Below are 129,226 nucleotides of genomic sequence, written 5' to 3'. Positions count from 1 at the left end.
TACATCAGTGAAACTTGAAAGGTGGTATTTACAGAAGAAACCCATTTCCCAACCCTAATGATACTGCAGAAGATAGGTAACGCTGGGCGCATACGGCAGATGAGAAATGAACTAATGCGTTTACAACAATTTTATGTCCTCTGCTTGATCAAGGCTGAACATTTGCACGAAGACTCTTTCCACTTATTCTCAAAATATACAAGAAGGTATTTTTTTAACTAATGGTTTGTACGATCTGACTTCGGTTGTCTTGAGTTTGTTTGGAAAATCCGTGTGCAGTGCAATTTTTAGTTTTTATATTTCACTATGTCGAGATACTTGCTGCTTTGTACAGAAGGTTCTTGGGTTGTGTCTTACCATGTGAAGTTTTGGTATCAACATACTGTATAAGGCAATCAGCTCTCCCCACAGTGAGTATGTATTGATTTGGGATGTTTCTGCTGACCATGCCCTCTCCAGTGGAGGAACTCAAGGCGCAGCGTTGCACGTTCTCTGGGTGCATCACCGAAGAGCTGATGGACTATTGCAATTCCTAAAAGGGCTCTATCATCTACTTGTCCTAGCAGGCATCATCCAGAGAGCGTTTTATTGGTTTGTAGTAACTAAAATCCAGCTTCCTGCCTCTTTCCTTGCTGCACAAGCCACCAAACCAGGGGGAAGGTTGCTTAGCAACTAATTCCTACAAAACTGAAATAGTTTTCCAGCTCAGAGCATTACAGGGAGCACACAGACCTGTTTGAGGTTGATGAGACTGACAGGCTGATTCAAATTAAATTATTGGCAACAAGAACTTTTGGGAGTGTGTGTGTGGAGGGGGGCAGATCTGAAACTGGTTTAGGTCTGAAAAGTCTGGTTTACCTCTACCTCTACCTTGCGCAGCAACATTTCAGCATTTACAACTGTCTGTTGTTGAAGATGAATTTGATTCCTGTTTTCCATATGGTTAGTCGTATTTATTTTTTGAAATGCTGATGGTTTTTATTAATTTCCTCTAAAGACCAGAAACTGATACTGCTAAATGATGCCCTTTGTCCTGTTGTCATATTTTACATTTTCTTTTAAAAATAAAAAGTATTTAAAAACTGGGATTGACCAAAATTACCTTTTTAGAAGGATATTGGCAAGGTCAACAAACAAAAAAAAAAAACCCAAAAAATGCCCCTTTTTCCAAAGGGATCTTCCCTGAAGAGTCAACTCTGTTCCTTTAATCCATTTCTCTTTTTAGCACACTATTGCTGATGTGCTTCGAAGAAACTGGTGCAGAGAATACAGCTGCAGACCAGACCTGGCAGGGGCTTTCCTGTATGTCCTGTTTAAGCAGGCCTTGTGGTCTGTAGCTGCTGTGACACAGCATGTCAGCTCAGTCTTGCCCCATTTTGGACTTCACTTTTCTCCTCTAAAGTGTGGAGGCCATGATGTTTACCACTACACAGCATACTGCTACCTAAAGAAGCCTTGTGTTGTCCCTTGAGTGGTAACACCAAAAGAAAATAAAGCTTTTCCTTTGTTTGCCTGGCAGTAATCCACTTTTGAGGAAACAAAAAAGGTTAACGCAACCCATGGCATTAATTCTAGACTGGTGAGCTACTGCAGTAAAGGATGACTGGACTTTCATGTGCATGTTGCAGGACTGCTAACATATTTTCAGGGAAAATTCTCTTTAAATATCCTGTAAGCTGTGCTCAAGCATTTTGCAGTCGTTCTCTGGCATGATGCCACCTTGGCTTTCCTGGTCATACAGCCTGTTGTTGGTTCCCCTCTAGGTAGCATATTTTAAAGCATATTTTCAAACATAATTCACACAGCACTAAAAAGTTTCTTTTTCCAGCTTGAATGTTAATTGATTTTGAAGTCCTCCCACTTTCTCTCCTGGAAGCTAGATGCTTGTTTCCTCTTGGAAGGCTTTTCATTACACCTTGTGCATATTTTCTGATGACTGCAATGTTCTTGGCTGATGAAGCTGTGCAAGATGAGCAAGTTGTCATATTTCGTTCCAGCTGGAGAAGGTGTATGAAACTTCGTTGGACTATGCTGTTCTATGTTACCTTGAGCTCAGGGCCTTTTGGCCTGACTTGCTTTGCTGTACAGACAGTATCTCTCATGGTGGCAGAAACGTGGGAGCACTGAAGTGAATTTACATTGCCGTTCAGCATTTTGTTCCTGAGGAGACGTAGTGGTTGCAACAAGCCTGGGACACCGGCATAAATTGTGCTTACACTGGTGGAGTGGTGGAGCCAGCAAGCTGAGGATCTGCCCCTGGGTCAACGCCTAGTCCTTTTGAACATATGACTTTCAAACAAAGGTGAGGAACTGACTCCAAAGGAGACTAAATTTTGGAGCGAGGTGTGTTTGGACTGCTCTGCAGTAAACTCTTGGCCATTCCCCCATTGTCTTCCAAGGAGCTGTCATTTCAGCGTTGCTTATGGGTGGATGTTGGGTATACAAATCCATTTTGCAAAATTTCCCTTGCTGTTCTTTCTGACTAAACTACCTGCAGGGTTATCTGAATTTAAGCTGAACATTCCCTTGTCTTGCAGTCTCAGGACAAACTGGTCTTGGCTTAGAAAATTATATAAGCTGAAAGTGAAGGTAAGGGTGAAAGGGAAGTTTGTCCCTTTGCTATGACCCTAAGACCTATGATGTAGAGATATGAAGGGAAAATAGGTGTCTCTGATTCAAACAATAAGTCCTTTACCTCCCAAAGGAAACAAGAAACATTTGACGTTGGGAGAGTTAAAATGCCTGCCTTCCTGTTCTGCCGTGTTAGGGTAACAATCTCAGTTTCTTCTGTCTTCCAGAGCTGCACAAAAAAGGGATCCCTGTTGCCTGGTCCTTTTCTTTCCTTTTTAGTTGCTGAATAATAATAACTTTCAGCTATTTTTATGACTTGCATTATTGGAGGGGGGGAAGGTGCCTTTTGGTACAGATGTAAACCATGCAGCAGCTCCCACACACACCTCCACACACTCAAACGAAGCCAAGTCCCCTTTCCCCAGGGCTGCTGAAGTGCAGCAGCAGGCTTTGAGTGATAATCTCCTGCTGTGCCAAGGGGCGTACAAACAATGCTGGCCTTCCTCTGCTCTTCACTTCAGCTAAGAGAGAAACGAAAATCAATTTTTCTGGTGTTTCCTTGGGGGAAGAAGCAGTGTTCAGAGCATGTACCTGCCATTTTTGGCTTTAAAATGAACAGTATCTGTAGCTCTTGCACAGGTGATGGGGCAGGCTCTGGTCATATATACAATGCCTGAGCAGCTGACTTGAGACACTTGTGTTCCGGGTGGCTGAAGGAAGATCGACCTGGGCCCTGAATGTCAGTCTTTTAAAGCTAAAAATACCTAAGTAAGGGAAGAGTATGTGGGCAACTGATTGCAATGATAGCACTGATGGTCCTGTCTGCAGGAGACTAATGCCATGGTTAGCCATGGTTGAAATTGGATAGTTGTCCTGGTTTCAGCTGGGACAGAGTGAATTTTCTTCTTGGTGGCTAGTGCATGGCTGTGTTTTGGATTTGGTGGGGGAACAGTGTGGTTGGGGACTTTATGGTGGGATGGCTGGGGGGGGGGGGGGGGGGGGGGGGGGGGGGGGGGGCGGGGTGGAACAGCCACATCAGCTGACCTGAACCAGCCCCAAAGAGGTATTCCATACCATGGGATGTCATGCCCAGTATATAAACTGGGGGGGTTGGCTGGGGCTGCCCATCACTGCTCCGGGGCTGGGCATAGGTCAGCAGGGGGTGAGCAGCTGTGTTGTGTGTCATTTGTTTCCTCCCTTCCCTTTGGATTTCATTCCTCTCCCCTCCCCCCCTCCTTCCCCCTCCTTTTCATTAGAACTGTTATCATTACTATTGTTCCTTTTTTGAAAATTTTATTTCAATTAGTAAATGTTCTTATCTAACCCTCCAGTTTCACATTCCTTTCCAATTGTCCTCCCCACCCCTCTGGGTGAGGGGGCAGTGAGTGAGTGGCTGCGTGGCACTGAATTGTTAGCTGGGGTTAAGCCATGACAGCAGCGTGTAGGGCTAAAAGTCAGCCAATGTGACAGAGAATAATCCCAAATGGTGACATTAATGTGCTCAGCTGTTAGGACTCTTATCTACAGCTGCTCTCTACAGTGAAGCCCAGGTGACCTCCCACCTCATCCTCTTGAGCTTGAGACCACCACCTGAATGCCAGCATATTGACTGCTAACCCACCAAAAGTGGTAACTGTGCTTTGCCTGAGGGTGACATGAGTATCTCCAGTGCTGGGAGAAGGAGGGGTGTGTTCCTTCTGAGTGGGGTTGGTTGCTGATAAGGTGGATGGTTGGATGCACAAAAAGGATTGTATGTGATCCAAAAAAGGTGTAGGGGGGGGGAAAAGTTTGCTTTATACCTGCTGGGGAAGTCACTGTTAGAGAGGAATATGCAACTTTTTTCCCTAACTGTGTCTAAATCTGGGCTCCCTAGTACAAAAGAGAGATGAAGCTACTGGATAGAGCCCGGCAAAAGGCCACTGAGACGATGAAGGTACTGGAGCATCTCTGGGAGACCTCAGACTGTTCAGCTTAGAGAAGGCTCAGGGTGAATCTCATTAATGTGTATAAACACCTGAAGGGAGCATGCAAAGAGGATGGAGCCAGGCTCTTTTCAGTGGTGTGCGTTGTTAGGACCAAAGGCAATGGGCACAAACTGAAACACTGGAAGTTCCCTCTGAACATCAGGAAACACTTTTTCACTGTGAGGGTGATTTAGGCACTGGCACAGGTTGCCAGAGTTTGTGGAGTCTCCATCTTTGGAGATATTCAAAAGCTGTCTGGACGTGGTCCTGGGCAACTGGCTGTAGGTGGCCCTGATGACTTTCGGAGGTCCCTTCCCACCTCAACCATTCTGTGAATCAAGATCCACTTAGAGTCTGTATCTACCACATGGCTTAAAAGGGAGGGGGTGTGGGGGTGTGGAATATCTTATTAAATCTAAAATACTAGGGCTACTAACAAATTAGCAAATGCTACATGTGTCTGTCCTTGCTGTTCCTAATAGGATTTGGGTAACACCAACCAAAATTCTGTTTTGTAGCATATAGGAAACAGGTCTGCCATGTGTGGTTTTATAGGGGATATTTTCAATTAGGATTCACTAGACTTTGTTTCTATACGTGACGATAGTATGCAACAGTAGCAACAAACTATCCTTTTTTTCAAGATGGATTCATGTGCGAAGTCCCTTCAGCATTGACCTTTTGTGTAATATTGAGGAAGAAACAGATTTTTTTTCTCTTCAAAATTGCATGTGAAATTCGGCAGAAGGTCTTTGCTCCTCAGAGGAAAGAAGTGGTCCCTAGTCTGACAGAACCTGAAGTTCTGGAATTTGCTTGAAATTAATTCTCTGTGGTCACACATGGCTTTCCATTGCATTCATTTTTTCATTGCATTCTCCTAGTTTAGGGGATTTTCCCTTGTGACCAGTTTTTGGTCATCTCTGAAACTTTGTTTGCTGCAGGACAACATTGTGCTGCTAAGAACAGAAAGAGGTTGAGTTCAGAGCATTGAAACTGGTGCCACGTGAGGACATTGAACTCCAAACACTAAAAACAAGTGTATAGTCTTTGCAAAGAAGAGATGCTGAAAAAGAATGTTACCAGCATACAAAAAAAGCCATAGTATAGAAATGAATGTCCATCAGAACCGTACAAAGCCAAACCTTCCCTGTCCCAGCACTGTAACCTGACAGCAGATCCAGAAGCCATGAGGAATGTCAAGTTGTTCTAGTGATGGGGTGGTAGATGGAGTCTGTGAAGGTCTGGCTTCAATTTCTTGTTCTTTGGTTTAATTGTCCGATAGCATTTATCTATCTAAAGTAGTGCTGTGAGAAATGCATTAAATTCTTAAACACTTTGACATTAAAATGGTGGGGAAGAGATACATCACGATTGAGATGGTGCAGATAAGGTGTCAGGCGTTATGAAGACAGAGGTTTTGCCTCTCTCTGGTTACTTGTTCCCTAGACATTAAATAATCTGAATTTAGAAAGGATTTATCACCTTTGTACTTTCCAGGCTTCTTCACACAATTTTTTCATCCCTGTTCACTGAATTCAGCACCTTTGCAGATACTAACCAAATACAAACATTTTATATCGGGTCAGGGTGTCCTTTAGACGTGAAAATTACCCATCATTAACACCTCTACTTCGTCCTCTCCCAAGAACATTCTGTAGGGCTGCCATCATCAAGTAATCAAGAAAGTTTCAGAAAAAAATGAATACATGAACTTGCTTGATTCATCTTTGTCATTACCACTAGTTTCAGGTGTGGTTTGGTTTTCTGAAGGCTGAACATTGCTTCTGACACTCTGCTTGGCGAGTTAAGTTGACCATACCAACCAATATCTTGCAGGCTTCGTTGTACTTAGAATAGAGGGATTTTACGTGGAAAGATCTTACTGGCTTTTGTTCAGGTCTGTGTTTTCTAGGAATAGTACTCAGCAATTTGACCATCTTTTCTGCTAATTATATTGTAATGCTTTCCAGTTCTGTTCCATTATGTAAATAAGTGTCTCCAACCGTAACTGCGTGAATTGTGCTAGTTTAACCCCACTAAATTAATTTCTATCAGCTTCTGGCTATTACTTTTTCCTTCTCGATGTGTGTGTTGATTTGTAGAGAGGAATTTCAGTTATGGGGTTTTGACTGGACCCATTCACCTACCTGTTCTGTGAGTTGTCATAAAACTGACTGTCACATGGGCAAGCAGCATCCTTCTTTTGCCACAATGAATTCCTGCTCTGACCGCCCGGCAGTGGGAGAGCAGCCAAAGGAAGCCGGGTGTTTGGGCAGTCAAGGAATTGCACAATTTTCTGCCTTGCCCCAAGGCTCCCTGTGGATTGCAGAGTCTCAGCTGGAAAATAAAGGGAGCTCCGGGAGATGATTTTTAGCCATCAAGGAAACCACCGCTTCCTGGGAGCTCCACCCCCCCCCCCCCACCCCACCCCATGAAGTTTGCACCAGTGTAAGTTTTACCATTCTGCCTTGGTTCTGACAATGCCTTTATCCATGAGTAACACTGGCACTGCTGGCACGGCAAAGGTTTGAGTTGTTTCTCATGGCAGCAGGCTGAAAACCCGGCCTGCTGAAGACCTTTGGCCAGCCTGACGCTGTGTCTCTTTGTAAGGCTGTGCATTAGCTTTTGTCTTGAGAGAGAACAAGTTTCCGTCACAGGAATACATCTTTTTTTCCTACCGTTTATCTGATGGCTCCCTCTAGAGAGAGGAACATAAATACTGACCTACTTCACAAATTGAAGTTCTTTGATTTGGTTGCTTTAGTCCCCAGAGTGTTTTTGTTACACTTGCTGCCCATCAGACTCCCAGCCTCTACAATGCCTTCTTTCTCTCATTGCCTAGATCAGTGCTGTTAGGATGACTGCAGGAACAGAGTTTTCAAGTCAACTTATTTGCATTTCAGAATTATCTCCTGTCATCAGTCACCGGGTCTGCCCAAATGCACCCAGAATTACCTCTCAGCAAAACAAAAGACGTAAGCCTTAGGGTGGGCAAACAGGGAAATAGTCTCCTGGCTCAGCTCAGAGATCTGAAGCTTCCTGCTGCCATCCAAGTGATAACAGCTTCTTTAAAAAGACAGTGGGTGGATGCTGACCAGCACTAATTTTAGATAAGTAGGATCTGGTGTCATGAGAAGGGGTGCTTTATTTTTCCAGGGTGTGTGAGACAGCAATAAACACAGGGAGTAGAAGAAGGGCATGGGCAAAAGGGATTGAAAGATTGAACTGGTTTATAGCTACCCTTTTCTACTGGAGTCAGTGACTACCAGGTTGTTCTCTGAAATAATAGAATGAATCATAGAACAGTTTGGGTTGGAAGGGACCTTAAAGATCATCTAGTTCCAACCCCCTGCCATGGGCAGGGACACCTTCCACCAGACCAGGTTGCTCAAAGCCCCATCCAGCCTGGCCTTGAGCACTGCCAGGGATGGGGCATCCACAGCTTCTCCGGGCAGCCTGTGCCAGTGCCTCACCACCCTCACAGGAAGAAATTCTTCACTAATATCTAGTCTAAATCTACCCTCTTTTAATTTAAAACCCTTACCCCTTGTCCTATTGCTACAAGCCCTAAAAAGTTTGTCCCCATCTTTCTCATAAGCCCCTTTTAAGTATTGAAAGTACTGAATACATGTTCACTCTGCTTACTTGAGTTAAACATTGGTTAATGAAAACTAGTACTGCTGCTACTGCTGTGGCTTTAAAAAATGCTCTGGCATTCCAAAAATACAATTAGTAATTGAATTGAAAATTGAGATGTCTGGCTGAAGTCTGTGTTCCACCAAATAAATTGTTTACATTGCGTTTTTCAGCACTGACTTAAGGCTGTCTACGCTGAAGTCTATAGCAAAACTCCCCTCTTTGAGGCCAGGCAGGGCATGTTCAAACAGCCCCCCTGAGTCTTGTTGAACAGGAAGGGGCGTCCCTGCCTGCAACTTGTTCCCAGGGGGTGGAACAGTGTAAGTGGGGGGGAGTCAGGACAGCACAGAAGCTGGAGAGTGTTGGTATTCACAAACAATTGGTATTTACAGTTTCCTTCAAAATAATGAGGTATATGTGGGAATGCCCTGCTATTCAGAGGCAGGCAACAAACAATTGTATATACCTTTAATCAATCGCAGGTTGTTTTATTTTGGTTTTTTTTACAAAGAGTAAACACAGCCCAGAAATGGAACTTAGGAGAAGAGGAAAGGCAGTTGACAAAATTGCCTGCTTTCTATTACACTGACCTCCTAACATTTTCACCCAAGACTGAGAAACGTTTCGGCAGCCCCTGCATCACTGCAGCCAGTGCCCACTGCACTGTTGCTGGGGCGTGTCTTTCCCTCAGGACGTGGGGACATGACTTTATATGTGGTCTGTGACGCTACATTCCTCTTTCTTTGTGCAAAATCCCCAAGAGCAAAAACCTTCCAACTAGGTGACTTCAAAAAATGAATCAAAATGCAAAAGCCTTCAGAATGTGAATAATTAAACAACTGAGGTCAGAGTCATATAAGCCTGAAAGCTGACACAAGTGTTGGGCTGAGTATGGAAAGTGAGGGGCAGCAAGAACAGCTGCTGTGCGTGTTGCTTGGCTCCTAGACACCAGATGTGTACTGAAGTCCTCAGTATGCACTGCTGAGCAAGAACTTGTGCCACCTTCTATTTCTGGTCATCTGTCACTAGATGCCATTGTTCTCTTGCCCCTAAAATTTCATAGGTGGCACTAAAAGTATGTGCTTACATGCAGAGGTACAAGTCATTCTAAACTGCATTAACACAAAGCACCTCACTGGCTTTACAGCTACATGCTGCGTTTGCTCTTGTGGGAAATAAATTTCTTGCTGAAATAAAGCATCGTTGGGACCACAATACCAAAGTGTGGGAGGTTCTGGGGTTTGTTTCTAGTTGCTGTTCTGTGTTTTAATTATTTTTAAATCACAAGTGCTCTTAAACCATAGTATCTGGCTCTTTTACACTGTGACCAAACTTTGATTAAAGCAGTTTTCATACCTTTGACTCTGTTTTTAAGCTGTGACTAAAAAGACAATAGCCTATTCAAATACATCAATACAGAATGTGGACTAAAATGTTTTATATATATAATGTGTGCACTATTGGTTATTTTTATGAACTATTTAAATACCAGTCATTAAACTTCTCTTCTATACTGCAGAGCTGAGAAGCATCTTGACTTAAATAATAATGCAAATGTTTTTATTAGTCCTTGGGGCTACTGGATTGAGAAGTGTAGTTACTATATATGCTTCCAGCCACATTCTTGTTTTCAGCAACTGTATTTAACAGTTTGAACCATATGAAATGTTAACACTGGACTTCTAGGAAATAAACATCTGTCCAAGCCTTGCTGTTGTTTTCTTTCACTGCAGCGTGAGGAGTTAAGTTTCTAAAATGAAGCAATCATTGGAATGCTGATCCAGCCTCTTCAGGAAGAGCTGTGACAGCCGACTTGTCTCAGCGCTGCTTATCATGGGAAAACTTATTTCAGGGCCTCTCTGACAGTAAAGCCGCTATTTCCAAGGAGACTGATAACAGGCTGGAAAAAAAAGTTTTTTTCTAAACTGATGCTTAATAGTATGTCTTTGTATAATGAGTAAATGCTGCCAGCCAGTAGGATAACTTTGGGGAAACTAAAAGTAACAGTTCTATTCTGCCCATCAGCAGGGCCTTTAGCTACCAGTCACTGCAGAGGGCTCAAGAATGCCTGTGTTACGTTTGTGTCTAAGGTCTGCAGTCTGCAGCCTTGTGTAAAACAACAATGCAGCTTGGTGGGTTCTGTATGCAGTTTGCTAGCAAACACACTCAGTTCAGGAGAAAATGTGTTATCACTATTTTTGTTAATAGCCTTGGCTTTGCGGTAAACGTGAAATATGTAACACAAAATGATTCCTGCCTGAATGTCTTGGTCTGAGCTGACTGTCTTCACCATCAGTAGAAAGATGCATGAATGTAGGTGTTGTTTCTTAAACCAGATCCAGTAAACTACTGTGAAAAAGCCAGTTTTCTCTCTACTGATTTAATAAGAATCCCAATGAGTAATTCAAATGTCCACAGGTCAGGTAAGACAAATCCCGTCTTCTGTGCCTGGAAAGGAACAGCTCCAGGCAAAATACAGCCCTCCTGTCAGGAGGTGGACTCCTCTAGAACCTGTGCCCCACACTGTTCCCTTCTCCCTCTTAATCCATTCAGAATTATAAAGCAATTCCCTTTGGTCTTTCACAGAAGCGGTCAGCACATACAGCTTAGTATGTTACTTCTTTTCATGCCTGGAATCATGGAGCCATTTCTCCGCTGGATCCAGCCATGCCTGGGTGTGGGATATGTTGAAACATCCTACTTCATGGGGTCTTGACATAAATGGGATAATATTCAGCCTGGCTTCATAATGTGGAAAGCATTTGGCAGCGTTCCTAAATTCTTTCTGTTTAAACATGAGGAAGCAGATCACTTCTGCATACCAGCATTGATTTATAGAAACTGAAGGCCGTGAGGAGTCCTTCCATTTAAATTAAGCAGGCAAAACAAGAGTTCCTGCCTTCCCAGTTACAAGTTGGAGCCCAGTCACCCCCACACAGTGAAGGAAGCCACCAACCTGTGAATAGAGTGGTTAAACATTGTTTAAAACATCTACTACTTCTTTCGTTAAGTCCTTCACAAGGGCTACTGAAGGTACACTCCTCTATTTCTCTGTGGTGTTTTAAATGATTACGGGTAACTTCACAAAGCCTTAGAGTTTATTTTAATGCCTTCCAATTTTTCTTCCAAATCAAAGAACACAACCTTACTGTGTCTTGACAAAGCATGTGCATATTCACAATGGGAGAGAATCTCCACAGCAGAAGAAAAAATGGCACAGACACCGCTCTCCCCCATGATGTGAAAACCTGAACCTAATTTATTTTAGGCCTATGACATCCTGCTTCCCCTCCGCGCTACAGTACTGTTACTGTGTGAGCTTTACTGTATCAGCAGTGATACTAAGTTCCTGAAGAAGTAGATTTAAACTTCTGGGAGAGCTCTTCCAGCACCTCCATTAGCTTCTCCTCATCCTCAGGTGGACTGTGGGTGCTTGCCAGGGGTAAGTGCGTAGGGACTGGTTGCCTGTCTGGAAGACCAAAACAAAACAACAACAAAAAATCCTTATGGTGACATTTAACTACCTCTTCTGAAGATTTTTCTGCAAGGCCTTATAGTGCCAAAACATACCTGATGGTCTGCAAGCCATGAAATGTACCTTCTAGGTATCTGTAAACAATGTTAGTTAAGTATATCTTCTAAACCAGAAATGAAACTAATTTCATTTGTCTCCTGGAACTAAAATGATTGTCTTTAGACAAACATGACTTAGACTGGGGAGCAAGGCCTCATTTGCAGCTAAGGACAGTATAGATGAAGGAAGGACTGGTTGCGGTGTTACACATGCTCTGTCACTAGTCCAACTCCTGTAGACAAAGGCCAAGAAGTTGAGATTGCTGTTGCAGGCAGAGGATGCTTTGGCAGCAAGTTTTTCCTTGCCTCCTAGGTAAAGTTTCCGGTGCTACACAAATTCTCCAGCTGGGACTTTGTAGTCTGGATTATTTTCAATCTTAAAATACTTACTTTCATCCTTAAAAATAACAGCTAAATTCTAAATGCTAAAGAACTTCAGCTAATTGCTCAATTGCCTGAAGTAACATGTATCCAATAGAAAGATGTGTGACCAAATTTGCTCCATTTGATGCTTTGCTTGGTTTTCCAAATCTCATACTCCTCAGTCTGTGTAAATATAGTTGTATCACCATCCATTCAAAGGGATTTTTCTCTGAAAAACCTGGTATCTAGAGCCCGGGAACATTAGAACAGTGCTCTCAGATGTCTATGAAACAACGGTCAGAGCACTCGTGCAGCACTGTTAGTCTATTAAATAAGCCCAACTTCTGCAGTAGCCAGCTGAGACTAAAAGAACAAGCGGTTGCAACATTGGGCAGCAGATTTCTCTGAAAACATATCAGGCTTCCCAGGGGAGCAAAGCTGTTTGCTCTCTTAAGAGTAAATGTTGTAACTGGCTGCACAAGCCATGAAACCTCTGCTCATGGAAAACTGAGGAGAGGGAAACACTCAGAGGAATGTTCCCTTCTCCGTCACACAGAATATAAACTGCTTCCTACCTGCTTCCAGTAGCTCGTACTAAAGTTTGGGAGCTATGTGTGAAAGCCAGGTTCAGAATCACAGAGAAGATGCTTCTAGTCTTTGGAAAGCAGAACTCTGTCAAACATTTTTTATTTATTTTGGCAGATGCAGAGAATTCTGGTTGTACGAGTCATGTTCTCACTTCCTTTTTTTCTTCCTCAGGAAAAAAAAATTGCTGGCTTTGGTTTGCACTTAAAGGGAACAGAATAAAAGAATGGAGGAAATGGAGGGAAGGTGTGACTGATTCAGGAAATGGCTGTCAAGGACCAGAAGAGCAGACTCTGTGGTAAAGTGCTCCTGCTCACAAAGTCCTTTACTGAGCCTGAAGGCAGCCCATAGTAAGCTGTGGCTTCCAAAGGGCAGTAGGAGAGAGAAATAACTGACTTCTTCACTCTTTGAGAAGCACAGGACATAGGCACAGGACTTCTCTTGCAGCCTCAAGAGCAGTCATGCCAAGGCCAAAGCTCTCAAGAGTCAATAGCTATAGCCAAAGGGCCAAGGCACGTTCCCTGTTTACTGAAGCTGGGGGTAGACAAAGACCAAAAGCAAGAGCCTGGTGGAATTATGACCTAGAGAGACAGCAACTGAGCAGGAGCATTAGGACCGGAAGAAGGTGATAGGAGTTTGAAAAAGGCAAAGCCTGGTTCTACAAAGAAGACTGACTAGCTGGGACGTGGGTTTTCTGCATGCACCGCATGATGACATGAAAGAGGTCTGGTTAAATATCTGTCAGACAACACTGTGACTACCTGGGAGGGGACAGATGGGACAAAGTCAAACCAACTCTGGAACCAGGGTCTGAGCTTCCTGCGTGCTCCGCCTAGAAATTCAGTGAATCAGGATTTGAGTGCCACATCCAACAAAAGTACTGGGCTTCTGTAAGCAATTAACCCATGCTTTCTTTTCTCCTTCTGGACTGACCTGCGTGACCATTAAGACATCTATGCCTACAGCTGCTTCTACTTAGATGTCTGTCATCTGCCTGGGAGAAAAGAAAGGCTCTGCCCTATTTTTTCCATTCCCTAAGCTTAGAGTGCCAGAAATGCCACTGTGCTCAAGTCCCTGCCCAGGACTGGAGAAAGGGGGAACTGGCAGTTTTAACTAGTATGAAACAGTAGGAAGAAAAGCCTGTCAAAGCAAAGCCAACCCCCAGTGCTCTGTGAGAAGGATGCTAGTTTCCCAGCATCATAAAAGATGCTGTTTGACTGCTGTGATTCACTTTACCTTGGCACAGACCTGTGTACAGCCATTTTCATTTAAAAAATCCCAACCCTCCCTAAAGAAATGCTTTAAGTCTCTATCAGCTACTTTAGAGGACAAAACCAGGAACATAACACAGCTGTTCTCTGGTTGCACAATGCTCACTTAAACCTTTAGTCTTGGAACAATTTGAAGAAATGCTTTATCCTTTGAACAATGGTTGCCTGGTTGACCTTTCATCACCTTTCAAGCCAGACAGGGATCCCACAGTTCAGGCAGCTTAGGGATCTCCACTGCTTCGCAATGTAAAACAATGCCAACTTACCTTGGAAGAATAAGCCACTCGGTAACTTTGTTGCTTCAGATGCTACTGCCAACCATACAACAGTATCAGCTCCCTGGGCCTCTGTGCGCAGGGTATTCTTCATCTTCTGGTAGAAATCTGGCATTGATGATCTCACAGCTAGAAGAAATAACACCAGAATGGTGGTATGACATGCAAGACTTTTGGTTTTGGTTTTTTTTTTTTTTTAAAGCAGCTTAAAATTGAAATTGTGAATGTAGGAGAAAGAGAAGGCATCTCAGGAGTTTATGAAAGAAAAAAAGTATTTCCCCATAGCTAGGGCTACAATGACTTGTGGTGGAATAGTGCTAAACTGCCAGATGATCCACCAGTTGTTTGTTTGAGTCAAATTACAGGGATAAAACTAGTAGGAGCTGAGAATAAGATCAGTGAGAGGTTTCTGAGCCTATTCCATTCTACACTGCAAAGATGTAAGACGTGGGAGAAACAGAAATACCAAAAACCCGAGTATTCTAAGAGGATTTTTAGCTCTTATTTCCTCAACAGTTTTAGGAAACCAGTTGCAGCATTATATTTAAAACCTGTATGGTGAACAGTACCTAAACCAACTACATAATTCATGTTTAAACCGTGGTTTCTTTTTATTTTGTCCAACAGGTGATGATTGAAAGCCCATCCCCTGAGCTGTTTATTTTTGGAGGTTGGAGAGTCCTTGAACTTTAAGGTGGAATACCTTTACGGTTCATTAGGTTTGAAATTCACAGAGGATCTGATCTGCAAAAATAAATATATTTCCAAGAAAGATAAATACTAGGTTATTTAGTTGGAAAGGGCAGTTTTCAAGTATAAAGTAGACAGGGAAAATATTTCTGCCATCAGAAGCAAATCTGGGGAACTGCATCCCTAGAAAAGACCTAGAGATCAGACTGCTGGTCTGCATCCAAAGCTCGGGTGTTAGGGGCTGGTAACACATTGCAGAATGCACCCCGCATACTGGATAACTGATGCTGGCCTTCCTGCTGAGACACAGTCACTGAAGAACAGCTGCAGCTCAGACAAAGGACTGCCTGGCCAAACACTGCTTCTTGATGGCAGTAAATGTTCAGAGGAAAAGGAGAGGAACAGGGCTTGCACAGTGGTGCATACTCCATTTTCCTGTATGCCCTTGCAAATTCCCAATGTCTGCACATAGGTACTTACAAAAGCAGAAGCTCTGTGTGTTTAACAGTCCCACTACAAATGTAACTTAGAGGTTAGCTTAAAGCACTATGGCTCTGCTGTGCATTTGTGCGGGGCTGGAACCATTCGTTACCCATTATTATTCTCTGGATATAGACAGATAGCAGACACTGTACAGAACAGAGCTACCAAGGGGGTACAAAACTACTGCAGACACCAGTCGGGAGCCAAGACATCACTGCACCTCTTGGAGAAATCTACCAGAAAATTTCTTTTCTCTTTGCTTTTAGACTAATCCAGAAACGAAAAAAAATTATAGCGTCAAGCGGATGTTACCTGGAGTGTCTGCCCAGCCAGGATGCATAACAGAGAAATGGATGTTTCTGTGAGCTTTTGCCCATTGTTCTGTCAAGACAACTTGCTGTCTCTAGGACAGAGCAAAAAGAGCCAGACTAGTATCAAGTTCAATAGCCTGCCCACCAAGTTAGTTCCCAGGGAGATAAACTACACCCAATGTGCTGTAAATACCAGGATGTTTATATAGAGCAGAAAATATACCCTTGCTCATCCTGATTGAATTTATTGGATAATTTTTTCAGAGACCACCATGGTCATTGCAATCCATATCCTGGCCACAAGCTTACTTTTTAAAGTGGTTACACTGCTTTTACTGACCACGTCTACTTGCTGCAGAGTGTCGGTAAGAACTAAGAAGGCAGGAAGGGTTTGTCAGCACAAGACAGTTTTCCCCCTTGAGACTTATATCAAATCAAATTCAAGTCTAGCCATGTTCTCTGTGCAAGATGGTATGCACTCACAGGTGCATGCCATCATACTCTTGAATATTACTGCTGGTGCATCTCTGCACGAATTGGATGCAATGGGAAAGCAACAGTGAATGTCAGGCTTTTTGCAAAGCAGATGGTATAAGCTGCCTAGCAAACAAGTGCTGGGCTTTGTTTTCAAAACCATGGACCGTACCTTGTTTTGTGCATACACCATAGTTCCATCAAATGTCCCGTTTTCTGACTGCAAGTCAGATACGTTTAATTTTTGAACTAGCATGCCCCCAGAAGAGACAGTTATCTGTAATCAAATGAATGAAAAGCAAATGAATGAAAAGCAAAACCAGGAACTCCCCACAATTTTGCTCATGCATGTAATGTTATCTTCAGGCCATATTTGGAAGTCCCTAGGGAGCAGGATTCTTCTGCACGCTCTTAGCACTATGCTTGTGCTCATGTGTGGAACATACCTGGAAATGAGGTGGAAGAAAAAATATTTTTTAGAAAGTGATTTTCATTCAAAGTGGTGTTGACTCCTCCAGGGAACTTCGTGCTCCTTCCTTTTGAAAAGTAATCAGGAGAAAGAAAATAGCAGGATAGCACTATTTGTAGTTTATATGTTTAGCATTTATCAAATTATTAAAATTATTATATATTTTTATTATCAAATTATATAATTAGGAAACAAGAGATTGTACAAAAACTTCAAAAATTTCATTTAAAAAAGAAGTATCCACTGTCCTACTTTATGCCAAGACCTGTGAGGTTCTTTTAAGCCTGTACTCCTATTATAGGCATTTTGCACTACACTGCAGGAGATGCCTTGCCCCAGGGAAAGTAAAAGGGGAAGTTTCCAAAGGAAGCGTTTTGTACTCTGATTTGCAATGAGGGGTGGAGGGTTGTGGGCAGGAGTTTTACCTTGGAGAAGGAGGTTGTTAGCAAAATCCCAGAGGATTCTCAAGATGCTTACAGCATTATAACTAATCCTGTATTGCTAGCACAGTCAAAGAAATGCTGTCACAAACCAGAAAGTAAGAACAGTAAAACACCGCTTTTCAACAGCATAGCAGACTCACCACTCTGGCATCAGCTTCTTTTTCCAGGAGGGGCAGCAGGGCAGTTGTCAGAATGTATGTTCCTAAAAGACAGAGAAGCACCAACATCAACTTTTCTTTCTAAAAAAGCTTTCTTCTCTCCCAGCCCTTCCCATCACAACCCAAAACCCAAAGTCTACTTCTGAAAATTGATCTGAATTTAATGAAGATAACTTTCTTCCCCCCCCCCCCCCCCCCCCCCCCCGCTGTTTCACCTGCGATATGCCAACTCAACCTGTAGCGGCCCTCGTTGCTGCATACTTACCGAAGGCACATCGGTTATTTTATAGACTTTTATGTTTATTGTACCCATAAAGCAAACTGCTCACTACATTCAGCTGTGACTCTGAAGGCAACATAGCTCAGGTAAGAATTTCCTTGGGGGGGTGGGGTGGGGGGTGAGGGTGATGCCAATGAAGAAACAGGGAATGCTTTTCCCCTCCACGTGTGGTAAATATACATGTATCTATGCTGGGTCATGAACAAGAGAAGAAAACTGTGCTTCACGCTTGTGTTTCTTAGAGCCTTACATATGCACTTGAGGCTTGCCCATTTTTGCCTTCACACTGTGAAATCACTTAGAGTACACTGACACTTTTGATTTGTGTTGCACACAAAAACTGTCTCTTAAATCCCCAGCATGACTATTACAGAAGATAAGGAATCCTTAGGGGGAAAAATATTAATGTTGCATGCCCAAGGCTGAGCTAAGATTACTTGCAGAAACTTAACTATGTCCTTCCTCACTTTGATCGTGTTCATTTAGCATAGATTCGCACACACCACACAAATATATTCCATTACAGCTGTTACCATGACCAGCAAAGTTTGTTATTCAAAACATTGTTCAGCGCTAGTATATTTGATTCAGACACACCTCGTGATGTTTCACCCGCCCAAGTGCAACAACAGGGATTTGGGTTTGGTTTTGTCTCTTCAGAAATGTTTAATTTTTTTCCCCTTTAAACTGTATTTTAAAAATTGCTTCATTCAAAGTGAATCTAGCCCCATTTAGTCTAGTGTTTCTGCATCAAGTGTAATACTTCTCTCTTATCTCTTCACAAATGGCTCTAGTTCAACAGTTCTATGTCAGTGATAAACTTTTTCCATGAGCTACTGAGGCCGTGTTTTTCACTAGACATGAGGACTCCAGCATGTGTCTTTATAACCTCACTTCCACAGAGGCAACGAGATCACCCAGTTAAAATACAGCATGTTTATAAATATGCTACCAAAATGAAACATGTTACATGCTTGGTGAACAAACCATTCAGTTCCCCCATCAGCCACAGCAGTCTTCATTTTCTCTATATAATCAGAGGAACATCCATATGCACACAATATATGTAAAACCCTGGCAACTCAAACAAAGCAAATGCACAGCAGATGAGTAAACACAGCCTGTCTTCAGCAGAAAACGCAAGCAAAGGCAGTTGCCAGTGAATAATAATCTCCCCTGGTAGAGGCGGGAAGACTGAACGATGACATCATTAGGACAAGAACTACTGCTGATTGTCACGGGAGACTGCTGCGATGCAATAAAAAAATATATTAAAAAAAAAAATCACTTCAGTACAAGCTGAGAGCCTGGATTAAATTTTGATTTGTCATTGACCCTTCAAATGCAAAGTAACATCATGTTTTGGTTAAATAAGCTGCATCTCCTAAAGGCAGAGCTGCAATGCACCAGCTATGACGATGCTTCATTTTACTGTCCTGCAGATTAATTTACGCTTTTAAAGAGCTTCATGTTGATTTGTTAGTTCTAAAGGGATGCAAAGATGAATGCATTAACATTGCCTCACTAACAACTGACTTTTGTTTTGTTTTCCAGCTGGATGAGAGAAATGCTCAGTGCCAAAAATCCTGCTTATAGCAGCTACAGCTTGTCAGAAGTTTATGTGCTTATTTAAAACCACAGAGTAACTGCAAAGCCAGCATCTCCCCTCTTTCTCAAGTTCATTAAGAATTCAGTAAATCCCACAGAGCCAGAGCACTCCATCTTTTTGCCCCACAAAACCACTTGCAAATTTGCTTTGAGGCAGAGCACAAAAAGACCAGTTTTGATCTCAGCTTCCTATGCTAAGCACTAGTATCTCAAAACACACACAGATGTGATGCATCAGGCATTAAAACTGAAGCATTTAATTTCTCCAGCTACTAAATACTTCACCAACTATTGTGCCCATTTGAAGTGTTCAAACACAAACTCCTTAGTACTTTAACAAATATACTTAGATATTATATGTCCTTGTTTGCATGGGCTGGTCTGTCAGGCAGAACAACCTGGACAAGAAATTTAGTATAATAATAGTAGAATAAGCATACCTTATTAATAAGGTATATTTCTCATTGAAATACGTCATCATCAATTGAAAACTCCACATTTTTAATCATGCAAAAGCTGGCACACAGCTTGATAGTTACATATAAACAAACAGGAAGAATGCTAAGTGCAGCAGTGTAGAGGCCTGGCACAGCCACGTACCTCATGGCATGTATTTTGCCAAGCACAGCTGTATTGCAGCACGCAGTAATATAGAAATGAATTTCTAAGTAAAAGAAGAAGCTGCAGATTAATGTGTTGCCTGCCACAGTCCTTATAAAAACATGAACTGCGTTACCAGTAAAAAAAAAAAAAGCAAAAAAGGAAAATTTTAGTATTTTTAGTTAAAAAAAAAAAAATGCAAGGAAAACCAAGGCTGATATGGTAGAAGAAACTATATTTCCCTCTTCCCTGACTCAAGGAAATCAAGACAACATCCAAATTGTATATCCTTTTGCTAATAACTGATAATTAATATCAGTGTACTGGACATCTGCCTTTCCAAAATCAAGACTTCAGCGTTCTAGTATGCTTCCTTGACACAAAAATAATTTTTGCCTGTTAAAGGAGAGACTTCCTCCCACAGAGCTTAGCTAAAAATGGTAAAGCATATAAAATGTGATTAATTCTTAATTATCACTGTGTTTAAACCATACAGGGGTTTTTGAGTTTTGCTTTGGTTTTCTAAATTGTTTAAAAAGGCCAAAAGTGAACACAAAGGTGCATGGAGGAAAAGGTGATGATCAACAGCGATGTGCCTTGCAATGAAAGCATTAAGCATTGAGTATCTTGATGATCATGCCCCTCCTCTGAGAGGACCTTCAGGATTCTACCAGAAACAAAGACCTTTTTTCCCCACAAAACAAGAACTGCCACTACTCCAGGGGGATTCTGCAAAAAGTGTGTCCTTGCCTCAAGCAGATACTCTGTAAACAGAGATGCTCAGCCTTGAGGCCACCACGTTTCCTAGTGCCTGTTCCTCAGCAGCTGTATCCACCACGGAGGAGGAACTGAGAGCCCTCTAGGACACACAGCAACTGGGAGCAGGATGTTTCTGTCTGAACAGTTCTCCTGGACTATGGCCCACTTCTTGCACAGGTCTGAGTGCCTGTGGAAAACAGCAGGCTACTTTGAATTACTCACATGACAGAAACTCAAGCCGCAGCCATTCTCTCACACGCACCTCAGATCAGATGAGCTACGAGTCTGCAGGGAGCTGTGAGTACACCTACAAGGCAGTGCTGGACATACAGCTGTACTACCTGCGTCTATGACTGTGTGACGGGGGCCAGACTCTTATATATCACTTTTTTTCTACCATCAGAATGTATATTCTCTACACGGCCTGAAATTTTGACTCCCACTGGTGAAATGGTGGGAGGAAAAAAAATAAATTTGCAGTGAAACAGTTTACAACACTTCCCCTTGAAAAGGAGTATTTGCTGTGCCACAAAGGAGACCAGCAAGATGAATTTGGGAGCTTGCTCAGAAGCAGCAGGAATGCAGAAAAGGGTGAGTAACCACCCAGTCCATCACCCCCACATCCAGGATTTCATCTTGCCCTCACTGAACTCTGCTGAGGTGAAGAGTTGACTAGAAAAACCTCACGGAGAAGCTACAGCCCTGTTCTGTGTAATGAGTTTTGACACAGTACTTGCTGGCCATATTTTCTCCAGTTAAAGAGGCTCCTGGGATTGATGCACAATTTCTTTAAAGATAAACATCCTCTCAACATTTGCTTTTCTTTGGAAATATTCCTGTAGGTTTTATGTCTTGAAGCTGAGCTCACATAATAGGAAATCTTGTACAATACAGTGTAATTAAAACCTTCCTATAAGGATACAGCAACTCAACCATTACACACCATTCAACCAACTCTATCATATGGTAGATTAGACAGCGTGGGTTGTCAGTCTGTGCATTACACATGGTAATTCCAGTAAAATCAATAAGCACAGCACTTAACGAGAACACAGTTTGTTCATACACACTCCCTCCCAAGTGCTGATCACATTAATATGTTTCATGTTTACTTGCTAAAAAAAACCCACAACAAACCAATAAATTGAATCACCATGCATTCCCTTGTGGCCCATTTTGTAATTGCTTCACTTGCATTGAGATCTTCCCAACTTAGTTGAGTAATCCAATATTGTGCTCTAATTAGCAACTCCCATTTTTAACTCCGTACAGTGAACTCCCCTGTCAACCTGTATGACCAGTAATTCAGTGGTTTCACAATCACAGAGCGAAATTTTAATGATGTGAGTATAGAAAATGAGCTGCTATGGAGATAAACATTCAATTTGTACATTACGTTATTTAAAATAAAAAAAAAAACAAACCACAAACTAAAAAAAAAAATAAAAAAATCAGCCTGTCTGCTTCATAAACTCCTAAATAAAATTACGCTACCTTTCACATGACCTGAAGTAGAAGCTGAAGGGACTCTGTGGAAAACACTGTTGTTAGGTCTTGTGGGAAGGTCACTCTGAATGTTCTTGTGAGACTTGGTTCACTGAGCATCTCACCATCTCCACCAGGGCCCAACGAAAGTGAAAGCTATCCCCAAGAAGGGGGCAGAAGTCTACAGTGTATCAGACACTAGTCTGCCCCACAGAAGGCTACAAACCTTTCTGTACTAGAACATGAAACTAAGCAGAACACAGAATAGCCCTAAGGGAAAATATAAACAAAGACCAAAGGCAGATTTCTCAAATGCTGCTGTTTTAACTCAAGATTTAGCCTGTTAAGACCTGAAAGAATCCTTCGAATTCATACATTTCAGACTTGGAAATCAACCGGATATCACATATAATAGTAGAACACATACTCCTATCTGCTTTACAGATTTAAAGTGACACCAAAACCTGTACTTTAAGATTGATTTATAAAGAAAATTATGGTACCAGCAGAAGTAATATTGTAAAGCCACTACCTGTTTATAACATCAAATTAATTGATGATACAATTACTGCTGACCCAAGTGTCTTGGTGGATTCTAGAATAGTTTTTGCTTGATGTTCTATTTGGCAATTAGTGGTAAATTGTTGGTGAGGTTTTTAATCTGCTAACATTCAGATAAGGGCAGGCAGCCAGCACTACACTCAGTGAAGTTTTCCATCTGCCTGAGCTTTGCAGTATTATTAGGAACACTGTTATTTCAACTGTGAAAAAAAGGGGAACAAAAAAAAACCCTGAAAAAACCTTTTACTGTACAGATTTCAATAGCTCATTCATCTGGTAAAAATCGGTTAAATTGGCTTGCTTTTCTTATGTTCAAGTCTTAAAAAAACCACCCACCCCACCCCACCTCCCCCCCAAAAAAACCAACAACACACAAGCAAAACCCACCACCACCAAAAAAACCAAAACCCAGAACAAGCTGACATTCTTCCTTGACCTGGTTATCTTTCCAAGCCTTCGGTTTCTGCAGTCGCAAGTAAGAGACCTCCCTGAGTCTGTTTCCTTAGTGTAAGATCAGGAATGAAGATTTTAGTGTACTGTCTCTGAGGGCCAATTCCACCACACTAGTAATAACCGAGACTGTATAGGAAGAGCTAATGAACATGAAGACAAAATAAAGGTTTACATTTCCCTTGAATTACAAAGCTCAGCTCATAAGGGTTCCTCTGTGTGCTGGGAACCTAGGTTTCAGTACAGACAGTGGATGTGCAATTATATTCAACCTTATCCTTTCATGTAGTACCTCTCATCCGTAAGTCTCAAAGCTCTTTAGAAAGAAAATTGGTATCATAGTCTTTTCACAGGTGAGGCTGTCTTGCCAAAGATCAGGCGCTGACCTCATGGCAGATTGACAGCTGGTATCCAAGTTGCCTGACTTCCGAGTAGTTCGGAACACAGTCCATCATGCCACACTGGCTTGTGCGAAGCACCAGTTAGATACCCAGGGAAGAGGCTGACAAATAACCATACAGGTTAGGCAGTTTGCCGTGGATGGGCTGTACTGCTACAGTAGTAGAAAAACATCTTATTTCCTCTGGCCCTACCCCTTCTTGCACAGAGTAAGTTTATATAGCTATATTATTAAAACATGAGAGTGTGTTAGCCTGAAGAAAAGATGCATACTGGGAGCATCATTTATTTATCCCTGAGTGTGTTTCAGCATCCCCTTGGCTAGTAAGTAGCAATAAAAATGTAACATATATGCCATTTTTCCATGTCAATCAAGAAGATGTGTTGAGTAAAAGTAAGGTGAGGCAGGCTATGAAATAGAGGAACCAGGATCATTTCAGCTAACTGTCTAATGCTTCAATAAGAACATGCTGCTGCTGCCTCCACTTGCCTACCAATGCTGACAGGTTTTTTTCCAAAATGACTGAATACTGCCAGTTTCAATAGTCTTTGTTGGGAGTTTTACTAAAACAAGTAAAATAAAATAAATTTAAAAAGAAGGTGTTGACTCAGAAGTCTGCAAGTCTCATCAGAAGAAATGACTGCTTGTCACTGCCCACCTCCTGTGTAGATACAACCCTGAGTACAAGGCCTGCCCGCAGGAGGAAACGTAAGGGCAATAACACACAAACTAAAGGATATACAAATAAAATACGCCCATCAGGACTGGCAGCTTCCCAGGAAATCTGCCCACATTACCCCAAGCCAGTTGCTCAGTTTCATAGTGAAGGTGTGATTCAACCAGCAATGCGCCATTTCAGACTCATGTCTGGCTATTGCTCCCACATTACAGTCTAAGTGCTCCAACAGCTACTCTGCTCTCTGTACCTTCACTGAGCTCCAGCAATCAGAGCAACAGTTCTTGGGGATCTAGCAGGGAAAAAAGGTAAGATATTTCATGTGACAGTAACAATAAAAACACAAGCAACCACATGGCATTTGTGCCTGAGCCTCATTTTAAGGATGCTAGGCACCAGCACAGATACAGCTGCCACTGCCTGCTCAAAGCAGTTTAGTTTGATCTTGAATGTCAGACAAACCACACAAAACCTGAACTACCAACCTGCATTTTGCATTTTCACAACCTTCACCCACCTGTTTATTCCAACACCACTAGAGAGGACTCTGCACCTTCTGTTTCAGTAAGCCATCCTCAACTACCCAGCCATGGGCATTTCACATTAAGGGAAGTTTACTTTATATTCTAACTAGGATTATTTTCTTACATATTCATCTTACCCACCAGAGGCCTTATGCATTCATTTGTGTCCCTTTATGTCTAAGAAAAGATTTGGATATAAAGTATGTTTCACAAGACAGATGATCAATTAGAACTGAACTCTAACACCCATTATACTCGAAAACAGACTAACAAGTCAGTCAAGAGGAAAATATTCCTAGACTGGATTTAAAAGTGCCACAGCATTTCAGACACCTAAATGAGCAATTCTACAGCTTATATAAATGTTAATCAGATATCAGATACAGAATTCAAAGACTCTGCCCTGCATTTAAAGCATGTTATATTTCAGAGTCTTGCATTCTTAGATAGTTACAACCTACACACTCCTTTGCTAGACCAGAGCTAAGATCCAAGGGTAGAAACAGACAGTGGAAGAAAGATGGAAGGAACACCCTGTATGTGAAGATCTGAAAAAAGCATTAATATTATTCCACCTTATTTCTGCAGAAATCAGGCAGTCATGAGTTACTGCTTCCATGCTGCTGCCGAGGCAGACAACTGCAGATTTTCAAAAAAGGGGTCTGGGTCTCAGGCCCATGTCACCCTTCAGGCACTACCTTTTCTGGGGAAAGAGGCAGAGGGGGGAATTTAGTTTGTTCTCTCAGACCACATTCTAGTTTACAGCCAGCCTATGTACCAGCCATATCTAATTTAGCCAAGTTTTTCTCTGGGAACCTATAACCTATTAACTGATACAGAAATAACTTCTTCAAAGCGAAGCACACCCAAAGGTACCTAGTGCTTAGGGAAATTGCTTAACACAGCATCTACTCTGACAGGCCTTTCTCCATACAGCTTTCTCCTACTATAACTCCAGCAGATGTGATTTATTACCCCATCTCTGACTTTGAAGAAAAACTCTTGCATTTGTTGATAGCATTGGTCCTTCACGTGTGTCTGACCTGCAAGCACAGAAACTTTTCCCTGCAGACAGGCCCTTCCCACTCAACCAAGTTCTAAAAGCTTCAAAATTTAATCCTTATTGTTGCCTAGACAGAACCTGTCTCAGCAAACAACCTGGTCCTTGTCTGAACTCTGCAGAAAAGTTGGACAATAGAGGATGACTTACCTGTCTCACCTTATCTGCTCAAATGTGCAATTACCTCCTTGACCTTTCTATACATTCATGCAGCAAGTGATATACAGATGAATAAAGGAGATCTATATGTAACATTCCTAAAAGATAATACAGGCATTTTCCTAGTTCACTACAATCGTAATTCTGCTTCCTCTGTGCAGCTGTATATCTGTAATGAGGCTGATTTACAGCTGGGAAAGCAGAACTTGCTGCTTCTACTTGTGTTATAAAATCTAATTCAAGTGATGCACAGTTCCTCAGCAATTAATTTCCTTAATGTTTAAAACTAAACCAAAACTTGCTTTCATGTTCATACTGTTGCCTTTGTTTGACTCTGCTTCTCTCTGGAAGAACTGCACCTTCGCACATCACTAGATTTTTGTTTGAAAGACCACAGGGGGGTTAAACTAACTTAAGGTGAATAAATGTCTCAAGGTAGAAGTTCTTGTACTTCTAGCTAGGGGAAATATGATGGCAAAATAAAATTAATTTTGAATGTTGTCCATAAGAAACAGAAGAATGTTAGCAGAAGATTAACTTGAAGAAAATGAATCTGTGCCTTTATACCAGAATTAATTGTCTGTTTAATGTAGTTAGACTTGCAGAAAAAATAAGCTGTATGCACCATATCAGTTAAGCACAATACATTTATACATAAAAATGTTAGTTTTCAGAAGTAAATAGGAGTTAAGGAAGCAACACAGGAAAAAGGCTAAGAATAAAACCCAGCAGTGGTTTCCAGGCTATATTAGTTCTATAAATGCCTGATCTGTATAGCCTAAGCTTCCCCCTTCCTCATCCCAAATACTGATGAACAGGAGGAAGATACAGAAACAAAATTCCGCCTTAATGTGTCACTTCTAAATATATAAAAGACAGTCTCTTGAGAAAGCCACCTACCCTGCATGGAGGCAGAGGGGGGGAAAGAGAGTGTCAGGACTGTCAGCTGATGCAAGTACCACAACTCTCCTTGTAAGAGGTGCAGCTTTCAGCTCTACAGATATCAGTGGTAGCAGGCAGCTCTTCCCACTGCTGGCTGGCTGTTTGCTCACGCCTTTTCCACAGCTTTTGTGGGGGAACCTTTCATTTTGCTCATTGTCTTCCCTGCTCATCCACATCTCTCCCTTCCCATTTGCTTCCCTCATTTTGTCCATGTTATACCTTCACCACACAGTTCATGGGGTATTCCCATTATATGTGGAGTGCCTAAGACTTACCCAGTACTGCTCAATCACTTGACTAGATGCTGCATCTGTTTGAGAGTATCCAGAGCACTATATAAGGCACAGCCTTCCTACACAGTGCCTCTGTCACATCAAACAGGGCTGATCAAGCCTACTGAAACATTTGAATGTCTTTTTAAACATCTGAACATGCTCCAAGCTCTATCCAAGCCATAGAAGCACACTTATTAAAGAGAGCATCATTAGCAGCACTGCTTGGAACAAAGTTCCCTAGCAAATTTCAGAATCAATTTAAGTAAATTTATCTGCATTTGTCCACTGCTATGCTAAATAAAGTCACTGACATGAGAACAAGTGAAAGAAATGGAGAAATTAACAGAACTAAAACGAAAAAAGACACTCCAAACTAGCTGTAATATTTCTTTTCCTTTCCTGCTTCTTCCCTGGCATAGCAATGGTATGGTCCCTCTTTGAGCAGGAATACATAACTCATGAACCCAGATGTAAAAAACCATACTTGCATAATCAGATTAAGTATATTTCAGAACTAAGCCTTCAATACTCACCCAAAGTGTTTGTTGCAAAGTTTTTTTCAAGTCCATCTTCAGTCAATTCTCTGTTATTCACCATACAACCTGCATTGTTGACCTGTAAGACAACTCTTGTAAACAAAAATGTATCTACACAAATATCTACAAACAAATTCGCACATACAAGCAGACCATGTTAGTTTGCTGTTTCCTGACACTGCAACATAAAGCTACAAACTGTTTTAATAAATCTTGCTACTCCAAATCACACTACTCTGATGATGATCATAAAGGTTCTTTACAAAAAGAAGGATCTTCAGAGAAATGGCTCGCCACACATGGTAGTAAACAAAGAGCTAAGTCTTCTTCATGCCTTACTCCATGTTTTTAAACTTCTCTCACAGAAAGTAATATGCAAGTTTTAGAGCAAATATTAGAACGTAAATAAGCAGTGTAGTTTGTTAGTCTCATCTAAGAGACTGCACTGACCCCATATCACCCACACTAATGGTCATGTATTCTCCATTAAGGGAAAATTCACTGTGGGAAGCTGTGCAACGTGCAGTAGAATGGCTCATAGGAACTCCCATCCTCAGCAAATTAAAATAATCAGCTCCAAACTTGGCAGATTAGCCAGGCCAGCAGGCTGCTGCATCCTAGTTAGCCCTGAGAAGGGCACAGCTAACCAGCAGAGGTGCTTCACCTTGACTTTGTGCCCTGGTTGTAGGGACCCCAGTTTTTCTGTCTGGCAACCCTGAAGATACACGTTGCTAAAACAGCACTGCACCACACAGCGTGGATGCATTGTAAGGTAAAACTTCATGAACAGCCAGAAGTTTGCAAGCTATGTGTAGCTAGCACATTCTCAGACACAATTCTTTCTTTGCTCCAACATCCAGAGGAACCTCAAGCTTTTCCTTCCCACCTCAAAAAAAGAAATATGCATCATTCACTGCCACTCCTCAAAAGCTGTTTTCCCATTTCCATCAGAATTTCCTCATCTAGTAAGCACCAAAACAACTGCTCCAGATGCCTCAGTTTTAGTACAGCACCCAGAGCAAATTTTCACTGGTAAATAAAGGGGAAAGTGTACTGAGCCCTTACCAGCCATGATGCTTAACTGTTTGCTCTCTCCCTGGCTCTATTTTAGACTGGTTTAACTTGACTTTCTATAAAAGTTTAATGTTTAAGAAAGACTAGCTTTAAGAGGGACAAAGTTATCAGTAATGAAAGTCAAACAGAAAACATATGGTAAGAACCTTAAAAGATGCAGCTAAAAAATTACTGCTTGTCTCTTTTTTTGTAGCATATCTCTGTATGTGAGCTAAGAATGGACAAGAGCAAACAGACCATGGAGACTACTGCAAACACATTTAGAGAAAACCAAGCAGAGAATTTTGAGCCAAGTTGTGAAATCTACACTACCAGTTGGACAAATTCATAGGCTACACACACCAAAGACAGACACATGATTTAAGTATGCGAACTTGCCAACACATTTAATTTATGTTCATTTTTGAATTTTTCAGCAAACTTCCAGATTTCTTTGGGATTAGATAGATCCACAATATGGAAGAAGATATTCTAAAGGAAAAAAAAAAAAAGTAAGTTACAATCAACAGGGACAGTGAAGAGACCCTGCTCACTGTTAAGGCCTGCCTAGGTGAAAAAGTATCTAAGCAGTACGAAAAAATCTCTCTAGAACACAACTAAAACACTGAGGTTAACATGCACAACTAGGAAATCTAATTCTAGCCCTTAAAACATGTTTAGTGACTTGGTTCAGTTGCTTCTGAGCCATAGTTTTAATGCTGAACTTATTAAGAGAGCCCTACTTAGATAAATGTATGTGACAGTCAGGCATAGCAGAGAACTAGAAAAATATTGCAAAGCTTGCAAAATTTCTGTTTTAACAAGTCATACAGCAACTTTCTCTTCAGCTGAAAGCAACTTTCCAAAGAAATGCTCAAGGTCACAGGATCAGAGAATAATTTAGGTTGAGAGGGGTCCTCTGGAGGCTGCTTGGTCCCGCTGCCATCTCAAGGCAGGTAACTAAGATCAGGTTGTCCAGAAAAGTTTTATTTCCAAAGATGGAGATTCACCAGCCTCTCTGAGCACCATGCTCCAGTGTTTGACCACCCTCATGGTAAAAAAAAACCTGCCCTACTATCTAGTCAGAATTTTGCCCTGTTACAACGTGTGTCTGCTACCTCTTGTCCTTTGACTGCAGACCTCCAAAAGAAGCATGGCACTGCCTTCCCTACACCCTCCCATCACGGGGCTGTACACTACAGTGTGTACCCATCTCAACCTTCTCAACACTGAATGAGCCAGTCCTCTTAGCCTCTCCTTATACATCACACGTCCCATCTCACTAGTCACCTTGGCAGCCATCTGCTTGACTTGCTCCAGGACACTGATGACTTCCTTGTCCTGGGGAGCTCAAAACTGAGCATGGAACTCCTGTGGTCTCACAGTCTTAATGGAGAGGAAAATGCACTTCTTTCAGCCTGCTGGCTACACTCACGTTCATGCAGCCTGGGGTGTGGCTGGCCATCCTTGCCCCAGGGCACACTGCTCACTCAGGGACAACTTGAAACTCTCAGGTCCTTTTCTGCAAAGCTGCTTTCCAGCCAGCTAGTCCCAACCTGTGCTACTCCATGGGGTTACTCCATCCCAGGGCAGGATTGTGCATCTGCTCCTGGTGAACTTCATGAGGTTCATGTCAGCCTATTTCATCACCTGTTAAATCCCTCTGAATAGCAGCCCTGCCCCCCAGCTCCCTCTCCTCATTTAAGACCTGCAATCTGATAAAGATTGCACTTCACTCCATCCAAGTTGTTAAAAGAGATGCTAAACAGGTTTTGCCCCTGTACTGACTTGTGGGGGATGTCACTAAAAAAATTTTAACAGATCAGCTTTTCACTGTTGATTGTCATTTGAGCCAAATGTTCCACTTTTCCCCCCAGCTTGTTATCCACCAGTTCAAACATGTCTCCAAACTGGCTACAAGGATACTAGACCACATAAAAAGCAAAGTTAAGGAAAGAGGCAAGCACTGCTCTCCTGTTGCCCACAGGCAGAGTTATCTCACCAAAGGCAGCAATCAGGACAGTCAGGCCAGGTTCGCCCTTTACACGCTGTTTTTTCCACAACTACCTTCCTGTCTTTCATGGCTTCCACAAGGATTTGCTCCATAGTTTTCCCAGGGACCAAGGTGAGGCTGACCAGCCTGTAGTTCCCCAAATCCTGCTTGCCTTTTTTGAAGGAGAGTGGTTTGTCTTTTTCCAGTTAACGGGAAGCATCTCCCACTTTGAGGAGATTTCCCATGAAGATCAACCATCTTTCTCAGTGCCTTTTGCTCCTCATGGCTGCCTCCCATGGGATCCTGCCAACCAGGTCCATTAAAAGACAAAATCTGCTTTTCTAAAACCAAAGATTGTAATTCTACTCATTCTTCTCACCTGTCTCAATCTTATATTCCAGTCTCATGGCCACTTCCACCAAGACAGCAATTCAAGACTGCTATTTATAGCAGCTCCAGCAGAGATCACCCGTAGCTGGCCTGTCCAACACTCATAAAAAAATTGTCCTCAATGCTCTCCAGAAATCTCCTGGACTGTATCAGGGTGGTTCAAGTGCTCCATGGCTACCATGACCTGTGATGATGGGGCTTCCCTAGCCTTCTAAAAAACCACTCTATCTACTTCCTCTACTTCATCAGGCAATCCGTAGTAGACAACCATCACAATGTTATCAACATCGATTCTGACCTACGTGCCTTACCCATAAGCTCTCAACTGGCTTATTACCCATTTCAGAGCAAAGCTCCATGCATTCAAGCCATTTCTTTGCGCAGAGCACAAATCCTCCACCTCGTCTTCCCAGCTTGCCTTTCTAAAAGGGCCTGTATACAACCCATTCCAGCACTCTAGTCATGTCAACCATATCTCGCTAATCCCAGTGAGATCACAGCTCTGCAACTGTGCATGGATTCCTGTGTTTCCTATGCCAGAAGCATTCATTTACAGGCATCTGAAATGGGCTCCTAGTTATGCTGCTTTCATACAAAAACTAAGATTCTACTCCATGTTCTGTCCCCTAGACACATAACCACTGTCCCCATGACTCCACTGGGCTTGGTCACTATCCCCCAGTGAAACCACTTTAAAGCCCTCCTCACTAGCTTAGCACACCTGTTGGCAAAGATACTCTTGCTCCACTTTGTCATTCCTGCTCAGCAACACTCAAGAGGTCACAAAGGCCAAAACCAAAGTGACACCAGCTGCACCTTCAGGGTGTCTGTGCTCCTGCACAAGCCCTTTGCTTTCACTGGAAGGATTTAGGAGAGCATTACTTGGGCCCCCATGCCCTTTATCCTCTATAAGGCACTCTTGATTAACTCAGGGTCACCCCTCACAATGTCATGGGTGCCCATGTGGTTGGGCAACAAGAGATACTGGCCAGAGGTCCAAATGAGCCTCAGCAGACTCTCCACAACACCATGGATGTGAGTCCTTAGCAAGTGACAAACCTCTCCAGACATCGAGCCAAGACTGCAGATGGGTGCCTCCAACCCCCCCAGGGAGAGAGCCTCCAACCATTATCACCCACCACTTCCTCCCAGTGCTGACAACAGTTCAGGCTCATCTGTCTCCACACTTCCCCTGACAGAGCTTGTTCTTCCTTATCTGTTACCATGGCACTATACCTGTAAATGCACATCTGCTGGCAGATAACAAGCCTGCCTTCTGTTGCCAGCAGTCACAAGCTTCCATTCCTCCCCATCTTGGGAGTCTCTATCCACTGCTTATTCAACCACAGTTTCTATCTGTCCCTTCTTCTGTGCAATGTTGGGGTTTGTGCTCTTCCACCCTCTGCAAAGACCTTGTCAATATCCTGCTTCTGTTCCCTATGGTTATGCAGCCTGCTCATCTCCTGCCGTTGCTTCACCCGGAAGCCCAGCACCTCAACAGCAGAACCCAACAGATAAGGCCACCGTCATGCTCCACCCCAGGCTCAGGGAGAAGTACCAGTGACTCCCTGCAGCCCAATATCTGCCACATCATTCCTCTGGAGCTCTGTCTGGGCCAGCCTCCCATGTGCCAGGCACAGCTGCTCCAACCAGGGCAGGAGAGCACACTTCCAGGTGCATCACTGCACCCACTCCAGCTGTCTCAGTGTTGGGTACCTTCTGCAACCCCTTCCATGCTAGCTGCTGCATTAACTGCTAAGTCCTTGTTAGCCACCCCATGTCACAACAGTCTTGCAATGTTTTGACATACTTATGACCAGGAATGTGGATGCAATAGAGCAAAAAAGGAAAAGTTTGACATAGAGCAAATTTATAATTTTCTAAACAACTAAAGCTAGAAATATCGCCTCTCTCCAAAACATCACAAACCTTTTACTGTTTGTTACAGGCAATTCTCTTGCTTTTTGCAGATTTGTGTTCTACCTACCTAGTACAAGCACAGTGGCATTTATCATAGGCATACAAAAGGCATGTCAACCCCTACTCTTCTCCTAGATAGCACTTAGTCTCAAAGACATACCACAGATAGTCTTATGAAGTAACCCAGGAAAAGGCAGCTTTAAAATAATTATGCAGATGAAATGTTCTCATGCAAAACAACAAATAATCATTAAAGGGCCTCCACTCTTTCCAAGTTGTTTCTTTAAATACTCATCATACAAGCAAATAAGATGAGCAAAGAAGCTGAGAAAATTATAAGACATTATTCCCTGCCTATAATTCTGCTTCCCTGAAGATAAGAAACGCATGACTCTTCCTCTCTAACCATTGGATTTCAGCTTCTTAATCGAGTTACGTCAGAATTTTCTCATGGTAATGTTAATTTCTGACCAAAAACCTAACACTGCTCTACTGTTTCTAACTGGATACCTCTCTTAAAGCTTTCTACTTTTAAAGCTACTACCACTATGTAGTAGTACAGAAGAACTGAACTTTTTGGGACAGATGTTCAATATTACAAGTGATTTCAGAGACTGAAAAACACCTAAATCAATAATTGTATGCTGAAGACTGTCACATTGGCTCAGAAAAAGGATGCACAGGCCTGTTCCCTATAAAAGTCCTTCAGGTAGCAAAGCCATTTTCAAAGTGAGACCTAATCTCTGTGATTAGATCTACTTTAACAGATTAGGGGAACTTCCCGGTTCCCAGGTCTAGGTGCACCTGCCTGCCAAATAACAACTCCATTTCAGCACCAAACTCCAGCTGGTGTTGCTGTGGAAGATGGAAAAAATCTTTGGTATATGCTACAACAGGATCTCTGTCCAGATGATCAAGTTAACTTCCTCTTCCTTGAGCTGTTAAGTCTGGATAGAGCTTGTCAAGTTGCAGATATGGTACTTTATTATCTCCCTGGATTGCTTCTGAATGAGTACTTATAAAGAGGGATGTTCTAGTGGACTCCTTATCAAAAGGACTCTTCCCAATACAGTCACATGTCCCACAGGGTCTCTTTTACAGCTTGTCTAACACTTCACCGAACACTGCTTTTTGTACAAGTACCCTGTCCCCAGGGTCTCACACAAGTTCTGCAGTGCTCTCAAACTCTTCCAAGACTAGAGAAACTACAGATTTGCAGCATACCAAGAGTGGGAATGCAGTAATTGTGCTGCTTTTAGAGGAAGAACATTATTTGCCTCAAGTTTTGTTTCACCAACTGACAAAAAATAGAACATGAAGGAACCTTCAGAGGTCATCAAACTTACCCTTCTTCCCAGGCTGTCTGTCTGCAGTTAGAAAAGACGGTAACACAGATAATCACCAGTCTTACTATAGCCATGGGATTACACAGTTACAGACAGCTGGAAAGTATTATTTTCTACATAAGGACTGATCTAATTCACCTCCATTAAAGAACTGAAGTGTAATGCTGGTTGTGTCACACTAGGGAGCTGAAACCAAAGAGCAGAAATTTAGTCAATATGGTATCTCTAACCATTAAAAGCCTTCAGAAATTTTGATTCACATTAAAAACTATTACTGGAATCAAACCACTGTGTTTGAGAGCCAAGTCACTATTTAAAATTAAGATAGATCTCCATCCAAGTGTTGTGAGTTAACCTCAGTAGGCAGCTAAGCCCCACACAACTGCTCGCTCACTTCCCTCCCAATGAGATGGGGGAGAGAACTGAAAGGATAAAACTGAAAAAAATTGTGGGTTAAATAAAGATAGGTTAATAAGTGAAGTACAGCTGTGTGTGCAAACAAAGCAAAATAAAAAAGAAAAATCCTTAGTTTTGTTTGCCTGACTTTTCATTGTCAGGCAAGTGTTTAGCAATCCCCAGGAAAGCAGGCCTTCATGACATGCAACAGTGATTTAGAAAGTCAAACAGCATAATAGCAAATGTCCCCCCCTTCCTCCAGCTTTTATTGCTGAGCACAACGTCATATGGTATAGGATATCCCTTTGGGCAGTTGGGGTCAGTTGTCCCAGTATGTCCCTTCCCAACTTTTTGTGCATCCCCAGCTACTCGCTGGTGGGGCAGCATGAGAACCAGAAAAGGTACTGATGCTGGGCGAGTACTGTTCAGCAACTAAAACACAGGTTTTGGTCACAAATCCAAAACATACCACTATAGGAGCTGCCATGAAAAAAATTAACTCTATCCTAGCCAAAACACAAAGACAGAAAGATAATGACTGCACTCCTCCATAAGCACATCCTCCTGAACAATTAGTAAAAGCAACAGTGACAGCTACAGGGGGATACTGTACAGTGTTATATGCAGAAGCAAAAAGAATATGTAACAGAAGGGAAGATGTAAGGAAGAGAAATTACAAAAAAAAAAAAAAAAAAAAAAGAGATGGGAAAGTATGTAAAGCATGGAACTAGGACCACACACAGAACTAACTTCACAGAGCAGCCAACCTTAGCAAATCAAGAGTGTGTTATTCAAACACATAAAACCTTCAACTCCAGTGCTGAGACTCATAAATGTTGTTGTTAAGAGTGTTGCAGTGCATTAACTTTTCAAAGCCTCAGCCACATAGTTAGGAATAGTAAGTAGGACATCACAAAACATATCAGCAACAAACATTAAGTAAAACAGCGTGCTGCTGGTGATGTTATTAATCATAGAAAACATCACCTAGTGAAATTAAATCACTTGAAACCAAGTGGGTGATAAGCTACTAGACATTTCCATGTCCGTATGAAACTACTATTGAAAACACAACAGCAAAATGACAGAACAGACTAAGTACCTCAAGGCCTCTGAGGTCTTTAATATTAATCTTCCTAAGAGTAAACAAAAGACTGAAAAAAAACTCACGTAATTGCCGGTTTCTGTCACTATTTCTTCTTTGGCAACCTCTGCCCGTTCTTTATTTCGGCAAACCAGATGAACCGTGCCACCTGGTGGATTTCGACAAGAAACACATTTTATAATTTATTACTATGTTTGGGGGAGGCATCAACAAAGAAGGAAGGCCGGGAAGCAATGTGCAATTTGCAGCTCTTGTTTGGGGTTAGTTTCTGATACAATCCAAATGAAACAAAAAACCTCTTGTGATTGCACACCAGTTTGCAGGAAATGGCCACAAACTGCAGCTTAGGAGGTTCAGGTCAGGTATCAAGAAAAAAAAGATGCAGAATTTCCATCCTTGCAGGTTTCAAGATCCAGCAAGGCAAAGCAATGGCTGGTTTGATCTAGTGTTGGCAACAGTCTTTCTTCAGGTGAGATGCTGGACAAGATGACCTCTAGAGGTCCCTTCCAACCATCTTTTCTATGAAAGGAACATGCCGGGCAAGGCTCCTGTCAAAGGCCTGGATACTTATCATGACCTTATAACTTAGCTACCTTAAAGACACCCTTCAAGAAGGGGACCAACGTACAGGTAGGCATAATTCTTTTTAATTTTTATGCTTTGTATTCTCTGATCATCACAAGCAATGTGTTACTCTCAGTCACAGGAATACCCGCACTCTACTTTTACCCATTTTTAAGGGTGTTTTAGGGGTTGCTAGCAGTGCATCACTAGAAGGCTCAAGCAATATAATCCCAAAGGATTGATAATAGAAACAATGGTGCTGGGTCACTCTTCTAACACCTGGAATCCAAATGCAAGACACTAAGTCTACCTTCGGAATAGAGCAGTCACACTGCACAGCCCAGAGTGGGGTCTGATAATGAAATTTTCTGTCTACAAGAGAGGTTTTTCCACTGAGGACCACCATTGCAAGTATATTTGGCATGCAGCTAATGCAGCCAACAAGTTTCAAGGTTCTTTTGAAATTTTCTAACAGGGTCTGACTCCTCCATTGCACTGCCAGAGTTGACCGAGTTACTTTTACCAAGTGCATAACTGCAGGCAGCAGGGGGAAACTCCCGAATCTGGGATAAACATACAAATGACACTAACCAACAATTAATACAGTTTTGTCTTCATTTTGTGTTACACATGTACCATACATGGAAGGAACCATGCACAGACAGCCACTGAGTATTTCCAGATCAGAATGAAAGTCTTTGACCCAGGGAGAACAGATTTCATAAGCAAGACAAAAGGCAATCAGAAGGGGCAGCATCCAATGCTTGCTTCTTTGGCCATTCTCACAGTGACTGCAGGCTTCACTGCAAAGGAGGGCTTTAGTTACAGATCTTAAGGCAGTTAAGGATGTACACTTGCAGATGTTTAAGGAGCTCTTCCCAAGACACAGGGTACAGCACAAGTAACGTGTACAAATTAGACACATGGAAGAAGTAGCTGGCCTTCAAGCTGATCAGGAACATTCTCATAGTCTACACTGAAAAATCTTCAGTGGAAATATTTGGGTTCTAAGGGCTCTGAATATGAACATTTTTCTTGATGTTAAGGAGCGGGGGAAATTTTGGTGTGACCTATAGGCTAGGAAAGGGATTTGAATATATTTTCTGTAGTAAAGATTGATGTTATTTGAACTTAAACAACACGTGGGAATTGTCAGAGTGGCTGGGAGAAGACTGTGTCAAACTGGAAATGCAGCTCAGAAGACACATGGGAAAGCCCAAATCTGTAATACCCATAAGACACCAATTCAGAGAGAAGCTGAACTCAGGCTAAAGAAGATATCATCATTATTTACAAAAATATGAAGTGCTTGAAGGTAAAGCCAACATAGCTTTGTTATTCTTTTTGCCAAGTCTGAATTCCTTATTTCTTGTCATAGTGTACTTGAAGAGACTTAACTAGAAACTAGGGCCCCAACAACTGACATTGTGTTTCAGAGCGACAAGTTCAAGGACAGGATCAGGATCACTCTTTTAGGTCATTTTAACTTCATATACACAGCAACACAAACACAAGGTTCAGCCAAGCAGTCTGAACCCAAGGTTGTTCTTTGGGCTTCGAATACCAGACATGATAACCAAATCCTATGCAGATCCAGTCATCTTGACAGCTTTCAAAACCTGGCAGTCACATCTGTTTATGAGCAAAACAGTCTCCAGACAAAGCAATATTTAGATAAGGCTATTATACATAATGGCAGTGGTGGGAACCTGAAATCAATCATATACTGGCTACTAGCACTGATGGGGATCTTTAACTCAAAGGCTCTTTCATGCTAATAATTTTGAATCAGTTTAACTGAGTCACCACTTCATGAGATAGTTATGAAACCTAGGCAGGCAAAGAGAGCAAAGAGCTGCAAGCTCCTCCCTTCCATTCTACGTGCCAAAACTCCTATCACAAGAAGTATTATTGTGTCAACTCTGAAAGGGATTAGGTTTATCCTTCAACAGCAGCTAGTTCCAGTTCATACCATCTCCTTGCTTACAGAAAGCAACAGAAAAAAATGGTTGCTTGTAACCAGTTAAAGGGCACAAACTCCAGGTTATTATCACTCGGATCAAGTGTAGCTTCTTTTATACCCGCCCATCTCAGCTTAGCAAAGCCAATTGTTTTCTTTCATCATATGATACATTTGTAACTTCTTCAAAACTGTTCAAATTTAGCCAGGCTGCTACTTGTACCACTAAGTCCTAAAAGCCTATAAAGCCACAAACAGACCTCCATCCACCAGCACCACCACAAGGGCCAGATAGTTTCAGTAAACCTGCACTTAAGAAACACTTTGCAGATTGTCTCCACTAACGTGGTTTCATTACTCCAGTTTTCACAGCACTGATCATGCTTAAATCTCTAACCCCCACAGACTCCCTTGAAAAATAACACGCCTGACCGCTCATCCCCAGGAGCTGCATTGTTGCACTTGTGCTGGAAGGGCAGACCTGATCCCTTCCATCTTCTCCGTATGGACCCCTCAGGGCTCCTCACGCCTGCCCAGCTCACCTCTCCTCGCTATCTCTTTGGCTGTGGCCTTGCCAATGCCACTGTTGGCACCAGTGACCAGAAAGGATCTTCCAGCCATGTCCACCTCCACATCAGCTGGATTGAAGTGCTTGGAAGCAGACTCATAGCCGGTCCTGAATAAATCAGAGACACCTGTGAGAAACTAGAAGAGAGTACTTCCAAAAAACACAGGGGGCAGTTGAGAAGCGCTCTTCCCTCACAGCTCCGCGTGGGCTAAACACCCCCTCCTCCCCGTTATCCCCCGTGCTGGAGGGAGAGGCCAGGTATAGCACCAGTGACACTGCAGCGAGTGACATAGCGACAGCTGAAGGACTTGGCTCGCCACAGGCCACACGGGCCAAGCCCTGAGAGGCGGAAGCCGGCCCGGCTGCAGTCCCGGGGCAGGTGCCTGAGCAGGCAGCTCCCACAGGGAAGGTGCTGACATCGGTCCGCTCAGGCGGAGCGGGGGAGGCTGCCATTAAAAATACACAGAAACCGAACGCCCAGAAACGGCCCCAGCCTGTCCGCAGCGCCCGCCCCGCCGCCTGTACCTCGTGTATTCCCGCAGCCCCTTCACGAACCACACGGCGTTGCGGTACCAGGACATGGCGCCGCTGCCGCCACAGCAACGCCGCCCCGCCCCTGCCCTTACATAAGGCGCCCGGGCCGGCCCTGCCCTGCCCGCCGTTAGGTAACGGCCCGGCCCGGCCCGGCCCAGCCCGGCCCAGCCCGGCCCAGCCCAGCCCTGCCCTGCCCTGCCCTGCCCTGCCCTGCTCGCCGTTAGGTAACGGCCCGGGGCGGCCCTGTCTGGCCCAGCCCTGCCCTGCCCGCCCGCCGTTAGATAACGGCCCGGGGCGGCCCTGCCCGCGGTGGCCGCCGCCGTTATGGGCTGCCCGCCCGCCTGAGGGGCGAGGGCTAGGGCGGGGTGGTGCATGCCTGTGGCGGGGAGTTGTGCCCCCCTTCCTCCTCCGCAGCAGTCTGCGGGTTGTTTTTTTCTTATCCTTTCCGTTCCCCCCCTCCCTCGTCAGGCGGTGAGGGAAGGGGGCCGCTTCCAGCCGCCGGCCTGGGTGCCTCCGGCCAGCCCTGGGGTGCTTCGGCGGGTGCCGCAGTCCCCGGCCGCGGCGCCCGGTGGCGGCGGTGGCAGAGGGGAGGAGGAGAGTTTCCCTGGGCACCTGCCGGCCACAGGTGCCAGTGCCAGCCACAGCGACAGTGCTAGCCGAGCCGAGGCTGGAAATGGGGTGTCGTTTTGGGAATGGGGAGCGCTTTGCAGGACCTGAGCCTGCATCCCCTGCTCTGGAAAGCTGTCCCAGGGATGCTCGTGCAGAAACAGCGACAGCTGTGTTGTGCCACACCAAGTAGCAGTTTATGTAAGAAAGAAACCTGTGAAATTCCCGGCTCCTGTTGATGGGTTATGGGATGCCTGTACACAAGCGGCTATTGCAGTAGGGGTAGTGAAACTTAAAATGTGGTTTTCAGTTCCTCTGGTATGTGCATTGGAGCTATGAAGCCTAAGAGAATCACTTGGAATTGCACATCTGGATGACCCATGTTAGCCATAAGGAAATTGTCATTGCGGTTATGTCTTTAAGTACATTAAAGGACTATGCACTCACATAATTCAGTGTGTGAATTAGAGAAATTCACGTATTTTATATCATGTGCAGGGACACACTCGGAGAAGCTACTTTGGGGAACCCCTCTTAAGTTTTCAAGAGCTTAAGTTACCGGGTTTCAATAGGAGAGATCGCGGAGGAATGGGAATATTCTTTCTTTTTTTGACCCTGTATGATAGCCTGATGCTTCTCTTTCTAAATCTCTTTGCTCTGGCAAAGGCCTTGTACTAAAGTCTTCAATTTTTTCAGCACCTTGTGTATTAGGCTTGCACAAAAGGTACTTCCCACAGTGAATTTAAAACTTTTGAACCCAGCACTATCTGTTTGTACTAGGTATTGTGGGTGAAATAAGAGTTTTCAGAGGGCAAAAAGAGACAGTGATGTTTTCTTACATTCAGAGACCATCCAGCTAAATGTCATACTGTTGCATGAAATCTCAAAATGCTTGTTCATGTTAAAACCGTTGAAAGTATTTATTCAAAACCTCAGTCAGTTTTAACTGACTTTGTTCTTGGAAATGGCTGGGACATTTTGACTGAAGTGTTCCTAAACAATTCATCCTGATTCTGATCCTTGAAATGGAGACTTCTGGCCCAGAAAGGAACAGCTTGGCAAGAGTGTGAGTGGCAGAACATTATTTCCTATAATGGCAGATGAATGGCAGCCTGAACTACAGATGCATACTATGATGCCTCTAAGTATATAATTGTGAGCTATGTGGAAATAGTTTTGTGATCCTCACCTACAACATGCAATTAGGAACCAAAACTGTACAGCCTAGACTGCTATAATGATGTTAGATAATCACACTTACTGTGAACTGAGCGGATGTTAGGCTTGTGCAAGTCCTGCTTACAGGCTGAGATAATGTCCTCTCTTCCTACTTTCAATCCCTTGCCCTCCGTGCCCTTAAGCTTCTCCCTGTCCCTCACACCCTGTACAAATCTGTCGGGTTATTCTCAGACCCTTGCTCAGAGAGAATACACAGCAGAGAATACACAGAGAATTATGTGGGCATGCCTGCTGTTACGAATATCAAGGCAGAAAACTGAAGTGTTGTCCCATGTTTTTATGCTAGTTAGAGAATGTCTCACCTTAGGCTTTGTAACCCTTGGTGCATCTCAGCGTGCTGTCAGAAGAACAGTAATGTTCCACGGTTGCTTATGCCATAGAATTAGCTGCATTCTTTAGAGGAAATATGGTTTCAGCCTGAAAAACATAAGCACACACCCCCCCCCAAAAAAAAAACCAACCTAAAACACCACCCTGTGGAAGTTCCTGTGAATAAATGCAATAAGCCAGGTTGTGCTTTATTCCCTTGTCACTTCCATGTTTACTCTGTTTATTTCTTAAGCACCGAGACTATGGCTTAGCACAGACAAAACTGGATGATGGCTCTGATGTGTTTTGTTTGTAGTTTCAGTCTATGTTCTCACAGACTGGGGGGTTTGTGAGTCTGCTGACCTCTGAAAGGAAATGGGGTGTATGCACATACGCAGAATTCATTGTAGGCTAAACCATTTGGACTGTAAACAACAAGATGCTGTGTGGTGTAGCTCTGAGGTACTAACCAAAGTGAGTATGCACAGCAGAAGCTGTCCATGAGCCAAACACAAAAATATGTTACATCAGCCAGACGATGGGAACAGCTCATAATATTTGGGGGTTTAAGCAGTAATGGGCAATTACAGCATATTACTCTTAATAACATTAGAAAGGATAAGATTGTTAGGAGAACATTTGAATGTAGGGTTGGGAACCAGTGTCACCCTGGTACACACACAAAATTCTCTGAGGATATTATATAAATACTGCAGCACCACTACTGTGGTGTTAGTCATATCCTTCTAGCAAATGCCATTTTCAGCAGATTTCCTAACTGCTGAGACACGATGCCTTTGCCAGAGTGCAACAAACCCTGAGCACACTCTTCTGCTTAGACACACTTGCTTTTTCCATAGTGAGGGCCTAAGCTTGCACCCGGAAAGGATTTGGCACATCACTCTCTGTCTGAACAACTTTGCATCAGAAGCAAGCCATTGCATGCTGTCCTAAACACCTAGATGTTTCTGCTACCTCATTTCACCCCCTGTGATATTTCACTTTTGTATTGTTGTTCCAGAGGCAGGAGACTGCAGAGACTGGATGAATGGATGAATGGTCTCTGGCTAACCCAGCCATTTCATTGATGAGGCAGTATGGGTTGTGTGCAGAAGAAAGGTAAGACGTAGTTTGGCCCAGAGTTGGCTGGTGCTAATGAAGGGCCTGCCTTGCAAAAAAAAACCAACAAAAAAACCCCCCAAACCCCCAAAAAATTGCACAGGCAAAATTTCTGCCCACATCAAGACTTTTGGCTGCATTTTGCCTTTTGTACTGAATTCTAGATTGATATACCTTGTTAGCTGATTTAGAATCCATTCCGGAACCTGGAAATTTGGAGTTACAGCTTTAGGTTTCTTTCATGGGTGCTACTAGCTTAGCATTAGACTCCACATGGAATGGCTGCCAGCATCTTAGATATTTATCACAGCCAGCAACTGATATGTGTATATATATATATATATATATATATATATATATATATATATATATATAAAAATGTGTGTAGCCTGCTCCCCCACTGGAAAGGGGGCAATCAAGAGAACCACAAGTCTGTTGAGCTGACATTTCCCTCATTTGAGCACAGAATAAATGGCTTCACCCTGGCTAAACACAACCCACTGTTTAACCCTGACGAAACATACCCAAGGTAACTGTTCCCCTTGAGAACCACCACAACACTGCAGGTATATCCACACGATCAAATAACTCATAGCATATTCCCAGGTCCTGATCATTTTATTGTCCATACTAGGCAAACAATTGTTGATGCCCAGGCTCTTTTTAGGTATTAAACAGATATTTCTATCCAAAACAAGTTCAAACACCATCAGGGGGATAGTTTGCTCGAGGGGTAATTAGTTCCCAAGTGCTATAAATGAGACTGCACCAGGTTTAGCACTGCACAGCTTGGCTTGGCACTGGTGATCCTGCATTCAGGTAGATGCATTTACCAGTGTAGAAATAGCCTATGAGTCTGTTATGCAGTCCCTCCATGAATGCACATAACCCTCAATGCAAACAAAAATTCTGAAATGTTGTGACTGAGCCTCCAGATACTAGGATTTCTCATACAGTAATAAATGGAGAATCTCAGTATTTTCTTAAAACATAAGAGCTAGTAAAAAATGCCTCTCTGGCCCCCAGCTGGACTAAAGTGAAAAACACACCTTAAACTCAATCCATCTTTGTACCTGTCAAATGCAAGGAGTTTTAAACAAAGTTTTAATTGCCTCCCAACATAAAAGAAAAGTTAAAAATACCGATTTCTGTTAAGGCCTGTGTGATTCAGCATGTTTCACGTTTTCTTTCCAAGGGAAGACAGAGTACGCAAGAGCTGAAAAACAATTGCCTATTACATGGAATAGTTTGGGTTGGAAGGGACCTTAGAAATCAGGGTTCCAATCCCCCTGCCATGAGCAGGGACACCTTACACTAGATCAGGTTATATAAAATGTTTAAAAGCAGCTTCAAGGCCATCTTGCCAATCTGTTTTGGGGTTTGGTTGTTTCTTTGTTGGTTAGGGGTTTTTTGAGAGAGAAAGACTAAAATCTTGTCTTACGGACAACTGGCTCATTTCTTGCTTCCTACCAGAGATCTGGCAGGCTGTTGTGCATTCTCTGCTTTCTTTGCAGTTACCAATTTTCTAATTAAGTCTCTGTGCCTGCTCCCATTAAATCAATCAGACATTGCCACTGATTGCAATGGGAACAGGAGCAGGCTTTTAGGGCCAGATTTGCAGAAAATCTGGGCATCTATAATTGGGATCAGGTTGTCAAAGGAAGTGGCAACCATGTGCAAGCCACTGTTGCTGTGGGAGCCACTTCCAACCCTGCATTTGCCATGCTGGCCTCAGCTCTGGGTGCAGAACACTTGAAAGCTCCAGCTTTAGAAGCTAGCTCTGCCCCAGTGACTGTAATAGCAATTAAGAGCTGTCAGCAGCTTGGGGGGGGAGGCAGTTGGCACTCTGCTTCATCCAGGCAAAAGGAGGAGAGTTTGGCAAGTGGTTGAAGAGGAACATCCAGGCCCTGAGGTCTCAGGGACATGTCTGTAGTGCTTATGCTAGCAGCAGGGCGAGAGAAGCAAAAGCTGCTCATCCTGAATGCAGGGATGGGTCAAGGTTCTGGCATGTGTGGTGTTTTTATGAACAGTAGGGTATTTTCTTTGTTGTGTGCTCATATACCCAAGTCATCGTTAAGTTTGCCAGCTGCTGTCATCAGCAGTGTTGTTTCCAAAGTGTCAGGCTTTCCCAAGACCAAACAGCCTTTTGTTCTTGAGAAACAAATGTGGCAGTATGTCATCAGCTCAGCTGAATCACTCCTTTTTACTCAGGGGCCAGTAAAAGGCATCTCGTACTTTGCCTTGCAGAAGCATAGGTTTGCTCCATCAATTGCTGAGGGCCCTGGTCTCTGTGAGCCTGTGGAGCCTCCCAGGGGAAGGCATGTCCTGGCAAGGAGAGGGACCGCCAAGTGTCCTCCCAAAGTGAAAAGAATTCACTGGGAGCAGCAGCTAAACCTGCTGCTAACCTAATTAATCTATGTATAGGAGATAATTTATGCATACTTTAGTATACAACTGTTTTAAAAATACTAGCAGCTTTATAGTTGATTTTCATCTTTGAAAATTTTTAGTCAATAAAAGATCGATTTTATGATTTCCGTGAGTGAAAAAATATCTTTATATCCTTACAGTAGGCAACATACTTGAATGGACACATTTGTTGCTAGCCTGTGACAGTAATGCAGTTATCTGCACTAATATTTTCTTCAGCTAGCTGTTTCTCTTCTTACTGTTCTTCTACCCTGTTCTTACTACCAGATGTTGGACAGGGATGCCCATGGGCTGGCTGACTCAGGTGAGTTCTACTATACTCCACTCTTTTATCTTATTTTTCTTATTCTTCTGCAAATCTTACACCTTATTAGCATTGATTATCCTAGCACAGTTGTTACCAAATTGCAGATAACTTCTAGTAGTATGTGTCTACCAAGAAATATCTACAAGTAGGGCAACAGAGACACCTCAGCTTATATGGTTGCTGTATGTCGTCTTCAAATGCCAAAGGAATGGACTGAAGTTTTGTGTCTGCGAGCAGTCCACGTGCTGTGGTAACAGAACCCACAGAGATGCGTAAAACTTACCCATATAAAGCTATGGAGCCAAACCCTCCCCTGCAAGTAACCACCAGACTTGTTTATTAAAAGTTTTATTCCACCTGTCTTTGGACAGATTTTTTCAAAAGTCCATTAAAAATAATGAAGCAACTCTTTCTGATAGATTCTGAAAAGAAATAGAATTTATGAACTAGTAATGTGAAATCCATGCAGCAGTAGAATAGCAATACAAAGAGCAAAAATCAGCAACAATAATAAAAAGGTGTTGTCTATAGCAACTTGTGAACAAATGTGCACAGTGGATTTTTTTTTTTCCCCCACTATTTGCGCTCTGGGTACTCATTTCATATTGGTACTGAAAGGCTAAATATGTTTTTTGCAAAGGTCTGAGAATCAAATCCTTAAGATATGCAGGTATATAACTCACATGGACATCAAGAGGACCTTGTCAAAAAAAGCTTTCATGTATGTTGGCTTACAGGCCCACAGTTTGTATCTCTGAGCATCTCTCACATTTGAGCTGCTGTACTGCAGCAGAGGGAAAGATATCACAGATTCCCCCTTTGCTTGAGTACTAAAGATCATGCAGAAGAGCCAGTATGGCTTAGATTCAAATCTGTGGGTGAAATCAATCTCTGATATATCTATTTATCTCAGTGAAATTGCAGCATGGTTGATTATAATTAGCATGACTGCCAAATGTAAAGTACCTTAATCTTTAAACTCCGGTCACATAGGCTCATGCACTTACACTGGTCAATATCTTGCTCCCTGCATTTTTATTCAGATGAGACATCTGGTGGAAATTTACTGTTACAAACATGTATATGTGATTTCTCAGAACTTCATACAATTTCTTTGAAAACCTGTTCTTGCAATATAACCTTGTTCCTTTTAGCAGTTTTCTTGTACTTTGCTTTCTTGTACTACGCACCATCACATGGCACTTGTCAGCCTTTTTTATTTTCCCTCTAATGTTATACCCTTTCAAAACATTTTCTTTTCCCTGGTATGGCTACCACCTGTGGAACTTTCATGTATTGCAGCAGTGAACAGTAACCTCAATAAACGTAAGCCAAGAAGCAACAATTTCAAATGGCAGTCCTGATGTAGCAATCCTTTCCATATCATATGTAGAACATACATAGGTCTTCATCATGATGCAGGATCTCTATCAATTAGAATCTGGGGAAGATGAATAATCAGAGATAAGATTCAAAATAACTGATCTGGTTTAGAATGTTGTACAATGTATACAAGTTATCACCAGTTTAATCTTCATAGCCCTGTGCCTGTCAAAGCTTTTAGGCTCATTTACACCAGCTGTTCACATTTCAGGATCTGACACATTCAGAACAGCTTTTGACATAAGCTAGAATAGCTCCTGCTTCTCTATTTTTTTCTGCAGTCACCTTGTAGTTTTATAATCTAATGTCCTGGGACCTCATAAAGCTCAGAGCAAGTGCTGTGTGAAAGATCTGCTTCTTTTATCCCACAGCACAAGGTTCCTGTTTCTGCTCCTGAAGAGATGTGATATGTCTGATGTTCATCTTTCCTCTCTGGGTCAGCAGGTAGGAACTGTCTGTGTTCAGCATTTGGAATGAAGGAACAAAGCATTTGCCTGTCTGGCTGCAGTTTTTAAAACAGCTGTGGGAAGATGCTCCCTAGAGCTTTGGCGTATTATGCCCATTGCTGAAGAAGGTGGAGTAATGGGAGGAGAAATATACTGTAGGCAATAAAATGTAATAAGGTGATTTATTTCATGGTTGTTACCACTACATTTATGATATGTATATGTCTGGAGTCTGTGTGTGCATGCAAAAATGTCTTTGTGTCTTTATATTATTAGATTTTTGTACTACCCACAACTAGAAGTAAGCAGGCTACCTAATCCATTGAAATCATGTATATTTTTTGCTTTAAAAGCTAGAAATAGACCTTTGTTTCTCAAGAAGGCAAGAGCATTTAACTGGAACAGTTACAGCTGGTTTCCTGCATTGTAGTCAACATATTTCTGAGTTCATAATAATTAGCTTAAGGGTGTATTTTTTTTCCATTTGCAGAACACATTTACATTACTGGGGGGGGGTGGGGGGAAGAAAGAAAGAAAAAGAAAAAAGAACATTTCAATTTGTAATTTTGGTCTACTGGCAAAATAACAAAAGTTTTCAAAACAAGGTGTAGATTGTATTTTCAGCCATTTGACCTTTGGGCTGTAATGACTTAATTCCCCCACAGCTGTTTCTGAGGAAATGTGCCTACTTCTCTAGGGACTGAGCATATATGTCTGGGACACCATCAGTTTGTGGCAATTTAAAACATTGCTGCTTGCCAAGTTAAGGTGCTGTGGCCCATGCATATGTTCCTAGCTTACCCCAAAGTGAGATAAAGTGCCTTCAATTAAACTACTCTGGATTTAAGCCGAGTGCTTTATTTAGCCATTGGAGCAATCCAAGAGAAATTACACTGCTGATGGTGGGTCAGGAGAAGAGTGGTAACTTAGTAAGTCACTGTAACTCAGTTGTACTTAATGATATGCCCAAAACCAGGTGTTCCTGCTCCACACCTGCATGATTTTTGCCTACCAAAGGACACAGTAGCAGTGAAAGTGCAGAAGGCACATCAGGTCTCTCTGGATACATAACTGATGGCTCCAACAGTTTTGGAGGTGTTGATGTTCACACTTACATGTGCCATAGCTTATTTACACAAGTAAAGGTAAATACTATTGATTCGGAATTTTCCTCTCCTAACAAAGCTTTTTTGTTTACTTTGTGTAACTTCAAAATATTTCACAAATGCCTTTTGCTTTGTTAATACTTTCTCCATCATACTGGGTTTATGCCAACAAGGTACTAAACACCAGCACTTTGTTTTGACAGAAGTTTCCTGCGATGTCAATGAAGGCACGGGTTCCTATACCTAAAGAATTAAGCTTGCGTGGTAGACTGCAAAGAAGCAGTTAGCCTTAGCCTCCCATGAATGAGACACAGGCCTCAGGCTTACTGTTGTGTGGCTGAAGTTTGATAAATCATTGCACATCTGCTGAGCTGCTGTAACTGTGTTCACAGAGGCACACAAAATGCAAGGCAATGTGACTTCGCTTACATCTCCTCCGGGCTGAACTAGAATCACCTCCTATTTGCTCAGATAGGAGTGCATACATCATCACTTGCTGCAAGGTTACTGAATGTGCAGTGGCGTGGGAATCAATTCAGAGTTAATCAGGAGTATAAGCCTTTAATTCTTTGCGATCAAGAATTATTCTAGCAGTGTTTTATAAGAAAGGGAAGTTTGTACTGGAGTCCTGTGTATCTACTTTCTTGTTAAATCTCTTTTACATTATCAGCTGAGTATAATTTTCTTTTTTATGCCTGTTCTAAGCTTTTGGGTAAAGTTCATGAGTAACAATAAACAGCTGCTTTGTTGCATTCAAGTAAGCGATGGAGTTATGCCTGCTGATAGGCAGTTTCTTAAGTGCTTTGGCATCTTAATGAATGAAAGACGCTTTCCACTGAGGGTAAGATCGCGTAGATCAGTTTAGAACTGAACACTGAAATCCAGGAGCCCAAGTGCTGAGCCAGTGGAGTATTTGGGGTGGGAAGGAGGAATTCTAACATTCCACTGATGGAAGCAGTGCAGTTATGTTTCAGAAATGCGTAGTACCCTTAGAAAGGCAGTGGAGAGCACGGGGTGGAGCAGCTTTTGGGAAAACACAGCCTGTGATTTCTCCCAGACACAATCTGAAGCCCACAAACAAAAGGAAAGATTTCCACTGGTCATATCTCCCTACATACAATGATGCATGGCCTAAGTCAGCCAGCAGTGTTACTAATTCCCATTCCATGGATTTCTGAGCAGGGACAGCCTGACTGTGACTTCTCCTGAGTGGCTGCTGCAAAGCAGGGGAATGCTACACTGATGTGGCCCTCTTATCGGATTATTTCACCCTTTATCCTACCTTCTTTCTAAGATTAGTTTACTGGGAATAAACAATTTTTAAAGCCAGGACCTGAATTAAAATCCTTATGGACCAAAAGCACCCTTAGTTATCAATACAATAGCCCCTGAGAAAAATGTTTGCGGTTGAAGACAGGTGGTTTCCACAGATGTCACAGTGTGTTCAGCCTCATCCCGGGAAGGACGGTTGAGCAGAGCCTGTTTAGCTATGGCATATTGTTGAGGTTCTTTTACAGATCTCACCCTTCCACAGGCATTGTATAATTCTTTTAGGTTTCTCTAAAACAGAGGTTTCAGCTGTGTGGGTTTTGACAGAAAAAATACCCAAAACACACATCCTCTTCCTGTGTCTGGGGCCACTCTCGTGCTTTTATAAAGGGGAGCCCCTCCATTTTGACCATATTAACAGAAGCGCATAAAAGTGAAAGCAGAAAAAGCACTTTACACTGCATTCATCAACACATGAAAAACAGCCTACCAGGACCAGTTACAGGCTTCTTCCATCATGTCACAAAACAATTGCCTCTTGTGCATGCTGGTGCTTTTAAAGCTGACACTGTTGTTGACTTAAAAGCTGTTTGCATTACATCTGTGCCTCAAGTATAAATTTTCATATGTACAGCACCAAGGTGAACAAATCAAACGTACACTCACACCGCAACCAGAGAACTGCCGTAGCGAACACATCCACCTGAAATTCTCACATCCCTGCCCATGCCTTATTATCGTGTTTTATATTTTACATCTATATTTGTTATACTTAAAATTTATATGTAAAATGCCAACATCATTTTTCTATGAACTTGATCACAATGGTTTGAAAACCACCTTTGTGTTGCTGTGGTGCTGACAAATTACCACTCTACAAAAAGTTGAAGGGTCTCCCCAGACCGAGGAATGCTGAGCCCTGGGTAAAGCACCAATTCAGTACTCTGTAGCTCAGTTCCTTATTCTGCTGATGACTTGCAAAGTGGCCTTGGCTCAGTTTGGATGTATCAGAAAAACACGGATATATTCAGACTATCTGGTCTAGCACCAAAGTTGCATATAGATGCTTTCTAGTATAAGTTCAGAAGAGACCTGGGGGCCGTATTCAGGCTGCCTTTTATACACGCTTGTATTGCAATCATAGCTACTTACAGGCTGGTCCAACAGTGGCCTGAATAGCTCTCCAGTGAGCATCTACATTACTGTCAAAGTCCACGCACCATGCAAGGTGGTCTGAATACAGCCCTTTACCTCTTTGTCTCAGCTCCCTCACCTGTAACACAGGGACAGCAGCACACCCCAGCAAGGCTACGGAGATGTTCAGATCCAGTGAAGACAACATGGCTACTTTTATAGGCAAAGGTATAGTATGCTGAAACAACATAAGGGGACCTGGGTTTAGAGGAGTTCGCCATCTGCAAGAGCTTACTTCAGATAGAATATCCAAGAGTTAAAAAAAGGGATGTACAAGTTAGCAAGAGTGTACCCTGGCACCCATAGCAGCAGTTTTACATTGACTTTGCTGTATTTCAGCTTAGCAATTTCCAGATGGCACTGTATTTTACAATTTCCTCTTGCAGTTGACTGCTATCATACATATATATAGTACAACAAAGATGTACACAAGGATGAATTATTGCCTGTTCTTTGTTGTACATGCTTTCCCAAACATCTGGGGTTTTATTTATGTGACATTTAGTCTTCCTCAGAAGAGTATCTTTGCCTGGAAAAACAATATATGCAGCAGCTACAAAAGATGAGGAGAAAGAGAACAGTATGGCTAATAATGAGAACACCAAAGGCAAAAATGTACAGGGTTTTGTCACAGTAATCCTGGGGCTGATGGAAAGGTGGGATGAAATTTGGCAGGTACACAGAAAAAACCCAGTAGTTCCCAAGAATGAACCAGAGAAATAGGAAAAGGCTGAGAGTTAGATGGATGTAGTACTTGTGAGCATTCTGCCTCCAGGGATATTCGTCGTCATCATCATCATCAATCACAACAGACTTGGAAAGCAACTGCCTCATCCTGGTTGAGTCGTACAGCAGGAGAGTCACCTGGAGGCATTGGAGGAGAAAAGGCAGTAAGTAATGGGCTGCGGGAAGTCTGAAAACCTGGCCATGGCCAGCCTTTGGGCCGAATTAAAATGGGTGTGGGAAAAAAAACACATGAGAGAAAGCTGAGGACCCACAAATGAGACAGATCCTGCTGGAAAATAATGCAGTTTTCCCCTACACCAGTGAGATTTAGGCCAGACATTGGGGGAAAAAAAAACCCACAACACTCGCCAATGGTAAGAATGGAAAGGCATGAGAACAGATTGTTTAGGGAGACGACAGCAGCTCCTACGCTGAAGACCTAAGAGCAGATTAAAGGAACTGCTACATGACTTAAGTAGAGTGGTTCCTGCTGTGTAGTGGGTGGATTTATCTCTCCTGTTTTCCATGGCTATGTAGGTGAATCAGCTTAAATAAAACTATGAAAGTATCTAGACTATGACCTAAACCCCAAATAAATTGCTTCAGCTACTCAGAATGATTCTGTCAAGTTTTCTTCAATTAAATGTAATTTTTTCAGATTGCTCCGTTACTGCCTTCAGTCAGAACGAGCAGAGAAACAGGTGGAATACCATGACACTGTGAGGTTGGGAAGGTCTGGTCTACAGGGAAATGCAGTAGGATTCATCAGCAATGCTTAGAAGTTTTCTAGTTTACTCTGGGCAATACAAAGTATGTAGGTAGGTGTCACAGCACTCCCCAAACTATCAAGCTGCAACAAGGTCTTTTATCATCTCATACCAACATACAACATGCCAGTCCCTCTGCTGCCTTCTCCTAGTGTCTCCTCATCCAGGGCATGCTCTTCTCTCTGCTTCTTCCTCAGCTGCTCTCCCTTCCTTGGCTGCCCAACCCCTTAACAGAACCAGCCACAGCTGCACCTTATCCACATCAGCCAACCCACCGCCCCTGAAGCCAGCCCACAGCTGTATATTATCAATGTTAATTAACCCAGCTTTATTCCTTTACAGGTAGGTAAGTAGGTTGTATGTAGGTGTGTAGAAGCTTTCGAATTTCTGTCCCCAAATGAGTTTCTTAATTTTGGTAGATTTATAGGTGAGGTATATAAAGGGTCTGACAAGGATTTGAGCCAAACATTGTGAAACCTATGTTCTTGCTACACCTGAAACACTTGGCCCAGTCCTCAAGACACTAGCTATTGTTATCACAATTCCTATTTTTAGGTTCCTGTGCAAGTCTTCCTGCAGTGAGCTGTGTCTTTGGGAAAGGGACTCTCAGAAACCAACTGAGCAAGGAACTGCCCTGGCCAACCAGGAATAAAATTCAGATGGAGAGGTAAAAAGTGTGGATTTTTGAGTGGCTATGGGGAGTGACATACTGTCCAAGCAGGGGTTCTCAGCTGTGTTCTCTCCAAGTTATATTCTGTGCTCATTCTTCTCTTTGAAATGAGGTGGAATAGCACCCCTCGTTTTACACTCTTCCTTCTCCATTTGTCAGTGATTAATGGTGAGAACACCAGCTAAGGAAAAGCCATTTGGGTATATGTTTGGCTTAGTTCAGATGTTAGTCTGGGTGCCCAATTTTCTACAGGCAACGCTTAGCATGAGGATCCAGGACATCCTGGGAAGAGGATTCTCTTGTTCTTCCCTGTAAAACTATTCAATTATATGTAAACAATTACATACTTGTTCAGAAAACCAGCTATTTTTCTAGCCCAGGTGTTGGTACCAGTTTGTGAGAAACAGAGATTAAAGTCCCAGCACCAACATAGGCCAAAAAAAATGGTGTTTCCACTGGATGTCTCACATCCAGCTGAGCACTCAGACTGGTAGGCTTGCTCAAATGAGCAGGGCATCTTCTTTTCAGGTGAATGTTTATTTTAGGCAGGGTCATGACACACAGGAGAGATAAACTTATCTGGCCAGTGGGTCTGAGTTTTCCACATAGGGACCTGTGGCTGGACTGAAGCTCTGTGCAGCTTGCTAGGGTGGGCTTAACACATAGGCAGCTGTCTCTACTCAAGCTTCACCAAGCCTAGCAGTGGGAATGGTGAGCACTGGTTTTGAGGAAGTCAGAGGAACCTCCCAGGTGATTTATGCATCTCAGCTACATCTTACCAGTTCATGGAAAGTGCATTTAATTCTTATGGATACGGCCTTGCCAAGCTGTGATTGAAACAAATTCTGGCACTTGCTCACATTGTTAATTACTGCTGAATATACATTTATGGAGGAGTATGACATGAATTCAGCAGGCCTTTCTGGATGTTCTAGAATGGTTCGGTTGCTTTGGTGAACATCTGTAGGTTACCATTGCCTTTTAAAAGACCGAAGGTGATAAAGAAACAGATGAGGAGCCTACAGATCTATGCAGATGTGGGCCAGAATGACTTGCTATTACATAATGTCCATCACTGGACAGTGTTCATTCAAGCTTCATCCTGTACACATTCTCTGACCTTTTAACTTTCAGAGGTCAAGCAAAAAAACCCCAAACTTCAAGGTCAGTGAAGTCAGTGCAGTCTGATGAACACAACAGGGGGCAGAGCTGAGACAGGTCGAATTTGACTACACTGTGAGATGACACATGAGTTAAGCCAATCAAATTCTGACTAAATGTATTGCCAAACAGCAAAATAGGCAGTCCTGCTGTCAACTGAAGCCAAATTCAAGCCATTATTTGGCATCAGCATAAATATTAACTGACCCACTTACCGTCTTATTTAGGGTGAGAAAAACTGACTTTAAACCAGAAATTGCTAAGAAACAGTCAACATTTTTTATGTAGGCTTCAACTCACTAGCATTAAAATTTCCTTTTGATTCTGCTCTAATCTTTTCTAAACTATTATTAAATGAACCTTTGATTATACAGATAAGTCCACTGGTATGATTGAATGGCTAAGCATTTCTCAGTAGAACTCTTAACATAGCAAATTCCTCATAACAAGATTAAGCACTTTCTTTTTTTCTCCATTTACTTATTTACTGACCAAAGGTCCTCAGGAGGAGGATCCATGTCCCAGTGATGTACTGTGGTTTGTTTACCACTGTGAAAGAGTGTAGGGGATGCAGAGACCTGCAGAGGAATATTCTTTCCCACCTTTCAATCCTAGATCAATTCTTTTGGGCTAGAAACATAATGAAAAGGAAACATAGCTACCTCCTGTCTGCAGCATCTGCTGGCTGCAATATGCAGTGCTGTCAAATAGGAGATGGGCAGATTCCCTTTCAAGGGACAGGCTGCCTGCACTGAAACATTAGGCCACAACCCATCAGGTCTACCCTGCCTGCTCTGCCAATGCTGGGCACCAGGAAGGTAGGCTGGGTACCAGCTTGCTACTGCCCCCGTTAGCTATCCAGAGCAGCCACTGCTATCAGTACAGATGCTTCCTCCAGCAGCAGCACTTGCTGTTCTTAGCCCTTCATGCCCTACCAGTGCCAGTTCCAAAGTTTTTCCTTCAGCTCTGTCCCATTCCCTTCCTTTCACAGGAACATCACTGGGACAGCAAAAAAAAAAAAAAAAGTTTTGCTTAATCCTGCTGAGAAGCCCTAAAGTATCTCTGCAATCTGTTGTGACAAGCCTCTAGCAGACAGTTAACACCATCTGCAAAGGGACTGTCAGAAAAAGACAATCCTTTACTCTAGAGTAAATGCAGAGTTATAGCTTTATAGTGATGAGGGTGTGACACAGATATGGGGGTGTCTCTACCTGTCAAGCAGCCACGCTCTGGGTCAGTGAAGATACAGTGAGCACAGTCCACTAGAAGACAGGTAGCTGTGCTTAGAAAACGCTGTGCCTAGATTCATAAACCTTGCTGCGATACAAGGATATATTTCCTCTGGAAGGAAGCTATGCTGCTGCATAGTCATTGCTTCTGGCCAGGCAGGTCATGGGTGGTGGGAGTAAATTGAACTTGTGAAGGACTATGTGGAAACACCTGTAGTTTTATAGTATTCCCAAAACTAGGAGAATAATTTCACTTTTTGTCCAGCCTGTGTGTCTGAAAACAAAGGAAAAGGTTTGGCAGGATTGGAGGACTGCTTGTGGAAATAAGACCCCATTTACCACAGGCATCCATGTTACGTAGTCATTTCCCTCGGTAGAGATGGTAGCACAGATGCTGTGATGTAGGAGAAAGTCACACCACAATGTGTGGGACAATGCTGAACTCATTAGCATCTCACTTGGCTGATGGGTACTTTAGGTGCTGGAACAAGCACAGTCCAATCTCAATAGCTCTCTTCAGTACTGCATGCACATAGCTGTCTGGAGCCATCATTATGTCTTAACTAGCAAGTCAAAGTCTAGTCACACAAAATATTTTTCACACACAAAAGGCACATTACCTTTAAGCTGCCAATCACGCCACCCACCAACAGATATAATGGAATTAGTGGCTGAACTGGGCAATCTTCCAAAAACTTCATTCCTGAACAGCAAAAATGAATGTTTGTTATCTCAAGTGATCAAATAGTGGAACAAGCTGTACAGTGAAAACTAAAGATGCTGTAAGTGAAGTGTAGTGCTTAGATCCAAGACTTTTATCCAGCATTTGTTGAAATGGGGGCTGAATTAAAGGGGGTTTGGATCTCCCATTACAGGAGTGAGGGCCATGAACAAGCAAAAGGCAGAAGGAAGAGAGGCCACAAAGGTAACAACAGCAGTACTGTTGTTCTGGCATTACTGATGGGAGCCATGTACAGAGGTTATTAGCTTCAGCCACTACATCTATGTTTAATGAACAGCTGACTGAGCTGGACAGGAAATTTTCATCAGCAGTAGAAAATTCATTGAAAATCAAAACTCTTTGTGAAAAGAAAGAATTCCGGCAAGCTTCTCCCAGGCCTTTCCTGCTCATTAGCTCCCATGAGCGTGGCATGTTCCTGAGTCAGATGCCTTGAAGCCTAAGAGCCAGTGCCTGTGGGAGCACCTGGAACCATTTTAGCTTCCCAGGCAGCTCATAGGGAACCACAGAAGCTCAACTTTCCAGGCTGTTTGGGTTGCTGGAGGCTAAAAGCATTGGTTGTTATGGAGCCAGGGATCCTGGCAACCCTCAAATCTACTGCTAGAAAGGGAAAGCTGGGTAAGTTTCAGGGAAAGGGGTGTATGGCAGTGTAAGGATGTTGCTGGCAGTAGGCACTGAAGCTTGTGGTACAGGTCTGTGGCAGTGAGACTCATCTGCCCAAATATAGATTTCTGCAATGCAGGCATCTGAACTAGTTTCCTAGACTCTATATTCAATAGGGAGAAATAGACACTTGTAAAATTCAATGCATCTCATCCTAAGATAGGCATTTGAAATAGGTCAGATGAGTTGGGCCCTGAAAATGCCTTTTTATCTCCATGGCTGTACAAGGCATCTAGACAGGCAGCTGTAGATACCTAAAGTTAGATGAGATTAATCCCCTGCCTGAGTCTCTTACCCAGTGGCATCCTCAGTCATTTCTAAACTGTTCATTACACTATAATTTCATTGTTATTGATCCCACGTTTCAGAGCTTTGACTGATCAGTTGCAAAGGACAGAAAGGATTTGCTGTTTTCTTCTTGTTGTAAAAGCTTTCAAGGAGAAATTTTGACTTTTCTCTGAATAATTTGGGTTATCTAGATGCAGGATCCCGAACGCAATGTGCTGGTCTTAGTGCTGTCTCTTAGGTGGAATGTCTTGCCACCATGTTGCAAACTACACTGAGCAGAAGGGATCAGGAAAGAAGTACCAGTTGATTTTTGCCTTCTGTTTTTGCCTTCTATAGCTATAATCTTCTTCAGCTTGTCAATTTGCCCACCATATCCACTGCTATTGCTGGTCCAGAACATTGCTGATGTCCTGAACCTCTCCTGTGCTCTTTGCATAGCATAATACAGGTGTTCTGGATTGTGGTTGCTTGCTATAGATCTTACGTTAGTCGTAGGATGCAGGGCAGTGTTTTGTGACCTGCTGTGCATAAGGGCTATGGGTCCAGTGGACTCTTCTATGCTAAGTATTTATTACCAGCCTTCTCATAATTGAAAAGGGCTGGACTTTGATGGATTTGGTCTCTCTCCCTTTTTGTCCCTTATTGCAATGCTGTAATTTTGTGTTCATTTTGCCACTGCGTAACACTGAGACCCACTCATACTCCCAGATTTACAGGGGTGGGCAGCAGGGAAATTGTCACAAATTACATCATTTTCAGAAAGCAGCTTCCAGGGTTTCCAGTCTTTGGCCCTATAATAGCCTGCTATAAAAGCAACTGGCCAGGGATCTCAGAGAATACATTTCAGTTTAGGAACCTAGGTAATTGTTATTTCTAGTGTGTTACTGAGATTTTGGTTTGAGGCAAAAAAAAAAAAAAAAAAGAAAATGTGCCAATTTTTTTTCATGGAGCTGTGATTCTATTTCCCAGACAGATCTATTATGGAGTCCTTTCATATATGTAACATGACAGCAGTCAGTCTTGGGAAAGATTTGAACGACAAGCAGTGGTACTCTGTAGGTTTTGGGAGAATGTTGCAGGCAGATATGATGGCAAAAGAGGAGGTGAAATGGGGTAATACAGTAATAACTTAAAAAATACAGCACTACGAGTGAATAGGAAATATGGACCTCCTGTTGACAGATGGGGATTGGCATTTCTTGCAGTGAAATCTAGGCACACACATCATGTGCCAATCAATTCACACGCAGCACGTGCCTGATTTACTTGGGAACACCAAACTAGTAGGAGAGCATCAATTTTTCCCATTCTCTTCTTTCCCATGAGCACTAGGTATGCTTTCCTTTGACTGCTAATGATGGGGTATATGAACCATGAGAGACCAAAGCTCTGCTTCTGGTGCAATGCTCCCTGCAAGCCCTAGCAATCTGTGGTTTATAGCGAAGAGCAATTAAACCTGACTGTTGCAGCACAAGCAAGCTATCAGGCTGCAACAAGGCTTTACCTTCAGTCAGATTCTACTGTCCATGCTGTTTCTCCTCCCTCCAGAAGCCAAACCCTACCACTCCTCCTCCACCCAGCCCCCTCTCCTACAATCCTCAGAGCTATTTAACTACTTAGTGGAATGAGCACATCATCCATGTCAATCAACCCACTGCCTTTGAGGCAAGGCCACAGCTGCATATTATCGATGCTGATCAACCCACTGCCTTCAGTCCTCTACACCTGACCACGACACAGACCAGCACGAGTCCAAATGAATAAACCAGCAACCTTTGCAAGATCAGACACAGCAAGGGTGTCCAACAGCTTGCACAATGCCCAGGGGAAAAAAGAGATGGGAGTCTTGGGGAAGCAGAGGTACTTGCACATTTTACCTCTTGGCTACCACAGAACAATGCTGCAGTGGGATGCAGGACACAAAGTCCAGCCAAGTGGAAAAAGCACTCACAAGTGATCAGGATATGAGCTAAGGACACCGTTTTGGGCAGTGGCCCACAACGGATCACTAATAACCAAGTGCCCTTGTGACTCACAATTATGCATGAGATGAGGGGTCAGGATGTATGGAAGCCAATACAACACTGGCCTCATTTAGCTGCTTTGCTCTTCTCAGGTAGCCAAAAATGGCTGAAGCGCATCCCATAGCAAAGGAGGGCTGCTGTATAGCAAGGCTAATCTGATGTCTGGTGCCCGCTCCCCACCTTCTCTTCTAACATCAGGCAAAGGATACAACATGCCAGGCCATTTTCAGTTGTTCCCAGTGGATGACTGCAGCTGCCATCACTTAGAACAGACCTCAGTTGGGCCCTGGACTGTTGGCTTTACACTAGGAACTAGGTGCTGCAGAAGATTTATCTCCAAGTAATTGATTCTGGACACCATTTTATCAGAAAGCGTATCAGCAAATCAGAGGAAACTCAACAGAAGCAGTGGGTGGCTGACGGACTGAAATGCAAGGAAAGATTATGTTAACCATAACCGATAAAGAACAAGACTGGCTGTCACGTAAAGGTACAGAGCATAAGAATAGGTTTCAGACAGCTATGAGGAGCTCTTGAGAGTCGAGGAAGTATTTGGAGGAGTAGATATGAGCTTGAGGGGTAGTACTGGGTTAAATTTGAACAGGGGAAAATGTAGACTGCTTATTGAGAAAATTATGTCATCATCAGCTTTCAAATGTGATTTAGCTACCCATGGGGAACACTGTGTGTAAAGGTAGTCTGGACAACATACAAGAATGCATTATTGGGACCAATCCTTCACTGTCCCAGAAACTAAAAAAAAAAATCTCAGTAAATGTCTATGAGGTCCTTCCATAGCTCTCTCTATTTTTGGAGTGTTTAGTGAAAAAAAAAAAAGGGATCATCCCTACCAGTAAAAATTAGAAAGCTGCTAAACAGTCTGTGGCTTAAATGATGTCACCAGTCTGGAGCCTGGAAAATTTGCTGAGTCCTTGTCATGTATCTTGACTTATATTGTGATTTACAGTACTACCAAATTTTAAAAGTGTACAATGTTAGCGTGTAATTATTACCAGGGCTACCAGTTACTAATCTCTGATTTTGGACAAATATTATTATAACTTATTTACTAACATTTGAAAATAACTCACGTTTTTCCTCTACAAAAAGCAAGAGCCAAAACAACTGGGGGCATATCAGCACATCAGTTATTCTCTGAGATCATGGTAACAGAATGTTATCAGAAAATCAGAGGCTTTTGCTTGGATAATAAATATCTGCATTTTCCTTGACATTTCATTTTCCTAAAAATGCCTTTGCAGATATGTAGCTGCAGGAAACCAATATCCTCTGACAACACTATATTACAGTGACATTATCTCTTAATTTCAGTAAGTTGTGGAACAAAAGGGTTCTATGTCTGATGCATGAGATACCAGAGCTCCAAGCTAGTATCTTACTCTATATACTTTCCACTTCTCACTGATCTTAAAGATATTATGAAATATTCCTAGGAAATTATATTTATAAGTGGTCAGATTCCAGCCCCGGATTCATTTCCAGAAGGTTGGCTGTCAATATGCAAGCAAGCTATATCACACTTTGAATTATACCTTCCCACCCCTATTCCACAGCTCAGGCGTATTCAGCCTGGGGAAAAGCTAAAACGAAAATCCTCTTAACGGATAAATAGCAATTTTAAGTCATGGATAAGCATAAAAGCCTAAATGTTGAGATGTAACAGTTCAGTCCGTTTCCCTACTTCCTAATTGCTTCTTAATCCCTCATTAGAACTCCCTAATTCCTAATTAGGACATCCTAATCAGAATCCTACCACAGTCATCACTGGTACTCAGAAGGCTGCAGATAAAGGAAGCAGCACCAACCTTTAGCTGAACACTTTTTTGTGGGTTTGGCCAGCTGTAATGTGCCAACAGTCTAGGTGTCCCACTTCTTCCTTAAAACTCATCTCATCTCAATGCAGACACCTAAAAGAGGGTATGGAACTTTCACTCTCAGAAATGCCCATTTCTCTTAACCGCCTGCAAGGGCATCACATGGCACTTAGCTTGGTTACAGATGCATACCGTCCAAATCTAGGTGGGATGCATCGTGCCCACAGCAGCTGCACATAAAGTTAATTTGCACCATCTTTCATGAATAATGAGGCAGAAGGTGAACAGCTTCTCAAGGACACCCATCTGGAATGATTGCTAGGGCTCTTGAGGACAGGACTTAAAATTCAGAGTGATCTGGATACATTGGAAAAAGACATCCCAAATCTACGAGATGACAGACGATAAAGCTGAACACTGTATAGGAGAGAAAACTTCAATGTAAATAAAAAATGAGAAATGTCTGATAGGGAGCAGCACTGCCAAATCTGGGCTTACAATGCACCATAAACTCAATTGGAGCCAATGAGTTGGTGCAGAGAGAGCGTCTTTTATTTTGAGGTGTGTTTACAGGAATCCTGCATGTTAAACAGAAGAGCTAATTATTCTGCACTGCTCATTCCTCAGGTCTCAGCTGGAGTCCTGTGTTCTTTTTTTTTTTTTTTTTTTTTTTTTTTTTTATGAGGGAAGAAAAATAGTTACATTGGCCAGAGGCCAAAGGAGGGAGAAAAAAATGAGGGGCGGGGGGGCGGGAAGCTACAGAAACAGTGAACTGTGGGGTCAGGATGAAAGAAGTACGTTTTTAAGATCTCTGGGAAAAAAAGAGAAGATGGAGTGGGGTTATAATAGCAGCCTTCAAAAACAGTTCAAAGGTTCTGTTGAGTAGGGCAGTGACCAACCTATCTTTGTGACCACAGTGGATAGGACAGGCTGTAATCTGTTTAATTTGCCATAGGGAAGATATAGGTTGGATATGGGGAAAAATATTTTGTCTGTGAGAGCAATAAAATGCTGAAATAGGCTCCTTGGGAAGCCATGGAATTTCCTTGAGCAAGGACAAGTCAGACATCTGTCAGGGATGCCGTGAGCGTGTGAGCCTGTCTGAGCGGCGGTGGGCTGGTGTCTCTACCGATGTTTCTGAAGTGGAGGTTGCAACCCATGTGGAGGATGTGAAAGGCCCAAAGGGAGCAATGAAGTGTTAGAAAATGGTTGGTTAAAAAAAAAATATCTATGTTAATGGTGAGGAAAAAGTGATGCTTAAGAAGAGCCTTATGCAGTTTAAAAATGTATAAAATTTGCAGCTCAAAGGATTTTCTTTTCCTTTCTTAAATATTTGATCTTGAAATGCTACTTGCAAATCCAGCCTGTGGGGGGTTATACAGAGATAGATCAGCCAAAAAGCAGATCTCACTTTCAAAAAGGTGGAGAAATAGCAGCCTACATCATCTCTTCTTCCTTTCCAGCCCTATGCTCCTGAGATTTTTATAGTGCAGTTAATACAGAGGGATCCTGATTAATGAAATCTTCTCATGTGTCAGATTCTGAGCTTCCTCCCACAGACAGAGCCCTGTACTGAGGTGAGACACACTGGAGGGGTATTTAAGACAAATAGGGTCAGAATTCAAGTGCTGCTTCTTCTCCACCATGCGATATGGGCTGGGATTCAGTTTGAAGATAAGGTACCAATACACAGGTGCAACAGTTGGAAACTTTTAAGTTTCCTAACTCCTTTCTCCTACCAGATGTGTTAACCTGCCACACAGTGCCAGAAAGTTCCTATTTCTAAATTGCTTTAGCAGTCAACTTACCTATAAAAGTCATGGACAGTGGTAATGCAAGGAAAGTGAGGAGCCCAAATATAAAGCAAGCTGTGAATGAGAAAAGAAAGACAGTGTTATTGTGGCTGGTTGAAGTTTAGAGACCAGCAAATCCATCCAGTGCTTTACAGATGCTGTTTATCTATAAAGTTGTGTAGCAAGAAATGTAGTGCACTTGTTGGGGTGGGAATATCATATTTATGGTGCAGCATTTGAGATGATGGGACCAGCAAGTGGTTTATCACTCTCCCAGAGCTCAAGCTTCCATTTTTTATCTTATACATTGTTAGTCCTTGTATCAGCAGAAAAGCAATGGGAGACACAAACTGCTTTTGTTGCTGCTACTTCTAGCTGTCTTATTGCAAGGGCAAGGACGCAGCCACTGCTGCCTTAGTCTGCATCAGCTTCGGAGACACTGCACAGTCACCTGGCAGTAACAAGTAACTTTGCATCAGCTAATCCATGGCAAGTGATGAGCCGTATCTGTTTGCTAAGCAAATAGCAGCTTTAATGCCATTCCACTTAGTTTTCACTGATAGCTAAATAAACTGTCTTTATTGCAAATGTGAATAGTTTCTGGCTGGTCTAACTCCCTGATCAAGCTCAGCTCATCAACACAAAGGCAGCAGCCCTGCTGCAAGCACTGGGACTTGTCATTGGGATAGGTCAGCTTATGCTGCATGGAAGGATGCTCTTTGGGGTGCACATAGACTGTTCCCACAGGTGAGTGGATCTGAGGTGCTTAGCTACTCCCCAGAGAGCTGCTGGTGTATCTGAACCCTGATATTTTCCCAGCATAGCCTGATGCTGCAGAGGATGAATGCTTACCTTTGCAGAAAGTGAGAAACAATAGCGCCAAGAACAGTGTGAGCAGCCTGTCTTACCAGAGCTGTCACCTCTGTGCCTAATCATGAACACTTGGCATTATTAAAGTGAAACACTGCCCTGCAAAAGGAGAGTAGAACATAATGAGGACATTCTGTGGCAAGTGTCTCCAGAGACTGGTTCTGCAAATGGCTCAGTCTGCAAGTAGATGCCTAAAGGAGGCAAAAGGGTGGTAAGCAGAGGTGGACATAGACTGCAGAGGGGCTGAGAAGATAATAAAAGGAGTAGGATGTCTCCTTGGAGGCTTATGAAGAAAAATCTTGGAGCAAGCATTCGGGGTAGGTTTGGAACCAGCCCTTCCCCAGGCAAATTTTGTCATGTAGTTCCCCGTGCCAGAGAACTGCAACCTCTGCAAGGCACATGGCATCCTCCTCCCCATGCAGGAGTGGGGACACCGCCAGCACCCTGCGTACAGTGCCACTCTGGGAAATTCTGCAGCACTGCCAAAACATCACCCTCAGGGTGCCTTAGAGAAAAAGGGAAACATCATTGCCTCTATTTTACAGAAGGCAAAACTGAGATAGAGGACATAGGGGTGGCATCAAAATTCAGGGCAGATCCACCAGGCTTTCTGCCTTGCAGACACTTTTGATGGGAACACACCATCCCCCATACACTGCTCGTGTTTTCTCCGCAGAGAACGAGGATCTTACACTTCAGCACTTGAGAGACATCTTTCGTTCTCAGAACTAGCATGTTTGTTATCTCTATGAATTGGTAAAGACTGAAGATATTTCGAGCTGAAGAAAGCACGTCTGTCCCTTTGTACCACCCCCTCCTGCTCTCCCCATCGGTCAGTCTCTCTTTCATGCACACACGTGTTTGCCTAGGCCCTCCTGCCTCTTGAATGCTGCACAGTACAGAAATTCTTCTGCTTGAATAGTGTCCTACACTTGACTAAGCTCTTTCAAAAGTTGACAGCGTCTCATTAGAACAACTCAGCCTAGAGCCTCCTTTTTCACCACATGTCACATTTTGTGGTAGGTCCTCTTGCTGTTACATTATCTAGACTATTATTTTCATATTCAGAAGCAACGGTATTGTAGCTGAGATGGCCTTCCAACACACCCATGGACAGACATCACCTAACGAATACTGCCCACACCCTGGGCACCTCAATTATCTGGTATCCAAATGAGTGCAGGTCAGGTCTGCAGGAGTTGCGTTGACTGCCTCGTGCTGCCAGAAGTCCTGTCATCACAAGGCAGCTCTCGGAGCGGCGTCACCTCTCTGCCTGCAGTTTCACAGCCACCTCCTGTTTCTGCCCTTGCTGCACAGGCAAGTACTCAGGAGCCCAGCAGAAGGAGGCATCATGTCATTTCTTAATCGTGCAGCACATGGTCTGTCTGAGCCCCAGGGAGAGATGCTGCAATAAGCTCTGTAAAAGGCTTGGGAGGGGGCTGTGTATATGTGGGGCTGCGCATCTGGCACGCAGCTGTCCGTGTTTGCTTCTGTCGAGCAACTACCCGATAGCTTGATTTTGGAGGGGAGAAATGGGAGGTAGGGACCACCGGAGCTCAAGAGGAAAAGATAATGGTTCATTAATTCCCCTCCCAAAGCAGTCCCTGGGAATGTATTTACTCATTATCTCCCCATTCAGCTACAGCCTCTTAGGTCTCGAATTGGAGGGGCAGATGCATAGTCTGGGAAGGCTTCCAGATCCATGTTTAACAAAGTGAGACTCTCAACAATTGACTACACAACTGGCAGGGCTCCGCAGCCGCTCTCAATGCCACTAGCAGCACTAAAACCTGTTTTCCCCAAAATTTGTGTGGTCTTTTCACAGCAGTGCTGCTCAGCCGGGACACATGCACTCTCTGCCTAGATTTGTCTGGGTTGTGCTGCCCCGTTCTGGTCTGAAGACAAATTGCTTAAGAAAATTATATTTGCCGCAGGGTAGCACAGCTCAGCAGAGAGGATGCTGCTATCTGTGCAGTTTCGTATGTGGGACTTGTGGTATTTTTAAGTCAGTGGTATCACCTCACAGGCTGGTCAGAGAAGGCCCTGGACCCATTCCTAGAAAAAGTAGCAAAAAAGGGCTGGTAGTCTCTAAAATCACAACAGGGTGAGGGAAGTGTTCCTGGGCATGGCTCAGAAGGGTATCTGCTCTCGGAAGCTGATGTCAGGGCATCAGGCAGGAGCCCCTGCTCTGCACCGCCAGGGCAGCTCGTGGTGGGGCACTGGTGAAGTCCTGCTTTGGGAGGCATTGGTGAGTGAGTCCCAGTGTGCCAGGAAATGGGAAGAGCTCCTGCCTGGGATCACAACAGCGGAAGAGGAGAGCAAGTGGCTGCACGTCTTGCACATTCCTTGAAATCTGTGGTCACAAAAATTAGATCAGTGGGTGCAGATTTTCTCTCTCCTGCCCAGCAGGATGGTCAGCTAATGTAAGTCTGCCATTTAGCTGAGTTATTCCTGCCAGGGTCTCCCCATGGAAGCAAGTGAACTTGGAATCACTGGTAACATTACAGCTGTAGGTCATGGTCCCTCCTGATGCCTGAGCCATTACATCCTCCATAGCCATGCCCCTGCACCACAGATGTCCTCGCCTCCCTCTGCCGCTGCCTGGTTCCCACCCCTGGTTCTGTGCCCAGCCTCAGGGCACACAGCCTGGCTTGGGGGATGTGGGACACATCTGGAGGCCGTATTGGACACCTGTGGGCTCCTCAGACTTTACCTTGCTGCCAAGATTTCTCTAAGCGCTTGGCAGTTTCAAATCAGCTCAGGCTGTCCCTGTTTAATCTGAAGACAGAGGAAAGTTTCTTTTCAGGTAAGAAGGATCCTCACGGGGTTTTCAGAAGTGAATTATGAGTATAAATCTCAACCTACCCACTCCTTTTAGGTAGTATGCTAATACTGCTGTAGTGCAACCTACTCAGTAGAGTGTGTGACAAGCTCTCTGATAATAAATACAGTAATAAATGAAGTGTTGTGTACATTACCATCAGTCCCAAATGCTGTTTGTTCTATAGTCTGTCAGGTTCCTGATAAAAAGGGATTTTTTTTGTATTTTTTTTTTAAATGAGATGTCATCAGCTTCCAAACAGATTCTGCAGTTACTCCAGGATTTATCTGCATGAGCAAGCTGAGCAGCAAAACTCTGGGTGTAAACTCACAGTACTCCCTTTGATGCCCCGTGGGAATGATGCTCTGAAGGGGGATGACTCTCAGCAGTCTGAATGTGAGCAATTTTGGGTCGGTTGGCCCAGTCCCAGGACTGATCATGCCCTGCAGCAGATGCAGATGGTAGTGCGCTAGCTCAGCAAGCAGTGTCAGAGTGTGATGTACAGCAGTGTGGGCACTGGTAGTGAAACAGACTGGAGTGCAGACAGGTAGCAGATATTTTCATCCACATTTATTCCTTCACAGTATCTGCAGATCTCCTGCAGTATTGATAGGGACTCAGAGAAAAGAAAGGATGCAGCGTGTGTGGGTGCTGCAGTGGCAAAGCAAGTCTTGATGGATCTCTCTGGGAACCAGCTCCAGCAAGGTCAAAGTTTTACAGACCAGGAATGAGTCTGCCCATGGCTTTGGTAGCTGCAGATACTGCATGTCTTTCTGGGCTTTTGACTGACAGTCATTGCATCAGACGGAATATGCAGAAAAGACTTGAATGAACTAACTTTGAAGAAGAACTAAATCTGTTCAGCTTGGCTAGCCAACGGCCAAATGAGAGAAAATAACAGCAACGTTGGAGCACTCAGGAATGGACCTGTGAGTGATCCAAAGAGCTATGAAGGTAGAGGCATGAGAAGAACTTGAGCAGAAATAAAAATTGCTCTTTCCATGAGGCTAAGTGCCACCAGAAGGAGATATATTGCTGGAATAGTCTTTGGACAAATGACAGGAATCCCACCCCGGGGCGATTTTAGTTCCTTGACCAAACTAGATACTCAGCAGCTGGAGAATTCAGTGTAAGGAGCAGCCATTCCTGTGGAGGTCTCCAGTCCCAGTGCAAAGCCACCTAGGAGGGAGGGGAAGCACAATAAAACCAACTTGCAGACCAAAACCAAGCTCAGGGCCACCTGCTATTTGCTGCGTGCCATCACTGTTTGCTTAGGCAAGGCTGTGTAACTGTGAAGTTGTACTTTGGCACCCAGATGATAGGCTATGTCAGTGACATATCACCTAAAATTTAAGTTCCAGTTTCCTGCACTGACACCAGCTATGCTGCTTTCATCAGAAATGGTATAGAATAGGGAGGTGCCATTAATCTGGGAACCTTCAAGATGGGGAGGATGTAGATGTAGATACAGACGTAGGTGTAAGTTAGGGTTTGGGGATTAAGCAATATTGTAGAGAGGCTTGTCTTAATTTTATGCCATGCCTCTAGCTACTGAACTACAATTATGCCATGGTCTAGGTTCTGGATTTGGCCCCTTGTGATTAATTTCCAGATGTACTTCTAAAACAATATTTAAGCATTACATAAAGAGCCACCAGTTTGCTTTGCAATAGACCCAGGGTAGTGGATTAGCCTTCTTTTTTTTTTTTTTTTTGTCAGTTAATTAAAGGCTGCCCTAATGTTCCAAATGTAAATTGCTGTACCAAGAATGAAAAGAATTGAGATGATGCTGCATAGGTAGGTTAACTATTCAGAGTAATTTAAATATCAGGAGACCATAGGTACAAATATGGCCCTGTGCTGAAATGCTCTTTGAAAAATAGACACAGGATGATGAGAAAAAGTGAAATTAAGTGTCACTGCACTTCAGGAAGTTTTGCATTTTAATGAACAGAAAATCAATTTTGGATGCACTAGCTGATCCATAGGTAAAGCTGAGCTGATTTTGAACTTAAATGTAATGAAAACCTAAAGATAATGAGTTTCCTGGAACGGTATTTCTGAGCTGCCTTACTCATGGGTAACTTTGTGGGTACCTGAGAGGGTGCTCCTGGTGTAAGAGAGCATAGATGAGGCAGAACTAATCCCTTTCTTTCAAAAAAAATTCAGAAAGATCACTTATTTTCTCTGTAATCATTAAAGTCCTAGTGGCAATTTAATACCAACAGGGAAAGTGGCATTTTGCTTGTAACTGGTAGGAACAAAAATCAGAGAAAATACCACTTTTGCCTTTTGTTACTGTGATATTCACCAATGGGCCCAGATCCCCCATGTATGTCCTCTCTGTGGGGTGTGAGGGAGCTCACACCAGCTGGGTCCCACTCCCAGGGGCTCATCAGGGTGTAATGAGAGTGTTGCATGCTCCGCACCCCTCCGTGTTCATCACTCCCTAGCCCTCCTTTCCTCTGGGGCAACGATGAGCACCAACAGGTGGGTTGGAAAACTCCTCTCCTTCCCTGCCTGTGCCAGGTTCCTGTGGGTGGGCCTGGTTTGAATCCAGGCCATCCCACCTGGGTTTGACCAGGGCTGGCTGTCCTCCTGGCTTGGTTTTCTCCGAAAAGTTGCAAGGCAGCAAGTTGTTACGGGGCTTAATCATTAATAAAAGGTTGTTCTGAACTTTGAGAGCCTTTCAAGTGGAACCAAAAGCAGGAATATAAAAGACCCCAAGGTAACAGCCCTAGACCGGCAAATGCAGCAATTACTGTGGGTGAAATATTACAGTAAGTAGTCAAGGGGGGTTCTTCTCATATTTGAGTGGAATTGGAAATTGCTATTGCCTAGAAATGAAAGCAAAAGGCACCTGCAACTTGGAGTGAAAAGGAGATGCAGTCAGCAGGAGTAAGCTGCTATAAACCCCTTGGTTTTTAACCTCCTGCCAACAACAGTGCTTCGCTGATCTTACAAAACCTTACCCCTGTGAGGGTATTTTTCCTGTGCCTCTCCGTGCAGCTTGCACAGCCCCCAGCCCAGGTCAGCCTTGTGCTGCATTGCTCCTTGGAGAGAAAGAGCCAGCCTGCTCACCCAGCCCAGGAGATGGTGGCTTGTTACACACCCTCTGCATCCTCCACCCTGGGTGAGACAAACCAGTTGCTTTAGAACTTGAGTGACCCCAGGCTGTCGTGCCAAAGACCTCCATTCAGATAACATGCTTCCCACCCACAACACAGGGCCACTTAGGAGGGCTACCCGTGCCTGCGGTGGCATTGTGCCAGGGGCCAGGCAAGCAGAGGGAAGAAGACCCTGCTCCAAATATCTCTAGGTGAAGGGAGAGCTATTCCTGACCATACTCCATGCCAGCACACAGGCTGGCAACAGTTTTGCTTTGCAGGAATTGCTTCTGGGGAAGTTTGTTCCTAGGCTGGCTGTGCTGCTTTTTACCAGGTGGTTTTCCCTGCAGAAACTTCTGCTGGACTACCTGTAAGGTACCGCTTCAAACAGGAGACAAACACATTATATTGCTTAGGTTGTCTCCTGCAGCCTATATTTAGGTGTGTGGTGGTGTCTGTGTTTGAAATTTTACACTGGTCTGCTATAATCCAAATACTGCAGCAGACAGATGCTGTCAGGATAGAGTCCCTATTGTGTGCTCCATCAGCACCCAAAATTGCCTAGGAAACAAAATACCTCAGAAGGGAGGGAAGAAAAGGATACTTTAGTGGAAGATTCAGGTGGGACTTGGTTTCATCTTAATTCTTGTATATACCTGGCTTAGCGACAGAGCTGCTTAAATATGGAAAGGAGATTACTAACAGAACTTACCATTGCTGGCAATTTTAGATATGCAACGGTGGCAAGCTTTCTCGAGGCCGGCAGTCATTGTGAAGAGCCTTTTGGGGGTGTCTGTGGGGATACAGAAATTAATATGGTTATGAGAAGTGTGTTTAACTTACTATCTTGATCAAGAGCCACTCACACACTTAGCAGGCTTTCACTACCCTCAAAAAACTTAAAACATCCCCAAATCCAGACATCAGCCGTCAGTGGCACACCCAGAGTTTCCAGCAGCTTTGGGCTTGCTTGCTAGTGATGCTGGAGCTTTGGGGTCACAGGAAGGCTGGGGGACAAGTATCTGTGCTGTCTTCCTGAAAACTATAAAAGGTTCTCTCTTGACTTTGATTGGAGGTGGGGCAGGACAAAGTGTATTTAACCATTATGAGAAAACTCAGCGAAACAGGTAAGGTTCACTGCACAAACCTCAGAAAAAAATATTTAGTGAGCAAAAATGAATTAAAGAGAAGGGGAGGAGAGAGGATGAAAATAGTTTTAAGGTCGAGCAGGATTCTGAAGAGGAACATAGAATAAAAGCTTCAAACCACAGGGAGTCCAGAACAAGATGCCTTTGGTAAAAAAGTAGCTGGATTAGAAAGTAGCCCTCTGTAAAGAAGAATTTTTACGAGGTGGGGTGAGGGATGAGCAAGCAGCTAGGCACCCAAGGCCTGAGCTCAGACAGTGCCAGACAGCTAAGTAGCAACAGGCATCAATGAGAGCATGGAAGGTTCACGGTTCACACACACACACACACACAGAGACACAGAGAGACACACACACTCACTCGCTCACTCACTCCGAGCCTCAGCCTCTGCCCAGGGTCACCACAGCTCTACCACCAGCGGCAGCTCTGTGATAGATGAAGGTGTGCGTGGAGGAGGCCAGGATGGGGGAAGCTGCATTTCTGCACATACCTCAAACCAGCCTCTTTAGATTTCCTAATGGTTAAAGAGCAATATTTCAAGCTTAGCCTCATTCTGTTCTGAGATGACATGAAACCCGGTGGGATTTCTCATGTTGCAATGCTGAGCCCAACCTGGCCCAGAGCCTACTAGGGACCACAAGGCCACCGACATACGCTGAAGATAAAGACAGACTTGTACCATTCGTCTGATATGTGACATAGGCCCCTCCATAGCCTGTCCAAGCCCTACCAGCCGTGATTGAGCAGAGCTGGCTGTCTCCCGGGAGCCTGCTTTCTCCTGCGAGCCCAGAAACCCATCACCAGTAGCAGCACAGGACCCTGTGCTGCCATGGGAGTGGGATGGGCTTTGCTCCTTGCGCGTTGGCCTTGCAGTTGCTATTTCCTGGCAGTGACAGCAGTAATAGAGGCAGGTCTGGCTTTACCTGTTGGTGAGCAGCCAGGCAAGGAGCAAGGACTGAGGCTTTTTGTGGACATGCCACCGGGTCAGTAACCCACGCTGAGACACTTGTGTGTAGCAGCCAGCCATCAACATCTGTATCCAGATTTCTAGTGTCCATCATCACATCAGGTGTCTCATGAATTTTAGCTCTCCTTCTCCAACCCTCATCTTCGTACTGTGCCACAAACCTCATCTGATGGCTGTTACTGCTGTAATAAGACTTGTAAATCCCAGTGGACATCTCCATCAATACTGGATGATGGACCAGAATAGAGAATACGTACAAGAGCCTCACCTCTGGGGAGTGTATACTACTCATCCCAAACACCAAATCTTCTTCAGAGCAGCAAATACTCTGGCTTTGGGCTGCAACTGTTGACAAATATTTTAAGGAAGGAAACGAGCATTGTTGCACGCTCAGGGAGAACAGGAAGGAGGAAGGAACACAAGTAGTTTCCATAACCAAATGACACATTAATTTTAAACTTTAAAACTTTTGGCACAGATTTGTTCCTAGAAAGTGTGAGAACAGGCATGCATTCTGAGTATGCATCTGGCTGCTGACACATATGTTCTAAATTATGCAGACATTAGTAATATTAGTTCATGACTGGAATTAATTGTATGGCAGTAATTCTTACAAGAAACCATGTTAACAAAACTAATGCCATATTAAAAGCTAGTTGAATACCGAATTCCCTTGTGCAAAATTGCATGTGGCTGGGAATGCTGTATTTCCATAAGCAGAGGGTAAAACGTACGTTTTGTCTAAGTGCAGTTATTTTTTGACAGTAAAGGAAAAAAGACAAACTGAAGGACGACTTGGTTTCTGGGGGCATGTCACCACCTAGTGATGGAGCCCAGAAATGACTGTGACTCAGAGCTCTGTGTGTGCAGTTTTAACAGGTGAGATAACGCAAGCAAATTCGTGATGGCTGCACGCAAAACGTATTCGTACAAGGACACGACACACAGCCGCCAGGCAATGGTTTCAGTCCTTCCTCAGACATTGGCTTTGACTCCTACAGGACTAACAAATCCCTCAGAGAAGTCATTATGTTTGCTGGATAAATAGGTGTTGCCCTTTCCCCCCAGCCCTTCTGCAGTGATTTTGCAGAAGTTGCTGTGGGTGTTAAAGATTAATATCTTCCTGTGTGACAATGCATGAGGGTGCTAAAGTGCAATTCAGCAGCCAGATAGCAACAAAACTGTTCCCCAGCTGAAATGGGAAATGATCGCTGAAACTGTCAGGAGACTGCAAGTAGTGCAGCGTGAAGCCTGGTGGCATGCAAAGGCAGGGCAGGTGTCCTGCCGCACAGTGCCTGCTCCTGATTTGCTGGTGAGTTGGGAAAGTCACATCCAAAACAGAAAACTCAGCCACAACTAGGAAAAAAGTTAAAGACCAAAGCCAGCTTCTGGATCTCCTCCAATTAGTCCTTCCCTAGGGTCATTTCCCAGGGGGAAGAGACCTCCTCATGGGTTACAACAGCCAGCGGGGGGGGGGGGACGGACGGACAACACGACAAGTTTCTGAGCCCCTTGCAGAAAGCTGGGGCCTCTCCACAGAGCCACTTTTCAGGGTGGCAGGTTGCAACCCAGCCACAGCAGAGCCACAGGACCTCTGCCTCCCCCAGCCTGTGCAGCGCTTCCCTCTTCAGTGCCCTCTCCCACCAGTGGCCAGTGGCCAGGTTTGCCCCAGAGCGCTGGTGCTGCCTGCCTGGCACTCATGTTGTGTCCCACATTGCTGCCTCCTGTTGCAGCTCGGTTCCTTGTCCCTGACAAGCAGCGGTGGCACAGACCCTCCATCCCGGTTCCTTTGTTATTTCAGCCGGGTTTAGCTTTGAACTATTTTTCTGGTCGTTATTCTCACCCTAAGTATTTAGGTAAGATGAGTCAAAAGAAGAGGAGTGCTGACCGACTGGTGCATCCCTGACCCACGGCAAAGCCAAGAGGCAGCTTCACACTGGCCCCACCATACATCAGCCCAGCCAAGAGCCAGCGCCACGCTTGTCCTACAGTGTCCAGCCTTCTCAAACCGCACTCTGCCCTCTTCCAGTTCCAGTTGCCCCAGTGCATGGACGAACATGGCAGGCAGAGTCACTGGCGCTTCCTAAGACCCTGGTGCCCACTCAACAGCTCCCAGCTGCTGGGGGGTCCTGCTGCGACACGGTAGGTGCACATGGGCCAGCAAGCCCCTCCAGAGCAAGGTCTCTTCTAAAAGACTGCTAGAGGGAATGGTTTCTTTTCTTTTTCTAAAATATTCAGAACAAAGGTCTTTTCCAGAGCCAGTTTCTTCCTAACAAACCACCAAGCCCCACACTGGCTTTTATCCCGGCACATTGCCTGCTTCCCAGCAAATCCCTCTTACCTGAGAGCGCTGTGGGTGCCAAATCTGTTCACCTGCACCTGTGGGAGACCGGGCAGAGGAACCACAAAATGCAGCCTTCAGTGGAAGCCAGCTGGAAAAGTCCTTTCCAATGGGACCCCAAAGCCTTGCTCAGCTCCCCGAGACCCTGCCCGTGGGCAATGAGTCGCAGTGGGGGGGCTCAGCTGCTTTTATTCCTGCTGGCTGCCTGCTCGCACACCTCTCGGCGGCAGCACCGTGGGAGCTGTGGGATGCAGGAGCGTTTGCTGACAGAGCCCATCCTCATTAGTTTCCCCACTCCCACGGCTGGCTAGAGCCACAGCCCACCCTGTGCCATTTCAGGGTGTCAGCAGGGGGAAGCAAAGAACCCCACACATCTGTGACTGTACTGGAGGGAAAAAAAAGAAATGTCTTTCTCAGTCTTTTATTCTAGACAGAAAAAAAAAATTCGTTTATTCAGAAATCAGTGGTGAGTGGTAAGTACTTGGTTCATTCTTCGTGCAGTTCCCCCTCTTCCTATTGACACAGCTGATAGAGCTCTTCACAAACTGCCACATACATAACTTTAACCGTTGGCTAGTTTACTTGTCTTATGTCACCATGGGAGAGGTCTATTTGTTAGGTGGTTACTTGCTAGGTCACCTTCCCATCAGCTGGTGGTAGTTTCATATCTCAGGTCTAATTATAGGTGTGGCATCATTTTCAGGAAAGCCCCTGTTTCTGTACAAGAGAAAGTGGGTTTGAAGGAGAGCACCTCTGCAGGGGGAAGTAACAGCATTAATAAAGATTAACATGTATTTTGAATCCTTTTGGAAAGGCCCCACAAAGAAAGAAAAGGTTACCCGCTGCGTTAGTCGTTGGCAGGGAGCTGACAAAGTGCCTCCTCCTGATCAGGAAGAACAATTCTGCCTTCAGCTGTCAGGTTTGCACAGTTCATCACCAATATCATTCCCAGTGTTAAAGGCCTTGCATTAAGAAAAGGACTGGAAGTCCGCACTGGGGTCAGCCAAGGGAAGGAAAATGATGGTGTTTGATGGCTAACTTTGCATGCCACTGGGTCAGCAAAATGTGTGTGCATGTGCCCAAACACAAGCGCGTGCTGGTTTTTATACTCTCCATGATTTAACCGTGCTGCATGGTCACATGTGCTGGAAAAAAGCACTGACCACATGATTACGTGGCTGCCTGTTTTGCATAGCCTAGCAGAGTGACAGGTGAAAGACTGAGCTCTTCCTCCCTGCTTCATCCCCTGAATGCTCCCATTCTGAGCACAGATAACACTGGACAGCAGAGAAGTTTGTATCATGCCTGCACTGCTGCCTGTCCCACACTTGCTCAGTCCAAACTAAGGTTTTATTATATAAAACATAGTGCAATTGAAACCTTTGCTTTTCTGGTTTGGCTTTTTAGGTCATGCCTTTCACACACAACATGAGGCTTCAGAGGGGGCTGTGTGGCTCAAGGAGACCCACTGCAGGGTACGGCACTGTGGGAAGACCACCAGATATTAGTAGATCTCTTTGATAAAACAGTGAGAAAGAAGCACTGGAAGCAATGAGACAAAAAATAGGTGCACCTCCCATGCTGATGGCTTGGCACTTCCATGAGCTGTCAGCAACATGTGAAATGGTAGCAACTCCTAGGGGAGGTAACAGATGCAAAATGTGAGGCAGCAGCAGATGCAGACGCAGGGGATAAGATCCCAACTAGAACAGGTTCTGCAACTGTAAAGCAAGGTAATTTCAGAGAGAAAAAGAGGAATTTTGCTAGTGTATCTTCAGGTCCAAGGATGGAAGCCTGGAAAGTTTTGGTTAGGTGAGTATGGGAGCGAAACAAAGGGTGAGACTAAGGCTTTTACTCATTGCACTTAAGCAGGGGTTTATTTAAGCACTTAAACAGGGAACCCAGCTCCTCTGTATCATCAATAAAGAGAGTGGGGAGATGCCTCTGAAAGACTCTGATGCTCTTCACTGGTACTGGAAGAGACACAGCAGGAAGGGACTAAGACATGCCAGCTGAGAGGCCAAACCAGACAACCTGGCCTTATGTGGTCCCAGTTCTTCTTTGCTACAGCGTAAAAAATCTCCTCCTTCCAGCAGAGAAAGCCACTCTTCCCATGATTGTTCCCAGGCCAGCAAGTATTTCAGTTATCTCTAATGCCACTGCCTCCTTTTGGGGTGCTTTTTCTTGCCCTCTGCAAAGCTCTGAGGCAAGTTTGGGGTTGTCTGTGACTGCTGAGGTTGCACCAAGGTGGTCACACGTTGCAACTTGTGGCCTTCTGGCTTGTGTGCTGATCTTGTGACTGCGGTTGTCACTGGGCTGAGCTGAGCAAAGGAGCTCTGTGATGCTGCCACCAAAAGCACAAGCCAGGGCAGTGTCCTCAAACACCGGCTCCTTCTCAGACCAAAAGGGCCTTTTACATCCCCCTATAACACACTTAGGGTTCTTCCACCAGGTGCCTTTTTGGAAGCAGTTACTCTTCACCATGGGTTTTCCTGGCTACTTCATGGTTAGTATGGAGAGGGTAAAGGGCCCTGTAGAGATGCTGTCTATCCTGTTCAATTTGTGTTTATTTTCACCCTCTGTATAGGGTGAGTACTTTTGCCACAGGGCTTTCTCCTAACTTGATGACTCAGAAGTCAAAATCAACATGAAAACTGTCTGTCATCTATTACGCTATTTGTTTCTTTTCAAATTGGAAAAGCCTGACTGTTTGCTTAAATGCTGCGCGTAATCAGGAATGGTACCTTTTCTTGTATAAATTATCCTTGTGTATTGGAATATAAACAGCCCATGGGAAAGAAATTCAGTGTAGATTTCATTTCTTCTGTTGTTCAAGGCAAAAATAGTGTACTTATCTGCTGAGAAATACTCTGCTTACACAGGGGAAACCGATCATCAATACCGACTTACCAGCATTTTAATGATAGCCTGTAGGGATCCCAGAAATTATAACATTCAATCATCACAAGAAGATCATGGCAAAAAAATGATGTAGACCAAGAGTCCCTGTGGTGAGTGCAGCTGGTGACACTTCAGTGTACCATTAAACTGCTTGATTCTGGTGATTCTAAAGGAAAATTTTAAGCACCCTTAGGAAGATATGGGGACTAGAAGTGCAGCAAGTTACTTCGTGCCCAGTCCAAAGTCCCCTGGGCTGTGAGACCCAGGAGGTGGCTGCCTCCATCTCCTGGGACAGTCTTGAAGCTGCAGAACTCAGTGCAGGGCAGATGCTGTGAAGCGCTTGAGCCTGCTGACACATGCAAGATCAGACCAGGCACTTTCTTCTCACCTGCATCACCAAGAAGACGTTTTTGTAGGGCTGTCACAATAAATTACATTGCTGCACGAAGCCTGCTGCTGTGGACGTTTCAATTCCTCAGCTTCTTCCTACAAGGCTGTCTTGCAGAAGGGAGGTTTATATGCCACTGCAGTTTACTTGGCCAATGCCCAAGAGGCAAGGCAGAAAATCAGACTGTCTGCTTCACACTTCTCCTTACTCAGGAAAGTTGATCATAATCTAATCTAGGTCTAAGGAACAGACAGACAAAGGAGAAAAGGTGATGGATAACCTATGGGGAGAGCAACTTTATTGAAGTCTAGTAAGGGATAACTATGTTGCAGCTTTCCCTCGGTTGGGTTCCTTAGGGGGTCTCTTTTTTCTGTGTTAAATATGCAACATGCAAGCAGAGCAGGACAACATTGGCCTTGTTTCTGTAGAAAAGGAGGTGAGGGGACACAAAGGTACCAGCTGTGGCTGAGGATGCCTGCAAGTCTCCAGCTCCAGGTGCTGGGCAATAATCCTGGGAAAGTAACAGGAGATGTTCCTTTAGTCTGTAGCCAATGTCCAAGGCAGGGTAATGAGCTAGATGTTCTCACCTCATTTGCTTGTGTCCCTGAATCTTCAATTACTCTATCAAGTTCAATCAAAATCAGCAAATAGATTCACAACTTATTAGGGGGCACAACCAGTCAGCAAGACCCAAGGCAACAAAACACACACAGTGTGTTTCCATAGGAAGCCAGGCTAAAATGAAACACCGGTGTTTGAAAAATTACTAATGAAATTACTTCCTTAGGGAAGTTTGCTGATTTCCTAAAGGGAAAAAAAAAAGGTTTTGTTTTTATTGAATGGCATTCATCAGAGATTGTCTCCCACTGGTAATTCAGGAGATGAACCTGTGCGTTGTTCTGTGTAAAGTAAATTTTCCTTGAAATAATAAGTATGTTTATTTCTAAAAAAACAGTCCTCTGTTCCCCTGCCTACCCACCACAGTAACGAATTGCACAAATTAATGTGAGCAAAATTTACCCATAAGCCCACAATCTTAGCCAGGAAATTCTAGTGCTCTTGAAACTTGCAATAAGAGAAAGTGGAATTACTGAAAGTATAAAAGCCAAAGCCCCTTTTGAGGTCCATGTATTCTTAGTTTATGCCACTACAGAGTGTGCTAGACAAATGTGTAGAGTCTGTAAAATCCTTTGGGAATCCCTGAAAAATGAAGTGGGGAAAAAATGATTAGCTCCTCACACAAGGGCATAATAAAACTACTGAACATTTCTATCTTAATTGTGCTTCATGCTAGACTATAACAGAAAGTTATCACAGCTGAATAAAATGCTAAACTCTCCTAACAGGAAAATGCCTTCTTTAATGTAATAGCAGGAATAAACCTCTCACTTCTGAAATATAGTTGACAAAAAAAAAATAATAACTCATAAAGGTTTTACGTACAATGAAAAAAAAAGTCAAAGCCTGTAAAGTTGCTGTGCATGAAATATGATAATCTAAATCAGCAGTTTAATTTGCATTTCTGCAAATCAGAGCTAATATTCCCATTGCATACAGCCATAATAAAATGTAGTTGTTTCACTGACAATAGAAGAAAACATTGTTCATTTTCATTTGTTTTTATTTCATTTTCTCACTCATGAAATATTCCTTTTGCTACCTGTCAGTGCATTTGTCCTCCTTAGCTGGAGAACAGCAAACCATACTTAACACAGTATCTGTTCAACAGAACTGAAAATACTAAACCTCTGAAAGTGAGGACCCCGGTCTCTACTTGTAGCCTTAACTCATGGGGAAATAAAATCATATGTTTACTGTAGAGTAATTATAGTGAACGACGAGAAAAGTTGCTGGGGGATTTCAAAACAGGAATACCGCAGACTGCACATGAGTTGGGATGGAGTTCAGTGCAGTGCTGGGATGAGTGGAGTTAGAAGCCTCAGTGGAGCCGTCTACACATGAACTTCCATGAGGGTCTGGGAAGAGTGATGGCTTGATCTAGTTCCTAAATGCATCCCGCTTAGGGATATCCTGCCTGGGCCCCAGCCACCACACCAGAGGGGTGTGAGTCTCATGAGTCCCGTCTCATACCTGCCAGCTCTGGACAGATGTCCTGGGTAATCAAGGGCACCTCCAACAGTTCTACAGGACTATATGTATCTGAACAGTTCTTGCACTGGCTAGGTCTGTGCTGTGACATTGGGCTGGGTACCTACATCGTGTGTAGATGCCTGTATCGCTGACAGCCTCATTTAGTTATCTGCAGCCTGGATCCCAATGCCACCCCTGTGGTCTGTGCAGGCAGGAAAGGCAGGAGTTGGTTAAATTTGTGTTTCTTTTGCTTGCATGGCTGTGTCAGGGACAGGGTGCTGGGCCTCCCCACGCAAGGGAGAAATAACCCTCCCCTCTGTGCCTAGGTACATATGTATATTTAGGTAATGCATTCAAATCTCTGCTTTGGGAGATGAAATCTTGACTTATGTAGCCCCTCCAAGCCCCATAAAATAGGACTCACCCAACTGTCTTCTGGTCCCCATCACCTGCCCACAAGGTTTGGTCCCAGGCTGCAGATGAGAGGTTTGAAGTGGGAGCCTAGGCTTGTGGGATGCTTGTGGAAAAGGTGCTTCAGCGGCAGCCAGCCCTACAGCTTCTCACAGCCCTGTGTTTCCACGCACAGAGCATTGCCTCATGGCTGGAGAAGTCATCAACTCAGGACCTAAGCCCGTTGTAAAGAAAACACCTTCTTCAACAATGCCTTTTCCCTCTAGGCCAGTTTCTATTTGAGCAAGAGCCCAAGGGGATTCCCTGGGGACCTGGAGATCTTCCTCTACAAAGAGGAGGTAATAACAGCTCTCCAGGCAGCTAATGCAGTATTGTCATGGCATAACAAACTCAACATTTGGGGCTCCCTTTGGGTCTGTTAAAGAGCTCTCTGTATCCTGGGCTTCAGGTGCCACAAGATACAATTTTAGATGTAGCTGCAGCAGATGAAAGCTGGGTTAGGAGCCAGCTCATCTCAGAGCTACAGTACCTCCAGCCTCTGGCGGATAGCTGGCCAGGCAGACTCACCCATGCAAACAATCCATTTTGGGTGAAACTCTAGGCCTGTCATTGCTTGTCCTGCTGAGGATCTGTTTCAGGGGTGTGGTGGCATATAGGCCCAATTTTAATTTTTAATGTCTTGAGGGGTTTGTGAGTGAGACGTGACATTATTTGTTTAGGCTGCACAAGTATGCCAGGCCTCACCAGATGGCACTACGCTCACAGGCTGACTCTGGACGGCACAGGGGAGGACAAGGTGTCCAAGCAGGAGGTGCAGAGGTGCTCTAGGCACACCAGCAAGTTCCCACCCAGTACCTGGCTGGAAAGCTGCAGCTCCTGGTGCACAACCGCAGCATGCTGTAAATGAGGCTCCGCTCAAAAGTGGGGTAAGATGTTGGAACTAAGTCGCATTCCCTTGCGTGTGGGGTGGGCTCCAAGTGTCTCCAGCACAGCTCTTGGGGGAAGCACCATGTCCTGTGCGTTGAGCACACCAGACAGCAACCCCATTCACAAGGTGCCTCCTGTTTTCTTACTCTCTCATTGGGGCAGCACTTCCAGAAGTCCTGTTTGGCTGAAACAAGCTGTAAGGCTCACACAGGTTAGCACATGAGGAGCAGTGGCTTAGTGCTTTCAGAGCAGGACCTGCCACAGAGCTTTGCTCATAGCCATGTCCCATGGGGTTAACGGGTATGGAGAGGCCTGGACAGAGGTCTCTGCACAGGGGACAGTCCTTGACCCTCTGTTGCATGCACCATCAGGAGATCACCTGTCCTGCACCACAGTGACCAGTTCTCCAGCACATGGCCAGCTGGCTACAACTGTGCTGTAGCTGCCTGGCTGTGAAGGTGTATTCAGTAAGGCCATGGTTGTAACCAGCCACGTCCAGATGCCCTCTGAGAAAATTAGGAAATCAGGGAAAGGCTGAGCAGGCTGGGATGGGACTAAGCAAATACCATGCCGAGGAGTCACAGCGATGCCAAAACACCAGTGGTCATCTGATGTCAGATGGTTGAGCACTCCCCCCCCCTCACTGCCCCAGCCCTCCGCACAGTTCCCCTCTGCAACAAGTATATTCGCAGGCTTCATTCTCACTCCCCCATTGTTGCAGCACTCCCCAAACTATCAAGCTGCAACAAGGTCTTTTACCATCTCACACCAACATACTCTTCATGCCAGTCCCTCTGCTGCCTTCTCCTGGTCTCTCCTCATCTAGGGCATGCTCACTCTTTCTCTCCCTCCTCTCTCTTCCTCGGCTGCTCTCCCTTCCTTGGCTGCCCAACCCCTTAACAGAACCAGCGACAGCTGCACCTTATCCACATCAGCCAACCCACCGTCCCTGAAGCCAGCCCACAGCTGTATATTATCAATGATAATTAACACAGCTTCATCCCTCTACACCCCATGGCACAAACTGAGCAGCTATCTCAAAAGTTGAAATTCTCAGGAAGAAGAAAGCAATTATTTAGAAATTCAGCAGAATCCTTAATTTGTATGGAGAAATAAAGGATGTGGAGAAGGAGCAGAAGAGATGGGGACATGAAGCAGAGGTGTTTGATGTGTTGCTGTTAACACTGTGCTGTTCTGCTCTGTATCTGCTTGTGGTTTGTTCTTTGTTTTGGTTTGAGAGTAAGTAGAAGACTGAAACAACTAAGGTGTGCATATGTCTTGGTCCCTTCTTATTTACAAGCCCAAAGGGGAAGAACAGCAAAGAACTTATTTGACGTACATGTTGGAGACGAAAAGTAACACAAAGCTGGTTTTAAGGGATACCAGGTTTGATACAGGCTTTGAATAAGGTCCCAACAGGAGCCCAGCACAGAAAAATTATTTCAGTGTGGTTTTGCTCTGAGGTATAATAGAACCTGATTATTCAGTATTTTCTACCAGCCTTCAAAGAGAGTGTGCATATTGGGCCTGAAGTGTTGACTTGCAGTAAATTGTATGCTCCATGCCATTTCTTTGAACTACAGTTGGGGTCACAGGATCCTCAGATCTCTAAGACCGGGACTAAGCAAACAGTGAGAATTAGCTAAGAATAATTTAGGACTAGAGTTTCTATCACCTGTAGACAAATTAGCTAAGAAAGCATGTCACAATAGGAGTCACAATGCCTCAGGGGTAGGAAAGGTGCGCCAAAGATGGAGTGTGACACTTCTGTTGGCTGTACTTAGCTCTATGTAGTAGGGAGATGTGAGCATTAATTGAAAGAAAAAGTCTTTGTCCTTTTTGGGGTCTGCTCAGCTCAAACCCTGCCTGGGTGTAACAGGTACCCATCTGACCCCAGCCTAAAGCATAGAAAAATTATGGCTTGTTGTTTGTTTTTTTTTAAAAAAACCCACACCATTCTGTGTGTTCACCTTTGATGTGTAACAGCAGAGCAACTGCTTTGGAAGATATTCAAAGGGACAGTCCTTTCTGGTTGGTCACTGTCTCCAGCCACAGGTCATTTCAGTGATCTTTTCCTTCAGTACACTGACTACCTCAGGTTACCTACAGCCTGACATTTAGTATTTATTTCCAGGAAAGTTTGCCCACACTTCACCTGACGTCTTGGCCATTAATTTCTTCCACAGGAGTCATTGATTGCCAATGCTGTCCTTCTGTGTGTGCCTGGTTCATTAAGCCATGCAAGGTGCCACTTGTTGCCAGCTACAGAAGAGCCCAACACTGAGGTCATGGCAGTCCTGTGCTGAGCAGGGCAAGACAGCGCTTATCATCTCTTCTTCCACATGTATTTTGCAGTCTGTTTGGAACACATCAGGGGCTTTACTTTACACTAGTGGAGAAGAATGCAAAGAGCCTTTTCCCTTTACTTCACTAGGCAGTGGATCAGGCTCCGAGTTCTCCATCATCAGTGTGGCAAGTCTATTATTCAAGAACATCAGACCCAGATGAACTGTAATATATACTGAGCTTTTCCCTAATGCACATAAGGCTTTGCTGGTCAGTCTTGGATGGGGACATAGTAGCTGCAAAGGCACTTCTTATCTGATCTTTGTTTATGAGCTGTGAAATAGAGGTGACAACGCACCTTTTTCCCCTCTATTGAATGTCTTATTAGTCTGTTTGGGCTAAATTCTCCAGGGCGGTCACTGTCCTGTTTTGTACAAGCAAGATGCAGCCTGAGCGCAAAGGCTGGTGGGATCCCTGTGGGTTACTGTCATGAATAATAACATTAAAAACAGGGTGAGCCTTTCTAATCAACACTGATGACTTAAATTTTTCAGTATTAGGAAAACAGAAATGTTGATATTTGCTAAAAATTGTAACAGATTTTGCTAAAACTTATAGCAACAGTAGAGAAAAAGAATTTTTTTTTTAAAAAGGGAAAAGACATTAGAAAAGACAGAGGTGTTGGAAATCTGGTTTTTTAGATGAATCTACAGGGTTCAGCTAGCTTAGCCTACTAAGACAAAGTCTAAGAGCATGTAATAAATCTCTAGAAATATACTAGGGAGAAAGAAAATAATTGCTTATAGAAAATAAAAATATTCATTTAGAACAAATGAATATAAATGGGCCATGAAATAGAAGCTGATTTATAACCATCAGAGCACCAAGGATCAGAAACAGCTTCTCGCTGCCTATAGGAAATGTCTTTATTAGGCTGAGAGGACTATCATCAGATGCACAAGCTCTTCATCTCATCTGAAACAAACTGGTCTGAAACATCAGACCATTGCTCTGAGTCTACATTCATTAAATTAACCAACTCAAGGTCTTGTTTGGGGGTTTTTGGTTGGTTGGTTGGTTGGTTTTGCTGGCATTGATGAGTTTGGGGAGGTTTGTTAAGGTGACCTCTCATTATTTCTGGAGATACATGGCTGTACAGTGTACACAAGATTGTGTGCAGTGGACAGAAGGCTGCCATGGAAAGGCCTCTTTGCATCATGGTACTGCTTTTGTAAGGTGGTGATGTGATGGAGCACCTGTGAGGAGGACACTGAACCTGAGAACTCCATAGGGTTGGGGTTTTTTTGCTAAAGCTAAGTCTTACGAAATGGGATTGTAACCAAAACTTGGCTTGATTCACCCCTGGAAGGTGCCTGCAGTTCCTTCCATAAAACATATGGCATATATGGCTTATACAGAGCTCTGCTTAAAGTCAGTTAAGATATTTTGAGATACTGTAACTCCTGCCATCTCATTTTCTCTCTGAAAATAATTCCCAAGTCCAAAGATACCTGAGCGCTTGCAGCAACAGCAGGTGGTCCCTCCTGTGCACAGCAACATTTCCAGAAGCGCAAAGGCTCCCTTGAATGATTTTGCTCCACGTGGGCAGAAATTAAAGCCTTTGGAAAGGTGAGGAAATCTGCCCAGACAGCTACAAACACTGGTCGTAAAGTAATTGCTGCTGCTCTTTTAGTGGTAGATGAAGGACCAGGAGGCACAGTGGTCACCTGCCCACTTTGAAGACACTGCCCATTGATATGCAGTGGAAATAGCAGTGTCAACAGAAAGCAAAGCCTTTCCTCCCAGCATGGAGCCCTCTCTGGGACAGCAGCAAACAAGTGAAGACACACACACACACACACACACACACACACACACACATGCCCGTGCACATACAAATTTAATTGTTGGCATCTAATGATCTAGGTAGGGCATGGGCTGAAGTCCCACCCCTACTGGACTCCTTGGCTGGGATTCAGGTCCAAATTGCAAGCATCAAGATGTTGTTGAGACATCCCAGCTCTCATCAAGGCCAATAGAGAGCTGCTCAGTACAGCCAGTGGGGTTTGTGGTGGGATTCAAGTCCCTGTGAGGCACCATGTGCCTTTGCCCAGCTGAATTGCTCTCCAGACACTGCTGCTGGCATGTAGACACCAGCACCTGGACACCTACATGCAGTCTGGACCTGAATCGCACTCCCCATCTCATGACTTTGGATGGATGTCATGTTAACATGCAGTAAAATGTCCCCTGTGGGCTCCTGTTTGTGAAGCTTATGTGACCCTCAGAGTGGAGGCTTCCTCTCCGCACACATCACCCGCCTGCCAGTAACATTGGGGCCATAATCTGAACTGGGACCTGCACATGCTTCTGTGGGATGACCCAGGAGAGCAGGGAGGTGCCAGGACTGCATGGGGCTTTGGGCAAAGCTGTTGGGTGGCACTTTGTCTCCCAGCACCTCTTTGTTTCCCAAGTGTTGCTGCTATGGCAGCAGCTGCCTGTCAAGACCATACAAGATGATTCAGAGGCAAAAAGGGTCCTGGAAATCCTCCTCCAGACACAGAATCCATCCAAATGTCCAAGTCCCAAGAATGGCTCATGCTTTCCTCCCAAGAAAGGGCACTGAGAGCTTCCTGCTCCTTGTCCATCCTTGAAAGGAAAACCTTGGGGCTTTTAATTGATGTGTCAGGGGGCAAAGTTTTATCCATCTAGTCCTTCCCGGGAAGGTTGTTACTGGTAGCAGCAACATTTAAAGCACTTTTGAGTGAAAACTTTCTCCACATTTTACCAGGAAATTTGTGTGGAAATGGCAAAGAACAAGGAGTTGAAAGCTGAAAGACCTTCCTTGTCCTCTTTGGCAACAGAATTTACTGTGTGATGAGGAAAGAGACTATTGAAGAAAACCCAAAGAGAAAGAAATATAACCTGCTGCTGCAGCTCCAGGGATTAATGGCAAGAGCTGGAATGTAAAAAATTTATACCCGAAGTATTTCACCATGTCACTGCCATGTTTATTGTGCTGCTTGCTGCACTTGTATCAGCAAGACCTATTGTTTAGGAAAATAATGTTTTCTTTAAAGCTCAGGAAGTATTTGACTAAATAGTATTCTTTCCACCAGCAGTGTTTTCCATCTATAGTGTCAAACAGGGAGCTATAGCAGGAACATACAGTGCTTGAAAACATTCTGGAGAGAAGAAATAGCCCCTGAAGGAAGGGATGAAGCAAACTGAGAGAAGAAGGAAAAACCTTTCCGCAACCCAAGGTAACCCATTTGCAAAGAGGGAGATATCTCATCTAGGAAGAAGAATAACAAGGGGCTTGCCTGGACAGCAAGACTTTCTTAATGAACAGGATTGTATATATCTGAACTATTCCTATATTAAAAAAAAAAATCTGAACTTCAGACAAGAAACATCAGAGCCATCCCACAAGAAAAAAGTATTTTGGTAGAAGCTGCTTCTAGGTGAAATACCGTGGTCTGAAAGAGCCTTGAAACAGAAAAAGCTGGAACAGATTTCCAAGGGATGCTTCCTAGAAATCATGATGCTTTTTAACCTTGGTTTCTCCTACAGTCCTCTTGAAGCATCTCATTCTTTCTGCCTGTCCTCAGTTGCTAGCTGGATAGTTGTTTTTGTCATCGAACAAGCTGGATTGCTGAGATGAATTTGGGTCAAGGCCTCACAGAGAAACCACTGTGACTGAGTGAAGCACTCTACAACTAAACAGAAACTAAACAGCCTTCTCTAAATTTTAACACAATTTCAACAGAAAAATAAAGCATTCTTTCACATCCTGCAGTATCTGGGGATGAGTTGCACTAAATGCATTTATGGTGTATGTAAATTAAGACATTGCACACTTTCACAGAGAAGAAGCTCGAATGACCAAAATTTCAAAGACTAGGAACACAAATCCAGGTAAAAATGCCTACTATAAAGACAGAATCGATGTTCAAATCCACTAATGCACCACTTCTTCCCAATGAATTTAGTAGGAGCAACCCATTTAAAAGTCAGACTACTCTTCTAAAGGAAGTGTCCAGGTAGACTTAGGATCACAGATTTACTTTTAAAAATCATCTGGTCTTGGTTGTATCTGTGCTCAGCTTTAGTTCCATCACTTGTTTTTCTTCAAATGACACAAGATACAGTAGCACTTACATTGGGTGACAAATTTAGACATACAACTGCAGTGACATAACCTAAGCATGTGTCTAACATTTAGCATAAGTGTTGTTTGTGTCTTCCAGCCAGTTTTCCTAAACCAGGAGGGGAGCTAGTGAGGGTAATATAACCCATGGGTGGGTGTTCTCCAGCAACAACCAGCATGAAAATGAAGCAAAGCACCAGTTGTGGCTCATACTCTGCCAGGAGCCCAGTGACTCCTTCCAGCTCCACTCGGAATCACTTGACTTTTAGTCAATGGTTTCAAACTTTGTGAAATTATGTCACTGGAGGCAACCAATGGATCTGTCACCGGTGGGTGTCAGAGAACCAACTGTCATAAGGACTAAACTTCTGTTAAGTATTGCATGTTTCTGTTATAGAGTTTCAAAATTGATACGTTTTCCAGTGGCATAACCATAATTACTGGATGTCTTTGGGGCTTTATTTTTCTCATGATAAGAGATGGTAAGAGACTGAAGAATAACAAGAGTGATACCAAGTAAATTTTCAATTTCATTTTACATCTCTCTATGAGACCTCAGTCTAGTAAGAAAACAGATCTAAACGAGCATCAGACTTGTTAGCCATTAGTTCTGCACTCTTAAAAATGTCTGCAGAAACCCAATGAATATTATTTTGATGACAATTGAAAGAGTGTTTGCAGACTTGTGGAACAAAATTATATCATTTAGTCATTTTCTGTAAGATAATAATGATGTTCTAATTGAAAAAAGTACTCTGATATAATTATCCTACATCTTTATAAGCCTGCCTTAGGAGCACAGTAAAAAACCAGATGGGAATATTTTGACCGTACCATGTAAGAAAAGGCTCTCGAAGTTTTATATGTATCACTTGATGCATGTTCAGAAGACAGAAACCTCATAGAAGTAAAATGATTTCCTGATTTGGTCTGCTAACCTTTTTGGGGCAGAATCCAAAGGAGGCTTTATCTACATCAATCAGAGGCAGACTTTGAGGTGGGACTCACGCACACACACGGATGCCCTGTGCCCTGGTGTGCACTGGGATATCTCCCCCAGCTTCCACCTGCAGCTCCCAAAGGATGTAGGTCTCCTAGGCGTTATCTTCTGCTGGGCCACCTGCAGATGGTTTATATATTCCTGAGTGTTTACAATGGCACTGGCTGCTTCTGTTTAGGTACCTGGGTCACTTCCTCCATGTCAGAGTCAAATCTGCTTTCCTAAGGAGTTTTCCAGCTGAAGCCTGGAAGGGCAGGAGGGAAGATGAAACGATTCCTTGTTTCTCCCTGCCCTGGGTTGCTGCTCCTCATGTGTCATGTTTTCAAGAGCAAGTCTTTTGCAAAGAAACCAGTCTGAAATTGCTGTGCAAGGCAGTCTGCCCCCAGGACAGGCTCAGGCTCTGGATCCACAGGGCAGGGCAGGACACGACCACCTGTGGTTTCTTTGTGGCTAGCTCTAGGAGATCCCATTCCTGCACACAGGTTTCTGGGACTGTCCTGTCCAACAGTCATCTCTGCACCTGCTACAGCAGCACACTAGCTCTGGCTCTTCAACTCCACTGCAACACCAACACCAGCGTGTAAGCACCTATGTCCTCCTCCACGTGGCCCTCCGGCTGGTTTTGGGAAGATATCCTAAGGTATAGTCTGAAAGCTGCCTCATCCTCACGTTGCTAATGGTAACACCAGGCAGAGTGAAAGCCCCTCTGGCTGCCCACCACCCGCAGCAGTGCCAGCGCTGGGGCGAGCAGGGCTGTGTCAGAGCCCAGGCAGTGCAGTGGGACACTGGATACCTGCACAACCTACCTAGGCTACAGAAGACCTCACTTAAAATACTAGTAATATGTTCCAGGCTAATGATCATGGCAGAATTAGCTAATCAGAAGCAATAACACCTTCATTTCAAAGAAGAGACAGTGTATTTGCAGTTGTTAATGGGCTGGCAGCCATTGCTGGAGCTTACAGGGATGGCTGGAACTGAACTGCTGTCGCCCTAATTGCTTCCAGCTGCAATCCCAGGGAGCAGAAACTCAGCACATCCAATTTACTGACCTTTCTGCTGTGAATGAAGAGGAAATGCCAAGGCAGGAGCCCCACAGAAAGTGCAGGGAGAGCGAAGCCCATGTCAGGAACCCGTTTGGTGAAGGAGAAATGGCTGCTGCTTCAGCAGCTGCTCTGAAACTCAGGTAATAACAGGCTCCTGGAAATTAGTCTTTGGCACATTTACTCACCTAATTTTTCTAGCCTTCTAGGTACATAGTGTGGTACCATTAACCCCACAGACGAAACAGCCCACATGGGAGAGCACACACCACTTCTTTTTGGGATCCTTCTCACATTGAGCAGGGACAAACTGGTCAGCCCAGGAGCTCCATGAGGGTGTAGATGGCTGCCTTCCTCCTTTCCCACCTCCAATCTCCCAGGGAAGCCCCAGCTGTGGAAGGAAGGTTCAGGACTCAGGAAGCAGCATGAGAAGGAAACAGCAGAACTAAAATTCTCCTGTGTTCGCCCAAAGTCCCCCTGCAGGTCCTGCTGCAGCTTGCCATCCATGAGAGCTCATCCCGGTTGCCGTGAAGGAGTGATCCACTCTGGCCTGTTCAGCAGCTGCAGGGATGGGGAGAGGCAGGAGTTGGCCAGATGCCACTGGAAGGCTCCTTGGCCATATCCAAAATAGCGGCAGAGAGGACAGGGCCCTGCCAGAGCCTGGCCCAGCTTTTGGAGGAGGGAGGAAGCCTGGGATGAGGAGGGTCCGTGCCTCCAGCACAGCGAAGGTGTGATGGCAGTGTCACATGCTGGTGGGCGCAGGGGCTTGAGGGGCGGTGTGTTTGCTGGGGTGCATGGGAGCTCTTGCAGCTTGGGCTGTCTGTCCATCCTGTCACCATGCCCTGGAGCTGTCACGCAGGCATGGGGCACTCCCCGCCTTCTCGTTCCTTGCGCAGAGCAGATGCACATTGCCATTAGCTGCACTGCATCCACAAAGGCCCCTGGGGCCTTTCCTGACTACAGCGAGGGATAGGCAGGCTCATAATATATTAATAATCAAGTGGTTTTATTTATAAGGCAACCTGTTCTCTGCTATAGAGCCAGAGGCACTGTGCAATAAGTAATAATAAATCTAATGGAACAGTGTAAATAAGTAACCAGCTTTAATCCTAGCTGTAGAATTATTAGGTAGGTTAGAACAGAAAATCAGATTTTTGTTTTCTCTTTGTTGTTCAAGTTTCACGTGATTCTGGGAGCTGTACATTTTTGGGGGTGTCTGTGAAGATGCCGGAGACACAGCCAAGGGTCAGAGAGATGAGAGTTCCTCGAGCACCAGCGGGAAAAGGGCGGAGGTGTCTGTCCTTCAGATTGGGACCCGCTGATCGGGGCTGTGGGAAGCAGCGCAGTGCCAAAGGCTGGTCCTGGTGCAGCCCCACACCCCTCTCCAAACCAGCAGCAGCCGGAGTCACGGTGCGAAAGGACTTGGAGAAATCCCAGCCTTTGCTCTGCATGGCACAGGTTGACTTCCAGGTGCTGCTGCAGATCATGCTGGCCGAGTCTTGGGCAGGGCTTTCATGATAAACATCTTCACTTGTGGTATAACATCGTTTCAAGCCAGCTATGACACAGGTGTTGGTGATGCCACCACGGACACCCATCACTTCCCTCTCTGTTGGGCCCCGGGGCAAGAGGCAGAGGGTCGGGCTGTGTGTCTGCCCTGTCTGTCAGCAATGAGCAGCAGACCCGAGCTGCCGTTGCCAGCTATGTCCTGCTCTCCCTACCACACCTCCTGCCTGAAGAAGCTCATCAAGAAGCTGCGGGCTGACAGAGCCCTTCAGTAGGAGGTTCAGAGTTTTCAGGAGGCAGTGAAGAGCTTTTAGGAGAAGATCAAGGGCTTTTAGGAAAAAAATCAGAGATCTCAAGATGGCCATCCAAGCCTTCTGGAAGAGGGAAAGCCCATCTGGGCGGAGGAAGGTGCCTTTTGACAGGAAGAAAAGGTTATTCAGGAGGAAGCCCAAGTCTTCTGGAGGTGTATCGTGACTTCTGAAGGACTATAATGCTTTCTGAAAGAAGAATAAGGATTTCTGGAAAGAAGATCAGCTCCTCTGGGGCAAAGACAGGGTCCTTTTGAACAAGGACAGAGTCCTATGGGAAGAAGGAGAAGTTCTGTGGGCAAACAAAACAGCTCTCCTGGAAAAGGGGAGAGCTCTCTGGGAAGATGAGGCCCTCCAGGAAGATGAAAAAAACCTCAAGGAGTATGAAATGTTGATTTGGAAGAAGGCCTTTGGTCCTGAGGGAGAGGATACCTTCAGAGATGCTACTGTCCACAGGGGAAAAGCATAAATTGTTCTGCTAGGCTCAGTCAGAAGCATGTGGAAAGCCATGTACACTGATGCTGATACTTCATCTAAGCAGTACTGTGCTTCAGCCAGGTCTCTGAAATAACATCTCCAGTTCTCGGAAAAAAATAAGAGTTGTGATTTTTTAATGCGATTTTCTTTAAAGCCGTTGTACTTACACTTTCAGGACATGATTTATCCTTTCGAGGTCCTATAGCCTGAAGAATTGGGCAAACCTCTGGTTTCCTGGTCTGTCACCAGGAGGCATGCAGGTGAGTAAAGCCATGAGAAGGTGAGGGCTTAATGGCTAAGACCATCTTCTGGAGCTCAGAACAGCTCGCCTAACTCCGTGCAGTTTATATCAACTAAGTCAGTGCCAAAATAAGGCACTGATAAATTATAAGCTTCAGATCCCCCACATTTTAAGAGTGACAGTTAACACTCCTGAGTCTTACTGAGGCAACTTGCGCTGTTCCACCAGGTTTGGGTTTTGACTTCCCATTTAATTTCCTGCTGCTCTTGGGAGTGTGATGGGAATGTTTACTTGCTTGGGTGAGCCCCCTGTATCCACTGCCTGGCTGAGAGCAGCTTTGGAATCAGCCTTGCTGACACGGGCAGAGGGCAGGGAGAGAAGTGGGAGCATTTACAGGAGTCAGCAGCATGTGGGAAAAGATGCAAGCTCAAGGGAAAGTTGGCAGCAAGCCTCTCAGCAAGGGGGAAATAAATTTAGCAGTGTGTATATACATGTGCGTGTAAGAGCCCGAGAGGGTGCACAGAGGGACTAGAATTATTATTCACCTGCTGAGCTCCTCTTGCCAGCGGAGGTACAGGAGCCTCTAGGTGAAAATCCTCAGTAACTGCAGTGCAGCACGTGGTCAATATTTAGCAATATTTTATGTGAGGTGAGTACAGAGGCAGTGCCTTCTGCTGAGTTTGCAGGTTTTCCTTCCTCTTGAGGAACTGAACTTAGATGCTTCACATTTTCAAAGGCTGATGTAAAGGGTGGCCTAGAGGCAAATCTTCGTTTGACCCGCTGTACATCCAGGAGCCGGGGGGACAAGAGCAACAGTGAAAAGTACTCATCTGAGTCGAACCAGGCATTGAATTTTTCTCTGGTATGGTAGCGTTAGTAACTCATTCTGCTTTGATAGGGGACTGAACATCGAAAAGACTCAAGGACACAATGTAAGAAGCCTTTACAACTGCTGTTGAAGAATCTGATGACTTTCTGCAACTGTCAGGCATATTTAGGCTGTCAGTCAAGCCTATCAGTAAAGTTCAGTCCTTTGTGATCTGCTGTAGGATAAAGCTGCCTGTCCTGTTTAATTTTGCTCAAGACAAATTATGCACTATGTCTTTCCTGAAAAATCTATGAATATTTATTGCTTAATGAATAACCAGCCCAGAAGAAAAGCCAGCTGATTCAGCCAGGCTAGGAATGTTTTGCAACCTTTGTTATTATTGTTCTATTATTACCATGTAAGCCAGAGATGAAAACGATCTATTAGACCATTCAGTGTCACTTCCTGCAAATTCAGGACTCTTACGCATTAGAGCTTTATCATTAGATGCTACAGAAAGAACCTTTGAGAAAATGACAATACGCAAGAAGCACTTGTCACTTAATATATTTTAATGACAAAAAGCTAAGAATTTATCTCAGTTATTCAAATCCGTGTGTCAAATTAATATCCATTTAAACTAAAATTAGGTATGCTTTCTCTTGCAAATAACTTGAAGCACATGAAATGCTCTTAGGAGAGTCACTAGTCACTTCTTTCACAGGAGAGCAGAACAGCGTTTCTCTGGTGAGGCTGCTGTCAGTACAATCCAACAGTGGTGAAATTTAAGGCATTTCACAATGCAGCACAGAGGAGCCAGAAGTTTAGCCAGAGAAAATCAGGTACCAATATGGTTTGAGACTGCTGCTAGCTCCCCTGAAAATACATCATCCTCCAGTCACAAAACCACTTTCTGCTAACTCTCTATAATGGTAAAGTAACAAGGGGAACAAATAGATCTACTGATCTGGCATAGGTAGGGAGCAGGAAAGTCTGAAGACGTGTCTGAAGAACTGAAGATGTTTGATGCATGGACTCACTTAAAGTAGAGTGGAAGGACCTAAAGAAGCTGCCAAGCCCACCTGTGCCTCAAAAGCAGCCATACCTGTTACGCTCTGTGTAAACACTTCTCTAAGGTATTTTGCTTAATTCCCAGCAGTAGTGTTGCACAACCATCACTGTGTCTCTAGGGCTTTACTTACACATAATGTTTTTGAGATGTCTGAGGTGAATCTCCTTAATTGCAGTTTTGATTTCTTACCTGTAGTTCTATCTGTGGTGGACATGGGGAACAACCATTCCATTTGCCTTGTGTTTATCTGGCTGAAGCCTGTACTGTCTTCTCTAACCAAGTCTCCCTAGACTAACCCACCCCATCTTCTTCTGGCCTTTTTCACTGACTAAGTGCTTTACCTATCTGGAAGGCTTCTGTCCTCCCTTCTGGCCCTCTCCTCAAAAGACTGAAACGTCAAAATAATTTGCAGCATCCAGATACAATAATCGCTGAAGATGCCCAAAGTCAAGGTTGCAGCGCTTGTTTTGCAGAAAAGATTCAGCCAGGAGTGATGCAGCTGAGCCCTTCAGACACTGAACGTCAGTGTCAAGATGCACTGGTGCCGGTGGGTCCTTCTGCAGAATGATGCTACCGCAAAGAGCCCTGTCCTGCGTCCTGGGGTGTCTCAGCCTCGTGTGAATGAAGAGCAAACCAAACCTGGGACTCAGCAGCACAGAGTCAGGCAGAACAGGCTGTAACTTTAGACCATGATCGAACTTCCTGTGGTTGCTGTTCACATAAAAAGGCATTAAAGATAAAGGCAGAACAATTACCGTAATTTCAGAGTAAATACAGGGATAAAACCCAAACACATGGAAACATGGTGAATCCAAGCAAGCATTATATGTTGGCAGTGCAATTAATTTAAAGTCAATGAGCAGTGTGCACTCAGGAAAGTTTTGAAGGCTTAGCAAGTCCTGCACAGAGCGATCTGACAACAGGATGCAGAAATTTGGCAGACTGGCTGTGCTGCATGCCCAGAGCTCATTTCCTTTCTGGTGCAGGCGACGCACTTCTTACTCTCCTTCCCTGGACAAAAATACAAAATACTATGGAAAACATTACAGAAAATCTATGTTGAGGCAGAAGGGTCCAACTTTATCCACATGAAAGGCAGCCCTGGCCTCAGTCAGAAGCCAGTGAAGATGCCGATGAATCTGATATTCATATTTCTAGGTGATACTCAAGAGTCTCTTCTTTCAAAGTTTTTGCTCAAGCGATTCACAGCAGGCTATTTTCTGCTCAAGGCCACAACAAAGGTGGAAATTATGGACTACAGCTTTGTACCTCTAAAAACACAGAGCGTCCCAAAGCCCAGAGTGTCTTACAGAGGGATTGATGACAGAGCAATAAAGAAATTGAGTCAGTAGTGCCAAATCAGCATAAATACTTAAATGGGAGAACGAAATAGCTCCTGAGCTCACCTGCATGTTTTAAAATGCAGCATTCCTGACACAGCTGTGGAGCTAACTCGTGTGATGTGAGAAGGAGAACATGAAAAATGGTGAAAAGTCATTTAAGTCAACTGACATACCTACCTGTGTCACAAACCGTAATGGCAAGTGACAGAAGATAATTGAATTTATTCAGTATATGTATGTGTGTATGTATATGTATGTGTGTGTGTGTGTATATAGCTACAATTTCCAACTCTGTGTGTCAGTCATCGCATAGGAGGAATATAAAAAATATCTGGGAGGTGGGCCTGTGACTCATGGGAAATTGGAGCTATGGAGAGCATCCAGACACAAATATAAATCCTGCTGCTGTTCTGCCAGGAAATCTGGCTGAATTGTTGAAAAGTCAGTGCAGAGGGAAATTGAAGGAGGAGATAGAATACTATGGCTGAAAATATCAGATGTGTAAAAAATAACCACACTTTCATCCTTCAGAAATTAACATCTAATGTGGCTTAAAGAAGAGAGGAACCGTGAAGAAACTGTATTTTCAAAACAAATCTGTAATGCTGAAAATCTTTCTCTTTCTCCTTTTCTCTCTCTGTCTCTGCCCTCTTTTATTTTTTATTTTTAATCTTCTTTTATTTATTGATTGAACTAGGAGCATGATCTGCAGAGAGGGAGGGAATTCCAGATTCTTGGCACCTAGGGATTCTTGGGAAGCTTTTTTTCCTGATCCACCAATTCACTCAGTCTATGCGGTCCCTCAGAGTACCTGAAATGTTCCAAAGTCCCATATAAATCTGTATTTAGAATTAAAACTGGGATTCCGTTATCGCTGGTTCACAGGCAACATAAGAAGTGGCCAAGGGGACCCCTCAAAGGTGGGGATGAATTTGAGCACAAGTATATATGCTTGATGATGTGGGCTTTTAGCAAAATAAAAGACAATTCAGATTTGTACCTGTGATCTTCAGACACCATGGTGGCAGCCCTGGATTTTTTAAGATAAACACAGCTTGTATCTCGGGTCTTCAGGTTTGCAGTACATGGCACAGAAGCACCAAACCAGAAACCAGCTTCCCTTGGCTGCAAATTGTCCTCTTTGTATTTGTGATTTTTGTGTGTGCACTGCTGTGTGTGTTTATACTTACAGACATATACCAAGAGAGAAAAAGTGGCTGGGAACCAGTCAGTGTGTGCAGCACAGGTAAAACACCGTGCCCTTGCCCTAGTCATCCCCCTGCACTGCCTCTGCTATTAGAAGTGTTGCTTTAATTACTAACAGCAGGAGCTGTGCAGCTTCTAACTTACCAAATCTCAGCGTCAGTGCTGTGGGAGCAGGTGACCTCAGTGCGGGGCTCTGACAACATACTTTTCATGCCATCACCTTCATTAGCATCCTGTGCCTTGCCATGCTGCCCAAGAACAGTATGTAAAAATTCATTAAGGATTGTATTTCTTTGGTGAGAATGGAAACATGACTGGCCACCCTCCACGTTTTTACTGTGAGTTACAGCGTCATGATTCTGTTATCCCGCAGCGCAGCTTTCTGAGCTTTCTGGCACGGGAGCTTTTCAAGCAGTATTACTGTTGTTATTACTCTTCTTCATGTGAATGCCACATTTCCAGAGCTCTGCCTAGCCAGCTTAAGAAGACTGAAACAGAAATTGGATTGAAAAGCTGTTATTTGGCTGCTCACCCTGCCAGTCAATTCCCAATTCACGTACAGGTTTTCTTCCACTTTCTTCAGGATCACCCTGCGCATCTGTGGCTTGACCGCCACGCTGCAGGCGGGAGGGAAGTGTGAACCGAAGTGAATTCTCACTGGAATCACAGCGAGTGCCTCTTTTGTGAACATGCATTCTCTCTGCTGACTCACACAAAAAAACAGCTCTCCCTGCAGACTCCATCGTGATTCCAAGCTGCAGCCCAAACACATGCAGCCCCACTGAAGAGAAAGCTATACATCCTCTGGTTGCTTCATACCTGTCATATACACACTTCATTTTCCAAGTGACCTACATTGACTTTGCATCGTACCAAGACACACGACATTTCCTTCTTTTCAGTGGCACTCAGATTTGCATCTATGCAATCAGCAGCGGTGTTTAATTTAAAAAGCCAGCCCAAGCAGCAGCCTGATAGAAAGCCATTAATACTGTGAAATAATTGAGAGATGAAGAAACGATTGTGTGACCTGACCTTTCCCATTGATCAGCTGGGGAGTGGCGCTTCCCTGAGAGCAGATGCAGTCAAGAGCTGATAGAGGTGGAACTGATTAACAGGGCAGATATTATTTGAAGCACCCATCTTTCCCAAGGATGGGGAGAGGGGATTTGTGTAAACTGATCTTCTTCCTAATGAAGGCATAAATAACAAAGCCTGCAAGGATCCCTCTGCAGGGAGCCATCAGCCCTGCACCAGCCTGCTGAAAAGCAGCAGCAGGGTACTTTGCACTTATGGTACTTATATGGTATATGGTACGTCCCGTTCAGAGGTCTTATAGCGTGCCACACCATCACTGCATTTACCCCGTGGTTCTCTCAAGAGCTGTGCAGAGGATGTTACTGGCATTTTAAAGAAGAGGACACAAAGAGGAGCTGAGAGGTTAAGGCCGAAAAAGGATTTTGTGGCAAATCCAGGAAATACAACTCCCTCCTTCCAGATCCTCACCCCATCCATGACACCAGTCTACCAGCAGCACTTAAAACACCCACAGATAATAGCTTTCAAAAAGCATGGTGACAACTGGGCATCTTAATCCATACCACTGTCTCTCACCACTCCTGGTATACATATCTCTGTGACAGATAAAAATCTGGTGCTTTTTACTTTTGACCCATCCTGTTAGCAGACATTTATCAATTGGGAGCTTACGGTATATCACAAGCAAGTATGTTCCACCTCCTTAGTCTCATGTTTAGACCATTAATTATGGTATATCCTTATTTTCCATTTAAAAAGGCCAGTTTCTAGACACCGATTCAAGATCTAGCTTTTTCATGAGACTGAATCTATTTATCAACATGTGGAGTTTTCTCTTGCCACTCCAAGGGTGACAGCTGACTGCAGCCTGCACTGCAGTCATGGTCCATGGCTTTCCCTTAGGCGTCCTCCGGAGAGCCCTGCTTTCCAGAGCACGGCTCTCCTGATCCCGAGGGAGTAAAGACACTTTTCTCCTGCAGCCCCAGCTCTGGAGAGGACCATGGGTTTCATGTGAATCCTTGGCTGGGTGAATTTGTGGCTGGCGGGGAGCAGCTCCTGGTGCTTTGTCTCAGGTCCCCACACCTTACTGGCCCCACAGAACATACAAGGAATTTACTACCCACCTTATGTGTTGTCTACCAAGTGACCTTAATTGTAATTTCAAGACCTCAGCCCTTGCACAGAATCTGCCCCCAGCTCTATACTAGCTGGAAACGTTCTACATTTGCCTATGCTAAGTAGGGTCAACTCAGGATCATAAGTCTCTACACAACCACCAGCTTCCAATCCCATAATTAATTAAACCTTACCATCCCTGTATGAAGCCCAGCCTTAGATGCAATCCGTGTCACCATGCAAGAGAAGTCAGCATCTCTGACAAGCCCTGGTGCACTCATCGGGGGATGCGGAGGACCCCATCCACGGGTAGCACACACTGCCACTGGCACGGGTCTCACATGGGCAGACACCAGTTGAGCCAGACTTGTCCCCAGGAGTCACAGCATGGTCATGGCTCCATATAAATAGATGGGATGGACTGACCCCAGATTTTAATGCCAGAAATGAGCCTTTATGATCACCTGCTATTTTTAGCATCTGACTCAAGAATCTCACAGAACAGCATTTATAGCCTACCCCAAACAGAAGCTACCTTGTAGAGGGGCAAACACATTTGGCTGCTGGACTGCAGGCAAGGGGGTAACTACAATACCTCTGCATGCATATGCCCATGGGCTGCTCTAAAAAGTATTTGTGATTCAGTTCCCATCACAAGACCCTTCTATTAATGAACATCTGACATCTTCCAGTGGGTTTATTGTACAACTCTTCTGTGTGGTCAGGACACCTACTATGCTATACATACACATTATTGTGTTAGTGTAACAGGCTGGAAATGCAGGGACAGGGTCTGTGCTACCAGCACACATGGCCTATGTGCATCCTAATGCCACACTAGAAGCCCAGGGCACACCAGCATCCTTGCCCAGTGCCCTGGTCTACATGGAAAGGAAACTGAGGCAGACACTAGAGATACAGATGGGTCTGGGTGTCAGGGGTAGGACTGCAATCACACTATAAACCTTAGGTCCAGACTAAGGTCCAGAGCTTTAAATGTTGGTATTCAGGCACCAAATGTGATTAATGTCACTGCATGAAAGCCCTGCACACCTCCAGGGGTGGCCTATCTGACAGCAGAAAGGTGGCTTTCAGAGGGCTGACCCTGGGTTTTTTGAGGCATTTCACAGTGCACGGATCACAGCTACCTTTTCTGCTCCTCGGGTGCAGTCACGGTGGAGGGCCCAGAAACAGCAACAAGAACCAGACAGTGCTGTACAAAACTCCTAAATGCAACATGTTGATTTCCAGGCTCATGTTCGACCAGGCGGTAAGATAACCCCTGCCTTCAGACACATACATACCATTTAACCACACACTTAACACCTCTGCAGCTTGTTCACACATTACGTGCTCACGGTCTTACCGCCAGCATGACAACTGTAACAAAAGGAATTCTATTTTTAACCCAATTACTGTTGATAGCACACCACAGACATTATGGGAAACCTGTGGGCTATGTTTCCTGAAGAACAGCTCAGTCACCAGACAACAAGCCATGCTCCCAGGGCCAGGTGATGCAACCGTCACCCCTCCAAGACCCACCTTGCTGGTGGGAGCCACCGACTTCACCTTCCTGCACCCCCTGCTGCACTTTGTCTCCTGGCTCTGCCCCATCTCTTCCCCTCGCTGGAGCAGCCCAGCCCAGCTCAGCCCCAACTCTTCCTCCTTCACATGGGATTTCTTGATGGCTGGCAGCCCACCTAGAGGCAAGCAGGAGGTTATCATATCACCTATAGCTAGACACTTTGGGAAACAGAGAAAAAAACAAAACCAAAATAAAGCTGGCAGATGTGCTGGCTGGAAAGAGAGGACACAGCCAGGAAAACCCAAACGGGTGGCAGCTACCGCCAGCAAAACCCTCCTCATGATGTGCCTATTTCCCACTGAACAGCAAACAACAGTGATAAATATATGTAATGTTTCATTGCTAAAATGATTTGTACTTTAGATAAGGATGCTGGACTCCTCACTGTAATGCAGGCATGTGAATTAGCGGTTCACAAACTCAAGCACAGAGACAAAAACTGATGTGGCACACATTGTCACTGCTGCGTATTTTTAGACTCTTGTAGGCGTTTGTAGTCATTCCAAAGTGCCTTGATGATTTTTCATGCATTTTTCCAGCAGGAATGAAGATGGCTTCTTGGACTGGAGTATAATGACCAGTGTGCAAAAAAATGACCAAGTGACTGTGTTTTCCCCTGAGGGCAGAACAGATTTGGGGGGGACAAGAGCAATTCTGAGGCTGCACGGCCATTTCTTCTGCTTTCTCTCTGAAGGTCTTTGTGATGTCAGCCAGAAACATTTTTCATTACTCTACCCATTTTACCATGCTCTCAAGTAGAGATCTACTCCTCACAGGTTGCAGAAAGATTTCACTTACGGAATTTTAGGCATGGGCTTTCTCCCTTGCACTCCCTGAAGGCATGCAACACAAATTAAACCCAGATGCTTTAATTTCATTATAAAGGAAAACCTCTGAAAAATTGATTTGAGTGGGTAGCAGGCTCACAGTTCCTACAAGATCAGTGCCAAGTGGTTCAGGAAATAATGTCGTTTCTCCCCAGGACTCTGGCAGGGCTGAGCCAAGCCCTGCAGTGAGCTGGGACCGAGGAGCAGTGGGAGAGCTGGAGGACAGCACTCAGCTCCTTACAGTTCCGCCCATTGCAAGGATGCTCACATCCAACAGCTTTCTTGGGGCTGGGGACAGGATTCTAAGATGATGCTCAGACTGTCGTTCATCTCTGATTAAATCAGGGTTTGTTGGGAGAGAGAGGCAGCGAGAGCAAGGAATGACTCCGTTATACGTGAGGCATTTGCCATCATGGAGAAGCTTTTCAGCAGCTTCCACCAAAAATCCTCATCTCCAGATTAAACAGTAAGTGCCTCAATGTAATGATTACATGTTGATGTTTTTTTAATATCTATAACTATATTTGCCTGTATGTGCACACGTGTGCAAATGTGTATCTGCAAACAGGTGTCTCTGTATAATAACACCCACAATCAGACTCAGATCTGCCTGAGGCCACATATACTTTAAAAAGTGCTTTTTGCTCAGAGGTTTACTCTAAGGGCTCTACAAGCTGGATGAAATTTCTAGTGCCTCCTCCTGCAGTGCTTGGATGCTTTTCATGGCCTGCTTTTGGGCTCCTGATAGGAGGATTCATGAGATACAGAGGGGAAAAAACAAAGTTTATTAATAGAGTCATCCAGTTCTTAAAACCACCATGCATGCCTGGGTGTGCACGCACGTTGCAGGACCCAACCTTGCTTTCAAACTGTCCATATTTATTTTTGGCTAGTGCATAGTGAGCCCTGGGCTTCAGGAAGTGCTGTTGGAACACAGTACAGCAACATTTCAGGTCTCTGAAATCACCTGTACAGAGCAACTCGCACCACCAAGGCGGAAATGTGGTTGTGCATAAGGTTACAAGCACTGAGTTTTCGCTGCATTACAACTCGATGGGTCCAAAAGGCATGGTGGGATCATTCAACTTGAACCTACACCCCCCAGCCTGGTGGTCCATCTCATCCTTGGCTGTCTTGGGAGAGAGGGCTGCCAGCAGTATGGCTCTGCTCACTTCTTTCAAGGAGGCTTTACTGATATGAGGGAATTGTGCCCTGTGATGCTTGGAAAGTGCTTGGACTATTATCTTGAAAATAATACATTATCCCTGTTGGAGCAGTTCCAGTAGACGTTGCTGGTTTTCCATTTGAAAGTCATCATAATAACTCACATGCATTTATAATCAGTTTGCTGTGATTTAGTGACAAGGAATGCAAAAGGCAGTCATGTAATTATGCTCCAGAGACAATGGGTCTGTGTGAGCTTAATGTCAAGGTCTTCTGCGTATGAGATGCTGGCATTATTTTGGATATCTATCCCTTTTTCTGGAATGGATCCCTGGAAATGGAGGTGAGGGCAGTGGGCAGCAAATGCCAGGGGCAGATAGGACAGGGAGAGGGGCTGGGGTGGAAGGTAGGGACAGGAAGGGGTGGGAAGGACCCATCCAGGGCAAGGTGGGGGTCACAGGTGGGCAGAACAGGAGTGCTCAGACCAGTCAGATCCACACATGCAACTCCTTCCCAACACTACACTGCTAGGGAAGGATATCGGTCCTTCTTCCCTCTCCCCTGCCCTGCCTTGGGGGTCTGGCCAGGAGTGCAACTGGCAGTCTGTAATACATAGAGCAATCCAAACATCAACACAGTGGTCAAAGGGAGCCAAAGAATAAAAAAAAAAAAAAAAAAAAGTTGGGAAGTAACTGGAAAGAAACAGAGTAGAGCAGAAAATGTATGTATGCTGCTGTAGAATTCAGTGGTGTGTCACCTTTTGGACAGCGTGTGTGGGTCTGTTATACCCGTGTCCAGAAGCAGTAAGGATGAAGCGATGGGAACCCATGAAGTGGGAAATGTGGGACAGGTCCTGTGCAGGTCAGCCTGGAAAAGACGTGAGTGGAGACAAACTAAAAAGTTCTGTAAAGTCCTGAGGTGCACAGATGAAGCTACTAGTCTCCACTACTTCAAAATTCAGAAGGCATTGAAAGAAGCTTTCTTTCATGTTGGCACGAATGATATTCCTGTTTTAAGTGATCAGCATTTCCTGGTTTCCAGAAATTTAGTTTTAATCTTGAGCCCTTTCCAGGTCTTCAGAGGTTTGAAGTATGGGACCATAAACATTATGTACCAGAGGCAACCTTAATTCCCCTTTAACCAAGTTCTGTTTCAGAGTTTTGCACTGAGTGCCAGCCAACCAGCCATTTGCAAGGGACAAGAAATCTTTTAGCACCTGGAAATGCATCAGAGAGGTCCTGCCTGATTTTTAGGTCACTGTATGGTGAAAAATCCCCCCATGCCAAAGGATGATTTCTATAACCATGAGGGACGTCACACACAACGGGCCCCACTGTATGTCCACAAACAGAAAAGCCAGTGCAAAGCAGGTGAAGAAGGGAGCATCCATGCAATGTCACGTCACTGCTGTGCAGTACCACGTCCCTGTTCCCAAGGGCTCTGTCTAACCTTGCCACATCACTCCCAGGGCTGGCACATGGCACATCCGTGCAAGGACAGAGAATGCAAGAAACAAGAAACTCTCAGCAGCAGCCGGCTGGTGGCTGCCCCGGGGCTTCCCAGGCACCCCAGGTATGCAGCGGTCCCAATTTCTCACCGCTCCACTGCTAGACAAGCTTTTATTAGAGCCTGCTAGGAGTTTAGGTAAACCCATTTATTATTTTTATTACTGCCTTAGCAAAAGCATTCCCACTCTCAGCTATATCAGGAAAGTTTTATGGGTTCATATGGAAGAGACCAACCCTGTATCAGTAAATTCTCATTGTTGGATTATTATACGTTGTAAACAATCTCTTTGGTGTCAATGTTTCTTGTCTTAGATGCTATCAGTGATTCTGTCCCCCTCATCCATCAATTAATGTTCATAATTAAAATCTACCTAGCCAGTTAATCTCACTAAGCAACTCTGCCGTGTTTGTCATCATGGCATCTGAATGCCCAGTACAGCAATCGCAATCAAAAGGTAGAGATCATCCACAGTATGATTTTTCTCTCATTCCCCAGAGCCAGCCAGAAGAAAAGAGCAGTGAGAGACAAAATAACACTCTTGCTGCTTTTAAACATCAACCACAGCCTCTGAGGACCTGGAGAAATGGACCTCTCTTATTAAACTGTAAATTGCTGGTGCCGTATCTAAAGAATTATGTTGGACGGTTTATATTTTGCTACATTAAATCAGCATTGTCTTTTTCTCCTTTATTTTACCCAGTTTGACAAAAGAGGTGGATCGTGACTGCTTGTGTTAGGTAAATTGTTCAGGACATGCGAAGCATGCCCAATCAGTTAAGGAAGAGCTGCAGAGGTAAGATGCTTTCCCCACCCCAAAATACTTTCGAGGAGCCAGGCTGGAAGCTGGCTCCACGCCCTAACTAATACTGGTAGCTTCTGCGATTGTTAAAGAACTTACAGATGTTTTGCCTGAGGTTGGGGGAGAAGGCGAGCTCTTGCAAGTACTTACTACGTAGGAAGGACCAGATGGCAAAATACTACATCAGTAATAAAGCCCCACCAGTAGTCTACTTGCAACATAGCTGTCCCATAACACAGTTAGAAATACAGTGGAACTGGGATCTTACTGTGTTTCATAGGTTTTCTCAAATACCTGAGAATAGTTGCTGTGGGCACAGCTAAAGAAAGGTTCTAGCAAGGTTTAGACGTGGCCTTAAAACACCATATTTTCCTCATTATTATTTTCATTCTCAAAAAGGACTTCTAAAGGATTTCAGGAATACTTAGTTTTTTCAATGCATGCATTGTCTGCCTGGGGAGAATGCCCTGAAAGCCTCCAGCAGGCATCCTCCAGGCCTGGCCACACCATCTGGAGACGGTGCCATCCCAGAGTTGTGCCAGTGGGAAAGACCAGGGCAGCCGATCATCCAAATAGGGAATAGCTGTGTAAATACTTTCTAAAGCAAAGTGTGTGGTTGCCCATAAAAGCATTTCTTTGCTATGCTGGCAAGTGTTAAAGAAAACCTGCAGCGCCTGTCATGGCAGTGCCACCTCATGCTCCTGCAGCTGGGCTCTGAAACATGGATGCAACTGGGACATGTAGCTGAGAGTGGGCTGAACCGCGCCGTTTAAAGGCAAACCAGCAGATTCAGGCAGCTCTCAAATTCAGCCAATGCCTGGGAGTTCAAAGGAAGGCTAAGGGGTTGCATGCTCCTCCTGGTGGGGGGAAAAGCACAGCTAAGCTCCCGGATCACCAAACTTTCGGAAAGGGGGTGTCTCTGCTAGAAGAGGGAGGCCTACGAGTGTCCTGGGAAGAGCAGAGATGGCCAAGTCTGTATTACTGAATTGCTGCCGCAAAGGGTTACTGTGGATGATGGGGCAGAGCGCACCCTCAGCAAGTCTGCCGATGACACTGAACTGGGAAGAGTGGCTGACATGCCAGAGGGTTGTGCTGCCACCCAGAGGGACCGAAACAGGCTGGAGAAATGGGCTGACAGGAACTTCATTAAATTCAACAAGAAGAAAAGCCAAGTCCTGCACCTGGGGAGGAACAATCCCAGGCACACCCAGCTAGTGGGAAAGCAGCTTGGCAGAAAAGGACCCAGGGTGCCTGGTGGACACCAAGTTGACCATTAGACAACAACACGCCTTTGCTGCAAAGAAGGTGAACGGAAAACTGGCCTGCATTAGCAGAACTGTTGCCAGCAGGTTGAAGGAGCTGATCCTTCCTCTCTGCTCAGCCCTGGTGAGGCCACTCCTGGAGTGCTGTGTCCAGTGCTGGGCTCTCTAGTATGAGAGAGACAGGGGACTGCTGGAGAGAGTCCAACAAAGAGACACAAAGATGATGAAGGGACCGGAGCATCTCACCTGTGAGGAAAGGCTGAGAAAGCTGGGACTGTTCAGCCTGGAGAAGGCTCAGAGGGATCTCATCAATATACATATAGATACCTGAAAGGAGGGTGCGAAGAGAGCGGAGCCAGGCTCTTCCCAGTGGTGCTCAGTGACAGGACCAGAGGCAATGGGCACAAACTGAAACTCTGAACATCAGGAAACACTTTTTTTCCACTGGGGGTGTAACAGAGCACTGGCACAGGTTTGCCCAGAGAGGCTGTGGAGTCTCCATCCTTGGAGATATTCAAAAGCTGTCTGGACATGGTCCTGAGCAACTGGCTCTAGGTGGCCCTTCTTGAGCATGAGGGATTGGACCAGAAGACCTTCAGAGGTCCCTTCCAACCTTAACCGTTCTGTAGTTCTGTGAATCTAATTGCTCCACCAGCATGTGCTCTCAACACATTACTCTTTCACATTAAAACTTTCTTAGCAATGAAGTGGCATGGAGAAAAGCTGGTAAATGTTGGTTGACGTTGATTACCTCTTTCCAGTTCTCAACTTCTGGAGGCAGGGACAAGCAGTGCATTCCCATATGTCAACAGGACTGTCTCTGGAAAATGTGTGTTCCCAACACGGTGATACGTGATCCTCGGCACGGGACCAGCGATGGTGGCAACAGCGCATCTGACGTGGACAGAGGCACAGGATGTCCACATGGCCTTTTGTGGCTGAAACACATTCTCCAGCTTTCTGAGGCCATGGGAAATGCTGGTTCCTGGCTCTTCCTGTAGGCAAACCGACCTTTTTGAATAGGAAAGCCAGCTCCCAGCTCCCTGGTAATTGCTTTCGTGGTAAATACAGTTGGGGCTGAATAGCACTAATAAGGATAGATTTTCTGCAATCAATCATTTTCAAAAAGAACAGGGATTCAGCCAAATGCTAACGAAGTCAGATGGAAACGGGAGCTGGGCCATGCATGAAGCAATGAAAAAGCTTTACCAGCAGTTTAAAAGCTGTAACATTTTCTTCACAAAACTAGATGGATACATCTTTCTGCAGCCCTTTGCAGTCACTTTTCACACTTGAGCTCTCCATTCCTTCTGCAAATGGCATCACTCAAATCCTGCACGAGTATTTTAAAAGAGAAACTGATCTCAGAGGAAAGACTGCAGTACAGTGGGAAAGCCTGAGCCAGAACCTGAAAGTACTAACAGAGTGAATGAGAAATATCTTGCTTAGTCTGAAATAACTTGCTTAGCGTGGAAAATAGGATGGGGAGAAAGGCAAAATGGAAATAAACCCATGCAAGCAGGGGGACTGCCTAATATTTTTTAAGCACCAGATAGAAAAGAGATGTAGGGACTCAGGGGCTTGCAGGGCTGTATGTTGTGCTGTCATGACTGGCCTTAGGTTAAATAAATGAGAGGGGCTGGTGGTTTTGATCCTACACCCACCTGCAAGAGCAGCAATAAGCCAAGGTAATGAGAACTGTTTGACCACACAGAGCTACCGGGGAGCGGACGGCAGGGTGAGTGGTAGACAAAATCCCTGTGCTGACACATTGCTAGTGACTGGGATGACTGGTGGTCTGTATATTTCAAATGAGACCATGTGGACTGTCAGTTCTTTTTTTCCCAAGGGTTTTCAATCCTATTTTGGAGTAACAGTCAAAGTGTATGGCTCATCCAGCACATGGGTATTTACTATCTGGCAGCCAGGTTTTCAAGTTTTTGCTGTATAGAAATATGCTCGCCTCACTTGATGCACCTTCTGTTAGGCATGAATAACAGCTTCCCTGAAACCTTCCCATTCATGTGCAAATAAACAACACGGAGGTCTTGCCAATGTCTCCTCCATATTTCAGGAAAGCTCTGACAGCCTCCTCTTTTTCCAAATCACCCAGCCTCTATTAGAAGCATTTTTTTTATTATTTTTTTAAAATCAGTTGTTTGGAATTGCTGGGTTTCAGAGTCCAGGAGAGGGTAAGGCAGACAACTTTGCTGGGGACAAACAGATGGGAGCTGTAAAGACCAGAAAAGGGAAATGTATAATCACCCCGATAAAAAGTGTTCTTACAATCCGTACTAAGTTATTGAGAAATAACTAGTTGCCTTCACGCCCCTTGACGGTGGGCTGCCATTAGCCAGAATTATTATTGTGCTTTAACCTGGCCAGTAGCTAAACACCACACAGCTGCTCACTCAGCCCTCCCCCCCAGGGTGGGATGAGGGAGAGAACTGAGTCGCTTGACAGAGAGGGCTTGCAATCAGACTTTAATTTGGAATATGCATTGTCCAAAAACCCACAACACCCAAGAAAGCTTGTGTTTGTTTCTTACTAGCTGGTGGAGGCATTGCTGTTATTTTATTGATCACATCTGTTGGGATCTCACGACGTCCATCTTGCCATTTTATTCCTGAAAACTGGGTCCTCTGTACAGGTCCCTTGACCTTACTTTGTTTTATGGCAAAACTGGCTTGCAGAAGGGTTTGAACTATTTTCTTCCCCTTCTCAAACAGGGTACTTCTCCCAAACATTGTACTACTTTTTCTGGATTCTGGGCTCGCTCAAGGGTGAAGTTCCAAACCGCTAGAGGTGCCCACTGTCCTAGGTAGGCACTTGCCCATACTACCCCACACCCCCTGCCACTCATAAGTAGCCAGCCTCAGGGCAGATCTCTGGGTGGTATTCTTAAATAGTTGTTTTAACCTTAAACAAGACCCGGAACACATTCAGGAAGCATAGCAATAGGAACATGCTGATTTGAACATCCTGAGGACATTTAAAATTCTCAAAAGCTATTGTAATTAGCCTGGAGGAGAGGGGGAAGGTGGAGGAAGGTGTCTCCCCCATAGATTGGCTCTCTGAGGAGAAAAGGTAAAAGGTGTAATTACTAATGTTTTCTGATAAACAGCTCCCAAAGCACAGAGATAATGGCAATGCTGAGTACAAATACCAGATTAGTTTCATGATCAGCAATTCTATCATAGCATAAGCCAGTGTTACAAAGTACAACAAACCGATAACCTTAACCCAGCCCCCAGAGGTGATAAACAGCACAACGGGAAACATATACAGCAAGTGAGGTGTTGGATAACGCAACCCTGAGAACAAGCACAACAGCTCTGAGGGCAAATAAATCAACATTGTGACCAGCAACTATTGAATTAATATAATGAATGTTTATAGCAAATTTGTTTTAACACACTGTGGTCAGATCTGTGGTTATCTCAAGCCTTCCTGCCCCGTGTTGGGCACCCAGAAAGGACAGTTGTGATTTAACTTGGCACATAGCTAAACACCACATCACCACTCGCTCACTGCCCCCACTTCAGTGGGATGGGATGAGGGTGATAACTGGGGAAAAAAAGTAAAATTCATGGACTGAGGTAATAACAGGACAGAAGTTTAATAGGACTGAGTTTAATAGGACAGAAACGGAAGGGAAAATAATAATAATGATAATAATGATGATGAAGATGATAATAATAACAATAATAGAATTAAAACATACAGAACAAGTGATGCACAATGCAGTTACCCACCACTCGCTGACCGATGCCCAGCCAGTTCCCGAGCAGCAGCCCCCGGCCAGCTTTGCCCCTGGTTTATATGCTGAGCATGGCACCGTATGGTACGGAATAGCCCTGGGGTCAGCTGGGGTCAGCTGTCCTGGCTGTGTCCCCTCCCAGCTTCTTGTGCCCCTCAACCTACTTGTTGGTGGGGTGGGGTGAGAAGATGAAAAGTCCTTGCCTTAGTACAAACACTGCTTAGAAACAACTAAAACCACAGTGCGTTATCAACATTATTCTCATCCTAAATCCAAAACACAGCACTGTACCAGCTACTAGGAATAAAATTAACTCTATCCCAGCTGAAACCAAGACAATGATACAATTAGAATTACTCAAACCAGGCAGTTTGAAAGTCCTTCCTATTCCTCTGCTCCACATGCCCAGCTATGTCTCTGTCTGGGATTTCCAGGTCTGAAATATGTTAAAAGATGCCTTGCAAATGTCTACAAGGTTTGATACAGTATGCATGTGTGGGATTTCCTGCACATACTGAAGTTGACCTGCACATGGACAATGGCCATTTGCCAAGGACACGGCTGTGTCTGGCAGCTGGCTCAGAATTACTGTGAATATCCAGAGGCTATGGGCAAATGCTCAATATCTTCCAATGCTGTCACAAGTTTCTAGGCAGAAAAAGAAACCACTGCATTTGGAAAAGACCCAGGCATATGTCAGCCCCAATTACATGTCTGGGGATAATACACCTGAGTTCCACACTTCTGAACAAGGTACACTAGTCCAACCTGAGCAGGGTGAAGAAAAGGGAGGTGAACCTGAAGCCAGTGAATGATGACCCAGGCCAACAGTGTCAGCATTGCTCCAGTCTGTGCGCCCCATAGCACTGAAAAAATAAAGTTGACACTGGGATCTGCTAAAACTGCACATAATCCACTGGTGATGCTGGAATCCACCTTCAGAGGCAACAAGGAGGTTTTTTCTCTCAGTAAAACAGGAGAGGTGGCATAAGAGCCTGGCAACTTAGGTTTGGTTTCTCCAGACTCTGCCCTTGAGCTGCTATGCATGTGGCAGCATCTGTTGCATTTCCACACACAAATTCCAAAGCATGTTTACACATGGGACACCAGCTAAACCTGTAGGGGAAGATGAGAAACAGAGGAGTAAAGTATTACGAATTTAACTGGCCTATGTGCATCCTCTTGCTAGGCCAATGACTTAAGCTTGGAGTGACCTTATTAAGTAAATGGAAATATAATTTTCTTTCTGAGGCAATAGGACACCCTCAGCAGAGGAGAAATTATGGTCATCAAAGCACCAAACTGTAAACAGGAACCTTGGGATCAATAGAAAACCAAAAAGAAAAGAAAAAGAAGGACTAATGTTCTCTCATATTAACAGAGGATAAAACGTGATAGCAGCTGATGCAGGTGAAGCAGCCCTCTGGGAAATGTGCTACCACTTTCTAGTGATTGCTTTGGTACTGCCCTGTATGCAGGCGATTGTGTCCAGAGCTGGAATTGCTTGGGGTATCATGGCTTGCTCTGTGCCCCAGTGCCTGTCTGAACAACTCACCAGAATAAAGAGAATATATCATTTACTGTGGTTTGCTATTTCTGCCTCTTCTTTTTTTTTTTTTTGGTTCTTGGGTGTTAAAAACACTTTTTTTGCTGAAGCCACTGTATGCATTGCAAAAATACTGTGGCCAGATGTGTATACATATAGCATAGTAAATTAAATGGGGAGAGTGTTAATATTGGTATAGGTGCAGTCACTCTCATTACACCTACTGCCATTTCTAAACATGTGTTTTAATAAAGAAGTAAGCAGAAGAGCGTGCAGAGGAACTGCTGTCATCAGCACAGATGGGTAAACGTGATGCACAGAGAATACACACCTCGTAGCAGAACTTGTAATCTTCTCATTTCATTACTCTTCAGGTCTTTTATAATGGAGTTTTTCAACGTGTCTCTTTTCTGACTTACACAAGAAGTTGAAAATGATGGAAGAGCTAGTGAGAATGGAGAGGGGGAAGAAGTTGTTGGGGAAACAATCATACATGTCTGAAGCAGAGACTAGTAACTTGTCTATGGGTGAGCTATGTTTACGTTCCTTTGTTTTTATGAACCCAAAAGTGAGTTCTTTTAAATTCAATTTTTATTTTATTTGTTTTTTTTACAAACAAGCCAAGCAATCAGGAGAACAAGGCAAGATGGTGGTGAAGAGGCATGGCTGAAACACAAAATGTCTCAGTCCCTGCTGGGGTCAGACACCGCTCAGGTCACATCACCTGTGCCTCAGCTCAGCCTTGTGTAAGATGCAATCAGCTCTTTCCTCGTGGAATTGGCTTGCCGTTTTATTGCTGTATAACACCTTTATCTCAGGGCTTACATTTAACAAATGCCCAGGGAGTTAAATAACAACAGCAATGACAAAATTACTAAATCAGTGGTATGCTTTCCCATAGAATTTGACACTTTTCAAAGGAGGAAAATAGTGAGGCTGCTTTGGGCTCAGCCTTGTTTTCACCTCCCTCCGCATCTCTCCCTCCCAGCACTGCTGTAGAGGCCCTGCTCTCCCTGGGCCAAGATCCTGGGATGAAACTTGCAGAGCAAAGCTGCTTTTCTTGTTACTTCTGAAGATCTCTTGAGAGCAAGCCTATTTTTCTACTGACTTATATTGGTCCAACCTGCTTACTATTTAAGCAAGAGGATCGTTTCTTACAGCCCAGTGTGTTCAGAAGGGAAAGCTCTGTCAAATTCTCATTTTCTCCCTTCTTTTTAAGCACATGGAGTTGTTGCTGTAGCCATTAATAACTGGTTAATGGCTTGTGCAGGGAAAAAACTTAACCTGCTGCCTCTGCAGTGAAACCTGCCTGGAAATCACAGGGTTTGGGGTGCATCCAGCTCCAGCTGTAAGCTGCAGTGAGTGCCGGCCAGACCCCAGCAGCCCTCTGAACAGCTGAGGCTTTCCACCCTCTGGGATCCCCGAGAGAAGTGCTGCAGTGGCCTGAAAATCTGGGTGTCCTCTCCCTACAAAAGCCACCCACACATCCCAGTTCCTCTTAGCTCTGCACCTGGGTCACAACAGCCCCACACAGTGCTACAGGCAGGGGCACAGAGGCTGGAAGCTGCCCGGTGGAAAAGGACCTGGGGTGCTGGTCAACAGCCAGCTGGACAGGAGCTGACAGTGTGCCCAGACAGCCAAGAAGGCCAGTAGCATCCTGGCTTGTATCAGGAACAGTGTGGCCAGCAGGACCAGGGCAGTGATTGTGCCCCTGTACTGGGCACTGGTGAGGCCGCACCTCAAACCCTGTGTTCAGTGTTGGGCCCCTCACTGCAAGACAGACACTGAGGTGCTGGAGCGTGTCCAGAGACGGGCAGCGGAGCTGGGGAAGGGTCTGGAGCACAAGTCTGGTGAGGAGCGGCTGAGGGACCTGGGGGTGTTCAGCCTGGAGAGGAGGAGGCTCAGGGCAGACCTTATAGCCCTCTACAGCTGCCTGAAAGGGGGGTGTAGGCAGGTGGGGGTCGGTCTGTTCTCCCAGGTAACAAGTGACAGGACAAGAGGAAATGGCCTCAAGTTGCACAAGGGGAGGTTTATTAGGGAAAATATCTTCACCGAAAGGGTTGTCAAGCATTGGAACAGGCTGCCCAGGGAAGTGGTTGAGTCACCATCCCTGCAGATATTTAAAAGATGTGTAGATGTGGTGCTTGGGGACATGGTTTAGTGGTGGACTTGGCAGTGCTGGGTTAATGGCTGGGCTCAGTGACCTCAAAGTCTTTTCCAGCCTAAATGATTCTATGATTCTACTATTCTGTCTCTGTTCATCACAGGTCACAGTGAGCATCTCCTACGATACCTGTGTACCTTGCAAACGTTTCTCCTTGTAGTTTCCCTTTCCTACCTTACCCAATAGTCCCATATAAGCCCATATTTTACGGTCCATAGACCATACAAGTCATACAGTTCTGGCTGCTCAGCTATCACCTGCCATGGCAGTCATGAGTGAAAATCAGGCAGCCTGTTGTCAGCATAGACAGGAGTTGCCTGGTGTCCCCGACCCTGCCAGCGAGGCCAGGAGTGGGCTACAGCAAACCTTCATGGAAAAGGGAGATAAGCTAGGGCAGAGGCACTCTGGCCACTACATCCCTCCATGAGTGCTGCCGGCTGGCAGGGCAGGGCAGGTCCAGCAGGAGCTCACGCCCAGCACCCACTGCTGGCTTTCTCAGCCCACCCGTCCCAGCGGTGGGTACCTGCACCCGCAGAGGCAGGCGAGTGCAGGCATCTTCACCAAAACTTCCCTTTCAGCAGCTTCTTGTGAGCTATAGCTATAAACCATCTCACTGCAACATGGCCTTGCCCAGGGTAGCATTGCCCAGGCCACCTTTACAGCCAAAATCTGCCTCCCCCGTGGGTGTGAAGCAAGCAGCACGCTACCCAAAAGCCTTGCCTCTCTCCCCTTCATCTCCAAGATGATGATATGCTTAACGAGCTCCATGGTCTGCAAAGAGGACAATCAAACAACAGCTTCTGAGTAGGTTACTCATGGCACGAATATATTGGCCAGGTGTATGTGTTTTTTTTAATTCTCCTGCCATAGTGAGAGGATAAAATTCCCAACACAAATGGCAACTCTGCAGCACGTATCTGACATAATTACAGTAATTACATTGTCTCCGCACTCTTTTATAAATCAGTGACAGTATATATTTACTGAGTTTTTTCCTGTTCAGCAGGTTGTTCCCAGCTGCTCAGATTTGCAACTGCAATGCAGAGATAACTTAAAATAACTTTAACCCTTAGAAGCGATGCCCCTTTCTGCAGGGACGCAGGCATGTCTTTTGGAGCAGGGCCTAACTCTGCACACCCTTCCCGGCACCGCTGGAAAGCACAGACAGGCCTTGGAGCAAGCCCCCCCACAGGCCTCGTTTCCCCTGGTGAGTAAAATTTTGCCAGTTCTGCCTGCATGAGCTGGATGCGGTAGGTGTGAGCATTGTCAGGATTAACCTGCTTGTAACCTGCGTGCAGGACATGAGCAGCTCAGCCCACAGTGGTTTATGTTGTACAGTCTGATGTTGTGCCTTGTAGGAAAGCCAAGGTTTTCCTTGTCTTTTCACAGCAACCAAGTATTTTTGCAGCCCCTGGGCTAGCAGGTGTCCAGAAAATAGTCCATCAGCTTTACCCATCTCCGGAGGCAGAGCAGGACACGTGGCGGTGCTGATGCTCTCTGTGCACAGAGCATGCATCTGGCCTGGGCTGCTTGGCACATCCCATGCATCCCAGTACAGGGAGGTTTGCTGTTTGCTCTGGAGACATTCCGCATCTGGGTCATCCAAAATCCAGCACTCTTCTGTGGAGAAACCTGTTACACATTCGCCCCAGGGACTAAGACCAAGTTTTATGATGTCTGTCACCGGGAGCACACAATGTGGCAACCCCCTTGCCTGGCAGGAAAGCTAGCACAAACCACTGCACTAAACACCTACACCCTATCTTCACTGCAAACTCAGAAGTCCTCTGCCCTCCCTGGCCAAGACCCTTAGCTGCGTCCCTTGCTTCAGCCCCATAAACTGGCCCACTGACACATGGGGCATTTAAAAAAGCCAGCTCTGAAAACCGAAAATGAGTGCACACAAGAACTTCCTGGTGCCCAGTGACCCCCATGCAGCCAGGCTGCCCCCCAGCCTTTCCTGGCAGCAGGCTTGGCACCACCTCCTGCACATGCCCCCTCAGCAGGACTGTGCTGGGTCCCCCCAGGGGTCTGATTAAACCCACAGGCTGGAGCATGGATGAGCAGGCCCCTCCCCAAACGCAATTCGAATCAGTGCAGGGTGGCCGTTCTGCCTCGCTCCTTGCTGCCAGTCTGCACCACGTGTGTGTGTTGCACATCTGGCCCCCTGCAGCCCCCGATGCCCGTCAGGCAAGGCAGAAAGCTGCAGAGCTACAGGGCAGGAAAGCTCCAGGCTTGCTGTGCAGTCCCCTTGTGCCTGGGCAGAGGAGACCGTGTGCTCCTCCTGCCACCCATCGCAGGGTGCCACCTCTAGCCCTCACCCTAACGCTGCGAGGGTAGAAGAGAGGTGAAGGGCTCAGGAGACGTGGACATTTCAGCCAGGTGTTCTCAAACCACAGAAATGTCTAAAAAACTACAAGGGGAGAGATAAATGCTAATTTTAAAGCAATTTGCTTTAAGCAAAACTGCCACAATCCATCTTCTACCAAAGCAGCAGCTTGAGTGATCCCATTGATCTTGTGTATCCCCAAAGCACCTTTGGCGAGCTTCACCTGATGGGTGCCCCAAGGCCCTGTGCTGCCTGGGGACAGCTCCTCTTACTCTTCAGCAGCCTGGGAGCTCCTCACCTGCCATGGGCTGAAGGCGAGCAGGGTTACAGGGATTTAAATAATAATACAGAGCTACAGCACTTTGTGACAGCAGCACCGCTGCTTTTTACAAAAGCCATGCACTGTGTCACACTTAAAAAGAGGTAGCAGTGGAGAAAAAAACCAGTTTGGTGAACTTCTTTCAAACCCAGCCTATTTATTCATTTTACAGGTAGTCATCTGGATTTTGGGTAGCTCCCTAAGTGTTTAGGGGTGTCAAATATTCAGATTTATGCCTAATTTTTTTTTTTTGTCTGTCTGTCATGAGACACATGCAGCTGTAGTTCAGAGAAGCACTGTGCAAGTCACCTTATCTTCACTGACTCCGGAAGGATTTACACTTGTGCTTTGGTGCTCCCCTGAACAGAAACACATTCCTGGAGCCTTACGGCGCAGGTCTAGATGGCGACTTCCCCGAAGGTAAGAGTCTGCTTAAACCAAAACCCAACCAAAGAAGCAGTCTTGCACCCTCAGCTGCCTGCGGAGTTTAAACTCACATTGTGCAGGTTTGTTCTGAGGGTGCAGGCACCATGCTTTGCCTTCCTGCAGGACTGCTTTTCTTCTTGAATATCAGCTTGTTGAAGGCAAAAGAAATTTAACCATAATTTCAGCAGACACCAATTATGTGACTTAAACTGCCCCCTTTGCATTTTTTCCCTCGCTGCTAACCAGCAGTGAATGTATTGGATCTTCAAATGCTTTACAGATTAAGGGGATTCTCTGGCTGGGGCTGGACCTGCAGTGACATCTCGTGGTCCCCCATGAAGCAAGGTGCTGGCGGACCAGGCAGCACAGCCCCCAGCCTGAACCTCGCACCAATGCCCCTGGACCACAGCACTGACCAGCACAAATCTCCCAGGGGATTTACCTCCACCTGGGGCAACTAAATGCCCAAGTGGGGAAACAAACACACACCTCCTCCTGCGACACCCCCTTCCCTTCCCCTGCAGTGCCACACGAAACTTCAGAAATCATGAAGATAAACAAATCATGAAAATCAGATCATTACATGGAGAGTCTGTGGATGGGCCGTGCTTGCCCGCAAAGTCTGGGTGCTTTTAATGTGAGACAAGGAAAGGAATTAACCTGCCTTCTCCCACATTTGTGCCTGTCTGAAACTCACATGTGAACAGGATGCTTTGCGCTTCACCGCTTCTTCTTTTATTGTGACTCTCAAACGATTTTCCACTGAAAACCAACACGCTTGCTGTTGGCATCTTAGTAGAGGAAATTAAATCCAGCATTTTGGTGTTATCTGATTTCCCATCCCTGTACACCATTGTATAATTTCACCACCTACTCACTTGTTTTCTTCACAGGCAAGTGCATTCAGAGAAAATACAATCTTTGGAAGAATATTTAGTCAGAGAAAGGTTGTAATCAGCTTGGATAGAAATCAGACAGTTAATTTGCTTGAAAAAGGGGGGAGGGAGGAGGAAATTAAATGGAATAGTTTATTTCCTGTGAACCTAGGGCACAAAAAAATTTTATGGCAAAACTATAGCATGAGAAGGAAAACAGTTGAAAAGCTTCACAGGAAACACTGCTCCTTAGCTATTGCACTAAAAATAACATGAAAGCCAAAGTAAAAGATCTGATTCCTTAGACATCTTCTGTGTTCGTTAAAGAAAAAAGTTACAGAAAAAGACTCATGAACTTTTCCCAGGGCAAAACAACTAGACATCCCATTTAAATCATCAGATATATCAACATGTAGAGTCAGATCAGCAATGACTGAGTCACGTTGGGAGAACGTCCAGAATGTAGATGCCTAAGACCAAAACTGGGATTTAAAAAGCTCCTCCACACTGTCTAATCCATCTAAATAGTCGTGGGAAAAAGGAGAAGCATGGTGCACTGGCGAGCAGCCAGGGCACTGAGCTTAGGGATTACCCCCAAAGGCCCGTCCTCTTGGGCACTTTCCTCCAGCCCTTTTACTGGACTGGGATCACAGCACAGAGGAGCCCCAGCCACAGGCCAGCACTTCACTCTGCCAGAGGCTCCACAGGTGGATGGTCCTAGTGAAGATAAGGAAAGCTCATAATTATGTTACACAGAAATGCAGATGCTGTCCTCCACCTCATATGCCCCTCCAGCGAGTCAGCTCAAGCTCAACAGTTTAACAAGAGCACACGATCACAAGTGTCAGCACTACACTTAGATTTCTTTTTCTTGACTATCTGTAGTTATTCCAACTTCCTTTAGGCATTTATGCAAGTTTCACAGCAGTTTACGGTCTAAGACATTATGCAAATATAGTTAGGAAAGCTTAACGTATTTTCTAGTTCCTTTTGAGTTATTAAAAAAAGTCAAAGCTGATCTTTCTTCCAGTCCTTTGGCACCTCTTGAGAGCAGGATATTGCGATCAGTCCTCTACTCCAGTAATTTTCCAGTTCATAGTATGTTCACAGAAAGAAGAGAAAGCCTGGCAGGAGAGAAGGTCAGGAGATTGTCCAGGACAGTCATCTGCCCCAAGGCAGGATTCACCTTTAGCTAACACATTTTCATCAGGTACGTGCCTGATTGCCACACGCATCTGAAGAACCCCCCTCAGCAATCTCTTCCAGCGCTCCACAATCTTTCCTGTTACATGGTTCCTCCCTAGCGACTAATCTAAAATATTCTTTGATTCAATAAGCCTATTCTTTCTTGTTCTAGCCACCACGAACACAAAAGACACTGAGAACATGAAAGGAATAAATTTTTCTCTTTGTTTGGAGACTTGTATTTCCTTTGAGTATTCTGTAGGCAAACCTACTCAAACTCCTTCGATTTTCTTGTATTTCTCATTCTCATGTACTTATGTTCTCTAGATTTCTGTTAAATCTCTGCTCTTCTCTGAACTGCCTCTGGTTTATCCTAACAAATACGACACACAATACTAGACCTGATACTTCAGCCGATGCCTCTTCAGAGCTGAACAGAAAGAAGTATTTCACGTCATAAGGATGATATGAAAGGTCTTTTCCAACCTAAATGATTCTGTGATATAGTCTTTATACATCTTAATGTTTCTGTTCATTTTTCAGCATCACTATGTTGTTATAATGGCTCACAAAATGAAATGCCAGCCAACTACCTGACCTTTTTCTGCCAAGCTGACCTCTATTCCCCTTTCCTGTTTGCAAAACTTGTCCGTTCTGCCCAAATTCTCAAGACGATTTTGAATCCTAATTTCACCTTTCAACATGCTTGCAGCCTCACGTACCTTAATATACAATTGTATATTGTGTGCCTCAACACTCCTTTCCCCCTGTTATATATTCTGCCTGAAATAGATCACAAAGCAGTCACAAAATCTCTTGTGCATATGTATCATATGTATCCTGCAAGCCAACAATCACTGCTTACAGTCTTTTTTTTTTTTTCTGTATCCCTCTGAAAAAAAGAAAAACAAAGATACAAAGTTATTTGTTTGCTTCTTTGGTTTTGGGGGTTTTGTTTTTTAACACAGTAGTTTTACTGTAAGCATGGGTAAGAAAACATACAACAGTGAAACAGTAAACCATCTTCCTCACAGTGACATGTGTAGGCACCTACCACATGTTTGAAAAGTGTGTGTGCTGTGAAAGTAGTCTCTACACATATAAAGAGATTTTATCCATTTTAAAACTGATTTGTCATTATTTTTAAGATAGTGCCGTCAATGATTACTAAGGAGAGCTCAAGTTAATACTAAGAGGAAGAGATAATAGGAAGATCTGCCCAATGCTTTCAGCACAATTCTTTTCCTCTCTGACTTGTTTTTCATTTTTACATTAGGAAGAGCAGGATTTGAACCCATACTGGAAGCAGCTCTATATTTGAGTTATTGAAAGTAAGTGGTTATGTCACTTGTTTAGCATGGTAAGTCCTCTTCTTTTACTTTTTAGATTAGACTATAAAACTCTGGTCTTCTTAGTTCACAGTCCTACAGCTGAGCAACACAGCACCCCAGGATTGGGTTCAGTGCACCAAAGTCATTGATTCCTACTGCTGTGATTCTAAAAGGTGTTAAGGGAAGAAATTGACATTCACAGTGATAAAGTTACTGCAAGCTTTGGTAAAGATGTTAAAGTGAAGAACCTTGGTTCTCATTAAACTTGAGCAAAGAGGAAAATTTAAAACAATTCAAAACAAATTGACATCAAATTTTAAGCTATTACAAATATTCTTAGTTCAGGTCCTCTGTCATCAGAAAAGGCTATTTATATGATAGCAAATAGAAGGCCCATATTTTAAGGCTGTTTTTCTACCTTTACCATTTAAACTTTTGGCTCCATTTTAAGCAGCCATCAACCTGGGTTTAACTTATGCAACAAACTCATTCCATTCAGCCATGCTGGAGTCACACCAGTGCTAGTTCTGTTCTCAGTCACACCACCTTTGTTCACACTGGCATAATTTCTTCACTCTGCTAGAAGGAAGACACAGATAACTGCCCAACTTTCAGGAGCTTCATGGGGTCCTGCAAGGTATCCACAGAAAAATGATATGCTAACTTGAACCAGGAATTGCTCTGCCTCTGTGGGCATCAATAGGAACAGAAAAGTTCCTGGTGACTTAACAGAGTTTTTCCAAAACAGAAATATCTATAAAAATAAGTAACTCATAGAAGATATCTTGTGCAAAAAAAAGAGGGGGAAAACAGCTGATATGGAGCAAAAGATAAAATCTAGGAAAGCAGTGGGAATCACAGAACAAGTTTAGCAATGGAAATGGGCATCAGAGGGATGGGATATCTGAAAGCAAGTGAAAAGCTTTGAAAGAGAGCTGTTAGAGAATTATAGTCAGTGAAACACTGAAGCTTTTTTGGTCCAAGGACATGCACATGAATCCTAAATACAAAATGCTCTCACAGTGACATGACTAGTTAGGATTCTGTGTAAAAATAAAACTTCTGACCACAGAGCTTCTTGTGCCATGGCTATTTTCACTTGGAGACAGAGAACGGTATTTGGCGGCTCTGAAAATGCTTTTGTTTCATGTGCTTTTAAAAGAGTAAAGTTAGAAAGAGTGAAAAGTATGAAATGTGATGCCCAGCAAACAGTCCAGAAGACAGCAGCATTTTTAGACATAATGTAAAATTACAATTTTACATTATGACACTAATTGCTGTGTGCAAAGGAGCCAGTTAATTATAAAGTCACAGATTCTTTCTGTGACTACAAATAACTGGTGACCTGAAAAAAACCCACAGTCCATACAACCCAGCATTGAGCTGAGTTGCAATTGCTTTATGAGCTGAAGGAAAGTTTTCACTTAGAGGCCTGAAACTCTTGGTGAAGTGTTTGTCCCTCCCACCGCTAGTGAGGAGGAATGTTTCCTCCAGTACTAAAAATACAGTGCTTCAGATGTACTGTTCTTCATCTCCTCCATTCATGAGCAATGACCACTTGTCCCCTTCCTCCTCAACAGAACCATTACATCTTGGTAGCTTGTCTGAAGTCAAGGAAGAGAGAGACACTTGGCTAATCTGATCCAAAGGAGCTGATCTGGATGAATCCCTCCTCCTATCATCCATTCCAATATGAACACTGATTTGGGAAGGAGTAAGTGGCTTCATGCGGCCTTGAGCTTGTGCTTCATAACTTTCTGTGTTTGGCTTCTTGTAACTAAGAGGAAAAAGAGAAAAGATGTTTGGAACTGATGTGCAGAAGTGTCTTTGGCATTAGAACAACTCTGAAACTTCTGATAACCTAAATGTTACCTGCACTTCAGACACAATGTTAATGACTGAGAGTACTGGTCCCATTGCACTAAGACATTTCAGTAGTAAAAGAGAAGGATTCTCAAAGTGACGTTCTTTAAGAAAAAATATGAGTTTGCTGAATTATGAATTATGAAAGGGTTCATAGCAGACAGTTGCAGGGGAATGGACTTGATGACCCATTCAATGTATTCTAGGTCAAAAAAAGCCCAGCAAGGGCAAGTATGCATGGTCTTCTTCACATACATGTATTATCGTGTTCTTTGGAATCTGAAGTTCTATTCAGCTGATGTAAAGCTTCAAGAAAGATTACTGGCCTGCAGGTTATACTGGAATACAGCTTCCATAAGTCTGAAGCCAAGTATGTTTTGGGGGGTTCTCAATATCTAACCATGATTGTGTCTGATACTTAATGTAATCAGCAGAAGATCAAAATGACTGGAGAATAAAGGAATCCCTTCTCAGAAATTTCTCATCCTTTGCATAACTACACACAGAAAGTTCTTAGGATGAAAATTCTATGGTGGTAGGGCTGGTTCTGCAAACAAACGTAAGCACATGTGTAGTTTTCATTCTAGATTGTGATCTCACTGAGCATTTGCAGGATAAGAAACATAATGCAGCAACAGATTTACTATATAGTAATTTATACCATACTGTACTACGCTATACTATAAATTACATGACACTACAGAAGACCCCAGGTGCTGTAGGAACACGTGAAGGTTTGGACTAATTTCAGACACTGTAAAGAGTCTTATTTTTGAAAGTTGTTTGCTCACAATGCTGTTAAAAACAGACCCACTGTAACTGCATCCAAAAAGGGCACCCAAAAAATGTAGCCTAAAGAAATTAATGAAATTAACATCCCTTCCAACCCAAAGCATTCTGCAAGTCTATCAGTTTGAAAAATCTTGCTACAGTTCAGAAACTGGTTCACTTCCAAAAAAATAGAGTAAGATATTTTATCTACAGTAAGGTGCAAAAGTATAAATACACTGCTGCTCTCTTTCTCTCTGGCCAAGTTAAATAGACAAAAAGTAAAACCATGTACAAATCTAGATTTTGAATGATTTGTTCACTTGATATTCACAGCAAACCCAGTGTTGATCATTACCTCCCTTGGTATTGAACTACATCTCCAACACAGTGGCATCCAGTTACACTTTCAGCTGCTAGTTAAAGAATGCTCAGTACTGTCTTACTCCAGGTCTGTTCATGATAGTGACACATGTCTCTTTGGAGCCAAGGATTAGACAGAACAATGCTACATTACAGGACTGTCAGGTACTTTTAGGTATACAAAGCCCAAAGTAACTTCTCACTTGAGTCCCAGCAGCAGAGCTACCTAAGGGTCCCCAGCTGATTAGTGTAAGACAACTTGCCATTTCAGCTGCAGGGAAGACAGCACAACAGACACAGAAGAAGCTGCCATTGCAGCTGATCCCATCCAAGGCTGAAGCACAAGGCCAACAGGCATGAACACACCTAGCAAAAAAACATACGGGCATGAGCTAGAGCTGCCTGTCTCGATACAGACATTTCTGTCCCTGCACATCATAGAACGGACTGGCAGTTCTGCAACATGACCTCGGAGATCTCCATAAACACAGCTAGATCGATACATATTTACTTACTTATTTTAAAATGACCCTTCTGTTGCAAGGGATGACCTTAGCACCAGTTCAGTTACAAGACTGCGGCCACAAGGTAAGACTGTTTGTCCCCTTCAGCTATGCTGCACATATGAAACAAAGCAAAAGCAACAGAAAGACAAGGCAATAGTCCAGGCAAAGGACAGAGAAGTTACTCATAAAAAAAGAATGCTTGAAGTAAGTTTTAAGGAGGAATCTGGAGCATGAGAAGATGTCTGTCAGAAACAGAGAATGCAAGAAGTAGAAGAGAAAATGTGTGATTCAGGGTGAATAAAAGAGGGAGCACCCAGAAGTCAGATAGTATCTCTGATTAGAGCTGGCTTTGAATATAAAGAAACTAATCCCCAAGTACCGCTATGAGAAATAAGAGCATGGTTTTAATTTCATTGTATGAGAACTTTTTCCTAAGAGTTTAAAATTTGGGAAACAAAGATTTTTTTTCTACAACATGAAAAACAAACAAACAAAAAAAAGAAAACGTATTTATTCTGTCCTCCTCCTGCTAAGTTTTAACTACTCTAGGAACCTCTATTTGGTTCCTTGAGCAGGAGATCCTGTAGGATGCACCACAGAGCTCAACGGTGCTGCTGTCTTCAACAAGCTGAGCTCTGGCAGTCACATACCTGCTGCTATGGGTATTCCAAGCAGATTATAAATTAAGGCAAGAATCAGATTTATCCGTATTCTTCGAACTGTTCTCTTTGATAAGTGAATACTGGCAACTACATCCAGCAAGTCATTCTGCAAGACAGAAGAGCATTGAAAGTTTTCCACATGCAGTCTTCAGAAAATAAACCAAAAAGAGGAGTGTCAGTGATAAAATAGGACAGGTCAAAACTAGTGCTCACTCGGATAAGAACAACATCTGCTGCTTCAATGGCAACGTCGGTGCCTGTTCCAATTGCAATTCCAACGTCGGCCCTGGCTAGTGCAGGGGAATCGTTGACTCCATCACCAACCATTGCAACCTTCCTCCTCCCATTTTGGAGCTCCTGGACCTTTGCAACCTTGTGAGAAGGAAGAACCTCAGCAAAGACTTTTTTGATCCCAACCTATGAACAAAGAAAAAACATATCCAGTTGGTGATATGCTTCATGCTGAAAGGAAGAGCCATTTGCTATTCTGGGTGAAGGAGAAGCAAAGGAAGACCAACTAAACCAATTCCACTGGAGACAACACTTGCAATCTACACAGGAAGCTGAAAAGCAACATGTCTTTGGCATAAGAAAGGGACTGATTACAGCCCCTTCCGTCTTTACTGCAGAGGTGTTGGCAAACCATGTTCTGTCATTAGCATCATGCCCCACATTGCTTCTACAGCTCTACTGCCCTGGCAAGAAAGGTTTGATGATAAAAGAGCCAGCTTTCAGCTAATCATGCTGCTTGAAGCATGAAAATTTTTCAGTGAAACCATAGAATCACAGAATTTTTTGGGTTGGAAAAGACTTTGAGATCATTGAGTCCAGCCATTAAGCCAGCACTGCCAAGTCCATCACTAAACCATGTCCCCAAGCACCACATCTACACATCTTTTAAATATCTGCAGGGATGGTGACTCAGTTGCTTCCCTGGGCAGCCTGTTCCAATGCTTGACAACCCTTTCAGTGAAGAAAATTTTCCTCATATCCAATCTAAACCTCCCCTGGCACATCTTGAAGCCATTTCCTTGTTACCTGGGAGAAGAGACCACACACCCCTTTCAGGCAGCTGCAGAGAGCAGTAAGGTCTCCCCTGAGCCTCCTCCTCTCCAGGCTGAACAGCCCCAGTTCCCTCAGCCGCTCCTCACCAGACTTGTGCTCCAGACCCTTCCCCAGCTCCGCTGCCCGTCTCTGGACACGCTCCAGCACCTCAGTGTCTGTCTTGCAGTGAGGGGCCCAACACTGAACACAGGGTTCGAGGTGCGGCCTCACCAGTGCCCAGCACAGGGGGACAATCACTGCCCTGGTCCTGCTGGCCACACCGTTCCTGATACAAGCCAGGATGCTACTGGCCTTCTTGGCTGTCTGGGCACACTGCTGGCCCATGTCCAGCCGGCAGCTGTCAACCAGCATCCCCAGGTCCTTTTCCACCGGGCAGCTTCCCAGCTGCTGTGCCCAAAGCCTGTAGTGCTGTGTTGTGTGATGCAAGTGCAGGACCTGGCACTGAGCCTTGTTGAACCTCATACAACTGGCCTCAGACCATCAGTCCACCCTGCCCAGATCCCTCTGTGGGGCCCTGCCTGCTCTCAAGCAGATAATGCAACACAGGAACCCCATATGATCAGGCAGTTGCAGTAGGGGAAACACAGAAATGCCAAGTATGTCCAAGTCTCAAGGAGACTATGAAGATCAAGCAGATCGCTGCCTAAACACTTCTACCCATCCACATCTCAACTTATAAGGAGTTGTTACCAATAGCTTTAGCACTGGTGGTGTACAGAAGAGGGCTGGCATAATGCTCCTGGTTTGGCTGCCTCAGCAGGCAGAGATCAGCTTTTCACTACACAAGGTAAGAGCTCTCTTTTAACCTTTGAAAAAGTAACATTTTTGAAAGTTTTTAGGACTGGCTTACTATTTTTCCATTGGAAAGAAAGTAAGTGCCAAAAATTCAATGAAAATATAGGTTGGCACAGACTAAGCTTGCTGGAAAACTTCACCTGAGTGCCTGGAACCATAAAGAAAAGCTTGTTTCTGAAGATTTCTCTTAACAAAGTTGAGTAGGAAAGCACTTTACCACAACTGAACACAAAAGTGAAAGCGTGACATAAAATAGAAGGATTAAAGCATCACACTGATTTAAAAAACAGACCTCACAACATGCAAGAACATGCATACCACAGTGCTGGCTGAGTTAGCTGTGTGGTGAGATATCTGAGGAAAGCAAGGTAGCATACAGTAGATTAGAAGCAGATTGATGCAAAAGGGAAAGAGAAAAATTAAGGTGGAGAGAGTAGAAATGTAGCAAGGTGGAGTGAGATTTTGGCTTTGCCTTTCAAGCAACATTTAGAGTTTGAGATCAAGGAAATCTCATGTAAACCCAACATCTTTTAGACTGCTATGCTTCTTAACAATTCTTACTGTTATTACTGTTGCCCTTAATGACAAATCCCCACTTACCTTGTAGGGAACAGGACTGGACCTTAAAGCAAATTTCCTTCATCACTAACCAAACATGACTGCCCTTCAGTGAAGGAAAGCAGGAGGCTTCAGTTCAGCAACAGATTAATTACTGCAAGAACCTCTGTACCTCTGAAGAAGTACTGACTGCTTGTCTTCAGTGAGATCTTGAGGTAGCCACTGGCCTCAATCCAAGAAAAGCTAATCTTCATTTAATGCATTGAGTGAAACTCTGATTTCCTGCCCCAAATTCACTGCAGTAAGCAGAGTTTTAGAACATCATTATGTATTTTTTTAAAAATGTAAAGAAGCAGATACCTGAGTAGCAATGGCTTTTGCAGTTTTTCTGTTGTCCCCGGTTATCAGCACCACATCTATTCCCATGTTTTTCAGCGTGTGCACAGCAAGGGCTGCCTCCTGCTTGACAGTGTCTGCTATTGCAATCATTCCACACAAAACGCCTACACGAAGAAATGTCCTCTGTTAGACAGAGCTGTGGGAGGCAGAAAGGCAGCGAGAGAACAGGACTTCCCTCCATCACACCATGTGCCCACACTCTGGGTAAAATTGACACTCATAAACCTGAACAACTGTCTACAGTTTTCTAAGTTATGGTCTCTTTCTTACACACACACACACACAAACTTTTCACACTTATCTGCTTCAGATCAAACAACAAACACCTTTGATGTTTAGGGACCAGGAGGAAGGGGAGGAGGGTAGCTTTTACACATGCCTGACTTCTAGCTTTTATGGTACAGACAAATACAATAGCGGGCTAGAGAAAGTTTGGATAATTGTGTCCAGGTCACATGTTGAAGCCATTCCTCCAGAAGGAAGTATATAAAGTATCTGGAATTGTGTCTCCTAATCTTTCAGGGTTGGATCTCTATTACAATTAATTACTTCCATACAAAAGTGTTGCAGCTGCCTTCCAACATAGTGACTCAAAGATGCATCCACATGTCTTTCACGTGACTTACAAAAATCTCACATTGGTTTATCATTGCATGTTACCTTTTCAAAGGACTTAGGTAGGTTTCGTACCCCTGTATCTCTATTTGCTATCATTAACAGTGATAGGAACACCAGTTGTACATCAAAGCCCTTACTTTCATGTTAAGAGCATTCGATATTACTGGACTGATGATGGAGCCCAGGTCAAGGCATGCAAATGCCTCTCAAAATTGCTCTCTAGGAGCACCAAGTCTATTTATTCAGTAATTGAACCAGAGACCTCACTTCAAGACCACAAATGCACTGGTAATACATCACCATTACAGCAGTTTCTCATGTTGAGGTATTGTCTGGGATCTTTTTCTGTACAGCACAGAACAGAACCCCTTTGGCAAAACTCTTTTAGTCAAATCTATTATATTTGAATGATCTAATGAATCATCATGTTTATCCATGAAATGTTTTGAAGTCAGTGATGCAATAGGTTGGCCTCTGATCCTTACGTGATGTAAAATCAGGATGGGACATATCACTGCACTAGCACTGCTTTTCTGAGCAACAGACCTAGACAACAGGAAGTCCAGAAATAAATAGTTAAATTAAGAACTGCCCAACAAAATCTTATGAACAGTGTTCTGAGGTGAAGGCTTCTTTTAAGAACACCTTGATACTTTGCAGTTCACAAGCAGTTCTGCACTAAAAGATCAGTAGTTTCTTGACACTAAGTCACTGATCAATTGCTCCAGAGTTTCTTTTTAAGTTCCATGGTTGGATCAACTGACAATTTCTTAAGTCACTCCAAAGAACAGCAGTTACCATCTATAGCCACTAGTATGGCAGTCTGTCCTTTCGTTTCATGGTCTGTCATTGCATCATTCACGTCATTTGCAATATGCAAGCCATTGCGTCGCATCCACTCACGATTTCCAATCAACACCGAGTATGTATGAGAAGCTGATGGACCTTTGTGCACAGACATAAAGAAAAATGAGCAACTCAAAAATAGTGAACACAAGCCAGAAGTGTTTGAGGAGGACAATGTCTGGCTTCATTAGCTATAGAAAGTTATTCTGAAGATGTTTTCCTAAAATATTTTTGTGTATGTGTGTTCAAGACTGGCAATGCTCACATCAAGACACAAACAGAATTAGTCTTGCTGATGTGCTGCTGTCATGGCCAAACACAAACGCATAGGCACTACCTGAAGACAGCCTCATAAAACTTTTCTCCTTCAAGACTCAGTCTGTGCCTGTTTATAAACAGAACTGCATCATGAACTAACACACTTAATGGAAGTATCTGCCTGTATTTGCCTTTGCTAGTTGGCATTGTTTTTCTGAATAAATGCAGTATGCACATTTCATAAATGCCATGCTGCTTTGTTCTCACAACTAATGACTTCTTTCACATATAAAGGCTATTTCTGGCAAGAAAAAAGTAGTTTTGTTCTAACGAAGAATGAAACAGTTTGTAAAGCACCTCATTATATATTCAATACAACTTCACAAGAGCTGTATGAAGCAGATGAGAAAAATATTACATTAACACCATTTACAAATGGCACAGTTGTGATGATTGAAGTTCTTATTCTATTTAATTCTTCTAATAGCTTTCTCAAAAAGGTCAGGAGAGCCACAGCCTTCTGAAGAGAACTGATGAGCTTCTTAAGGATGGCTTTAAATACTTTTTCTTTCTCTCCTACACTACAAAAGAGCAAAGTGGCTTCCACAGACCCTGAAACAAAAACAAATGTATTGGCCTAATCAAAAAACATCAGGCACTGAAACTTGGTTTGCAGATGTAACATGCTTTATTGTGCATCTGCTGAATAGATTTTCTTTTTGATTAAGTGCCTTGAGAGATATATGAACAGAAAACAAGAGGTCCAATTAATAGGGAATTAAAGGGTAGGATATAAGAAGTTGCAGTAAGACAACATATGTTAAAGGTAACTGCTCTAAATGGGGAGATAATGCTAACTGGCAAACTTTGCTCTCTGCTGGACCATTCTTCTACACAAAAAGGACATTGCTGTGTATGCCTTATTGTCTATGTATTGTAAGGACTTTCTGAATACCCATCACAGTAGCATTTAAATTGTTATTTAGATTTCTGAATTGCAGAGAGATCAAGAGTATCAAGAATAGGGGAAACAGAGAGCTTCCATTTTTGTTAAGGCACATTTTTGTCCACCATGTTCTTTGCCTCCTCCTGCCATATATCCACCTTTCTGTTGTTCCTAGTCTGGTAGGATTGTTTTAACAGGGGTCAGGACTGTTGATTCATT

At 44.1% G+C, this 129,226-nt stretch overlaps 3 protein-coding genes across 5 annotated transcripts in view; all 3 read right to left on the bottom strand.

The window, feature by feature from the left end:
- Positions 1 to 9,323: 9,323 nt before the first annotated feature.
- Positions 9,324 to 39,527, bottom strand: DHRS12 (dehydrogenase/reductase 12). 2 transcript variants are annotated; one of them, XM_080375120.1, is made up of 10 exons: positions 39,402 to 39,527; positions 38,851 to 38,984; positions 35,850 to 35,932; positions 29,034 to 29,126; positions 27,579 to 27,660; positions 17,249 to 17,310; positions 16,369 to 16,473; positions 15,724 to 15,814; positions 14,230 to 14,367; positions 9,324 to 11,640 (listed from the first exon to the last, which is right to left on the bottom strand). In XM_080375120.1, exons 1-10 carry the CDS (start codon positions 39,455 to 39,457, stop codon positions 11,513 to 11,515), a joined length of 972 nt encoding a protein of 323 aa, XP_080231246.1. In that variant the 5' UTR covers positions 39,458 to 39,527; the 3' UTR covers positions 9,324 to 11,512. The 2 variants fall into 2 exon arrangements, with proteins under 2 accessions (XP_080231246.1, XP_080231247.1); XM_080375121.1 differs by lacking the exons at positions 9,324 to 11,640; positions 15,724 to 15,814 and having other exon boundaries at positions 14,236 to 14,367.
- Positions 39,528 to 39,665: 138 nt separating this feature from the next.
- On the bottom strand, positions 39,666 to 73,091 carry TMEM272 (transmembrane protein 272). Of its 2 annotated transcripts, XM_080375825.1 has the most exons (5): positions 70,224 to 73,091; positions 62,729 to 62,788; positions 55,992 to 56,074; positions 51,573 to 51,682; positions 39,666 to 46,861 (listed from the first exon to the last, which is right to left on the bottom strand). In XM_080375825.1, exons 1-5 carry the CDS (start codon positions 70,279 to 70,281, stop codon positions 46,855 to 46,857), a joined length of 318 nt encoding a protein of 105 aa, XP_080231951.1. In that variant the 5' UTR covers positions 70,282 to 73,091; the 3' UTR covers positions 39,666 to 46,854. The 2 variants fall into 2 exon arrangements, with proteins under 2 accessions (XP_080231951.1, XP_080231950.1); XM_080375824.1 differs by having other exon boundaries at positions 39,666 to 51,682.
- A 46,678-nt stretch (positions 73,092 to 119,769) lies between these two features.
- The window catches only part of ATP7B (ATPase copper transporting beta), a 44,313-nt gene continuing 34,856 nt past the window's right edge, over positions 119,770 to 129,226 (bottom strand). The window contains exons 18-23 of the mRNA XM_080375807.1: positions 127,756 to 127,902; positions 126,301 to 126,443; positions 123,736 to 123,939; positions 123,511 to 123,628; positions 122,618 to 122,720; positions 119,770 to 121,137 (exon numbers count right to left, since the gene is read on the bottom strand). Of these exons, the coding sequence (XP_080231933.1) occupies positions 120,873 to 121,137; positions 122,618 to 122,720; positions 123,511 to 123,628; positions 123,736 to 123,939; positions 126,301 to 126,443; positions 127,756 to 127,902 (980 nt within the window). The 3' untranslated portion in view covers positions 119,770 to 120,872. The remainder of the gene's footprint in view (positions 121,138 to 122,617; positions 122,721 to 123,510; positions 123,629 to 123,735; positions 123,940 to 126,300; positions 126,444 to 127,755; positions 127,903 to 129,226) is intronic.

The sequence above is a fragment of the Falco punctatus genome (assembly GCF_963210335.1).
Source record: "Falco punctatus genome assembly, chromosome: 2".
In the NCBI taxonomy this organism is placed as follows: Eukaryota; Metazoa; Chordata; class Aves; order Falconiformes; family Falconidae; genus Falco; species Falco punctatus.
The sequence above is the reverse complement of the archived record's forward strand: the minus strand, read 5'-3'. Positions and strand labels throughout refer to the sequence as shown.

Excerpts from the sequence above, each read along its gene's own strand:
- TMEM272 (XM_080375824.1), bottom strand. The coding sequence starts at position 70,281 with ATGACTGCCGGCCTCGAGAAAGCTTGCCACCGTTGCATATCTAAAATT. Across the intron at positions 62,789-70,223 it reads ATCTAAAATTGCCAGCAATG|CTTGCTTTATATTTGGGCTC; the intron begins GTAAGTTCTGTT and ends TCTCATTCACAG. Across the intron at positions 51,683-55,991 it reads GCGTGATTGGCAGCTTAAAG|GTGACTCTCCTGCTGTACGA; the intron begins GTAATGTGCCTT and ends CAATGCCTCCAG.
- DHRS12 (XM_080375120.1), bottom strand. The coding sequence starts at position 39,457 with ATGTCCTGGTACCGCAACGCCGTGTGGTTCGTGAAGGGGCTGCGGGAA. Across the intron at positions 38,985-39,401 it reads GGGCTGCGGGAATACACGAG|GACCGGCTATGAGTCTGCTT; the intron begins GTACAGGCGGCG and ends TGATTTATTCAG. Across the intron at positions 15,815-16,368 it reads TGGTGTATGCACAAAACAAG|AGACAGCAAGTTGTCTTGAC; the intron begins GTACGGTCCATG and ends GCTCTGTCCTAG.